Source organism: Poecile atricapillus, chromosome 7, assembly GCF_030490865.1.
Source record: "Poecile atricapillus isolate bPoeAtr1 chromosome 7, bPoeAtr1.hap1, whole genome shotgun sequence".
NCBI lineage: Eukaryota > Metazoa > Chordata > Aves > Passeriformes > Paridae > Poecile > Poecile atricapillus.
The window spans coordinates 23,042,380-23,153,127 of record NC_081255.1 but is presented as its reverse complement, the minus strand read 5'-3'; the positions used below and the strand labels follow the sequence as shown (position 1 = coordinate 23,153,127).

General features: G+C 49.0%; 10 protein-coding genes across 23 annotated transcripts; 4 read left to right on the top strand and 6 right to left on the bottom strand.

Annotated features, from left to right (window-relative positions):
- The first annotated feature begins 3,829 nt into the window (after positions 1-3,829).
- Positions 3,830-17,955, top strand: ELOVL1 (ELOVL fatty acid elongase 1). Of its 6 annotated transcripts, none has more exons than XM_058843158.1 (8): positions 3,830-3,897; positions 14,126-14,187; positions 14,636-14,826; positions 14,988-15,068; positions 15,276-15,332; positions 15,687-15,792; positions 15,945-16,081; positions 16,487-17,955. In XM_058843158.1, the coding sequence occupies exons 2-8, from the start codon at positions 14,142-14,144 to the stop codon at positions 16,739-16,741; spliced, it is 873 nt and encodes a 290-aa protein (XP_058699141.1). In that variant the 5' UTR covers positions 3,830-3,897; positions 14,126-14,141; the 3' UTR covers positions 16,742-17,955. The 6 variants fall into 6 exon arrangements, with proteins under 6 accessions (XP_058699141.1, XP_058699140.1, XP_058699144.1 ...); XM_058843157.1 differs by lacking the exon at positions 3,830-3,897 and adding an exon at positions 3,941-4,030; XM_058843161.1 differs by lacking the exon at positions 3,830-3,897 and adding an exon at positions 4,923-5,012.
- Positions 17,956-20,957: 3,002 nt separating this feature from the next.
- Positions 20,958-26,431, bottom strand: CDC20 (cell division cycle 20). Its single transcript, XM_058843155.1, has 11 exons — positions 26,274-26,431; positions 25,716-25,912; positions 25,009-25,154; positions 24,282-24,378; positions 23,610-23,738; positions 23,052-23,248; positions 22,615-22,709; positions 22,051-22,282; positions 21,816-21,941; positions 21,539-21,656; positions 20,958-21,230 (listed from the first exon to the last, which is right to left on the bottom strand). The coding sequence occupies exons 1-11, from the start codon at positions 26,318-26,320 to the stop codon at positions 21,052-21,054; spliced, it is 1,563 nt and encodes a 520-aa protein (XP_058699138.1). The 5' UTR covers positions 26,321-26,431; the 3' UTR covers positions 20,958-21,051.
- A 47-nt stretch (positions 26,432-26,478) lies between these two features.
- Positions 26,479-33,920, bottom strand: MPL (MPL proto-oncogene, thrombopoietin receptor). 7 transcript variants are annotated; one of them, XM_058843154.1, is made up of 12 exons: positions 32,070-33,920; positions 29,850-29,976; positions 29,333-29,508; positions 28,850-29,109; positions 28,617-28,773; positions 28,321-28,450; positions 27,878-28,050; positions 27,632-27,774; positions 27,284-27,505; positions 27,085-27,197; positions 26,870-26,957; positions 26,479-26,783 (listed from the first exon to the last, which is right to left on the bottom strand). In XM_058843154.1, exons 1-12 carry the CDS (start codon positions 32,320-32,322, stop codon positions 26,580-26,582), a joined length of 2,046 nt encoding a protein of 681 aa, XP_058699137.1. In that variant the 5' UTR covers positions 32,323-33,920; the 3' UTR covers positions 26,479-26,579. The 7 variants fall into 7 exon arrangements, with proteins under 7 accessions (XP_058699137.1, XP_058699132.1, XP_058699131.1 ...); XM_058843149.1 differs by having other exon boundaries at positions 26,500-26,957; positions 27,085-27,172; positions 27,346-27,505; XM_058843148.1 differs by having other exon boundaries at positions 26,500-26,957; positions 27,085-27,172; positions 27,346-27,774.
- Positions 33,921-34,069: 149 nt separating this feature from the next.
- TIE1 (tyrosine kinase with immunoglobulin like and EGF like domains 1) lies at positions 34,070-48,085 on the bottom strand. Of its 2 annotated transcripts, none has more exons than XM_058843145.1 (23): positions 47,496-48,085; positions 46,743-47,030; positions 42,383-42,493; positions 42,121-42,276; positions 41,897-42,028; positions 41,473-41,613; positions 41,144-41,272; positions 40,613-40,758; positions 40,337-40,481; positions 39,931-40,089; positions 39,625-39,762; positions 39,241-39,531; positions 37,945-38,235; positions 37,107-37,420; positions 36,797-37,007; positions 36,530-36,640; positions 36,235-36,425; positions 35,994-36,107; positions 35,759-35,829; positions 35,466-35,506; positions 35,250-35,346; positions 34,914-35,013; positions 34,070-34,669 (listed from the first exon to the last, which is right to left on the bottom strand). In XM_058843145.1, the coding sequence occupies exons 1-23, from the start codon at positions 47,539-47,541 to the stop codon at positions 34,598-34,600; spliced, it is 3,495 nt and encodes a 1,164-aa protein (XP_058699128.1). In that variant the 5' UTR covers positions 47,542-48,085; the 3' UTR covers positions 34,070-34,597. The 2 variants fall into 2 exon arrangements, with proteins under 2 accessions (XP_058699128.1, XP_058699130.1); XM_058843147.1 differs by having other exon boundaries at positions 37,227-37,420; positions 47,496-48,084.
- Positions 48,086-50,878: 2,793 nt separating this feature from the next.
- On the top strand, positions 50,879-55,890 carry C7H1orf210 (chromosome 7 C1orf210 homolog). Its single transcript, XM_058842767.1, has 4 exons — positions 50,879-51,159; positions 53,057-53,564; positions 54,188-54,334; positions 54,784-55,890. The coding sequence occupies exons 1-4, from the start codon at positions 51,070-51,072 to the stop codon at positions 55,131-55,133; spliced, it is 1,095 nt and encodes a 364-aa protein (XP_058698750.1). The 5' UTR covers positions 50,879-51,069; the 3' UTR covers positions 55,134-55,890.
- A 1,786-nt stretch (positions 55,891-57,676) lies between these two features.
- Positions 57,677-65,150, bottom strand: TMEM125 (transmembrane protein 125). 2 transcript variants are annotated; one of them, XM_058842842.1, is made up of 2 exons: positions 65,024-65,150; positions 57,677-61,191 (listed from the first exon to the last, which is right to left on the bottom strand). In XM_058842842.1, exon 2 carries the CDS (start codon positions 60,883-60,885, stop codon positions 60,220-60,222), a length of 666 nt encoding a protein of 221 aa, XP_058698825.1. In that variant the 5' UTR covers positions 60,886-61,191; positions 65,024-65,150; the 3' UTR covers positions 57,677-60,219. The 2 variants fall into 2 exon arrangements, with proteins under 2 accessions (XP_058698825.1, XP_058698826.1); XM_058842843.1 differs by having other exon boundaries at positions 65,028-65,050.
- Positions 65,151-69,414: 4,264 nt separating this feature from the next.
- On the bottom strand, positions 69,415-92,642 carry CFAP57 (cilia and flagella associated protein 57). Its single transcript, XM_058843194.1, has 22 exons — positions 92,380-92,642; positions 91,989-92,305; positions 90,431-90,714; positions 90,097-90,262; positions 89,010-89,162; positions 87,905-88,044; positions 87,078-87,243; positions 86,565-86,678; positions 85,865-86,077; positions 85,055-85,228; positions 83,660-83,821; positions 83,049-83,204; positions 80,872-80,965; positions 79,998-80,188; positions 78,845-79,018; positions 77,590-77,748; positions 77,038-77,181; positions 75,826-75,942; positions 74,665-74,799; positions 74,439-74,582; positions 70,528-70,654; positions 69,415-70,247 (listed from the first exon to the last, which is right to left on the bottom strand). Exons 1-22 carry the CDS (start codon positions 92,534-92,536, stop codon positions 70,069-70,071), a joined length of 3,666 nt encoding a protein of 1,221 aa, XP_058699177.1. The 5' UTR covers positions 92,537-92,642; the 3' UTR covers positions 69,415-70,068.
- On the top strand, positions 92,577-97,600 carry EBNA1BP2 (EBNA1 binding protein 2). Its single transcript, XM_058843195.1, has 9 exons — positions 92,577-92,711; positions 92,796-92,879; positions 93,165-93,322; positions 94,072-94,195; positions 95,451-95,540; positions 95,766-95,841; positions 96,101-96,191; positions 96,495-96,675; positions 97,022-97,600. The coding sequence occupies exons 1-9, from the start codon at positions 92,637-92,639 to the stop codon at positions 97,070-97,072; spliced, it is 930 nt and encodes a 309-aa protein (XP_058699178.1). The 5' UTR covers positions 92,577-92,636; the 3' UTR covers positions 97,073-97,600.
- On the bottom strand, positions 97,509-100,733 carry CFAP144 (cilia and flagella associated protein 144). The gene is made up of 4 exons (XM_058843366.1): positions 100,604-100,733; positions 99,835-99,894; positions 98,810-98,913; positions 97,509-97,788 (listed from the first exon to the last, which is right to left on the bottom strand). Exons 1-4 carry the CDS (start codon positions 100,731-100,733, stop codon positions 97,666-97,668), a joined length of 417 nt encoding a protein of 138 aa, XP_058699349.1. The 3' UTR covers positions 97,509-97,665.
- Positions 100,734-100,888: 155 nt separating this feature from the next.
- PIF1 (PIF1 5'-to-3' DNA helicase) lies at positions 100,889-107,107 on the top strand. Its single transcript, XM_058842998.1, has 11 exons — positions 100,889-101,371; positions 101,445-101,751; positions 101,847-102,000; positions 102,550-102,664; positions 102,740-102,846; positions 103,178-103,317; positions 103,992-104,098; positions 104,892-104,979; positions 105,506-105,651; positions 106,545-106,736; positions 107,051-107,107. Exons 1-11 carry the CDS (start codon positions 100,889-100,891, stop codon positions 107,105-107,107), a joined length of 1,896 nt encoding a protein of 631 aa, XP_058698981.1.
- Positions 107,108-110,748: the final 3,641 nt, after the last annotated feature.

Sequence of the window (110,748 nt, the reverse complement as noted above, 5' to 3'; positions counted from 1 at the left end):
GCCATGAAAGCTTTTTTGATTCTCTCAGTATAGAGAGGTGTTGTAGGAGCATTTCTTGGATGTTTTGCAATTGTGAGCATAATCAATTTACCATTTTTCTCCCATGGAGTCACAGCGAAGTTGTGCAGCAATAATTTGTGGTTGATAGTGCTTTAGAGTCCAACCTCAGGGAAAGGCAGAAGGGTAAAACAACATTAGAGAGGCAAATTACATTGTGTTTTTATCTGGTCACATGCACAATCTTTGGTTTTTCAGGATTAAATAGAAAAGGATGGGAGGATCTGTAAATCATCTTCTCACCCCGCAAGTGTAGTAAGATGTGTAAATTTACTATGTGTATCAAATACATTACTGAAAAATTACAGGGCCAGTTGTTCGTGTGTTTAATTTCTCTGAATTAATTTGAAGTTTTTGTTTTCTTTTAGGTTTTTCAAATTGAAAGGTGTTAATGTTTTTGCCAAATGAAACTCTCACCATTCAATTGATTGGTATTTAAATAAATAAATTCATAGTTATAAATTAATTGAATAAGAGCATATAAATTTACTGTACCAGGCATGATCAAAAAGATATTTTAGTTCCCCAGAAAGCCAGGATTTTTAGAATTTCTAGATTCTCAGAAAACAGAGAAACTTGACACCTGAAAAGACTGAAACCTCCCTTTTCTCACCCAACTGCACAGTGAGCCTAAGCCAGTCTTCAAGACTGGCACCAGAAAAGGTGCAACACTGCACTAGCATCTCTCATTACATGCATAAAAAATTATCATTACTAATCTCTGAGGTCATAACCTCTCAATGAACTTCATTCCTTTTCCATTGCTTAGTTCTTACAGACCTTCCCATCTGATAGTCTGGTAATTGTCTGCACTGAGGATGGCTTCAGTATTTGTGCCTTCAGCAAGTTGCATTAGCTCATGCCTGCTTTTCGCACCAGGGCAGAGCCATGAGGGGAAAGAGAGGTGTGCTTGGCTCTGCAAGGAGTGAGGAGAAAGCTGAAGACAAGCCCTGGTGGAGGAAACAGTGTAAAGGAGAAATGCAGAGGCTCCCACCCACCTCCATCTGGTTGGACCCCCGTGCTAAGAAGGACCCTCACTAAAGCTCAAGTGAAAATGGTGTGTTGTTCTCCAGGACAAGAAACGGAGGAAGGAGCCTAAGCTTTCCCAAACTAGAACCTGGTGCAGTCCAGGCTGCTGGGACCAAGCACAGTTGTTTCCTGAATTGCAGGTGATGAGTTAATGAATTGTAGGGCTTTGCCAGCTGCAGGAGTGGCTAGTGAAGGCAGGACTCCCTCCTGCAGGCATGTGACAGGGTCACCTCTGGTCTGGTGGTCCAGACTGTAGTCAGGGTGACAGCAAACTACTTCTCTCTCCCAGATTTCAGGTCAGATGGGCAGGATTCAAGACGGAAGCAGAAGATTACCCATCTATAAAAAATTCTGTCCCAAGACACTTTGGGAAAATCAGACTGTACACAACAGGTCACATCACTTGTCTCCCCCACCCCTCTTACTTTTGAGGGATTTTCTTTGCTAAGTGTTCTTGTGCTACCCTGCTTCCAAAGAGGCTGGAAGGCAGAAACCCAGACCCACAACATGTAGTAGATTAGTCAAGTCCTTGCTGGAAGCCCATCCCTGAGGGTTAGGAGGGGACCCTGTATCACCCCCTTGGACAGCACAGCACCAAATCCATGTCCCTGCAGCCAGGGCGCTCCTGCAGAGCAGGGTCCTTGCTCCAGCTGGAGCTCCTGCCCAGGCTGCTGCAGAACTTCGAATGTTGTGGGAAGGGTGAACACCAGGGAGCCCAGACACCTGCTGAGCATGAGAAGTAAACAAGGGCCAACATGCAGACAAAGGGAACTCATCGAAGCTTGTGAGTGTGAAAAGAACAACAAATTGATGGAGCAGAAATAAAATGGTAAAATCTATTCGATATGTTGGAGGATTAAGGAGAGAAGCAGAAGATGCAGTAGAAAGGAAAAACTAATGGGCAAATACCACACAGAAATAATGGTGGAGGTGGCAGACACAACAGGGAAATGAAATCCAGGACCAAGAGACGACAAATAAATTGCATTCAGAGCAGAAGAAAAGAGAGTGACCTGGAAATTAATTCCAATAGCAGGAAGAGGCTGGGCTGTGCAATTTGGGGCTCATTGTTAGAGCCTGACAAGCCTGCCAGCAAGGGTGGATCCAGAGGAGAGAAGGAATGCTTGGAGAAAGCTGTGAGATGCAGGATGCAAGGTGGAAAAAAATCCAGCACTAGGGAGTGTGAAGGAATCCACTGGTCTCTAACTCCATTACAAACTACATAGCAAGGTTTCCACTGATTTGGAGCACAAATCAACTGAAACTAGAGTAATGTTGCAAAATAAAAGGAGAACAAAAAAAAAAAACAAACATAAAAAAAAAAGTGAAGAGTAATAAACAAGGCTGATGCCTATATTTAGCAAGGGAGAAAAAGTGACACAGAATGCTTTGACTCTGCCAGTCTGGTGTTAGCAGTATCCAGTTAAAGAGTAACACAGCACACGGACAGGAAATGGAGGATAAAATAAAGTTTATTATGTCTGCTAACTTGATAGTTAAAAAAAAAAACAACAAAAAACTTCCTATAAAGCTATAAGCCCTGCATGGACTCAAGGAAAGCAGCTCTGAACTTTGGGACCAATTAGGAACTGTGGTAGGTACAAGCACAGGAATTTCATGTGAGGAGTGGTTAAGGTTAAGATGAAAGCAAAGACTGAAGGAAGGGAGCATATCAGGACACACAGGTTACTATTGAGGTACTTTGTGGATATTTTTATAAATTAATTTCCTTGAGGACTGCCACAAATATTAGGTGTAATCTGAGGAAATCAGAACGTTGTAGTGCATTAACAATGTAGGGGAAAGTAAAGGAATGCTGTACCACCACAAAAAGGCTAGAAAGTCACTAGAAGAGACACTGACCTGCCTCTGCAAATGCAGCAATGCCTGTATTCAGATGGGGAATTCTCACTAGGTACAACAGCACAAGTTTGCAGCTGCTCCTGGTCACCCATCTTTAGGAGAGGAAATGTGAACAGTAGTACAGCAAAAAGAACTACCGTGGCATTTGGTACAGGGACAGGCACACTAGTAACAAAATGCTGAAAAAACTTGTTCAGTCTTCCCTGTAATGGCTGAGAGGGAGATGATTGCAGTCTACAAATACACTGTAGCTTGAACACCACGGCAGGACCTGGGTGAGATAAATTACAGTGCAAGCACAGGAAACAAATGTTTACTAACTAGCCGTGCATCAAATTAAACTGGAAATAAGAAGATGGTTCCAAACAATTAAACTAGTAACTAGTTCTGAAAACGCCTTCGGACCAGACAAGCGCGAATCAAGTCTCGGCCACTTTTTAGGATGCAGATTGGCATGGCTGTGAGAAGGCGCCACAGGATGGAAACACTCTGGAAACTGCACGCGGTCAGAGTTGGCGTCTCTGGGTTCTGTCCGGTGTCCCCGAAAGCTCGCGGCGCCTGTCGCGGTGTCATGAGGGGGAATAAAGCCTATGAGCTGCTGGTTTATGAACCTGTACGGGTCTCCCTCATGCCGTCACCACCACCCTCGAGCCAGCTCTCCGCACTGACCCTGCCCCAACCCGCATCCTTTCCCAGCCATTCCCCTCGCACCGCTCAGCCCCGCAGGCAGAGCTCGCCCGGCTCCCGCCGCAGCCCCGGCCCCTCAGGCCCCGGCGCCATGGGCGTGACCAGTGAACGGGCGGGACGCGGCGGGCGCTCCGATTGGCCCCGGCTCTCTCGGGGGCGGAGCTCTGCACTTCCTGCCAATCGGCAGCGACGAAGGGGCGGGGCTTCCCGCTTTAATGGCGGGGGGGGCCGTGGCGGCCGTAGAACGGGGTGCGGCTGGCGGTGAGTGCGGGTGGTCGTGGGGTGGAGACTGGGGCCCGTTCTCGCTTTCCGGGAGTGGGCTGAGGATGTCTGGTCTGTTCCAGCGGTGTTTTGCGGTGTTTGCGAGGGGCGAGTTTGGGTGGATGTGTCCGAGGTTAGCGGTGGGTCGAGGCTGGTCGATGGGGTGTGCTGAGAGGGATTTGGGAGGTAGTTGCAGAGCAGGAGGGTGCTGGGGAGGCCTTAAAAGAGTTCAGCTGCTTTGGGGGCTTAAGCTTTGCTGCCAGGAATGGCGGGTCCTGCCCCGGGGAAGCCATGTGCCGGCTTGGCACCTGTTAACTAGCCTACTGGAGGAGGCTTGTGCATTTATATGTCCATGTTCCCGTCACCTGGGATGTTCATGGTCATGGCAGGAGGTGTGTGGTGTCTCCTCACCGCGGGGCTGGAGGGGCGCGTGGGGGAGGCCGTGGCCTGATGGGTGGGATGGGTGTTGTGATACCGTGACGTGCCCTTGGCGGGTGATCACGCTGGGTGCGGCTGTAGAGGCTGTCACCCCCCGGAAAGGGGAGTACCCGCAGTACCGTGTGGCAAGTCCACCAGTGTGCAAACCTGCCCGTGTCAGACGGAGGGACCCAAGTGGAGTCCGAGTTGAGTTGTTGAAGTTTTTGTTTTGTTTTCTCAAAAGCAGCAGGGTCCTGGCTATGTGCGGAGCTGCAGTGCTCCTTCGCTCACAGGCTGGTGCCGCTGCCCCAGCGCACCCATGGTGCCAGGGAAGGGTGCAATTCTCTTCCCGCAGTCGGCTGCTCTCCTTCGGGTCAGAGCTGGCCCCTCTTTGCGAGGCTGGGATGCTTTCCCGGCCGGCTGGGGCAAAGGACTGTCCCTCCGCGCTGTGTGCCGTGGCACAAACACCGGCCTCCACCTCGGCAGGTCTCTGCCAGAGGCCGCGCTGGGTCCCGGCCGTGACGGGGCTGCCTCCCCACTGCTGGCCGGTGGCCCGAGCCCAGGGTGCGCCTGCTTCCCGGCTCAGGGACCGGTGGCTGCGCAGCCTCGGGAACGAGATCGGCATCGGCCTGTTGGCGTTTTGGCGGGACTGTCCCAGCTCCACAGGCAGCGGAGTAGCCCCACGGGCTCGCTGAAAGGTGGTTGAACCCCCACACAACGCGGCGGCGGCTCGGGGCCTTTCCGGGCCCGCTGCGGCCCTTCCCAGCCGCGCAGGCCCCGCTGGGCCGCGGCCCCGCTTCCGGGCCTGTCCGCGCCACGCCCGAGCCGGGCCGCGAACCGCCTGGGCGGGGGGAACCCGGCGCTCTCTCCGGCGGCAGCGGGGCTGGGGCCTTTGCCAGAGGGACTCGCAGGGGTGGCAGCAAGGCTGAGCTCCCGCCGTGGGCACCGGGCTGAAAGCTGCTGGTACGCTGAGCAGCCGAGGGCTGTGGTCTCCTGGGGCTTCTCTGCCGCAGGGCGCGAGCAGCCCCCGGCGGCCGGGGCGCTTTCTTTTGCACAGCTCTTGGCATCAATGTAACCATTCAGATGGCTCTTCCCTCCTCCTCCGGGCAGGGTGGCAGTACCAGGCCTCCCCCGCTGCTGCGACACAATGTCAGCTTTGAGTGCCGGCTCGTGTAGGTGCTTGGCCTCCCGCTGGCCCTCGCTCTGGAACGCGGTGGCAGGAGGAGGAGGAGGTCACTGTCACCCCCTTGGTGGCAGCAGTTGCCTGGCCTCGGGCTCGCCTGGCACTGGTGTGGTTGTGCACAGGAGTCTGTGCTTCCTGGACCACTGCAGGCTCGATAACCACTGCTAATACAGGGCTTGGTCTGTGGATTTCTTTACATGGACCAGTTCCTCTGTTGTAACGAAGTGGAAGCTGGGATAGCTACTTATTTTTTACGTTGTAACAGACTAAATGAGGCAGTATAAATAAGCATTGTAACAAGAGTGAAGCTTCAGGGGTGGCCATCTATGCCTTAGCGCCCGGGCTGCTGCCTGCGGAGAGACTGTCAGGTGCTTTCCCAATGACTGATCATATTGGTTCTGAAGTCCTAAAGGCAGGGAGGGAGAAGTGGGATGAATAGCCCTTCCTATTCTCAGTTGGAAGCATGGGATAACACTGGGTGCTTTACCTGCTAGTGCATTTCCTCAGAGCATCTCTTCCCTTCATGGAGGCTAGGATTGCAGCAGTGCATCCATCCTGCTGTGCTGTCCCAAACTGGCCACCTTCTCTTCTACCAGAATGCAGCCAGGGCAGATTCCTAGCTGGATGGAGCTGACCTTCCTACCAGACCTGCTGGGCAGCTTCTTGAGGATAGTTTAGAGTCAAACAGTTGACTGAGCCCTTGGGGCTTGACTGATACTGCTGTGCCTTATCTCTTTCCTAGGAAGCCACACTCTAGCTCATGTGTGTGAGCTGCTGCTAACAGCCTGTGCCTATGAGAATCAGCAAGGTGCCAGCTGTTGCAGCATCTACTTGCTGCATCTTGCTGCAGAGATTAAGTTGTGCCACCCACGCAGCCTGGGCCTCTGTGGTCCTGCCTTATGTTGTATTCTGATTTTTCCTTCCTGAAAGTCCATTGGAGGGGGGGATTATTTGGTCCTTCAGGGAAGAGGTATAATATGAGAGAAGGTACTGTTAAAACTGAGACTGGGGAGTAAAAGCTCACTCAGACCTAGAGGTGTCTTGTACCATATGTTAGAGACAGAAAATAAGGGAGCTTATTGAAGTTGCATAGTAGCTTTTCTCTCCCGGTGGAGAAAAGCTTTGCATCCTGAGGAACCTCTGAAGCTGGTGTCAGAAGCAGGTGCTTGGCTGGGCACTGTTCTTGAATGTAACAGGTGAATGTTTTCTCCTTTTCTGCTGGGGGTTACAGCACAGCAAACACTCAGTCTGAGATGCTTACAGGGCACACTGGGAGTGGTGCCTGTGATGGCTCAAGAGATGCTCTGTCTCTCTGTGCTTTTGTGTTGGTGGTGTGTGTCCTACCAGCTGTCAGATGGTGGGAGTACTTGGGCTGGAAAGTCTGGTTCTTGCCAGTCAAACAGGTGAGGCAGCTTGGGTTCTTATAGGGAGGAGACGGTCCCCAGGAGCCAGGACTCTTCCCTGCAGGAGTTGTGGGACTGCTGTTGCTCAGAGATGACAAGTAGCAGCTGCCACAGCCTATTCCCCACCATCAGACTGTTGTCTGCATTCTGAGCCTTTAGTGGCTTGAAGATGGAGGAGGTGGTAACTGGGTCTGATGTTTCTTGATTTCCTTTAGTGTGTCATGGGGTTAATTCTTCTCTCTGGGATGGATCAGGGTGGGGAGCTGTCAGTGGTAGCAAGTTCTCCAGTTTTGTTGCATGGAGTGCTCTTACTCTGTGGGTCAGATCAGCTTGCTTGCTCTCGTTGTTTAAGATTTGCTCTGTACACACACAGATTTTATAGCTTGTGCTGCTTCTATTTAACCCTAAGAGGCTTTCTCTGTCTGTACAGCAGTAGAAGCAAGTGTGCTGACTTCGAGAGGTTAATTTACACTTATGTTGAGATAACCAGGTTTCATACGTCACTTTCTTTGTGGAGACCGTGGACTTGGAAGACTGTGAACCTCCTTGAACGTGGTAGCCATCAAGCCCCAGGCTCGTTGGGTTCTAGGTGCATATACTGTGCTAATGGAATATGGCATCTTCATACTGTCAGAGAACATCCTGCTCTTAAGATTGTGTGACTCCTCTGCTTTCTTGGTGTGGAGGGCATGGGACCCAAAGCTGATGTCATGGTAAGTTCCAGGCAGTGGCCCCTTGTTTCATTGAGAAGTGGCTCTGGGTTCACACCCGGGCTTCTTGAATAGTCCAAATAAAGCTGTTGGAGGGAACTTGTGAGTCTTTCCTTTCTATATCTTGCTTTGTAGATTTTAATGTCCATTTTATCTTGATGTGCCTGCCTAATTAATGCACAGGCCTGAATGGGGCAGAGCACACTACTCATTACTGTGTCATGATTATAGCCAGGGCTGCGAGAACAGAGGTGAAGCCTTGTATTGAGGCATTTGCATAGTGATTAAAACCAGAGATGAATGCTGTGGTACAGCCTGTCCCACCTCCAGATAGGGGTACTCTGTTTCTTTGCTAGGTGACGTTAAAAGGCTTGACCTGATTTTGGATATAGGTGTTAAAAGCTGGCCTTGCTCAATGTAGCCCTGCCTGCCCTCCTGTCACCTGCCTAGTTCTGTCCTTCCTGAGTGTGCTCTGTGCCTCTGGGGGGGTGCTGGGTGCCTCCACTTCAGAGAGAGGAAGCTCAGCCATCTCCACCTTCCCCCTTCACCTGGTGCTGTATGAGGGAGTGACACAGATCATATGGTTAGCTCAGAAAGGAAACACCTTATTTTCCACTTTTGTTCATATCTCACATTGTTTCTTCCTTCACTTCATTACTCCTTTGTTCCTTGCTATGTCAGATTTTCTGTCTAATGTTGCTTCTTCTATTATTTTTCTCTGCTCTCATCTCTACTGATATCAGTTCTGTGAATATGCAGCCACCAGCTTTGAATGGGATAAGGAGTAAACTACACTTAACAGCTTGGGGAGGTGCTGCCCCTGAAAAAAGTATGCTCTGCATATTAAACCTCTTACTGCAAGGTATGTTCTTGTGGGACCATGAAGTCTGATTATCTGCCTGGATTTTTGTACGAGGTTACCAGTACCTTATTGCAATGAGCATCCTCCTTTCCCTGAAATCTTGTGAGGTGCCACACTGACTGTCAGTTGGAGCTTTCCTGCTAATCTGGGAGTCTCCTCTTGCTTTCCCTGCTTCCTGTGAATATGGGAAGGGAAGAGCTTAATCCATTTGTAGGATGTTATCCAAAGGCCTCAGGGTTTTACAGCCACTGCGTGAGAGAGTGGTAGGGTATTAACACACACCTGATGAAGATGAGGAAACCGCTCATCTTCAGGCAGGACACTTCCTGCCACTTGGATCCAGTGTGCCAGGAGCAGCACCCAACCAGCCTGATTCCCACACCAGTTGCAATAGCAGCTCTTGCAAGAGCTGTTACATATCACTACTTTGAGAGTTTGCATCCCTTATGTGAAAACAGACCTCCTGTACTGACTTCAGAATATGCTGATATAGAACATATGGTTCTAGGTTGTTGTCCATGTCCTTTGACACTCAGCATGAAGTTGGTGAGCCAGAGGAAGCAACCAGTGGATAACCTTCAAATAGGAAAATTTATCTGGTGGTGCTAGCATAAAGTTTCCTTGCAGTCTTTGTAGTTATGTTGTGGACTGGGTTCTGGGACTGGTTGTTCTCAAACTGCAGTCAGAGTTTGCCCCAAATCCTCAGATCTGAGGTGCCAGGCTAGCAGAGCTGCTTTACCGCTCTGCCCTAATCTGTTGGTATGGCTTTCCATACTTAAAACATTGAACCTCTGGTTGTCCTGCCAGTCTTGTCTTCCATGGCTGGTGAGCTGGTGTCAGGCATGTCTTTAGACTGATTTCTTTTGAGAAAGATCATGACTTTAGAAGCATGTGAATAATGCTTTCATAATTTGAATCTTCAGTGAATAGCTGAAATTATTTGCAGGATTGCAAATGTACTTGAGTACAGCTCTCCTATTTAGTGGCCTCTTCTGTGTGTTTCAGCTGGTTAACAGGAGGTGCTGTGTGTGAAGTGTGTTATGCCTGGTTACAAGCCCCTCTCCCTTTCACTGGGCACAGAGCAACAGACTAAGAGATCCAAATTTACTTTTCTGTGCTTCACTGTACATTTCAGTCTCAAAATGATCCCACTGTGGAACTGATAAAAAACAGGGGTTTGCAGCTTATGGTGGTTGGGCTCCTTCCCCCTCTTGTCTTACTCTGACTGCCTTGCTGCCTGTGTGTTGTTTGGGGCAGATAAAATTTCATGTTCCTCATCTTGCTGGATTCACTTGTGCATAAGCTCAGGAAAGTTTCTGGAACTGACTGTCAGCTCTTGGTGGTGATGTTTTGCGGTGCCAGCCTTGTGTGTACAGTACACACCCCATCTGTGCCTGGCCTGGGGCTGCCAGAGTCTGGCTTGATCAGTTCCACTCTTGTGCAGGGAAACACAGTCCATGAGCATGTGGGGCTGTGTGCAGGCTTTGCTGGACCCCACAGTGACTTTCTGGAACTCCAGGCAACTGGACAGATGCTATGGTGGGGAGGAAGATACCTCATCCTGAGAGGTGATGTAGCTCAAAGCTGCATTAGGCAGCAAGCCTTGATGTCAGCTTGTAGGTCAGGGATGTGAGTTAGTTTCACATCTGGCCAACTGATTATCTCCTGACCTTTGAGGGCTGCTACTCCCCGGGAAGCCCCACAGAGGCCAGGCCTGCTTTAGCGAGTTTGGCGAGGGCCCTGTGCCAGCTCTCCCTGGGGTGGCAGCTCTGTGGCCACCTACCAGATGGTTTTGGTGCTGCCTTTAATTAAACTAGTGGGGAGATGAGGGTGTCTGTTTATGCACTTATTACAGGACTGATTTCTGACTTGAATGTTGAGGAGTAGGAGTATTTGATGTCTGGGACAGAGTCTGTTGCTTGCAGATTGTTGTTGTATGGAGAGATGTGCACCCTCCATGGCTGTTAACAAAACTAACTGGGTTGAGCTCTGGTCTCTGTCAGTGTCATGGTTCTGACACTGCTGTGGTCTGACTGGGGCTGGCCTTGCTGTTGTTGCTGAAGTTGCACTGATTAGCTGTATAGCTTGCTGGAAATATGCAGTGTACACATTCCTTGGTGTAAGCAAGTATTTAATCCTTGATGTTGGTTGCTGGAGCAAATTGTGGCCTGATACTCTAGTTTAAAAATAATGGGAACTTTTTCTCTGACATGGGGAAGTGACTCCCTGTTGCTGAGAGATAGGAGATATGTTGCAAGGTTTCTCTGTATCATGCAGGGTGTGTCTGGGCCCCTAGGGTTCCTGCTCATTTGAGATGCTTCGACCTATTTGCTTGATTTCTTTTCAGCTGTTCAAGGCTCAGCTTTCGGTTCCTCATCTCCTCCCAACTCCTTGCCTAAGAAGGTCAGGATTTAGGAGGAGTCAGAGGAAAGTAAGTGTCCTCCATGTGCAGAGAGGACAGATCCAACCACTGAGCCATGAACACCCGCAGTGTGTGATGTGCAGTGTAGTGTGGAGTGCAGTAAAGCAGATGCCTGTCTGGATGGTGAACCCCTCTCAAAGTGCAGAGGGGTGTTGTGCACAGAGGAGATGACAGAGGAGAGTTCAGGTTCCTGGACAGTTGATACTCTGTGCTGGAAAATCCCTGTCTGCAGCAGAAAGGCTGGCATGGAAAAGTCATGGTTTTTAGGCAGGCAGTGCACTTCACATCCACCTGCCTAGTGAATGTAACTCTTGGGTCTGCCCTGCAACTCCCACTTTGCTGCTCAGCTGTCAACACCCCAAGGCCAGTGGCTGCCTCTTGGGGGGCAGGGAAGGGCAAGACATACTTTGGCCACTTTGATGCAGGATGATGTAGCATGCCAGCGTGGATGGATGCCAGGTCCTGCAAAGACCTGAAGATCTCAGGAGTTTCCCTGGAGATGTGGTTGCTCTGTTAGCTTAATTTGGCAGGATGTTGTTCTGCCTAGAGAAACTGAGGAAAACTTACAGGTCCTTTCCATAAGGGCCTTTAGCATAATTCTACTATGTCTGTCCTGGTAGAAGTCTTGGTGCTTGCCCAGAGCCTGTGTTCAGGACAAGTCCAATGCCTCCCAACTTCCTGTGGCATGTATGGCTGTAGGAGTGTTGGCGGTGCCTCACAAAACAGCAATAAGAGAGACTTGTTACTGTTCATGCTGGTGGGGACTTCTGTGCTAGTTCTGGTTTGAAATGGGCTTCTCCCATTATTTGGGGGAATAGTTGTCATGGACTATGAATTGTTTTGAGCTGTGGTCCTAGTTGTCCAGTGGTACTGGAGGCTTTGGCCCAGCATCAGCAAAGTGATCTGTAGTCCCTGAGCTGAAGTGTTACACTGCAGTGTGAGATGTAGCTTTGAGCTCAAAGACAGCTGATACTCTTCCTCCTCCTAGCCTGCCCAAAATAGGAAAGTACAGGGCAGGATTTTTGTCTCTGCCTTAGACCTGTAGTGAGGCTGACTCATTCACCTTGATAAGATAAATGCAGACCTTGAATAGTCAGGTGCCTCTGCTGGGAACTGACTCTTGAGGGCTCCTCAATCTAGCAAATAAAGGTGTAGCTGGATGTAGTGGTTGAAAGCTGAAACTAGACAGACAAGTTTGGAGCTTGCTCTTAGCCATTAAAGCAACATAAAGCTCAGCAGCTTTCCAGACTTGTACTTGCTGTATTTCTCACAGCTGAGCCTTGAGTGTCTCTTAAGGATGCAATAGTTCCTGCTACACTTTTAGCTGGCCTTTGCTGCATGTGGAGAGTGGATTGTCTTGGCAGTGTTCTTAAATATAAAGGCAGAACCTTAATTATTACTTTCATCACTGTGATACTACAAGTGAGTATTACTTTCTGTTAAACCCTTTGAAACCTTGGGTTGGGGGGGGTGAACATCTATTTTGCTGCTGAGGTGCCCCTGATGTGTGAGGGGATGAGACCTTAGTGGGCTTTGCCCTATTGCTCCATTTGCCTCTAAGATGGCACTGGGGACCTATCTATGCTTTCTGAAACACAGCAAAACTTCTTGGGCTCTGTCCTTGGGCTGCGTGGCTGTGCAGGCTGCTCTGGAGCCTTGCTTGGTGGAATGGGTGTTTTTGGAGGACTGATATGAAGGAGACCTCTTCCTGCCTATTGCCCTTGCAGAGAGGTAAGGTGGCACTCCCCAGTCTGGAGGAATGCAGAGGGTATGGCTGGGCAGGCACAGAGCCAGCACCACTGCTGCACCAAACTGATTTGCAGGGAATGGTGAGCCAGAATGGTGTGTGCCAGGCCCCCCTGAAGATTACTGACAGCAAAGCCTGCCATGGAGGTGCCTGGTAGCTCTGCAGAGGAAGTGTCTGCTACCATCCTGCCTACAACAAAGATGACATTGAGTTCTTCCTCTTGCTGTGAAGCTGAAGGAGCAGTGCTGGTGTTGGCTGGGGAGCACTTGAGGTGACAGTGGCTGCTGAGTACTTGGGGACCTTACTGGGAAGAAGGGTACTCTGGCTTCAGCCTCCTGGCTGCTGGTCTGGAAGAGGCAGTGTGCTTTCTGGTGGTGGCAGCAATATCTCTCCTGAGGGGACTGGGCTGGGGACTCATTTCCCCAGGACATGTGTGTGGGCAGTGACTCCTGTGCACTTTCTTGGAGGGAAGGGGTAGGTGGAGTGTCTGGTAGCAGCTGTGGGGAATGCCTCCCTTGCAAATGGATGAGTCAGGTGAGGCTGGGCCTATGCTCTGCCTCCCTTCCTGCTGCTCTGGTGTCCTGTGGGCTGGGGAGAGCTTGGAGAGCACAGGGGGATGGGTAAGGGTGTTTCAAACTTGCCTGCAGCACTAAGAGCCTGGGCCCTTCGTGCTTTTCTGGGGAGCATCTTCCCAGATCACTTTCTGATGTGTGTTCATACTGAGGCTGAGCAAGTGTGGGGAGTGCCAGTCCTGCTCCCTGCAGCCTTATGTGGTGTGGCTTTCTCTTGTCTGGAAGGGGAGTGGAAATGCCATTGCCAAGGAAGATGCACCTGGTCTCTGAGGTACTAGGTTATGTGGTAGTAGGTTCTTGTCTGGAGGGTTTTGTGCAAGGATGTGAAACCAGGAACTTTGACACCAGAAACCGATGTTTGTCTCTGAACCTATAGATTTCCTTCCTTGTGTAATGGGCCTGCCAGTGATGGTGTGCTGCTTCTGTGGTGGGAATCAGTTGTCAGGAGCCCAAAGCTGATCATAGAGGCGCTGCACTGTGGAGAGTGTGGCCAGCCCTGCATCTCCACACCAGTGTCAGACAGAGCAGTGTGCTGTGTAGGTATGGCTGCCAATGCTGGTGGCTATGTCATGGTGGTTGTGGATGATAATGCTGGAGCTTGTACAGCAGGAGCAAGATTAAGGGGCTGTAGATACAGTGCTGAGGTTGGAAGCTTTCCTAGCTGGCTTGAAATGTTGAGGTCTTGCCTTGGAAGGACTGCTGGCACTTGATGATGTGGTTCCCAGCAGAGCTGGGGAAACAGGGCCAGGCTTTGTGAGAAGTAAGAAGGCCTGTGGCTCAGCTGGAAAGTGGATGCTGGTGCGTGATCAGCTGAAAACAGCACTAGCCAGCCCTGCTGATCTGCAGGGCTATGCTCTGTAGGCTGCCCTCATGAAAAAATAGCTACTTGATCTCCCCTGCCTCTTTCCACAGAGATACTGCCACCACCATGGAGGGGATTGTGACTATGTATCAGGACTTCATGAAGAGGGCAGGTGAGTGTTTGGCTCTGCCCAACTATCAGAGGTAGCACTACATGCTTTCCTGCCAGAGGCACTGGGGGGTGGTGGAGACCCAGGTGATGCATCCCTGAAGCATCCCTGGGTCTAACTGCATCCTGTCTTTGCCCCTACACAGATGCAGCTCTGGGGTTTTTGTGCTGCCTGTTATGAGGCTGTCCTGCCTCAGTGCCTGTATGAATCATTTTGGGGTACTTGTGTTCTCCTGGACAGAAGATCTCCAGACCGTCCTGCAGCATGGCTTCAGGCTATACTGTGCTGAGTCTGGCTGACTTCACCAGCCTCTGCTCCAGGCCGCTTCCCTACTTGCACTTGTGTCCTAGAACAGGATTGCCATGGCCTTGCCTTCATTGTGGCAGTAGCACTGCTGGCAGCAGGCTGGGGTGAGGATGCTAACTGCTCTGCACTGTGGCTCTTTCTGCAGACCCCCGCATTGCTGATTATCCATTGATGCAGTCCCCATTCCTTGTGATGGGCATCCTTCTGGGATATGTCTACTTTGTCCTATCCTTGGGTCCCCGGCTAATGGCCAACAGGAAGCCTTTAAACCTGAAGAAGTTCATGGTGCTATACAACTTTTTTCTGGTGGGACTCTCCCTTTACATAGTCTATGAGGTAAGTTGTCAGTAGCTTGGTTGGGCATGTATAAAGCACTGTGTGCAGGCTGTGTGGGTGATGTGGAGCCCTTTTTCTGGCTGTTCTCTGCCCTTCTGTGCAGAGCTTGATGTGCAGTGGGTGATGTGTTAGGTCTCACCCTGATGATGCTCTTGTTGCAGTTCCTGATGGCAGGGTGGCTTACTGGATACACCTGGCGATGTGACCCTGTGGACTTCTCACAGGACCCCAAGGCCCTCAGGGTGAGTTCTCATCCCTCTCCTGGTAAGTGTGGATGGCCTTTAGTGCTTCTGCTTGGACAGCAGGGTCACAGCTCCTGCCTTTCCTGAGGCAGAGGATGTGCAGTCTCTGGGCCTTTGTTTCATACCAGGGTAACTGTATGGAGCCCTTCACTCAATGGGCATGTTCAGGCTGAGGTGGGTCTCTAATGTTAACCTGTTCTGTTACAGATGGTCAGTGTTGCTTGGCTCTTTGTTTTCTCCAAGTTCATTGAACTGACAGACACGGTGAGTTACTAAGAAGGCCCTGTCACCACTTGCTGGACAGGGAATTGAAGCCCAGTATATTTGGGGTAGTTGCTTTTGCAGCCCTTCCAGTCTGACCTAGCAGTGCTTCTCTTCTGGCACGACTGCCAGGGAGGCCACTCTGGAATATTAATGCTGAGGCCATTCTTTACCTACTACAGCTCTGGAAGCTGTGGGGTCACCTAATGGGTCACAATGAGTGGGGAGGAAGGGAGGGAAACATCACTGATGATCTCATCACATGATGATGAGATCTGACACTGAATTAATGGCCCAGCCTGCTCTAGCTGCTCCTTAGGGCTGCAGGTCCTTGATGCTGCTGGGTTTTCATTGCAGGTGATCTTTGTCCTGCGGAAGAAGAATGAACAGGTCACATTCCTGCACCTTTTCCACCACTCTGTTCTGCCATGGAGCTGGTGGTGGGGAGCGAAGTTTGGTCCAGGTAAGATGGCAACTGCCTGGGTGCATGGATTGGATAGAGTTACCCCAGCATGCTGAGAAGGGGGTTTTGGCCCTGCTGTGCTCTTAGCAGCTCCGTGTAGTGCTGATTGCTGTGGAGTATTGACTTACACTAAGGAAAATCTATCTTAACAGGGGGAATGGGCTCATTCCATGCCATGATCAATTCCATGGTGCATGTTGTCATGTATTTCTACTATGGGCTCTCAGCAGCCGGACCTGCCTTTCAGAAGTACCTGTGGTGGAAGAAGCACATCACAGCCATCCAGCTGGTGAGTCTGTGTGGTGGAGCAGAGCATGTGTCTGCTGTGAAGGGCAGGCCAGCTCTTGTAGATTTGAAAGGTACAGCCAACAGCAGTAGTTTTCTCCTCTGCAGCATATTGCTCTGAGCTTTTAGCAGCTGTGCCTTGTTGTGGGCCTCTGCTAGCTCTACCAGCCTGCTTGGGGTGTGGGTGCTGTTCAGCTCCTGGGCTGCAGCTATGTTAGGAGGGTGAGAGGCATATGCTGCTCTGAGCCTAGTGCCTGCCTCTTCCAGCTGCTGCTGACTGCCTCACCATAAGGACCTCTTCTTCAGGCTGGGAAAGGAGTCTAGGTGTTGCCTTTAAAAATAGGGTCTCTAGTGGGCTCCCTGACCCTGCTTCCATGAATAACTTGTTTTTATTCTGCCTTGCTCTCAGGCACAATTTGTGATTGTCTCCGTCCACATCTCCCAGTATTACTTCATGCCCAACTGCCAGTACCAGTTCCCCATCTTCATTCACCTTATCTGGATTTATGGGACCATCTTCTTCATCCTCTTCTCCAACTTTTGGTACCAGTCCTACACCAAGGGCAAACGGTTGCCCAGGGTGGCTCAACAAGCAGCTCAGCACAACGGTAGCAGCATCCATGAAAATGGCACTGTCACCAATGGCAAGGTCAAAGCCAACTAGAGGGTAAAGTGCTCCCAGAGCCAATGAGAGCCCCGGGGCAGAGGCAGCTGGGACCTGTCCCTCTGCTCCTGGGTGCCACTAGCCAAGTCAAGTGCCTACAGACTGTTGTACCCCCGTGCCCAGTCCTGCTGTCCCCTGTCTGCATGCTCAGCCCCTCTGCTCTGAGCAGTTATGGGCCACTTCCCCTCCTGGGAGGGCTTGTGCTGTTTCTCAGTGTTGCTGAGCAGAGAGGCAGCTGCCTGCATCACAGCTGTGGGGCTGCAGTCCCATTCCAGTGTTTCCAAAGGAACTTTCCCCAAGTGCCTACATCTGGCTCTTCTGCCTAGGGGCCATTTCCTTCTGAGTAGGACCAAAAGAAGAGACTGCTTCCTGTCCTGGTGCCCTCTCCTCTTCCCTGTCTCACAAGAGCTTGTGTGGATGAGCAGATTTGTCCCTGGCTGCTTGTTACTGCCAGCTCATGTGTGAGTGCTCCTGCTCTACGATGCCTTGTGCCACTTTGTTCCCTGCCACAGTGCTGCATGTCCCTTCTGGACCCTTTGTGCCCAGTTTGGGAGTCCTGCCCTGGCATTTCTGTGCCCAGATGTCTGTGGAGAATGTAGGGGCAGTACTTATGGGACTTAAGGGCCCAGACCTGCCGAGTACAGTACACATGCCCTGTGCCTAGTACATAGCAGGGGCTGTGACAGCCTGAAAGGCTTCCCCCACACGATAAGCCCAGGTTGCCTTGCTGTTCTTGTACCTGGGCTGGGTGCTTAGTGTGTGCTTAAGCCACACTTACCTGATCCTCTGTGGCAGCTGGTGGCTTGCTCCAGGGTGGGGGAGACCAAGCTCAGCCTAGTCTTGGACCACTTCCATTCCTGTAAATTCAAGACTTGAGCAATAAGTGCCCCTAAAATCAGCTCCTGGGCTCTCCTGCTTGGGACCAGCCGTGCTCTGGCCTAGCCTGAGCACAGTAGAGAGAGGGCGGTTTTAGTGTGCTTGGCTGTGGTGCAAGAGTGAGCACCTCTTGCCTCTGTGGATCTGACTGGGCCTGTGTGAAGATGTGTTCTGCCCTTCAGCAGGGCAGTGCAGCAGTTCTCCTGGCCTGGTGCCTGTCACCTGCTCTGGCTGTAACCAAAACATGCTGATAGCCTCTAGGATGAGGTGAAGGAGCCAGGCCCTGTCAGATTGGGCTGCTCTTCTATCACAAATAAACAAACAGAAGGAGAAATGGCTCTGTCCTCTTGTTTTCTTGGTTTAATGTAAGCAAAAGCTGTTCCAGGTGCTGTGTCCTGCCCAGAGTGGCTGGAGGCAGGGCTGGGAGAAGCAGCTGGTGTAGCAGGTTTGTGCTGGGGGAAGAGGGTGATAGTTGTGTGCTGATGAAGCAGATGGCAGATTGTTTCCAAGTGTTTTGGTAGAGCAGTGCTCAGGGCTGGAGCAAGGCTTCTGTTTATGTGTCAAGGCTTCTGTTGTGAAAGTGACTCCACCCTGTCAAAAAATGGCTGGGGTGGAGTGTGGGTGTGGGCTGGGTCCTGGGCCACCTGCCCAGGAAGAACTGCTGCTTTTCAGAAATGATGGGGATTTGAGGTATGGCAGAGCAGGGACTAGAGACTTTGGAAACTTGAGTGCTTACTGCATCTGCCAAAGCAAAAACTGCTGCCATCCTGTGCATGCCCCTGCAGCATGAATCTGTGCAGAATGTAGCTCATTCTGTAGCTGGGTGGAGTGAGGTTGATGTTGCTGCCTTGCTTTTGCTGCAGAAGTGCATCTTGGCCTGGCTCTGTTATCTTTCCAACTGTCTCATTCTGGTGTCCCTTCAGTGCTGTTGGGGTGCAGGGCTGTCTTCCCCATCATCCCATGACTGGGGCCCTCTTGAGCAGAGGCTAGCCTGGGTGCTGACTCAAGCCTGGGAAGAAGAGTGGGGAGCCAGCTGGGCAGCTTGTGGCTGGGAGGAATGTGTTAGAGCAGGAGCATCCAGATGCTGAGTTTCACTGTAGGTTTGGTTGTGGGGTGGGAGGTCTGTGGTGGATGTCCAGCCAAAGCCCTGGAGCAGAGCTTGATGTGAGAGAGCTCTGCTGCTCTGACCTGGGCTGCTGTACACCTCAAGGCCGTGCTCTGAAATGTAGGAAAGCATCTTCAAGTGACCTGAACTGCTGTGACTAATAGACCTAAACTACACCTGAACATCACCCTCTCCTATAGTGCTCAATCTCCTTCTGTGCAAGAAGTCATAAAGTGAGATCTGGCTGCTGCGCTATGCAGTGTTCTCCCAGTTGCTGATGATTCTCTGGGAGTAAAGACTTGGATGAGAATTTGTTCTGGTCCATGCTAAAGTGGTGTGTAATGTTAGCTCAGTGCTCAGAAGTCAGCACTTCAGGAGCTGTAGGTGATAGTCCAGCTGACATGGATCTTTTCCTGTTAAGCCTCCTTCTCCCCTCCAGCAGGCTTTTGGTAAAGACAGGATTGTCTTTGCTTTTTCCCAAAATAGTAACAATGCTTTAAACTACTTAGGCTTGCATTTTAAAATGGGCTGTTCCCTGCATATGCTCTGTTCTCCCTTCCTCCAATTGTTCCTGTTAGCTGTGCTCTTCTAAGGGCTGGCCATGGCACTTGGTAATTAATATGCTGCCATGCTGTGAACTGAATTCACACCTTATAGGGCTGTGTTTACTGGGCCTGTTGGATCAGTGCCCACTTCCTTCCTCTGCTCTTCCTCACTCCAAGACTGTAAGGGACCAGTATGGAGCCAAAGACCCTGCAATATCATTACCCTCTAGTAATGCTCAGAGGACTTTCAAGGGCTGTGTAATGTACATCAGCTGGGGGGTGGGGTATGTGCTAAGGAGAAAGAGCTTGTCAGAGAAAGCTGAGCTGCTCTTACACGGGAGTGAAAAAATTACAGCAGCTTTCAGATATATAAAACCTTCCTTCCAGGTCAGGGAGCAGGGAAGGCCTGATCAGCCTAGAAGGCAAGTCTGTGCTAACTCCCAGCACCAAAGTATAGGGGTGTGGGGTAGGTCTTCGACAACAGCAGCACAGCTCTGGGGAAGAACCCAACCTTGCATCTGGGTTCCTGCCTGCTTCCCCATTGGAGGCAGCTGCAGCCTAGGATTTGTGTCTAAAGAGGGGGTGCTCCTTCCTTGGACCTCCTGTGGTCTTTCCCAGGTGGCCAAATGGGGATGCACCAGCAGCACTGCTGGTAAGGTGCTGGGCTCAGCTGCTGTTTTTTGAGACTCTGCCCCCCATATCAGCTCGGGGGGGGGGGGGGGTGCTCTGCTGGGTGTGGTTACATTCTCACTGGCCTTGGCAGAGCACAGGTTTCCAACTTTTGAAGGTTCCAGCTGGTGTAAAGCTCTGGAGGCACAGCTGGTGCTAGGTACAGTGTGGTACTGTGCTGAGGGGAAGGTGAGAACGGTTAATAATCCACCCTCAGCTAATTCACTGAGGGCTGATGGGAGACAGGCTTTGTGGAGTTGCTTTGCACAGGCCAAGGTGCTTAGCATCTGTGCAGTGTCCCCAGCAGCCCCTGGCAATGCTGGTGCAGCTGAAGGACAGGCTTGATAGGTCTGTGGAGCCCCACTACCTCAGACACTGTGGCTCCACCATGCAGAGCAGCATGGCGGGAGCGCAGGTCAGGTAAGGGCTCAAACAGGTTGCCTGCAACTTGCTCCAGCACAATTCAGCTTGGGAAAAAAGGCATTGCTCCAGGTACAGGGGAGTCATGCTCCAACAAATGGCAGCTGAGTCCTGGTGCCTGCTCCACTGCACGAAGCCACAGCAGGGTAACCAGGGGTTCCTGTCAGCAGGAGGGGACGACAGTTCAGAGTTGTTGGAAGAATATGTGACTGAAGGCTGAGCACAGGGTTGGGGGTGCTTTGCATGGCAGGCAGGCTGGCTGTAGCAGTGTAAACTAACCTTTTGTTTTGCATCAGACTTTAGGCCAGTGCTAGCCCCTTTCTGGCCTTCAGGGTGATTACAGCTGCTGCTGTATGTTAACCCCCCTCCTTTTTCCAATAGCTACTCTAATTCCCAGCAGTATAAACAGGTAGTGATGGCTGCCTGTAGCTAAGAAGACAAACTAAACTGAGTGTTGCCTCCAGAGCCAGAGTAAGGCCGCTGTGGTTGTGAGCCAAGACACAACAGAATTTGTGTTTGTGTGGCCACCATTTGCCGAGAGCCCCAGCCTCAGGGAGGACCTGGGTCTGGGAACCATAGCATTTTCTTCCTTCAGACTCCATTAAGAAAATGTCAAGTTAAGCAATTTATTAACATTTAAAATACTGTACAGTGTGTAAACCACATATCCCCCTCCCCACAACAACCTTGTGCTTTCAGCGGATGCTCTGGTGAATAATACTGCTTTTGGCACTGTTTGCCTTCTCTTTCTCCTTCTTCTTTATGGGGTCCATCTCAAAACAGCGCCAGAGTCGCAGTGTTTCATCAGCAGCTGCTGAGGCCACTGTTGTACCATCAGGGCTCATAGTCAGGTTCAAGATTCTGGCAGTATGACCTGAGGAGGAAGATAAGGGTGCAGTCAAGGCTGAGCTGATCAGCATATATACATTTACTCCTATATGCTCCCATGAGCCCTGCCAGCTTGCATAGCTGTCCCCACCCTGGCTGTGGCAGCATGATTTCAGACCCCAAGCATACACCTGGAACAATGGTATTTCTTCCAAAGCCCATGGGGCATACCTTACTCCTAGCCTCAGGCCCCTGGATACCATCCAGTATCAGTGATGCTGTGAGCTCAAAGCAAGCAGTGCAGCTTCCTTCAACCTCTAACAGCCCCCCCTTGCCCAGGCCACGTCCACCTACCTTGCAGCTCTGCAACCTTGGTCATTGTTGGATACTTCCATAGAACCAGCTGATTCTGTGCAAAGCCATGGCCTGAAATGAACTCCTTGTAGTTTGTTGACCACAGGATAGAACAGACCTGAGAAGAGGCAGGAACACAGGTAAGACAAACAGCTTGTGCTGATGCTTACCCACTCAGAGGTGAGCATTGCCCCCCCTTCCTTTCCCATGCCTCTGGGCCTAAGGAGCCAGCAGCTCTGTGTGGGTGTGCTGCCAGAAGGTGTTGTTCATGTCTCACCTGGGAATGGGCATCAACAGTACTGAGGCAGGCACCAGAGCACACATTCCAGATGCGGATATGTCTGTCACTAGTGCCACCTCCAGTGGCTAGAACATTCATCTGCCATGGGCACCATGCCACAGCCTGAAAGAGAAGAGTTCATTTTAAGACATACAAGAGGCAACCTGCACCCAGCCAGTGCTGCACATCTGCCTTGCACACAGCCATCTGCCCCTGGCAGCCCTGTGCTCACCTTGACAGCACCCTGGTGCTGAGTGAAGGTCTGTACAGGAGCAAAGTCTCCACCCCCACCTTGGGTGCATGGCCAGACGTTCACCAGATTGTCATTGCCACCACTGGCCAGGTAGCGGCCATCTAGAGACCATTTGAGTCCGCACACCTCCTGTGTGTGGCCAGCAAGGGTAGCCACATGATGCTCAGCCACTCGGACATCATGGTGGTGGATGTGGCCAGTCCGTGCCCCGCTGCAGAGAGAAGAGAAGGGTTGCAGGGTCAGGTTGACACATTTTGACCCAAATCCATCTTTGTTGTTGCAAGATTGCTGAACCTGTCACTGGGTTTCAGTGTTCCCAGCAACACTGGTCTGTTGGTGTGAGTGAAACACACACGTTCTTTACAACTTCAGTGCCAAGTGCAATACAGAAGATATTATCCTCACTCTCCCAACAGCTAAGACTGACTAAGAATCCTAAGCCAGGACAGAAACTTCTCTCTGCCATCCCTAACTCACACCATGCTTGGACTGAGGGATAGGAATTTTCAACAGCTGGAAACTGCCCTTGACCCACTGCTTTACCTGGAGAGGATGTAGCTGTTCCAGCTGAGGGTTCCCACACGGGCACAATGGCTGGTCATGTTTCGGAGACGTTTCTGCTGCTGAATGTCCCATAGCTAGAGAGGCAAAGTAAAAAGTTCTTCAGAGGAAACCCAGTCCTGTTGCTATGCCCTAGGAACCTCACTGCACAGGCTCTGGTATTCAGCCTTCTCAGTATGGGAACAAAGAAAATTTCTATCTCATGACTGTAGCACAGAAGGTAATGCCACTTATCAGAAAACCCCCAAACCAAACCCTGCCTTGGCCTGCTGCACTTGGCTAGGGCAGTTCCACCCCACACCACGGAACACAAGTCAGGTGCATGGTGTCCTTTTCTCTGCCAGCCAAGCTTTTTGTCCCCAGGCCCCACAATTCTGTCAACCCCTAGGAAACACCTCTAGTTTTACTCTTGCACTCACCTGGACCTCAGCACTACTTGTACCAACAGCAAGGTAGTTTCCTTCTTTAATCCATGACACAGAGGAAATGTAAACATCTGGATGCTCCATCTGCAGCAGCTGGATAATCTCCCCAGAAGCATGATTCCACAGATAAACAGAGTTGTCCAGAGCCACTGCCAGGAAGTTCTGGGAGCTCCAGTCTATGAGATTCAGATCTACAATTTGAAAGAGCAATGCAGGTTACACCATGCTTACCTAGAGAGCCCTGCCCTTCACCCATGCTGATGCAGCAGGTGTGTGTGTGCACATGTGCACGCACACACGTACTAGTAAGGGGCAGTCTTCTGGGTGTCACTGTAACCAGCTGGTGAGGTCAGGTACCCTGCTCCCAGTCATCTATACAGTGCCCTAGGCCACTGTTCCTGTAAGGCTACACAGGGACACTCCAGAAGTGGTCTGTGCTAGCCTGGGTGCACAAAATAATACAAGCTGCCCAGTTACACTGTCCTAGGGTCAGCACTCCAGTGCAGAGTGTTGTTTGTGGAAGTCCAGCACTCAACCATGCAGCCCACTTACAGTAGTCATTGCGGATCTCTGGTGCATCCAAGATCCGGTCTGGCATTGACGGAATGTATCTGCTATTCTTCCTGCTGGATCCAGGCGTCATTCTCTGACTGTAGAGCACTTTCAGGTTATTCTGATAGCCTGTGTGCGGAGGAACAGGTTTATTAACCTGAGTTAGTTTCCTCCCAGCTGAGTGCTGCTCACCCAACTAGGAATCCCTTGGAATGAAAATAAAGTTCTACAAGATAGATTCACAAGAGTGCAGTGTGCTAACATCACTGGCAGTGTGAATTGCTGAACAGGGGTGAGTTACAATTCCCTCATTCATGGAAACAAATTTAACAAACACTTGGGGTTTTGTATCCTATTTAGTTACAGTTAAGCTAGAAAGTGCACAGCCGAGAGTTTGATGCTCTTGCAGATCTCAAGAAGGTTTGCAACCTGGAGTATGGGTGAGGAACCGGCACTCATAGCAATTTTCCTAAATAAATTCTGTAACTAAATAACTGTAACTGTTATGCCCTCCCTCAACCTCAGGACCCCAAAGAGAGGAAACAACACCAGTGGGTATAGCTCTCAGAAACCAGCTGATTTCTCCTGTGACCACATACAGAGCCTCTGTGTTGCTGTTCCTCTGACCAGATCTCCCCTGCTGATTCAGCTCCCACAGACCCTGTATCGTACCTTCTGGAGCATTCTGTAGCTTTCCACTGAGACGGAGGATCTTTGCCTCTTCTACATCAAAACCATTCAGATTCACTGCCCAGGCTTTCTGTTGCTCCTATGGAGACAAATCACCCTCAGTCAAACACAGTTAAAACAATTCCCACACTGCAGTTAAAACAGACACCTAAGTCCCCTTCTTTTAGAATCAGGAGGTGTTCAACTGTGCTGCAAGGGTCAGCCACAGACAGGTAGATTGAAACAGTTTTCCCTAAGACTTTCACACATTGTCCTGCTCAGATTTTCATACAATGGCAAATTCAGTGTCATTGCCAGTGGGAAAAGCCACAGCCACAAGTGATCAAATGCTTCATAAACAGATTTCAGAACAGTGTAAAACATTCCAGAAGCATTCCCTGTGTAGACATTGTCCTAGAATAGCTACCACCAGCAGTTTCACTTTGCATAGGCTCACAGCTTTGTGTTTTTGTTGCCTGCTATATTTTAAAGCCTCATTAGTCAAAAGCTAAATTTTGCTACCAGAAGCAGGATAGGCTAGAGTGTGTGGCAATCTCCACAGCTCCAGTCTCATCCTAGGCTCTCAAAGCCCAGAATTGCAAGTAGTGATGGCTCGGGCTTGTCAGTCCCACTTGATAGAACTTATAGTTTACTTCTTTGTAAAAGGTCAGGAAGGATTAAGTGTTTGGTAGTCGTTGTTGAAGTAACTGTAACTTAGAAACATGCTCACCTTCTTGGTAGGTGATTCCTCAGCAGGGTCATTCTCTTTGGTGAGGAGGAAATTTGCCATCTCCATCTGCATAGCGCTGCGGCTGGGAATGTAGCGATCCCCCCCAGCCTTTGTGGGGGTGCTTTGAATTTTGGATCCAGATTTGCCTGCATTCACATATGAAAACACTGTCTTACAGCTATTTAACAGCCTGTGTTAGAGCTTTCATGAGAGCAAACCCAGCACTCTTCCACATCACACCCACCAGACAAATTCTAGACAAGCAGGACTCAGATCTCATGCCACCCAGTCACAACTAACTTATACTTTTCCCCCTGCCACCAAACTCTGGTTAGGGACGGTCAGGAAACAACTCCTTGGCCCTGGTGCAACAATTCCAGCGTCCATAGATGAGGGGAGGATATAAAAACACTGTTACAGGATGTAAAGCTGTCAGCTGACAGTCCCACCCACACTTGTCCTAACATGCAGTTACACCAGCAAGGCTCAGCTGGGGGATCAGCAGTTCGGCAGCTCCAGTGCTCAGAGCTCTGCCCGTCATGCTGGGAAGGAGGTGGGTGATTACGAGGAGCACAGCCCACCTCCTCCTGCCTGACCAGCAAGCCGGTAGAGCAGCGTGGCAGGGAGCCCAGAGCCTCGTGGCTACAGACAAGCAGCCTAGGAGAAACTCCAGCACTCAACCTCTGCCGCTGATGGCCGGCACTCACCGGGTGTCTTGGACGGCGTCTTGCTGGAGCTATGGGAGCGATTGGCCGGCTTCATGGGCGACACGCCGACGGGGCTGGGCCCGGGGCCGCTCTCCTTGGCCTTGCGCTGCCATCGCGCCGGCGGAGCGTTCGGGATCGGCGTGTCCAGCTTCAGCAGCCCGTGCAGGTCCGCCTCGAACAGGAACTGCGCCATGGTCCTGCGGGCGGGCGGCGTCAGCCGGGCCCAGCGGCCGGGCTGCAGCCGGCTCCGACGGGCCCCGCCGGCCTCCTCACCACCGGACCTTCCAAGCCCTCCGGCCGCTCCTCGGACTCCTCCCCACCACCGAACACCCCCCCCTCTCCCCAACCGCTCCTAGAGGCACTTTCCACCAGTCGACACGCCCGCCCTCCGCTCGTCGGGGCTCCCTTCTCTCAGCCAACATCCCTCCCAGCCGCTCTACGGGGCTGTCTCCGCTAAGGGACATTCACCCTTCCCCTCGTCCCCTTCACCACAACCTTCCCGCTGGAGACTGCGCCTCAAAGCTGCCTCCCCGACCACCCCGGCGCTGTCTCACTCACCGCCGCCGCGCCGCCGCCGCTCGCCCGCCCCGCCTGCGCCGCAGCATTTTAAACGGCGCGCGGACGGGCCCCGGTTGGCCGCTTCAAACCCAACGGCCGCGAGCTGCCAGGCGACAGCCGCGCGACGCAACGCGATTGGCTGAGCCGTGGGGCGAGTGCGGTTTGGGGGCGGGGCATGCCGGGCTGGGCGGGGCTATCCGGCCTGAGGGGGCGGGGCTATCCGGCCCGAGGGGGCGGGGCTATCCGGCCTGAGGGGGCGGGGCGGCGAAGGAGGGACCAGGCGGGTGCTTGTGTGAGGACGCGCGTTTATGGCGGGGTGGGGGCGGTCGTGGCTCCTCGCGGCTCCCAGCCGCTCATGAGCAGGTAGGACTGGTTGGCGATGTCCGTGCTGGACAGGCGGCCCCCAGCGTGCTCCGGTGGCGGGCCCGCCTCGCGCCGCGGGCCGGGCAGCACCTCCAGTAGGCAGGGCACGACGGCCTCCTCCGGCGGCTGCTTGTCGAAGGCGCTGTCCTGGGGGGACACGCAGTGGACGTGGTAGGGGCCGCCCTTCGAGCTGCCCCCGGAGTGAGCTGAGCCGCCCTGCTCCAGCCCCTCACCTGGCCGTGCTTGCTGCTCTCCTGGAGGAAGTTGCCCAGAGCACGGTGCAGGTCAGGAACAGGTGGCCAGAGTTTCTCTTTCACATTGCTGGGTAGGGGGGAAGGGGCATCGAAGGTACCCTCAGACTTGGGGTGCCCTGATGCCCCGTGCAAGGTGCCCAGGCTTGGACACCCCTTGCTGGACGCCCCCGCCCGCCCCCGGCACAGCCCTTTACCTGTAGAGGGAGGGGAAGGTGCACCGCAGCCCCAGGAGCACTGCTGAGAAGAGCAGCAGCACCACCGCAACGCTGGGGATGAGCCAGCCTGCATCGGAGGAGGAACGCTGGAGCTGTAGCCCTTCCCAGACTCACCACCTCTGAGCCCTTCGCAAACCTGTCCCACTCTGCCCGCTGCTCCCCACTCCGTTTCCAGCACTCTCCGTCTCCTGCGGTCAGCCGCCTGGCTGCTCCAGCCTCCAGCCCTGCCCTGTCTCTTACCCGTATCAGCCATGGCATCAACCACAACAGGTTTGGACCAGGCGCTCCAGCTGCCCTGGTACCACGGCCCGCTGGGCTGCGCCCGCACCTGGGCGTGGTAGCGGGTGCCTGGTCGCAGGTCCAGGACTTCTTTCCTAGCTGCTCGTGGAACCTGCAGGACCTGCGGGGCACAGCCGAGCTGGAGGCATGGCTGCTCTGGGGTGGCCAAGGCACCAAAGGGCGGGTCCCGGTTTGCCTGACCGCGGAGGTGGGCAGGGCTGCTCGGGGTATCCTGACCAGGCCCTACCTTCCAGTCATGGCTGTTCTCCGTGGCATAGCGGACCTGGTAGTCCAGCTGCTCTGCCAGCAGCTCCAGGGGCGGCAGCCACTGCAGGCTCAGCCGGCCCTGCGACACTGTCGCCTGCACAAGCTGTGGGGCTTCTGTGAGCACTGTTGGTGTTGGGGACAGGCATGTGTCGCTCCTGTGAAAGGGATCATGGGACACTGTGTCCCCTGTGAGCCAGGCAGGGGCTGTAGTGGCACTGGGACTCACCAGCCTGGTGCAGCCAAAAGGGTTCTTTGAAGTAGCTGAGTGTGGGCAGCATGTGGGTCCGTGTGACATTCACCAGGACGGAGATGGCACTGCCAGCCTTGGGCTGAAAGGTGCAGGCATGGGTGCTCTGTGCCCCCCTGCTCACCTCCCCGCACTGTTGCCATGCATCTTCCCTGTGGGAGGAGTGGGGAGCCAGTCAGTCCCACCAAAGCATTCCCACAGCCAGCATTCCTCCTGCACTTGCCCAGGAAGGCTACTGCTGCTTGTAGTTGGAGGTGCAATGTGGCCAGGAGAGGTGGTGAGGAGATATGAGATTGGTGGTTGTAGGACAGGACAGAGCAAGGGTAGGGTAAGAGGCCCAGTGTGGGATACTGGGACCCAGCAGGACCAGTGGTCTGTGGGATGTGCCTGCCTGAGTGCCGTATGCCTGCCATGCCCCTTACCTTGTGCCAGCCCCGTTTGGAGGTGGCCGGTAGAAGAGCTGATGGGAGCTGTGGGTCTCTGCAGGGTCCCAGCTCCACTCGCAGTGCACGTGCCGCAGGTCAGGGGTACTGCAGCACAGCCCGATGTCTCCTGGGCAGGCGAGAGCCAGGGCAGGGAAGGGGCTGCTTCCCCTTGGCCCCCCAAAACTTGGGTGTTGTACCTCACCTACAGCAGGACTCCCACCCCCTGCAGCCCCAGGCGTGGGTGCCTCCCTGTCGCTCCTGCCAGCACCCCTGCAGAGGGGACGGCTGCTCACCAGAGGAGTGGGGTGTCTCTGCAGCCACTGCCTGTGACCAGGGCCCCCAGACGCCGTCCATGGAGGTACCGTCGGGCTTGCTGCGCACCTGGATGTGGTACCTCACCCCTGGTTGCAGGTCCCGGAGCACCACCCAGGTGTTGGCCTGGACCAGCCTCTGTAGGAGAGGGGCCAAGCTGAGGAGCAACTGCAGGCTCCAAACCCCCCTGCCCATCCCTGACCCCTCTATGTACCTGCCCCACTCCCGGGGAGGCTTCTCCAGCCCTGGGTGTGTGGGTGCTGACAGTGGACTCGATGGAGGGGTCTCCAGGGTGCTGCCCCCCGGGATTCAGTGTGGTGTTGCAGGGCATCCCTGGGGAGCTGGCAGGGCAGCACTGCACCTCGTAGAGGAAGAAGTTCAGGAAGTCAGCGAGTGGTGGCTGCCACGACACACAGATCTGCCCCGCAGCCCCAGCCCAGCGGGCCGTGATGTTCGCTGGGGGAGCAATGAGACCTGCAGAGAACATGCCAGGGTGTTTGCCCTCCTGCAGCAGCCCCGGTCTGGGCAATGCCTGGTCCTGCTGGGGAACACATGGAAGTCCCCCCCAAAGCTGCCTGTGTGGCCAGCATGCAGGGCTCAGGGTGTTGCCAGCCCCTGTGGCAGGCAGAAGGTCAGGGGCGCCAGATCTGGGGACTGTCCTGTTGTCACAGAGTATCGCCCAGTCAGAGGAACTCACCCACTGCATCCACGCTGAGCTCCCGCCAATACTTTGTGTAGTTTGTGGTGGCATCCAGGACACGGAGGTGGAGTTGGGTGAAGAGCCGCACGTCCTGGCTGGGGAAGACGCAGACATGTCGCTTCCCACCAGTCCCATGGTGCCATGTGGAGACCATGCACGCTGTGGGCGCATCCCTGAGGAATGGACAGTGGGGTCTTGCAGCACCTCACACCTCCTGTCTCAGGCCAAGCTTGAGGAGAGGGAATGTGGGGCACAGCACCAAGACCTCAGTGTCCCCAGCTCCTTTCCTGTGCCACCATCTACTGCAGGGCACCATCCCCTGTGGGACAGCCAAGGCCCCAGCCCTGCTGCAGGCTCAGTGCAGCCACAGTGGCTGCTGTGTAGCTTCTGTGGGCTCTCCATCTCTCCTTGCAGCTTGGAGCCACTGGGATGGCCCAGATTGCTGTGACACCCCAACTCTGCTGCTGTCTGTGCAGTAAGGAAGAGGCTGGGCTGTGTCCCCACCATCTCCTACCTGCTGTACCAGTAGTAGAAGTGGCACATCCCAGTTGTCTCCTCCTCATCCCAGAAGCAGGTGAGGTCCTCAAAGGAGCGGGAGAAACAGAGGATGTCCTCGGACAGGCCTGCTAGCAGTGCAGCGTCTGGGAGGAGTGTGGGCATGAAGGATCCCCTGGGCACAAACCCATCCCCATCTCACCTGCTTCCACCTGCTCCATGCCCGCTGGCATGGGGGTCAGCCTGAGCAGGGCCATGGCACAGGTGCTCTCCACAGCTTGGCACACTGGGGAGGGACATGGCACCCATGCTGGCTGCTGGCTTGCACTGGGGTCCTGGCTGATGAAGGGTTCCCCCCGGCCCCACCATGCCCCCCTCCTCAGAACATGAGCTCCTCGAGGACAAACAAACATCCCAAAATAGCCCTGTGGTTGGAGGGGAGCTCAGGGCACAGCGATCAGGGGGAAGCACCCCTGCCCTGCTCGTGCCGGAAGATGCACGGAAGTGAGATAAGGAGGAGCAGCACCCCAGGGAAAGAAAAAGGGCCTGAGGGCTGGTGTGGGGGCATGAGGTCCTGAGCAGGGGTGATGCCCAAACCACTGCCCAGGGACTGCCCTGGGGGCATGTGGGTTTCTCTGCCCCCCTCAGTAAGCCGTGCTCCCTGTCGTTACATGGACAAACTGGAGCATCACACCCTGCAGGATCTTCATCCGAAGCACTGGTAGCTCTGCTGACATATGGGTGTCTGCCCCTGTTGTCCTGGAAGAGGGGACAGCCCCAAGATGCAGATGTGTAATGCACAGGGGTGATCTTGCTGCCCCCAGCATTGCTTCAGTAGTCCCTTCTCCCCCACTCCCTCTGCCCTGGGATCTCTTCCAGCCCTCCTCCTCCTCTTCCTACTGGCATTTGCTGCCTTCCCCAGGGGTTGTCCCCAACTTTGGGACCGCACAAGTCCTCTGCCAATGTCTGCTGCATTTGCTGAGTGTATCCATTCTCTGCTACACACCCACTGCGCTGACAATTGAGCCCACCCTAGGCAAAGAATAAGTCACAGTTCTCAAATGTTCTTGCCACCTTCTTGCTGTCCTGCTTGCCCTGTCCCATCTCTTGCCTTGAAGCCCCCAGCCCTGTTCCTCATTTCCCAGTCCTGTGTTGCCTTCTTCTCCATGCCCACTGTCCCATCACCACCACAGCCTCCCAGCTGTTCTGCTCTTTTTGCCCCCATTACCCCAGCCCAGGCATGCCCTCACCCAGCTCCGAGCCCCAGGAGATGAAGTGGCCAGGTCCCAGCAGCTTGGTGGCACAGGGACCCATGGCATCAGTGGGAGGCCACCCTGGTCCTGTGGGCTATCAGAGCATCTTTGCTGAGCACATCCCACTTCTCAGGAAGGGCAGCTGCCCAGCTCTGCAGCCCACACCAGCCATGCTCGGGCAGTGCTGCCAAGCCAGTGGAGGGCTCAAGGCACAACGACTTTGCAGAGGCTGTGGGCAGAGAGAGGATGAGTCCTACCCTGACCCTTGTCCCACTGCCCCTATGGGAGTGACTCAAAATGTGCTCCTGAGTCTGTCCTGGCCAGAGATCCGGGGAGGGGGCAGAGCTGGAGAGACAAACAGGAGATCAACAGGGTTTTATTCAGTTAATGCTTTTTATGGTGTTACAGAAAGTTCTAAAGAGGCTAAAGAGGCACTCATAGAATGCATGGAGAAGCCTGAAATGAGACAAAGTTGAGGAGTGGCTCTGGCAGGTGCAATGAGCCAGACTGGGGCCAGCTATCAGCTCAGATGAGGGTGTCCAGCAGAACAGTAAGATCACGGCAAACCTGATGCAGGAACATGGGGTTAGCCTGGAAGTGCCATTGCATTGCCTGTGGTGCAGAGCTGTGCCATCAGATGTTGAGTCTTGCTCAAGCCCTTATCATGTCATAACTCTGAGAACTTCTAATGAGTGAGGAGCCCCTCTGCTACCTGAACAGGACTGGGAGCACCTGGCTGCCATCCCCAGGGGCAGCCAAGCACTGCTTGCAGAGATCATCATGTTCCTTTACTCCAAGCACCTCAGGTTGTCCCACAGGTGAGAAGGGCACTCCATTTCTCACCCTGACCACCCCTGCACACCCTCCTGGAATGCCCCCTTCCCAATTCTGTAGATTTTGGCTGCTGTGAGGTACTCGCTGCCCACTGGCATTCTAGCTCCTCTCTGACCCGTCCTTTAGGGGAGAAAATAGTCCCAAGGACCTACCTTGGGATGTCACTGGCTCAGGGGCTGATGGTGGGCTGCGGAGGCTGAGCAGGATGGCAGGGAGCAGTGAGAGCTGCCAGCTCTGGCACAGGCAGGCTGCCATCCTGCAACCCATGTGCTGGAGCCACACGTGCCGCACTCGGCCCTTCCCAGTGTCCTGGGAGCTGCTGCGGCTCCTCTGGGCGATACCTTTATCTGGGAAGTGGTGGCTGTGCAGCTCAGGAAGCCTGGCTGGGGGCTCCCCCCGCCCCATCACCAGCACTTCCCTGTTCCTGAAACCACAATGCCACAGCCCCTCTGCCGCCGGCCCCAGTGCCAAGAGAGACTGCTCCTATCAGATAGGTGGCATGTCCTGCCCTTGTGGCTACTGGCATGCTGGGAGGATGGGGTAGGAAGAAAAACAACCCCCAAGAAATTAGGGAGGCCCCTGTGAGGGGCAAGGCAGGCTGTTGGGGCTGTGCCACATGCGAGCATGGGATATGGCACAGGGGATTTGCCTCCATTGTGTCCTGTGGCATTCGGCCCTGGTGAACTCCAGGTCTGCTCTGCCAGCAGCACTGTCTCCATGGCTGTGCTGGGGGCAGAGCTGCAGGCACAGGGGGCAGAACCCACAGAGGTGCTAGTGGTGGTGGTGGTGCAGGAGCAGGGCCACCAGAGTTAGGTCCCACACTCAAACTCAACCTCATGCCAGTCCACTGCTTTTGGTGGCTGGAGGGTCTCCTGCCCTGCCAGGGCACAGCACTGTTGCTGAGCCCGGGGGGCACCAGGCAGGACACAAGGAACCTCTTGGACCTCTGTCCCCTGTGCACCAAGGCTAGGTTTGCTTCTTCAAGCCCAGCAGCTGAGGACAGCAACAGAGGCACTGAGTGGAGACAGGAGCAGCCAGCCCCAACCTGCCACTGACAAATTTTGTCAAAAGAAGCAGAAAGAGGTAGGTGTGAGCAGGACTGGTGACACTGCCCCGGACACTGTTCCCAGCTGGGAGCAGAGGGTTTGCAGAAGCAGTGGCACATGTCAGGCTGTTCATGAGGGCCAGTCCCCATCACTGATTCACTGGGGACCTCAGGGATGGGGCAGAGAGGCTGCTCACTAACAGCTGCAGTTGACACCACGGAGCACTGGAGAGCTCAGAAAGGAAAATCAGAATGGTATTGACAGGATTCAGAGACCTTCTGGGGATAAAAGACTTGCCCAGAAGGACAATGCAAATGCCCCTGTCTCCAGCAGGTTTACCAGGCTCTGCAGGAGCCACTCTTGTTTCTCGTGGGACTACAGAAGATGAATAGAAGAATAGAATAATAGAATAATATAGAAGACAATCTGGGTAGCATGTCCAGGGCTGAGCAAGCTGAAGCCAGCATAGGTGAAGCCCAACCATTCTCAGGGTAACAAACAGCAGCAGTGCAGGTGAGGGACCAAAGCCTGGGACAGGAGCTCCTCCAGGAGGGTCAGTGAAGAGCTCAGGTGACCCTCGAGGGATTGGCATGTCTGAGCAGGCTGGTCAAACACAGCCATCACTTTGCCAGATGTGGGAAATTACCTGATGGCTTGGCACAGTGCTGGGAGGTGCCAGCTGGCCAGGCAGGGAAGGGTGTGGAGTTGCACAGCTGCACAGGACCCAGCTGGAGGAGCAGGGCCATCCCTTTAAAGAGCAGCCAGCTGAGGGGAAAGCTGCAGGAACAATTTTCAAGCATACAAGGGGCAGCTGTGCACAGGAAGGACATAGTTTGTTCTCCATATCCCTTTGGGGACAAGACCAAGTCTTAAATTGTGTGTGTGGGAAAAGATCCCAGTTGGATCCCAAGAGAACCCATCTCCATGGCAGGATGAGACCTGGGACTTCTCTGGGAATGCTGGATATTACTGGGGATTATCAGAGGACCCCAATGGAACAGAATTCTGAGGAGTGCCCACCACAGCAGCAGATCACTGGGCCCCCACATCCTGTTCCCCAGTGCTGTCAGTGGGGCAGAGCTGGGTCCCTCCAACACTCCTCTGGACACGGCTGTTGCATGATCTTTATTGTCTGTAAGGCAGAGCTGGAGGCTGTGCACAGTCAACACTGTCCCTTTGCACCTGCCAGGGTGGCCCCATCCCATGCCAGCAGTGCTGCTCACAACCCCTGGCACCACCTCAGGCCCAGAGCATGCTGAGAGTTGCAGGATGGCCAGCTGCTGTGTTGCTGCTTTCTCCTCTTGCCCCAAAGCTTGAGCATTTGTGTCTGTGGGCTTAGGCAGTACCCTGGCTCCTGAGGGAGGCCCTCTCCTGCCTGCTCTGCTGCCAGCACCCTGCTGCTGCTTGTCTTTGGGGGCCATCCCAGCATGCCCCCAGCAGTGTGGGGCTGTTAGTGGCTGGCACCATGACAGGGAAGGGATAGCACAGTCTTGCTGCAGGGAAGGCACTCTTGGGAAGGGGCTCTGCCATTTGGCTGCTTGGCCCTGGAGTGGGACGAGCAGCCCCTTGTCTCCACAGCACTGTTCCAGCAGGCTGGGGCCAGCGTTGCCCCTCTGAGCGGTGCCAGCGCAGTCTCACGCCTCCTCGGCAGTGGCATCGATCCCCGCGTAGGTGAAGTTCTCGAACAGGGCCATGTTCACGTAGGCCTGTGGGGGAATCCCAGTTAGGAGCCAGCTGTGAACATACCCACATCTACCTCCCATCCCCAATAGCCTGCTCGTGGGCACTGTGCTCCGTTGTCTCCTCACACCCTAAAAGTGACAGTGGGGTTAACCCCCCACACATGGTTCTGCTGCTGGCCATCCGGTCCTTGAGCTCAAGGGATGCTCCAGCATGTGGAAAAGCCCCGTGCCCTGTGGGAATCCCTCCCCCTGAGCCGCTACCACTCACCTTCCTGGCCTCCAGCATGCGGATGAGCTGCATGGAGATCTGGGCGAAGGGAGGGCGCTCGTAGGGGCGGTCACGCCAGCACTGCCTCATCAGCTCGTACCTGGGGGCGGAGAGTCATGGACGGCTCAGTGCGCACAGGAGAGGAGACAGAAAAGCTCTTTGTGGGAGATGGGGAAGCAGGCGGGAAACTAAAACCCAGGAAAGGTGTTTGGGTGTGGGACCCCAGCCCATCCGTCAGCCACCATGCGGAGACAACCAGAAGGCAAGGCAGAAGCTGCTGAAAGTTGGTGTGAGCCCTGTGGGTTGCCACCATCAGCCAAGGCTCTGTCCACTTACACCTCGTCGTCGCAGTTGCGCGGCTTCTCCATGCGGTATCCCTGGGGAAGCTTCTCGTAGAGCTCGGCACACGTCATCCCGCAGTACGGTGTCCCCCCTACAGCCAGAGACACACGGGCTGAGGAGGTGACAGTTCCTAGGGTGTTCCCCTGGGTCTGCAGGATAATCAGACCTACAGGGACCTGAGTGAAGGCAGGGGACAGAGCAGAACCTTACCCAAGCTGACAATCTCCCAGAGCAGGACACCGAATGACCACCTGGAAAGGGAGGAGCCGAGGCTGTGACAGAGTGTCCAGCTGTGCCCCACTGATGGGAACAGGGCAAAGCCCAGGGTGGAACACACAACCAGGGCTTGGGCTGAGCCAGCAGCTCCTCAGGGAGATGCACCAGCATCACCTCCCGCCCTTGCAGCAGCCAGAGCAATAGCATCACCTCTCTGACTGCGCCAGACAGGAGTGGAGATGGCCACAGCCATGCCCCGGCCTGGTGCCTCCTCCTGCAGCACTTACACATCGCTCTTGGTGGTGTACACGCTGTAGTTGAGAGACTCGATGGCCATCCAGCGAACTGGCAAACGGCCCTGGGGAAAGAGAGAGCAGCCATCAGGGCTGTGGGACAGCCCCCTGCGTGGAAGACAGCTCTGATCCAGAAAGTCCTGCCATGGTGGGTTGGTCACACTGATGGTGGGCATCCTACCCACCACACTGGTGCAGGCCCCATGGAGATGTTTCGCTCCTGGCTCACCATTGTTTTCTTCACATAGACCTCCTCCCCTCTGGAGAGGCCAAAGTCAGCAATTTTGGAGGCCAGGTTTTCTCCCACCAGAATGTTTCTTGCTGCCAGGTCCCTGTGAATGAACTGAAAAGCAAGAGCAGTTAGCAGGAGCTACATGCTCCCTCCTGCTGGCCCCAGGGACCTCATGCCTTGATGGGGGAGCCCCCAGGCCTCAGGGAAAGGGTGATCTGAGGGGCTTGCTGGGATGTACCTGCTTCTCACTCAGGTACTGCATCCCCTTGGCCACGTCTGAAGCAAACTGGAGGAGCTGCTGGGATGTGAGGGTGGAGGCAGTGCCGTGCTCCTTGGCAAAGGCTGGGTCTGTCTCCAAGACTCGGCTTTTGCGGAGGAAGTCAAGGAGGTTTCCATATGGAGCATACTCAATGGCGATGTACAGGTAGCCTGGGGGGCAGGAGGAGGTTGGGCTGCTGGGGCTCCCCCCGGCAAAAAGGAATAGACAGCTGGGCAGAGGTTGTGGGGCCGGGGTAGAATGGGACAGCCCTCACCCTTGTTCTCACAGGCACCCAGCAAGTTGATGATGTTGGGGTGATGGCCCAGTTTGCACAGCACCTCCAGCTCCCCAGCAAAGTCCCGATGGTCATTCTCTGAAGCAAACTCTGGAAGCAAAGAAGGGATGAACACCTCAGGCCTACAACAGGGGACTGTCCTCTGCTTCTCTGCAAATGACTCCTGATGCTTCCCAGTGCAAGCATGGCCCAGGACACAGCTGCAGCACTCAGCCCACCCTGCCTGTCTCCCCTTTCAGCACTCACCTTTCAGCATCTTGATGGCTGCATTCATTTTCAGGCCGTCTTTTTTGATCATGGCCCTGATTACCTGCCCAAAGTTGCCCTCCCCAATCATGTCCTCAAACTTGATGTCCTCCCACTCCAAGATGGGGTAGCTGAGGGGCTCAGGCTGCTGCTTGGGCCGGCGTGTCAGGGTCAGGGTCCCTGAGTTGAACTGTAGGATGGTCTCTTCCCCCTGGCAGATGGAAGCGGGTGAGGTTAGGGGCACCAGGCACCTCTGCCCACGCGGCAGTCCCAGCAGGACAGGAGTCATGGGCAAGGGCGGGCTCCGCACCCTCTCCGTGTGGAAGTGAGGTCTGGCTGCATCCGGGCTGGAGGCTATGGAACGTGACCTGGATCGGGCTGGGATGTGGGGAGCAGGGGACACGGTCCTGGTGGGGCAGGCGGCACTCACCGAGCCAGACTGGTACGTAAAGGTGCGGCGCCGGTGGAAAAAATTCTTCTTGATGAGGAAAAGTGCCAGGAGAGCAAAGAGGATGGTGAAGCAAGTGACGGACACAGAGCCAACAATGGCCAAGAGCAGCTGCTGGTCTGTTCCTGCCTGCTCAGTGCTCTGGCTGCCCAGGCTGGGCGGCACACTCAGTGCTCCTGCCAAAAGGAGGGATGGAGGGTTGTGGTCCATGGTCAAGCCCTGCTTGGACTGTACTAGTGGCCAACAATGATGACAGCAGCCTTCTCCCAGCACCCAGGCCCCCAGTGAAGATACCATAACCACATCTTGAACTCCTGGTGCCACAATGGCACAGAGGAGAAAGTGTCACAGCCCAGGTCCTGGCACTGAACAACTGGTTTCTGGAACTCCAACCAGCTTTGGGTCAAGCCATGATCTCTTCCCATGCTGGCTCTGCTCCCCTAGCCCCTTGATTCACATCCCCCTCTGCCCAAGGCAGAGTCACTCTGTAGGTGCCATGATGTCATCATGCCACTGCTGCTCCTGTAGGACTAAGAGGAACAGGTTTTCTTAGGACACAGAGTTTTGGTCTTGGGCTACTGCTTCAGAGCCATGCTCAGAGGTTACCACAGGCACCCCAACCACTCTTTGCTGACCCAGAATCTGACCCCAAGCTGCAGCAGAGCTGTGAGCCCACTGCCTGCTGGGACACCCCTCTCACCGTCCCCAAGGGTCTTGGCTTTCACGGGCTGGCTCCATTCCCCTGGAACATGGGAGTTGGCACGGACACGAAACTGGTAGCTGGTGCTGGCGTTGAGGCCCCCAACGATCTTGGTGGTCTCGGCGCCGCTGTCGGTGTCAATCCACTGGGGTTCACTGGTGCCCCCCACCTGCTGCAGCTCCACGATGTACTTGGTGATGCCCCCGTTGGGGTACTCAGGCACCTGCCAGGAGAGCCTGATGGCGGTGTCGGACACGGGCTCTGCCGAGAGCAGCTGTGGGGAGGAGGGCCCTGGGACCAAGAGGGAAGAGTGTCAGTCCCAGAACAGGGCTCCTCGTGCTGCAGGGGCTCAGTGCTGCTGTTAGGATTGGACCCTGTGGATGGCAATGGCAACCAGAGCCAGGTCAACTTTGAGGGATCTTCAGGGACCCCTGGGCCCTGCTTGGAGGAGGTGGAGGTGCTCTCCATGTACCACAGTGAAGCAGGACTGTACCCCCAAATGTTCCAGCCTGAGGTCTAGATGCCTGTGTATTGACTAGATCTTGTGACATTTTATTTCTTCAGGCCTCCCTCACATACTGTGCTCCCACCACCTCCTCTGGGCCCTACCCTGCCTGCCCACATCCCTAACCCCAAATTCTCAAGTCATACAAAGCTCTTGCAAGCAGAGGAGAGTGGAGAAAACCTCTCATCCCTCAAGCCTGATGCCTGCCAGTCCTCTCAATGTGTACTGTATGGTGCGAAGCCTCCCCAAAGGCCTTGCACATGTCTTTCCCCTTGGTTGCCAGAAAGCTTGGTTAGGCCAGTGTTCCACCTCCCCATGGTCTTCCACCCACTTCAGGGGCTGCATGTGTGTGTGTGCCCACAGGTGGGACTGTAGGGCTCCCTAGGCCCTAGTGATCACCTGGCAAAATTACCTGGCAGCAGGGTTAAAGCAAACCAAAGGGAAATATTTTTTTCATGCAGAGTATAATTATATTGAAGAACTTGTTGCTACAGGGTAGTGTAAAGGCTGCAAGTATAGACAGGTCCATCAGGGTTTGGGCAAGGGTACAGAGACCAGATCAATTTGTGACCTGAATGTCACGTTCAGCTTAGGATGTTTCTCAGCTCTTTGGTGCTGGAGGCTGCAGGATCTAGTGAGGAAAGGAGGGTCCATTTTCCCCAAACAGCTGTTCCTGTTCTATCAGAGATGGGATAAGAAGCAGCCAGACCTGGGGATGGTTGCTGTTACAACTATAACTGATTTATCATTGTAATTCCCTGTTATAGTTCCCTGCATTGCTCTGGACCCACCTTTGCTGTTGATCATGACCTTATAGGGGTCAGAGGGCGGCCCCAGGCTGGTGCAGTGGTACACCAGCACCTCCAGCCTGTACTCCTTGTTAAACTCCAAGTCCCCGATGCGGGCAGAAAGCACAGAGATGGACGTGATGTTTTTCTCAGAGACCAGCCGCCTTGCTGAGTCAAAGAGATGGACAATGAACCCATGTGCTGGCTCATGGTTGCTTGGCAACTTCCAGTTGACATGAAGTATGTTTTTCTCTTCTATGGACCAGCCCTCAATCACAGGCTTGGCTGTGGGCTCTGCAAACAAAAAGGCAGCAAAACCTCATGGCGCATCAGCTGTGAGACTTTGCAGGCTCTGTGCTGTTCAGGGTCAGGGAGATGGAGGCTCACCAAGGCAGTCAGTCACCATGATGGCTTCGGGACCCTTGCTGCCCTCCCCTCCAGCCCCTGGCCGGCTCAGCTGCACCTTGACAATGTAGGCGGTCACTGGCCGGAGGTTCATGAGGGTGATGTTCTCGCTGTTGTCGACTGTTGGCCAAGAGGACATGTCAAAACCATGCCCATCATCCACAGTCTGCCCTGCTACCAGCATCCTCCTCAGCATCACCATGGGGAGCCTGGTATGGAGACATCTGCCCACCTCAGACCTCTCCCTCCCACACAGGTTCTGTGTCCCCCAGCCCTGCAGACACATACCCACAATGGATGACCATGCTGAATTGTCATCCTTGGGCTTGTAGAAGAGTTTGATGGAGGTGATGGGTCCGTCACCAGAGAAGCTGTCCACAGGTGACACCACGAGCTGGCGACTCTGCTTGGCCAAAAGCCGGGGGGCGCTCAAGGGCACTGGTGGCACTTAGGGGGAAGAAGGGAATGATACTGATGGAACTGGGAGCAACAGAGTGTGGATACATCTGCCACGTCTTGGCTCCTTCCACCTTTGTCAGGAAAGTTTTCCATAATCACCCAAACCTGTCTGCTGGTACTGCAGCCCACGATGGGAGGCACCCAGTCTGGCACAGGCATGGTATTGCCACACCACGCTGGCAGCTTCCCTCAGCAACCCTGGCTTGTCCTGCTCATGCCACCACACTTCCCTCACCTCGGATATTGACCTTGACTTTCCGGCTGTCCTGACCCCCGGTTGTGGAGACCCGGCACTCCCAGAGTCCTGTGTCCGCCTTGGTCAGGTGCCGCACCTCAAATTCACAGGTAATCTGCTTCGGCTCGATGATGGTTTTGATGACCTGAGGCACAGAAGGTGCTGTGAGCCCCTGGCTCAGCCCCTCATCAGCCTGGAGCTGCCCAGCAGCCCCATGTACTCTTGAGGGAGCTGTCAACATGGAGAGGGTGGTGGGGCAAGGGCACGGGGCAGTACCTTGAGCACAGTGCCGTCAGCCTTGCGCAGCTCCACGCTGTCCCTGGTGGGCAGTGGGTTGCCAATGGCCACGCAGCTGATGATGGGCTCTGAGCCCAGGTTGAACTCCAGCTCTGAGGCCAGTTGGATGATCTGGGGGAACCGGTCTGGTACACAGAAATCAACATTAGGGCTGGCCCTGCTCCCCCCAAGGCACAAGAAAGCTTGGCACCTTTTTTTGGACCCAGATGTGGCCGGACTGTGGTGCCAAGGGAAAGGTGATGGATGCTGTAGTCCAGCCCCGATCCCCACCCCACATGCTGGATTCAGCAACACTCTCAGCACAGATAATGCTGGGATGGCAGACCAGATGTTGCCCTTGCAATGTTCTGGTTTCCACAAACTTGGAGGCTACTTCTGCAGGCCAGGGTCCTGCTGAACCAGCTGGTGAGACCAATAGCCAATGGCCCTCCCAGTCACTAGTGAGGAAGGAATCAGCGCCCACTTGAGGGTGAGGGATGAAAACATGCAACAGACCTGTGCCAGTCTCACCTGACTTCTCACAGTGCTGCCCATGCCAGCCTGCGGGGCAGACACAGCCACTGAAGCGGTTACAGCTGCCTCCGTTTTGGCAAGTGCACTGCAGCGCACAGTCAGGGCCATAGAATCCTGAGGGACAGGCTGTGGGAAGAGAAGAGCTCATTGCTACCCCTGGCCATGGCACAGGATCACAGAGAGAGCAAGCAGCTGATGCAGGCAGCAGTACTTCTCAGCCTGTGCCAACCCTCAGATGCGGAGAGGTTTGCAGAAGTGCTGCTGGAGAGCAGCCAGGCCCTGGAGAAATCCCAGGCTGGGGGGCAGGGACACCCACGTCCCTGTACCTTGATCGCAGCGGGAGCCACTCCAGCCCGAGGCACAAGAGCAGCCGTAGGGGTCAAGCAGGCAGAAGCTCAGTCCCCGGCAGCCCTGGGCTCTCTGGCACATCTCCTGGCAGTTGCGGCCAAACTGGCCTTCCTGGCAGGCTGGAAAAAGAAGCATGGTCTGCCCTCACCCACCATTCATCCATGCACTTACTGCTTGTGCATGGCATAGAGCTCACTCTGGGGCCCAAGCCTCACCACATCGGGGAGACATAGGACCCATGTGGGTGCTCCAGCCCTGGCCCAGAAACAGAGGGCACTGAGGGTGGGGAAGTGCTGGGGATGAACATGGTGTTTCTAGACACAGTGCTCAGGTCTAGGGGTGAAAAAGAGCCCTCACATGTGCCCTGGGCACAGCACCCAGTGCAGGGGAAGTGGAACCCACCTCTTTCACAGCGGGTGCCCATGAACCCTGGAGGGCAGATGCATTCACCAACATGGTCGTGGCAGATGCCGCCGTTCAGACAGTCGGGACAGTCCTTCTCACAGGATGGTCCCCATTTCTTCGCAGGGCAGGCTGCAGAGAGAGCAGAGGGAGCCAGAGTGCCACCTGCTGCAGGGCAAGGGTACGCCTGTCCCCAGTCCCCAGGCAGCCAGGGCCCTGCTCACCTCTCACGATGAGGCGGTAGAAGGCACTCCACAGAGGGCTGTCCCCCATAAACGTGGCACTGTAGACACCGTTTTCGCTGACACTGACATTGGGGAGTGTCAGGACGACGTGGTCATCCTGCACCTCGCCCCGGTCTGTGGTCTGGTAGTAGGTGCCTGCGAGGGGACAGAGGGTTATCTGTGACCTCCCATGCGCCCAGGCCAGTGCCAGGCACCAGCTGGGAGCAGCTCCAGCCTTGTGTCTGCTCTTAGAACCACTTGCCATTTCTTTTCCACATAACATCTGTCTCCTTCCTCTTGAGGATCCTGGCAGAGAAGGTGGCCACCTCGGCAACATTCACAGACTGTGTGGCCTTCACCGGGAAGAGGTGGGCTGCAGAGGAGGAGGAGGAGGCACAAGTTGCACAGCAGTCACCCCCAAGGGCACTCACACCCGAGGGCAGTGCTGACACCCTCAGACCAGTTACACCAGGACACACCCTGGCATAGCCCGGCACCCACCACGTTTCTTCTGGAATGTCATGACACATTTCCCTGTTTGCTCCATGTTGGACCCACGACCCCCAAAGCTTCTGCAGGGACAGGGCTCCCTTTCAGCCCCTTCAGGCAGACACCAAGGAATGAGATTTGGCACCCTGCCCTCCGACCAGCCCACCACTTGCACAGGATGCTGCTGGCAGCAATCTGGGGAGGCGACATCTGGGACAAATGTGTGTGGTGCACCCCTCCTGCTGGTGAGGTGTGGAATGCTGCAGGCAGGGAAAGCAGGGCAGCTGAGGGGAATTAAGTGTGCAGGAGGCTGCACTCCAGGCCCTAGGACCAGCAGCCCCGTCATGGCTGTTTTCCCGATTCCCCAGGTGCTGGGGTGTGCAGCAGCAATGAACTCCCAGAGTATTACTGTGAGTCAGCCAGACCCCAGCCGGAGCACACACAGGGCTATAAATACCTTAAGGCCTGGGAAACCAAGCCCTGGGCGTGCCAGGACAGACACAAAGGAGGACACAGGCGGCTGCTGGCTTTTGGAGCCTGGCAGTACTCCAGCTTGCACACACTAAAAGGAGCCATGCCGGGCTGGAGCTAAAACACATCCAGCCCTGTGTCGTGCTCCTCTGAGGCCAAGGACCAGGAGGAAGCAGCACACGCCGCAGACGCCCAGGGAAGGGCACTGCAGGTCACACTTGGCAGTAATTTCTCAGAATTGCCTCCCCACCTATCCGTCTAGTTGGGAACTTTCTCCCATGGACTTTGAAGCCTCCAGTGGAGTGGTGGGCTCACAGATATGGCCCTCACTCTTTTTTCTCTCCACCTCACTCCCTGGAATAAATGGCGACAGTTCCCTGGGGATCCCCAAACACAACACTGTGCATTTGCGCACACCGATTTACCACGGGCACGACTCTTGCGCACACTGAGTCATTCCATCACTGCAGCCCTCCCTGGCTGCATCTCTCCCCTGTCTCTCTGTCACTCCATAGTTCAATCATTATCTCCCCAGGCAGCTCGGGGACAGCAGCCAGCACAGCTGCTTGTTCAGCTCTTTGCACCCACAGTTGGTGACCCAACTCCATGCAAAGATCTCATGCCATGCCAGTGGGAACTCCCTCATGTGACAAGGACCACTGTCGCCCTGAGAATCAGGCCTTTGATATTGTTTTTCACAAGTTCTAGCCAGGAAAGTTTTTCCCAGGAAAGTAACTATAAACACAGGTGTTTATACATTCCATTAAAGATATGCCTTTTGATGGACGTCTCTCATGGCCAGTGTGGTTGGGAAGGTGTTAACCTGACTATCTAATCCCTGGTCATGGTCAGAAACCTATAAATACTGAAAGAACAAATAAACAAGAATTATTCTTTCACTATACCTCGAGCTGCGTCTGTGTGAGCCATTTCTTGTCCGACAGTGACAGACCGCTCCTATTCTTACTCTCCCTTCTTTTAGCCAGTTATTTACCCATGCAATGATCTCTCCTGCTACCCCCTGGGTGCAAAGTTTATCTCAAAGAAACTTTGAAAGGGAGTTTTCCCAGTTTTCTCCAGGAATCTGAGTAGACAGTATCAAATTTGGTCTTCCACATCCTCACTGCTGCCACCCCAGAGATCCTACCACTGCAAACTCAGCTGCCTCTTTCTCAGGAACCATACAACCACATGTTCTGCTCTTTATTACAATTTCTGATAATTTGCCAGGTCCTGACTTAAGTTTTCAGGCCTGTAACTCCCTACCCAGAAGTTTTTGGAAAGTCTGGTTTCCCAAGGGCAGCAACACAGCCTTGCTCACTGCACACCCAGCCTGGCAATGTCTTGCTGCTCTGTTCTGCTATTTATTGCCTGTCTCCTGCTATCAACAGTGGCATTTTAGACAGGTCCCCCAGAAAATTTTCCCTACTTTTCTGTTGTGAACACAGACACAAAAAAATCTTAAAAATGTTGGTTTTCTGTAGTTGTTTTTCTGGGTGTCTTTCTGCTCTGGAAAGTGTAAAAGATAGTTTATTGACAGATTTAAACACTTTTGAAATTGCTTCTCAGGATCTCTTTGATTTGCTTTACTTTGTTTTTTTAGCAATGCTTCCAAAATTTATCAAACCTCCTAAGTTCTTCTCCATGCGTGACCTTTTGGGAGATGCCAGCTTTCCTCTAACAGCATTCCTCACCCACTGTTTCATTGCCCTGGCCTGCTTTAGTGTGTTCTCAGGCTAAACAGGAGAGATGAGATGACACACCAAGTCCCTTCAGTGGGTTCTGTATCCAGCCCTCCTGCAAACATGCAAATTTTTTGCTTACTAATTCCTTTATCTGTCTTAACTTCTCCCCCAAACAGAGCAATAGCAGCTTCTTTAGAACTTGTGAAAGAGACACCTTTTTGGCACTTATAACTCCCACAGGGGCTTGAACCCATGCACTGACTAGCTCCTCCAAGGCACTATTTTGGCCTGGCAAAGTGGACCCAGGAGTGGGACTGACTGAGTACACCGCACTAAGGGAAACACTGTCCCAAGGCTGGAGCCCCAGAGCCGTGACCTCCATCCATGATTTATAAACAAGTGTAGCATTCAGAGGCTGCAGGAACACGTCCAGAGAGGCTACAATCACCAGTGACTGACATGGTCAGGAAACCATTTATTCAGCATAGGAACAAACTCAGCTTAGATTCAGAGACAGAGAGCCCAGAACAGAGGCAGGGTGATGGGTTTTGTGGGACAGAACCAGGGTGAAGTTTAAGGTCAGGAACTAATAGGGACACAGCAAGGGAGAAACCGCATGGGCTCAAACCCAATCAAACCCCTAGGCTGCCACCCCACGAGGGGTCCGGGGTGGAGCAGCTCTTCCCGGGCTCACAGGGCCCATCCCCTGAGGCAGAGCAATGGAATTCACACTTCCCGGGCTTTAAAGGCATACCTCTCACTTTAACAATGCTTATCTGAAACTAAATCTTTGCCTCCCTGGGCGGGGGGCACCTCACAACTGCCCCTTTTCTTCTATTAAAATTTGGTTAGGAGCTTAGAATGTTTCTAAAATTTACGCCATAGAAAACCCAAACCCCCCACAAAGCACCTGTCTTGCTTTGTGGGTCACTAAAAACAAACAAGGACATCTGCGAGTGCAGGAATCCCTCTGTGCTCCTCACCCCATGCTGCTGATCATATCTCCCACACTGTCTCCATTCGCCCCTGCTCCATTCCTCAGTGCCACCCTGCTTGCTCAGAACATCCAGCTCTGTTTCCGATAGGACCACTGCCATTTTTCAGCTTGAATCTCTTTACATGGACAAAAGCTGAGCGCTGCTCCCTGGGGGATGCTTGGGCCCTACCAGCAGCCTCTGTGCACCACCTTGGAGACACTCGATCTCCTTGCTGAAGCTGTATCTCAACACAGGCAGGGAAACTTGTATTCCCTCCTCTTATCTCAGCAAAAGGTTAAATGTTTTAGCTAAACTTTCTAAAAAACAGCTAGAAAGCACCCTGAGGCAAACATCATAGAAAATTTCAAGTTTTGCAAAGTCTCAAGCACAGAGAGGGGAGGTCAGAGGGGCACTGTGGGAGAGTGCTGCCCCAAGTGGTATCCCTGCTGCTGGTCAGCCCAGAGATGCCGTTTCAATTCTTATGGCCCAAAACAGGAGTAGGAGAGGAGCCCAGCACTGCTCTTAGCTACAGTGCAGTCTGGCAGCGCCTCTCAGCAAGCCCCACTGCTGGAGCGGCAACGTGCTGCCCTGGGATGGTGTTTGCCCAGCACCTGGGGAGGTTGCCAAAGATCTGCCCCAGCACTACCTCCTCCCCTTGAGCCTGTACTGGGGGCATGGGCTGGCACAGCTCCAAAGGGCTGCCCCCTGCTCTGGTTAATGATTTCTAGATCCTACAACCTCCTCCAAGGGCACTCAACTTCCTCTTGGACCTTGCCCTTCTCCCAGACACCATTACAAATCCAGACGGCTCCTCCATGTGGCTTGGCCATGCTCCTCCAGCTGTACATCCCTTCCATCTGCACCCCACCGGTGCTGGTGGACCCCAAATCTAGCTTATGGGTCACCACTGTCCCCCTACCACTCTGGCTGGTACTGGGATTGTGAAGCACAGGGCAGGCAGGTTCCCTGACTGCTCCTGCTGCCCCCAAAAGCCACTCACCATTGTGGCTGTTGTGCACGTAGACCACCTGGGCCTGCTCAGTTGGGGTGCGCCCCAGGCAGTAGAGGATCCCCACCAGGTCGCCCTTGGAGAAGCCCCTGGCCTGGACTTGGTTGCTGCGGTTGCGGTAGTTTTGGAAGCCCATTTTGGGATGGGTCATCACAATCTTGTTCTCCCGCTCAATCTGCAGGTAGCTCACGTCGCGCTCCCCCATGACACAGGAGAGGAAGAAGTCGGAGTGGGACAGGCTCTGCACATTGGCGATCAGGGTGATGTCCAGGATGGCCCCTGGGGTGAGGGAGCACAAGGGTGTGTCACCGCTGGGCAAGAGCATGGCCACACCAGCCCTGTCTCAGGGCCAGATCCTGTCACCCAGATGTCTCCCCCTTTCCAGGACATTTTTGCCACCCCCATCCCAGAAGTCACAGCTAGGGCAAAGCAAGGTGTGTTGCAGATGCACTGGGATGACACAGTAAGCAGTTCTGTTCTCCTTTTGGAGACACCAGCTGGATCAACTCCCCAACATGAGCCAAGTATGCATCAGAATGGGGGTCTTGGAATGCCTCTCCTCCCATGTCAGAGACAGGCAGCCAGGGGCCTCTAAAGGCTCCAAATGGCTGATCACAAAGGGATGTTTCCTCCCTCCCAACCCTGTTCCGATGGCGCCACTGAGCTTCCACAGCTGCCTCGTCCCACCAAGCCACCCTGAGGCAAGGGCTGCTCACTTGGGGCAGACGAAAAGGGGCAATTTACCTGCCAGATGTGGGAAGAGAAGTAGAAGATAAACCTGGAGTCCCATGTCCTTGGAGCTTGTTCCGAATCTGGCAGAGGTCAGAAGATCCCCAGCATTTCCTGGCTACGGGGGTCAGAGCTGGAGGCTGTGGCTGCCTAGGAGCTCCACGTGAGCGGCAGCTCAGGACCGCTGCTCCCTGCCTGTGCCCCCCATCTCTTCTCCATGCTGCTGCTTGACTTCCAGGGCAGCTGGGATCACGTCCTGTGGTGCATAGCCTGAGCACAGACAGAGAGATGCCCCGTTTTCTGCTGGCTCTGTGGCAAGCCGGCTGCTGGCGAGCAAGGCTTGGTGGCCAAGGGGCCACCGGGGTCCCCTGCCTGGTGGCAGCTCTTCCAGGGAAAGGCACCTGCCCACCCCTCCAGGGGCTAGGGCTGCACGCTCAGGGTTCCCTGAGCCATGCTGAGCCCCTAGCCCAGGCAGGAGGTGTCCCGACCCTGCTTTTTGTCCGAGGTTCAGAGTGCCTCATGCCCCAGCCCTCCCGGGCGGTGGCATCCCCATCCCCTCGGTGCAGCCCGGCGGCTGCTGGCTGTGGGAAGGGCTCTCTGGAGCAGGGAAAGGAAAGGGGCCAAGGGGCCGTGGCTGGCGGCGGCGGCGGAGCCAAATCCTGTTTCCCATGCGGCGTTTCCTGCTCTCCACCCATTGTTTGGAGACGGCCCTGACTCCAGGAGCCGTCGGGAGCAGCCCTGCACAGGCTGTCCCCCGGGGAGCGGCGTGCGGCGGGGCTGAGGCCGAGCACACCTCACGGCACCTCGGCCTCCCGCCGCCACGGGCCGGGGTGCGAGGCATGGCCCACCCAGGCCCCGCGCTCGTCGGCACTGGCCCGTCGTGGGGACACTGCCCAGGATGAGAGGGACTGAGTGGGAGCAGAGGCAGGGTGTCAACAAGCTGCCCAGCTCACATGGGAGGGTGGCCACTGCCCCAGGAGAAAACCCTTCATGTTATGGTAAGCATATTGTGGGGGAAGTGGAAGCAGGAGAAAGCCTGGCTTTCCCTGAGCACTTTCCCATGCACAGTGCTGGCATGGGCACAGCACGGCATGGCCTTGCTACAGCCCAGCCCCAGTGTGAGGGTCTCACACCCGGCATTCCTGGGAGCCTGTGCCAGCCACCAGCAGGCTGCAGGCTCTTTGCCTGGCAAACAAAAAGCATTCCCCAGGAAACCACCATAAGCTTCACACACCAAACCTCACAGTGCTTCACAAATCAAACTGTTCCCATGTGAAAGCCAGGGCTGCCAGGGAGTGAGTCTCATGTTTTGATGTGTCCTGAGCCCATTCTGTATCCGGCCAAAAATCTAAAGCACACATGGAGAGGAAAGGGAAACCCATTCATCACTTCCGACTATTTACAGAGTGCTCTGGGGCTGTGTGGTGCCCGTGGCACGCTGAGGGAGGGATGGCAGTGAGCAGGGGCTCCCACAGTGCAGCTGCCTGACCACCCCACGGCAGGAGGGCTGGAGAGGATCTGAAAAACATGGACACCAGGTGCAGCTGCCCTCATTTGCCTGGAAAATGAAGCTGGCTGTAGAGGCCAGTCAGGCTCAGAACTGTGCGCTTACACGTGCAACTCATTCTGTGCTTCCCTGGCAGCTGCGAGGGAGCACATCACCAGAGCCTGGGTTACAGTGCACTCTGCGAAATGCCCTCTTTCAGCAGGATCTGTTTGAGGATGGGATTATTTGCACAAAATTTTTGCAGAATGGGAGCCATATGGGGTCATCCTCTGCACCAGGCCATACCCAGGAGATGTCAGGTATGCATTGAGCAATCTGACCCAACATGATTTTTTTGCATGTATTTTTTTCTAGGAGCACCTGGATAAGAGCTGTGCTGTCTATCTGTGCAGATTCCTTTGGCGGAGGTAGGGTAGGAGACCTTTCAGGGGAGTTTTGTGGGGATGCCCAGCCAGGACCTTACAGCTCCAGCTTATCTGTCTCCAGAGGAGGCACCAGAGAGAGGCACAGCTGAGCACAGCTGAAGCAGCTCTCCACACTTGGTCTCCTGCAACATGGAAAGCTTCAGTTGCCCAATCCACAGGACACTCCCAGCACCTGAATATCTGCTGATTTATGGACCTCAGCTTTTTTGCTGAATCACAGCAGATTTAAAAAAACAAACCAAGGACTGACAAAAATACCACTTTTTATTATTATTTGCACATTGCAATGCACAACACCCCATGCCAGAAACCATAATGCACAGACACATTTCCTGATAGGAAATGCAACCACCCTGCAGATCCACCAATGGACTGGGCTGCCTCAGCAACACTTTCTAACCCTGTTCCTCTGGATGCTTGTTTTGTTTTATGACAAGACTGTGCTAAGGACTGCTCCCACCAGGCATAGGAACATCCTGGAAGGGGAGTAGTTGAGCATCCCCAGTTCACCTGGGTAGCTGGGAAGCAGGAGCTGCCTGCTGCGTTGGCATCCAGCACATGCCCACAGGATGAAGGACAGGCTGCTGGGAAGTCCTTTCCCTGAGGAAAGGGTGGGATGTGTGGCTGTGGAGGGGCCCTTTGGCCACTGGGGGAAGAGGGGCCATCCTGTCCCTGTTGCCAACAGCTCCAAAGTGCTCTTGCTGGCAATGGGCTTTCTGTTGTTTGAGCAGGCGTGGGACCAGGGAATGGGGAGCAGGGAAGGGAGCTTCGGGCTCCCTCTTACTGCAGAGGCAAAGCCAGAAGCAGCCAGCATTTTCCCTGCCTGGCCTGTGGCTCTGCCAGCTTCGCCCACTCAGCTGCCCCATCACCTCTGGACGCAGGAGCAGGTCTGTGTGCCAGCAAACACCCATGAGATGCTGCTTTGACAGGCAGATTTCTCAGAGTTTCACTGACCCCAAGGCAGGACTGGCAGGGAGAACTATATTGATAATTGGCAGGTGTGCATGGGGGGTGCCGAAGGTGGTGGGGCACTCCCATCCTCTGGGACCCTCACGGACAGGTGCTGTTCACTGAGCTGTTGCTGCTGCTGCCTGGCCCAGAGACCTGCCAGTTTGCTGCATGCTTTAAACACCTTTCTGCTGGAATCCCAGCAAGACTTTTATTTTCCTGTACGACGCTTTCCTGCTGCCTCAGCCCCAGATTCCCTGGGCGGGGCTGGCTGTGTGCCCCGTCCCAGGTGCGTGGACCAGAACCTGGATCAGGCTCAGGCTGCTTTCCTCCAGCGCAGCATCTTAGATGCCACAGGGTGCCCCCTCTCCCTCTGGAGGCCCCCATCCCCTCCCAGTGTCCCGCTGCCCCCCGGCACCCCGCAGTGCAGCAGGCTGTCCTGCCGGCGATCCCGGGCGGCCACACGGCTGGGGAGGTGCTGGGGCGCGGCTGTTAATGTGTAACTGGCACCGCCACCTTTCACCGCCCCGGGAGCACCGGGGCCGGGCGGGAGCCAGGCTGGGTCCCGGGCGCTGCCGTCTGCGGGGCCCGCGTGTGGGGACCCTGAGCCGTGCGGCCGCGGCCACACCTCGCCCGGCACGGCCGGCTCTGCCGGCTTCCCGGCTTTCCCCGAGACTTGTTTTTCTGGCCGGAAGTTTCCTGGAGCCAAATGGCTCCTACCTGCCTGCTCTGCTGGTTTTGTAGCCTCCTCTGCGCCTGGTCAGTGGGGATGGGACAGCCCTGCAGCCTTGATCACCAGGTAGGGGGGCCGCGGGGGCTGCGGCGCGGGCAGCAGCTGGGGATGGGCAGGGCCCCCGCTCCTGGTCCTGCTAGCACAGCTGGGGTGCCCACGGGGCAGCAGGGCCTGGCAAGCAGCTCCTGCTCTGCACAGCTCAAGAGAAGAGGAGCGATGAAAACCCTTGGGAGCCAGCGGAGTTAATTGGGAGATGTGCTCTGCCGGTGGCCGCCAGCCACAGGGGTGGCTCGCCCATGCCCAAAGCCTGGCTGTCCTGCTCCCAGCCTTGGGCTGAACATGTCATGTTTTCCAGCCTGTTCGCCAGAGCGTGGCCTGGCAAAGCATTGTCTGACCCATGGCATTTCTGACTGTGGGGGTCTCTTGGCTGCAGGTGTAACACAGCTGCCCATAAAGGGTGCATGGCAAGCAGCTATGAGACACATCCCTGAGGAGGTCCCAACCCCTCACTCCCTTTCCCAGTGCATGGGATCAGGCACTGCATGGGTGATGCAGTGACTGGAGCCAGGGTGATGGCAAGCATGGGGCCAGGATCCCTGAGCACCTGGCAAGGAGCAGAAAACACAACTAACCCACTGGGACAAGCACTGCAGCCAGCAGCTTGGCTGCATCAGGCAGGAGCTGAGAGAATGAAGGAAAGTGGCTGTCATAGGCCACTGACCTTTCCACTGAGCTCTCAGTTATTCCACCCAAAGGTTTGCACTGTTTTCCAAAGCCTCCCTGAGCCCAGCTGTGCTTGAGCTTGAAACAGGACCCATGTGGTGCCCCTGTGGCTTGGCCCAATTATAACCCAATCCTCAGCACTCCAGGTTTTTAAAGGGCATATCTGTTCCTCTACCAAGCAGGAACAGCAGGGTCTGATAGGAGATTTAGGTGGACAGGAGGATGAAAGGAGAGGTGAAAGAAATGGAAAGCTGAGCCAGCTGGAACATAGCCAGACACAGAAACCCAGGACTATGGACCACAGTAAACTTAAAACACAGCATCTCTGTTTGCAAGGTCTAAACACAGCACTTAGCAGCTTGTGCCTGCCCAACCAAACTTAAATTACTGACCTGCTCACTGGCAGCTTCAGATTGGACATTTGACCCCCCCACACTAAAAGCCCATGCAAGAGTAACCATGCTGGGGACTGCTCCACAAAACTGTCTGGGTTGGGGCACCCTGGTTTATTGGTAAAAAAAAAAAAATCCATCTGGGTTAACTGATATTTCCATCCTGCTCTGCTGGTCTTCTGGGACAGTGAATAGTCCTTGGTCTGTTTTGTTTCCTAATCCTGACACAGCCAGCCAGCAGTAAGCCACAGCTACTCACCGTGTATCCTCAGGAAGGTGGGATAGATGAAGCATTGGTGAATTGTCCTGCCCAGGTCGCAGGGAGCTGCTCCTGGCGTGGGTGACTGGTACAGGTGCCTATCTCTGCAGACTGGTCAGCTTCCTGCCTGTCCTTACAACAGACAAGACTCACCTGCTTCCCTGCTCCAGCTGGGAGGATGCCCAGTGTCACACAAGAGCTCCCAGGGGGTGGAGGTTGGGATCCAGGGGAGGAAAAGGAAGGCCCTCTGCAAACTGACCCTGTATGACAGCCGCCCTGTATGGAAGGACAGGGGGGTGATGACCTGCTGCCTTCCCACTCATCCATTTGGGTTTTTCCTGCAGCCCTGCATGCTCCTCTTTTACTGTTTCAGTCAGCTGCTCTCAGTCCTGGGCTGTCCTGCTCATCTTTCTCCATTTATCTAGGCCCACTCCAATCTGGCAACTCATGTGTTTTTTAAATGTGTGTGTGTCTTTGCTTATTTTAAACTCCGCAAGGGTAATTAAGACATTTGAACCCTTGGGGAATCTTTCTCTAGAGACACTCCCCATCATGGATAGCCCATCTCAGACAGTAGCTCTTTTCCCAGGGATGGGCCGACTGCAGTGGAAAGAGCCTTCAGCATGCTCCAAGTTCCCTTCCAAGAAACATTACCAGTTTGGACCTCTCCTTCAACTCCTTGGTCATGCCCCATCACAGGACTCTCTTGAAGCATTTCCCTTCCCTGCACTCTCTCAACCTCTCCAGCAATGCCAAGCTCACGCTGAGCCCAGGAGTCTTCTCCAACCTTGGGGCACTGCTTCTGCTGGACCTGAGCAGCTGCGGCATCACCTACATCCACATGGACACTTTCAAGGGCCTGGGAAATTTACACACACTGCTTCTAAGAAACAACAGCTTGCAAGAGCTTGATGTCCCTTTCCTTTTGCCGCTGAAGTCTCTTTTCCACCTGGACCTGCAGCACAACGCGCTGGTCTCTGTGGACACTTGGAGCCTGCAGCTGATGGAGACAGTCCCGCAGGTCCGTCTGGAAGGGAACCCCTGGGTGTGCGACTGCAGCGCGCACCCTCTGCAGCAGTGGCTGCAGCGCAGGCGAGGTGAGTGATGGGGATGGTTGGCAGGGGATGTATCGAACCTTGAGCATAGGAGTCTTGCTTGATCCATTTGCTCTGACCCCTGGGCAAGATCTGAGATGGCTCTCTGTCCTACCCTGTTGAGGGACAGCAAACCAAAAGGTGATGTGTCTGGTCCTTGCTTGCAGTTATGCAGGATACCATGGATTTCTAAAAATGTCAGCAGGATAATTTGGCCGCTCTTCTGGGAAATGTGTTGCACATACATCCATTATTACGTGTCTTTGTGGAGTGACCACATTTTCATTGTTGAGGGCTTGGCAGCTCCCTCTCTGGAGCCAGGTCAGACTCCAACCAACTGAGCTCAGCTCCAAGTAAGAGCATTGGGGTTTCTGTGGGTATCCATGAATTTGTCTGTATTCAGTTTAAAGGAGCTGCTGTCACAGTCACACACAGCTCCTTGGTCAGGGGATTTACTCTTTGGTTGTTCCCTACAATACGCTGAGGGTCAGCAAGTCTGTAAGGCAGAGCCAGGAGCACCTTGCAACATATCCCATCAACCCAGGAGAAAGCGGGGATCATCTTCTCTAAATTAGAGAGGAGATGGGTGCAGACCCCCATCCCACCTTAGCCTATTTGTCTCACAGCTGTGCAGGTGACCTGCTTGTCTCCTCCTTGGCTGAGGGGCCAGGACATCACAGCTCTGGATTCTCAGGACCTGGGCTGCCAGATTAAGCAGCGGTTTGTTCGTGGGCTCAGCACAGCACGGCAGATCACAGTGACTGAGAACAACAGTAAGTTGTGCAGATTCAGAGGGGTCCATAAGGTCTAGCATCTTCCTGTCCTCCATTATACTGGATGGGGCTGTGGGTGGAGACTCCCTGCTCTGCCCCACAGTCCCTGAGGCTCAGGCTGCTGGGCCACGCTGGTGCAGTGGCTTGGTGGGAGGGTGGCCAACACTTGGAGGTGTTTGCTGGCGTTGTGACAGGAAAGTTAACACGTGCCACAAAGCCACATGGAGCACAGACTCCGCAGTGATGGGCAGCAGTACCAGCCAGCTGTCAGGCAGTTTTTCCCCCAGTGTTCACACCCCCTTGGCAGCTGGGTCTTGGTGAAGAGCATCTGTATTGCTCCTAATGAAAGTGATCTAGTGCTGGCTGCACACTGCAGGCAGGCATGGGGCTGGAGAATGAGGAGCACTGGGTGTGCCACAGGCTGACCATGTGCCTTTCCTGTGTCACAGCCACTGCACTGCCGGCCAGCAAGGGGGGAAGGAGCTGGCCATACCTGGTGGGATTCCTAGCGACAGCCATTGGCCTCTCCATCCTGATCGCACTGGCTGCCAAGTGCAAGCTTGTCCACAAGAACTTCGCCAGCTACCGCCACCGGCCACTGCCCGAAATCAGCTCCATTGGTGGCAGCCCCATGGAGGATAGCAGCAGCTGGGACAGGGGCTCCTGTGGGAGCCATTCCATACCTGATGCTGCCGACCTGCAAGCTGAGGATGATGATGGCTTCATCGAGGATAACTACATCCAGCCCAGTGAGCAGCTGCCAACAAAAGAGGAGCGGGAGTTGCATCGCTCCATGTGAGCTTATGAGCTTTCAACTCAGCCACCACTGCTGTGGCCTCTTGCTGTCTCCCTAGCTCCACCCCTTTCCCACCTGCCCTTGGCTTTGGGCCCCACATGTTTGGGGCAGGAGGAAAGGAGCAGAGAGGAGGGGAGAGAGGGATGAGCTAAGAATGGTGATGAAGGCTGAAGGCAGCCAGTCCCAGAGTGTCACAGCATGACACCAGTAGGCTGCACTGTCACAAGGACACCACACCAGCTGCTGCTTTCCCAGCCTTGCTCAGATGCTGAGGCTGAAGGTGGTGCCTATTGGGAAGCTGGTTGCAGTGGGAAGACAAGCCTGCCCTGCTGCTGCCACGGGGTCTTGGGTGCTGGCCCCACTGCCCCGTGGTGCCAGACCCAGCCCTGCTCTGTCCCTCAATGCGTTGTCACTCTGAGTTGTGATTAAAGCATGATTTAGCCCTGCCTCTGCCTGCAGTGGTTTGTTGGGACTCTCCCAGTGGCAGTGCTGGGAGGCGACCCTCAGCCCCACGGCTTTTTTTGCATGTGCTTTCAAGGACTATAAATACATTCCTCTAACTGTGGTGAAGAGAGGCCACATCTGTGGCACAATGAGTGCTCTTGTCCAAACAAATATTTCACCTGCTGTGGTGAAATCATTGCAGGGCTTCTGTGCATGTCTCTCCAGCCATGGCCCTTCTTTCTTTTCTCTTTCCTCTCCAGGAAGGCAAGCTAAAAGACACCTTTTCTCTGTCAGCTCTGCAGAGCTGAGCAAACTCATCAGTGCTGCCAGTTGCAGTGCCAGGCACATGTGCTGGGACGAGATGACCCTCCCCCCCAGCACCCATTACAGAGTTCCATGTGTCTCTTTAACTGTGCAGTTGTATAAATGCGATAATTTTTACATTCTTGTTATCTTTGTGATACGATGAACAGCACATGAGGCATAGGCAACTGCAAGTTATTTCTGCTGGAGTCGGTTGTGCCTTCATCGGTTATGCTGGAGTTAAAAGAAGGGAGCAGCAGTGGCATTCACCTTTAGTAAGTGATTCATAAGGCTGTTACCAACCAGTTGGGAAGATTTCCCAGGGCACAGCCCAGTCATTACTATCCCTGATAGCTAAGGAGTCTCTCCATCATGCTCCAGAGCATGAGGTATCAACACAGGACAGCATTTCTCAAAGTTCTGCCACACAGCTAATTCCTTCACCTCCTTCAAATCTCTATTTCACTGCTAACTGCCTTTCTATCTCTCCACTCATTAAAACATTTACAGTGTCTAAAAAAAGTAAATAATACACCTCCAAGAATGTAAACCAAAGTGGAAAAATGGGTCAGGCATTGAATGGATGATACAGGCTAGAGAGCCACTTGAAGCCATGAGCAGTGGCTCAAGTCAGGCTTCTTTCAGTGGTCAGCCAGATTTTGCTCTTAAATGCCATATTTCTAAAGTGAGCTTTACTTTTGCAGTTACCGTTTCATTGTTTGTCTCCTGGGCTCATCAGCTACCCATGAAAATACACTATATACTGTATATTTGGAAATTTCTAATGTCATTTGGGTAAGAGATTTAAATCTGAGGGCTGGAAAAAAGCATGTCAGTTATCTTTTGGAAGGTATTTTCTGGGCTTTTCAATATGCTTTTCAATCACATGAATTCATGCTAGATGAAGTATTTTCTTTTTAGTCTCAGTGATGTCTTAAAAGAAGTTAAAAATACAAGTGCCCAGGCTTATTTTTCCAGGATCTTACTCACCAGTCCCTCAGCACTTAGTGGCTGGATGACTTGTCTACTTTTACCCCGCTGATAGGCCCACCCATTTATTTTTTAGCCAAGCAGACAAGGCAGGTTTTCTTGTGTGTGTGTGTGTGTGTGTGTGTGTGTGTGTGTGTGTGTGTGTGTGTGCATTTTCTGCCCCTTCTCAGGCAGCTGCAGTACAAGCAGGCAGGAACCTGGCAACTCATGTCTGAGGGGAAATACATCTGGCATGCAGAGCAGGGGTCAGAGCATGAAAAGGAGGATCCTTCTCTAGGGGTGCACCCAGGAAGCTGCGGTGAGGGCCTGGCTGAGGCTGGCTGGGAGCAGGAGCAGGTATGCAGGCAGACTGGTTCCAGGCTGTGTCAGGCAGCAGCTGCTGCTGAGAGGCTCAGCCCTGCCACAGGGTGAAACAGCTTCTCTGTAAACAAACTAGCCAGCACTGACATTTTCAGGAGGCTTTCTGTGCTCCACGTGAGAATCTTTCAGGGGCATGGCCAAATCTCAGATTCACAGAGCAGTGGTAAGGGGATCTGGATATGTCTGGGTTCTGAAGCAGAGAGAGATTAACATGCATCTGGAGGTGGGAATTGTGTATCAGGAAAGAAGTACATGCATTTTTGGGGCTGTGGTGGCATTGGCACACTATCTGCCTAAAAACCTAAAACGTAAAACCTCAGCCACATGAGGGACCCTGGGTTGTTGTGATTACTGCCCTGGGCTGAGGCCAGCCCTGAAAAGCCCTGACACCTCCTGCTCTGCAGAGAGGTCTGCGCTCAAGTATCAGCCTTCAACACAATCAACTTCTCTAACACTTTATTGTGTATGCTCACACACAACACAGGAGCCAAGAAACAATCCAGCACCTGTGCTGCAGAGGGGAGTCAGTGACTGGGCAGCACAGGCTGTACCTCTGGGCAGCTGGACACCCAACCACCATCTTCAGCCACAGTCTGTTCTCAGCCATTGTCTCCTTGGGTTGCTGTTGTGGCCCACAGTCAATCACCCTTTTCTGGCACAATTCACAGGCACTTGGGGCACATTTTGAAGGGGCTATGGAGGGGACAGGATTCACATTGACATGCAGGCAGCATGGAGCTGTGAGCTGGGCACAGTCATGCTTCTTCACAGAAACGCCCAGATGTGCAAAACAGCTGGGGTGCAGGCAGCTGTGGCCTGTCAGCACGTGAGGGCTGGTGGAGCTGGCAGTCCTTGCTGGATCACTGGTGCTGGCAGAGGGGGTGCAGCCTGGCATAACTGCACATGCACTGACACAGACGTGCAGAGCAGCAGCAATGGTGATGGTGCAAAACCATTCAGCTCTGGCCTGTCCCCTCCTGTGTAGGCACAGGGGTCCCTGCTGGACCTGGGGCCAAAGGGACAGAGGGGAAGAACAGCTCAGCTTTGAAGAGATTTAGCACAGGAGGATCTGAGCTCATCACCACCTTCTGAGCTCTTGGGCAGATTAAGGGAGGAGATGCAGAGAGAAGAGGAAACAGCAGTTTAATAAAATCTACAGATGATGTGAAAGTGGCAGAGGAAAATGTAACAGAGATACAGAGAGAAAAGCCCAAATGATGTACCTGTACATTGGGGAAAACAATCCAAGGCTTCAGGCAAAGGAAAGTCAGCAGGAGCAGGGCAAGAGCAAGTGAATACAGATGTGGTCTCATGAGATCTCACTCATGCATTGGGGATGGTTGGTCTGGAGCGTGAAGGGGTGAAGCCCTCACTGACCAGCTGATGGTGAACTCTGACAGTGCCTCCAAGTGTAACATGAACAGTGATTTGTGCTGTTAGCAAGGGAATCAGTTATCATCCTCTTCCAAATGAATTTGCCACCAGGCACCAAAAAACAATAGCTCAGTCTTGTTCCATTGCTGAGGAAACTTGGCAAATAATGAGCAAAACCAACACCCAGGGCAGAGCAACACAGGTGAAGGAAAGATGGGAGCAGACAAGAAGATGAAGAATCACAGAACAGTCTGAACTGGAAGGGGCCCAGAAGGATCATAGAGTCCAACTCTTAGGGGAATAGCCCACATGGGGTTCAAACCCATGACCTTGGTGTTGTAGCACCATGCTCTGACCAACTGGCTAAGAGGAAGAAAGGATCATGCAGGAGCATCTTTAACAGGAGGTGGGGATCTATGTCTATGGAAAGGGTAGTGAAAAGGTTAGTGGGTCTATGAGGGAAATGAAAATTTTGATGGGTAAGTTAGGCTTAAGTCACAGGACACATTCCTGGGGTGAATTGTTAGTCTGCCTCTGGGAGAGACACCTTGGTGATAAAACAAGATACCTTGTAGAGATAAAACACCAAATTAGCTCCAGGCAAGGCCCAAGTGACAATAGAAGAACTTTTCTGCCCTGCAGCAGCTGCAGCACTTGGGAGACAGAAACAGCATGGAAACAAGCAGGGACTGGGATGAGCTGCAGGGCTCCTGGCAGCAGAGGTGCCTCTGCCTGGGAAACTCCTGTGGGAGGGCACAGCACTCTCCCCTTGCACAGCTTTTGCTAAGGGCAGCCCCAGTCCCAGGATTTGGGCATCCCATCACCATCCCCCAGCAACTGCACCTTGCTGTTTGTGGCTCATGTAGCTGGAGCACCTTGGCATGATAACAGAGCCCAAACACCCAGTCCAGCACAGATAACCCATCAGGGCCTTGACACCAACAGCCCCTGATCACCCCTTTGATAAACCACAGGTGATGGTGGGCTGCAGAAATGTAACACTGGAACAGATCCTGGCATTGCAAACACAAACAGCATTTCATGTGAGGTCCAGCCATGCTATGGCTCTGGCACACACAGTCCTATGCAAATTCCACACTCCCACAGACACCAGTGATTTCTTGGGAGCAGCCCCTGCAGCCATACCTCCCACCAGGCTCCCTTGTGCCTGCTGACATGCAAAAATATCTCCTGCCATTCACCAGCTGCTAGAGGCTCTACTTCACTCAGGAGCTGGAGGCTCTGCACAGAACACAGGTTGGTTTTATACAATCTGCAATTACAGCCTCTCCTGCCAGGAGAGCATATGACACAGTTCCAGGAACTGCAGCAACTAAGCAGGTACTGGGGTCCCCGGGGTTACAGGACAGGCTCACCTTCACTCTGTAACACGGGTCACAGCCAGGCAGGCAGGCAGCTGCCACAGGAGATAAAATGCTAGCCAGGTCAGAGCCCGTCCAGGCACCCCATGCCTGTGCTGTGCCACCAGCCTGGGGCAAAGCAAACGCCAGTCATTTCCAACAGAAACACTAGGCACACTGCAGCTCTCGCCCTTCCTTGGGGAAAGGCCATCACTGGCAGGTTGTATCCGCTAAGGCTCACGCACAAGTGTCCCGGGTCAGATCAGGTTGGCCATGCTGGAGGTGGGAGGAAGCCGCCTGTTTCCAGCCAGGCGGCCGGAGATGGTGAAGACGCGGATCTCGCCGGTCTCCAGGCTCCGAGGAGCCGCCCGGCGGCAGGAGGTGCACAGCAGGTATAGCAGCAGGCAGAGGAGGATGGCACTGCCAGCAGTCAGGAGGATGACCCCGCTGGTGAACATGCTGGCCAGCGGCCGTGCAGGGCTGAGCTGCGTGGTGGTGGTGGTGGAGAGGATGGTGAGCACCACCCCGCAGACCAGCAGCACCAGGGCGCTCAGCAGCAGCACCAGGCAGTCTGAGAAGCCTCCGCTCTTCAGAAGCTCAATCTGATCCCGGCTGCGGATGCAATTCATGTCCTGGATTGCAGAGCTCAGCAGCTGCTTCAGCAGCACGAGCAGGGCCAGGAGGCAGAGTGTGGTGCCCACGGCGAGCCGCCACTCTCCAGACCGGCTGCTAGTGCTGTACAGCAGGATGATGCCCCCAATCCCGCAGGCCATGATCAGCACCACGGCCATCCCATAGCACAAGATGGACTTTTTTGGGTCCTGGAACCACCAAAGCTCCACATGCTCTTCCAAGATATTCCTCTGGATGTGGTCCACATCCGCAGGGGTGCGGGGGCTGCTCAGCTCTGCCAGTTCTGGCATGATGGGCAGCTGGGTGAAGAGGGCACAGAGGTGGCACAGATGGCTTTGTACCCTTACAGCAAATGGAGGGTCAAGGCAGCAGCAGTGGTGAAGGCAGCTGCATTTCTCCAGCAGTGATGTCTTTGTCTCATTCTTTGGATCCTTATGGAGTTTCCTTTTGCAGTGGTGCCACCTGGAGAGCTATGGTCCATGTGCTGGGGTTGAGCCCACCATCGAGGCAGGGCTGTGAAACATGATGGAGCGTTCCCAGAGCAGCACCATAGGGGAACAGCCAGGGCTGTCTCCTTCCTTTCCTGTGTCTTTCATCTGAAAAAGTCAAGAAGAGAAGATATAAATAAACAGAGACCCTGCTCCCCTGTATCAAATAATCCTGTGCCAAACCCTGGGCCTTGGTTGCTCCAGGCTGGCCTGCAGACCTTACTGTGCTTCCCTCACAGAAGCCCTGTGTGCTGGAGAACAGCTCAGCTGCACTTCTTCCTGGGAGACCTCCATGTGCTGTGGGGGAACCCCAGCCTGCCTCAAGGGTGAATCTCCTGCCTCCCCAGTGCTGTGTGCCCTGCTCAGAGGCTGCTGGCACATTGCTGCCCAAAGGACTCTGCCTGCAGCTGGTGCTGGCAGCAGGGCAGGGACTGAGCAGAGGCAGGACCCTCCTGGGATAAAGCCCCATTCACAGCTCGGCTTCACATGCTCCCTCATCAGCATCAGCCTCTTGTCACCAACTGGCTCTGCTGCCCAGAATGGGAGGTGGGGGTCAGGACCAGTGTTTAACCCTTCCACTCCAGTGGCTGGAAGAGTGAGAGCTGCCATAGTTGTATGTTCTCAGCCCTGTCCCCATCCCTGCACTGCCAGCAGTTTCCCCTCTGAAATTCCCTACAGAAATATGGTAGCTACATCTCTGGTGATCTCAGCACTCCCCTGGAAAGAGCCCTTGGCTGTGGCCTGGCACCCTGAGATTTTGCTCTCCTTGCTACTGGTCTTTGAAGTGTTTTGCCACTGGAGGGGAGCAGAGGAAGGGCAGTATTGGCTCCGAGGCGCTGTGCTTAGCTGGGCTCCCCTGGACACAGCACCTTGTCTCAGCTCTCCACTCATGGTTCCCAGGCTTGTGTCCCCGCTATCCTGGCCCTCCTCAATACTTCTTTGGGTACAGTTTTAGACCAAGAGTGGAAACCAGTTGCATTTCTCTCACATAATGTTTCTCCCTGGCATGTGAGTGCTCCAGCTGGTCCCACAGCACCACAAGGACCCTCTAGATCAGCTAGTACCCAAACCATGGAGAGGCGCTGGAGAGGATAGCATGAGAGCCTGTCAGCTATAGCTGAGCCTGGGAGACACAGGGCAAACCCTGGAGACCCCAGAACAGCCTCTGTCACCTCCTAGACAGGATAATGCACCCTTGACCACTACAGGCACACACATGAACTACTCTGAGTTCTGCAGCAGCCCATGGCAGTGTAATACAGCAGGGACAGGAACTGACTCAGGTCCCTTGTGTCAGAGCTGTGTCACTGCTCCTCAGTGGGGGGACAGCCACCCTGCCTTCTAGAGATGGTCTCAGGAGCCCATCAGCCCATGTTTAATGCGCTTTGTACCCTGCTCTGTTCGGCACTGGGGCTCAGGGCTCATTACACACAGGCAGGGACAATTTGTGACCTCCACACATGGCAGCTCTGCACACACCAAGGTTCTTTCCTCCCGTCGCTCTCCCTGTCTCTGTTTCTACAGGCTGCTTCCCCGTATGGCAATGCCTTTGCTGCCAGCAAACAGCTCAAAAGCTCCTCCATCGAGGCCCAGCCAACAGGAGAGGGGGGAGAGGGAGGACAATTGTGTGGGGAGTGCCCGAACCAGACACCGCCTGACAGTGTCAGGCCAAGCTCCTCCTGAGTCACTCCCCGGCTGTGATGGAGCATGAGGTCACTTTGGACGTGGCTCAGGGCCTGCAGGCAGCAGCAGCACGTGTCCAGGAAGTCTGTGAGCGGGTTTGCAGGCCTGGGAGCCACCCGCCCTGGGAGCCCACAGGGCTGTTCTGCTCAGCTGCTGCAGCTTGGGGAGCCCGCGCAGCCAGGGGCTGCGGCACAGAAACTGGGGTCCAGAGGGGGCACCCTGGCTGGGAGGCCTGTGGGAGACCTACAGCTTCTGGCTGGAGCCAGAACAATCAGAAAACACCAATTAGAGAGAGACAAGAGCTGTGATTGAGCATGTTGGCTTGTGCCTGCTGGGATGCACCTTGATTTTGCGTGAGACAGCAGATAGCTTGTGCTGTTGGTGTGTGCCCAGGACAAAAGTCCCCAGGAAGGTGAGGATATCATGGGGCACTATTAAAAGTAGAGAGAGGCAAAGAGACATTGAGTCTGGAGTTATCTTCTCCAGAAACCCATGCAAATCAGCTTGGTGCTAAACATTGCTCCCTTCTGCCTTTCCTTCTCCAAGCACACTGGTGCCTTATCTCCTACTTACCAGTGAATGGGCGAGTCTAGTAGATAGCAAGTTTGTAGATTAGATTGAGGTTTCAGACTAAGAGAATATAAAGCTTGGAGAAGTGCAAAGTCTGTGTTCTTCTGCTGCTTGACCTGAGTTATACGAGTCAAACAGTAAACAAAAAACCACAACAGCAAAAACCACAATGAGGGAAAATGTGATCAAAATCAAGGTACAGCACTGCATTCTCATGTTACTTCTTAAAATTTAACCATTTTAGTTTTTTATTGGCTCAGAAGAAGGACAAGGGAGCAAAATAAAACCATAGGAGCATCTGGCTGAGGAACAAAATTAGTTATCACCTTTACAAGCATGTATTTCCCAGTTTTATACTAGCCTCTATTTAGCAAATGATTTGGAGAGTTTCCCAGTGTTACATTAACCTCTATTAAACAAATTATTTGGAGAGGGAAAGGCTTCCACTGAAGTGTGCTTTCATGTTTCCTTATGTCTGTTTGAAAATGTTCTGGGAATATAATCTTTTGCTCTAAAGCCATCCACACTTGCTTCTCTAGACCCTGAGGGTTTGTGCTGCTAATAACAGTATTTTTACTCCTAGATCACTGAATAATTAAGGTGGGGTGGAACCTTGTGAAGTCACCTGCTTAAAGCAGAGTTCACCTAAAAGTCAGACCGAGCAGGTCAGGGCCCCATTCATTTAGGTGCCAAGGATGCAGGATCTATAGCCCCTCAGGGATCATTCCAGAGTTAAATCACCATCACCATGAAAACATTCCTCCTTAAATCTAGCTACAGTTTCTCATTCCTCAGGCTGGGTGCATTGCTTCCCACCCTCTTCAGAAAACTCTTTTTGTATGTTAAACCAAGGCAGCGCTACCCTGGGCTGTCACCTACCATTCCTTGAAGAAGGGATGAACCTATAAAGCAACTTTGCTGGTCTGCTTTCTTGGCATTGTGCAGCACACCACTTTGCCGAGATCAGACCGAGAGAAGGGAAGAAATATAGATGCCTGCTCTGCCATGAGGGAGGACAGCCATCCAAAGCTGCTGCCCCTTCTTTTGGTGCTCTCTGGACTAGCTGCTCTCACTGGTCTGGGACAGACCATAAGAAGCCAGTTGGCCCATCAGATTGGTGTATTTGATAGTGTGGATAGTGGGTAGTTAATCTCTACATTTACTCACTACTGAAGCCAGCACCTTCTGTGCTCCCATCTCTGTATGTAAGAGAAACAAGAGGAGAGGACCAGCCCAGCCACACAATGCTTTAAGTCCCAAGAGCACATTTTAGGAAAAAAGTGACATGCTGTCCTTCACCACTGCTGGCTGGCAGCTGTGGAGGAAGAACAGGAAAGCACTGGGAATGCAGGAAAACAAAAATATTCATGTTTTTCCTTTTTCATTGTGTTGGGTTTTTTTCTTTCCCTACTCTGACATTTAACTGGAAATTGAGGGTCATCATCAATGTGCTCCTGGCTGCAGGTGTGGGAGATGTACACTGGCTGAACGCCTTAGAATGATACATGCCTATATTTATTTACTTAAAAACTTTTTGTGCCTGACAGACTAATGTCTGACAGATAAGGCCATGGACTGTATATTAATTAACTCTTCAATTTCAGAGCCACATACAATTCAGCTCTTGAAATATTCCTCACTTCCCTCTTCTCCTCAAACCCAAGGTACCCCTTGAAACAGTGCTTACCCACAGGGTTCAGGAGGGGAAGTCTGGGGATGAGACAGGCTCCTGCAGTACTTCCTTGTACTTCCAGCCTTGGAAGGGTTTTATGCAGCTTTTATGTGGACCTTGTGAGTATCATGGAGACTGGGAGAGTCCAACAAGATTTGCTATAAAATAACAGTACACAGAATCATTTACGTGAGCAGTGTAGGTGACAGTAAACAGAGCTTTGCAATTTCAAATCTGAGCCATCTCAGCCCTCTGCTTTCCCAGTCTATCACAGCTTATTTGCTTCTTCACCTGGTCTGTCCATAGCCTGTTTGGCGTGGGCTTGCCACCACTCTGTGCCTCACAAAAGTCTTTAGTCCAGAGTAGGCATAAACAATTTCCCATAATTTCATGTAATTTTTTTCAATTTCCAGTGCTTTAGGAAGCATTTCTTTACCAAAAGAGTCAGCCCTGAATTGTTGTATGTCCCTTCCAACTGAAACAATACATCCTATTCTGTCTATTGTATTCTGGTTTGTCTATCCTAGCTTGTCTATTCTATCCTACTGTATTGTCTATTCTATTGTATTTCAATGGAAAAGGACCTAAAATGATTATCTAGTCCAACTGCCTGACCAATTCAGGGCTGACCAAATTGAAGGATGTTTTTTAGGGCATTGCCCAGAAGCCTTTTCTATACTGACAGGCTTGGGGTATCAACCAATTGTCTAGGAAGTGTGTTCCAGTGTTTGACCACCTTTTCAGTAAAGAAATGCTTCCTAAGCATATTTGATTCTGTTCTAACTCCCTATAGGCTCAAAGAGAATGAGGCTCATGTATCTTGTTTTATGGCTGAATTACTGCCAATGCACAAAGCAGAAGCTCTGAGTGTCATGGTGTCAAGGCCTTCCTGTGTACATGGGAGCATGAGGGAACATTCCTTCTCTGAGAACTCAGAACTGGGGATAGAGAAACCTGCAAGGAATGGGAGTAATGGGGCTTTTATGTGGCATCTATCTGTCTTGCCCAAAATCCTAGCAAGAGATCCACACTCCTTTGCCTGCCACACCAATTCCCAATACTTCACTTTTCCCGGGCTCCTCAAATTCCATGCAAACTTGTGCCGTTTGATTTGCACCTCTCTCCCCTGACAGATGGATAATTCTTCCCCAAAAGCAAGCATCCGTCCCACCAGTGCTCCTGCCATAAGGTGGTGGTGGACTGTCCCTGCCTTTCCCCAAGCCTTGGAGCTCTGCGCTTAAGGATGGTGGAGGGCTTGGTCAGTGCACAGCTGCCTTTCACACAGACCTAGACAGTTTTGGCACGCTCCATTGTAAAGTGTCATGTTCCCCTTCCTCCCTGTACGCTCAACAGGCATCCATTATCCTGACCCCGCAGAGCCTGTCCTGATGCGCCTCTGCCAAGTGTGGCCTGGCAGCTCCAAGGGAACAAGAAACTCCCAAGCCTTATGCGCTGAGAGGAAACAATGGCACCAGGAAGAAATGAATTGGAGGCAAGAAGCAGGGTCTCTTAAGAAGCAAGTCTGAAGCAGCCTCAAACCTGTGGCAGCAGCTACTGCTGGAGTTCCTTCCCGCGCAGCTCCCAGGGAGGAAGGGATCGCTCACCTGCGGCAGACGCTACCCACACGCGATAACCCAGCACACTTCCCTGCTCCAGGCTGGCAGCAATGGTTTTTCCTGCTTTTACTTCCACTGGATCCAGCTAATGAGAGATCCCACGGAGAAAATCTCTTCCCTTCCTCTTGCAAGTACCTGCCAAGACCCAGCTGAGGCTCCCCTTCCTGGTGCCGCGGCAGCACCGAGGTCCGGCTGCAGCCCTCACCTCCTGCCCGGGCAGGTGCATTCCCCGGCTGGGTGGCGTCTCAGCAAACCTGCTGCTGCTCTTGGAGACGCTCCAGAGCCGCGCCGGTGTGCAGGCGCTACCCCTCCCTCCCTCCTCGGGCAGGATCTGGCCTCTGGCCGCACACCGATCCTGGAAGGTGGCTCATTTCCTCCCAGCTGGAGGTGAAGGGGTGCCAGAGCCAGGGAGCAGCTCCCAGGCAGCAAGGTGAGAAGAAGCCTGAAGCTAAGCTGGCAGTGCTAGGGGATATTTGACACATTCAGCAGGTATTTGGTATTAAATAAAGTAGCTCCTGCTCTACTGTATAGGTTAGGGGCATCCAGTCATATCAGGGCTGCCTCTTTCTGTGGAAGAAGCTCAAGCAGGCACTCAAATCAGGAAAGATGTCACTGTCACCTCTTCCCACCAAAAGGCAGCTGCAGAACCCCCCTTCCTGGGAGACAGCAGCATCAGCAGAGTTTACCATGCTGCAGAAGAGCTGATTTCCCTGTAATCCGGTGGTAAAAAAATGGGTAACTATTTTGAGAGTAATCAGGGAAACAGAAAAGGATTCATTTAAGAGTTGAAGAATAAAAAAAGGGAGTAGCAGAAATGTTGAAGTCAGTAGGGGAATGGGATTCTCAGACTGATCTGGCTAGGTTTCATGATAGCAGAAGGGATCATTACCGTTAGTCTGAGCAGCTGGAAAATCTCCAGGAAAATGCAGGAAGAAGAGAACGGGACTGAACAACAGCTCTTGCCTGGCTAATGGAAAGGGAGGCTCAGTTATTAAGTCACATGCTACTTTTTTATCAAGCTGTGAGAAGGGAAGCTTAGGATATGCTAATCAAATAGAAACCAAGCAGTGTGACAGGCTCAGGAATTTGTCTGAGAAAAATCTGATAGGTGTTTCGAGACTTGTGAAATATCATCAGTCCAGAGGATGTTGTCCTACACATAGGAAAAACAAATGGTATGCGATAGTTTTTCCTATACAAACACCACTGGACAATGAGCTTGACCCTATCCAGAAAATCCTGTTTTTTCAAGTTGGCCCAGTTAGCAAAGAAGTCATCTATGGGGAAACCTTATTCAGATAGCCATACAGTCATTTTTGAAAGTGGGCTGTAGCTTTACAAGAGTATGAAATGCTTACCAGCTCCTTTAGGGAGGTACCAAAAGGAGAAACAGAACAATGCAGGTCAAGAGAGGATGAAAGCAGAAAATGTTTTTGCACCCTGAGAGAATTCAGAAGACCATTAGCACACAAAACCATAATCCTGTTACAACTTAATTCTAAAACATTTATAGAGTGTATGTGTGGGAGTTTGACCTGGCTCTGCTTTTCCCAGTACAGAAGGGGCTTGCACATCTATTTTGCTTCCAGCAGGTCTGCTGAAGTTTGGTTGCAATACTCTGCTGTGCCTGATGTTTAATGTTCCCCTATACAAGCAATGTTTTAGCTGCCACTAAGCCACTAAAGTTAAGCCTCTAAGTCCAAAATTCTCTTCAGCCTAGTCTGGCAGCTGAAGCTACCTAGGCTTCATCTGACAGGCTGTGTATTGCCTTTAAAATTTGCTAATGAGGCTGACATAGAGGTATATCTTTAAGCATATCAGTCACCATTTAGAAATAATTCACTATCTGCATAGGCATATTAGGAAAAGATTCTTCTTTTTCAGAAAAGTTGGCTGCATTTCTCTAAACCACAACTATTAAAGCAGTATGTTGTATGATTCTAGCACTCAATTTGTCCTGACAGAGAGGGGAAAATTATACCACACTAGAGCCTAGCTAATTAAAATGGGTGTGTCCTGAAAATTTTAGAGGGAACTAGATTCTAAAATATTTACTAATTACATTAATTACATCCTCTTTCTGTACAGGAAGTATCAAGATGATTATATGGGAGGAGAGGAGGAAGAAAGGGTGTTAAACAACCCCATTAACAGACCATTAACTTCTTCCTTTTGCTCCTGTGAAACCTATGCTCCACAGAGGTTAAAGATGAAAAATGAAAAAAAAAAAAAAAGGACTAAAGAAGCTAAATTCCACATTCATGGACAAAGCACTCAGCTGAAGTCTCCAAAATCATTGGAGCTCATGGAACCATCTATTTTGCCGTGGTATTGCCCTGGAAGTGAGTCTAGTATTCCTGATGGTAATGCAGCTTACATGTTACCCAGCCCTGGCACCACCTTCTTCTGTGTAATATTATTAGGAGTACATTAAACACTTAACACTTTTCCACAACTCAGGATAGGAAATGAAACAGTAACATCCTGGCTGTTGTAATACCATATAGTTCCTCACTCAACCAGTAGCTCAGTCTTCTGATAGATGTGAAATACTCCTCAGTGTCCTCAGTGGGACAGCGTGTCATGCACTGACAACAAAAGATGAAAAATTTAGGGTTCTCCCCCCGCCCATTACTGAAGAAATTACTCTCTGCCTTTTTCTGTATATGAATACTTTGCAGAGTGACTTATTAGGAGAATTTCACTGAAAAACTGAACTAAAGGGATTGTGGATGTTGAAAAAAAAGACAAACAAAAATCAATTTCTCAAAGTTATAGGAGTTATGACATAAGGTTTGGACTTTATTCCAGATTTTGGGAGTTTGAAACTGCCTTTTTTGTCCTGCTGAAATTATTGTAGCATATAAGGCAACACATCTCTAGACAGGAGGCAGAGGCTTTACCAAGGGCTCTAGCTCTTGTGTGCTTGAGTCAAAGGTTGCCCTCACAAGGTAATTGATTGTTAATCTGTGACTGGATACCTGCTTGGAATAACAATTACATTGGTCTTAAGAGCAGCCGTCCTTTGTATGAACATAGGCCATTTAATACTGGAAAATTAAAAGCTGATGTTGAATTTTGCAGCACAATGACACCAAATTAGAATTCTAACAGCAAAGGCTTACAGTTTGACCATCTCTGCTGAATTAGGACACATTAGTTTTCAAGAGAAAGATGAGTACCTAGCATGAAGGCCCAAAGATTAGTCTTACACTAACACAATTTTTTTGGCTCCTAAATCTCATGAAAAGGGCAGATTTCAGGAAAGTAGAAGTGTTCAGAGCACCAATTGTTTCATAAATGCTTCTAGTGGTAGAGTATAGGATCATGTAAGCATACTCTATGCTGTTGCATTTCTGATTTTGCTAAGAGGATATAATAACTTAAGGCATCCTTGATCCACATCAGTGTTGCTGTGTCTTGTGGCTTCTTTCCAGATTCCGTTCAGGAAGATTTCTGACCAAAAGAGGCCGAACCTGGACAGTTCAGGGTTTGCCCCTTCTCCTGGATTTGGTCTCGCAGATATTGAATTTCTAGCTGCTGCATTTCTATGATTTTTTCACTTTCCATCTCTGGATTCAACCTCAGGACAGCTGGGCTGGACAGAATGTCACTGGAGGGAGCTAGAAGATGAAATAGAGAGGACATAGTACAGTAACAAAGGTCCAGTTCATACAGTTCTTTGGCATGAACAAGGGAAAGCATCTTTCAGGGCTGAAGGAGTACATCTAAATAGTAAGAATCTGCAGGATTTAGCAGCTTCAACAATTAACATTAAAATATAACAGGTCCCACCAGGCAGACGAGCTAGAATGAAACACAGTAATAGAAGTGTTCACCAAGGACAAAAAGGGCTTCTGCCATGAGTACTAAAAATATGGAAAATATACAGGAACTATTCACCTGTGTCTTGAATTGCCTTTTTGTTCTTGTTTAATCTCAGTTCTGACTGGAGGTCGTGTACCTGCGTGTTGGCCACCCTCAGTTCTTGCCGCAAGTCATTAATTTCCTTAATCAGACTCACATTTTCCTGCAAAAACAACATGCTCTATAAAGAAAAGCACAGGTACTTACTGGCTGTATGTATCTTCATATCTTTGAGAAAGACACTGGACAATATAGAATCAGTATCACAAGCAGAAGGTGCTGGAGAATCAGGAGAGTAGACAACATTTCAGGTAAGACCACAGTAGATGTGACAGAAAATGACAGTATTCAAACCACATTAGCTCAAAAAACTAATATTTGTTTTGCTTTTCTGACTGCAGCTGCACCCCAAGGTATCATTTTGCTTGCCAATCCAAAGGGAAGCTCAGGGCCTTCCTAAATTGATCCAGTTAATTCAGAATTAATGCAAAGAATTCCCATCTCTCTCTCCAGTGGGTATTATTTTGCTTTTCATGTGTCATTATGTATTTGTTCACTTAAATGATCTTTATCTCCTTGAAATTATTCAAAGCTCTCTTCAACAGTTCTGACAGACATCACTTTTCCACTCCTTCCAAATTATTAGGAAATATATAAAGCATGTGGAGACTTGGGATACCTGCTGATAACATGATATTATAAGGAAAAGTTAGCAATGTATTCATCTTTTGTTCTTTTTTTTTTAAGTCAGTTTTCAGTCCATAAAAGTTCAATTCTCTAAGTTTTTAGTAGCCTACCATGAAGCATCTTGCTGAAGGAGCTGTGGAAGTGCCAGTAAATGTAATTTACCCATTGTTGCAACAGGTTCAAAGACTTCAGCAAAACCAGTATGGGTTAATACTAGTGAAAGATGATAACACTGCTGCTCATGATTTAGAAACAGGGGAACCAGTAACTAAATATTTCTTTTCTGTACTCAAGAGAGTGAAGTGGAATTCTGTCTTTGCCTCTTACAAGAGCAGTGAAATACCACATCAATAACTAGGCCAAATGTTAAATAGCTGTCATCGTACCTGAACCAAGAATAGCAACTATTTCAGCTACCTATGGTGGTTTTTTTAGAACTTTTGCAACACAGTGGCAATATTTAAAAAAAAGATAGATGGCAAAAAGGCATGTTTAGGGTACCTCACAATACCAATCTCACGCAGTAGTGAACCCACTAAAACAACGAGAGGCAAGAACAAAGATGAATGAATTTTTTCCATGAAAATGGTGCCCTCAAATCTTGTTTTTTTACTTTCGTTTTAATGATAATTTCGGTTGGTAGAGATAATTACGTTGCCACAAAAGATTGTGTAAATCATACAACTCAGTTCCTTTGTGTATACTTATAGAAGTGCTGGCACCACACAACTGCAGGCTGGTCAGTAGCGAAGTACAAAGCTCACTGCACCTCTCAGAATGTGGCTGCACTCAAGGAGTTCAACTTGGCAGGAATAGCTCAGGGCACGTGTAGCAAGATTATCAAGACTTCACACGGAAGCAACTACAGCAGCTGTGCTTTAGCTTCTCCTCAGCTGAAAATCACTGAGGAGCAAGAGTGTAGGATTCATTAAGATCTGAACTTGTTGGGCAAGAAGAGTCGCTCTTGCAGTGGTTATGCTGGACTATAAATGCAGCAGGAGTTGGTGTGCTCAGGCAGCTCTAGAACTGTAAAATTTTGTTGTGTCTGACTTGTCTAGTTCAAGCCTTTAAATACAGATGAAATTTGACTTTATGCATTTATTCCAGAGCTTGATCCTGCAAGAGCACATGAAGATAGTAACTACCAATAATCAGTCAAGGTAATTTTATTTTGACCAGCTTTCAGGGTTGGGTCACAGTATTTCCCTTTAGGTGTACTTTAGTCATGAGCACCTTCATACATTCAGCCCAAGAGATTACCTGCTGCTGTCAAATGAAGATCTTGCTTTTGATCTATCAGAAAACAGAATACAGAGTATCTTGCATGAAGCAATCTGGGCTATGTAGAAATGTCTTGTTTGGTTTGCTTGGTGCTAAAAGGCTGTTGGTTGACACTGATAATATTTTCCTGAAGAGGCTTTCTCTCCAGAGAGATTAGCCTTTAATTCAATATTTGCATTCTGACAGAATGCTTGCACTGCAATGCAGTGTCACAGAATGAATTAAAATAAATGTTCATGGGAAAACTAATTGTCGTGGGATGTTGTGGCAAAGAACCAATTGTTTCAGAAAAGGGACTGATCAAATGCATGGATGATGAGGCCATCAGGTACAGTGACACATCATATGGATGCAATCTACAGGGTAGAAAGTCTCTACTGTGCTGACTGTCAGAAACAGGTAGGACATACAGAAAATTTCATCCTATATGGGCTTCAGTTTAAGCAGCACTACTTCAAGGTTATTCAGTGTCTCTGTTCTTATGTATCCAAAGAAATCATTACAAATACAGAAGGCTGGAGGAAAAACTAATAGTTGAATAACAGGCAACTTGTCAACTGGTAAGAATAATTAAAATTATCTTGACAGTTCTAATATCTGTTGCAGCAGTCACTAGTGGAGTGTACCTATGAATAATCTCTCAAAGAGGAGGGCATAGCTCTGAAAACGTAAGCCCAACTGAGGAATAATAGAAATACAGAGCTAGAAGACTGTCAAGATGTCATTTGCTTTTTCAAAGCAAATCCTCACAGAAGTTTGTCTAAACTAGTCTTAAAAGCTGCTGTGAAAGACTGGAAGGCCATGATAATTCCTGCTGGCTGTAAAATCTCATTAATCTACTGGACTTCAGAGAATTGCTTTTTCTTTGAAGAAACCAGGCTGGTTAGAATCTTTGATATCTTCATCTTCCAGATGTTTTATTAATTTGGTTTTAATCATCATTTCATGTTAGGCTTACTGATCCAAGACATCAAGTATTATCATTATGAACACCATCTGTCACCCTATTCCAGTAAGGAAATTCTTCAGGTTATTTTCTGAACCCATCTCCTTTTGTGCCAAAGGAAACATCTAACTCACAGAAAGAGTAAAAAGAAAAAATTAAAATAGTGGCAGGGAAGAAGATTGCTGCTGTCTAGCCCTGAAGAAGCAAATTATGAATAAATAGCAAACAACAGATGACTTAGGAGGGGACTAAGATTTAATGATCCTGAGGAAGCATAATAAGTAACAATGCAGAAAGGGCTACTGAGGGGAAAAGGAAATGCTGACTGAGCAGAAGGAGATCTTGTTAAAAAGAGACAAGAAAAGCTGTCCTCCTAGGATATCTGGTGTGGGGCTCTAGGTCCTCCCACTCCAGATGAAAACAAATTGGATCTTTGACCCCAGCAGTCATGAGTTGAGTTTGCTTTGTAAGAAACAAGGATTCTGAGCAAGAGATTTTAGTACAAATAGACATATTCCCCACATATTTCTAAACTTCCTTGAAAAGTTTAGATGTGAAAAGCAGAATGTTCTTCTGAATTCACACCAATAGGCATGGGACTATGTGGACAAAGGTTTTTTTTAATTTTCTTTTCTTCCTCCAAAATTACTTCCTAAACATTACTACATACCAGATACAGCTTGACACTCAAACAAGGGAAAATTGACTATGATGGCAATTATGAATACTGTTTGAAATAAAAAGTAAGTACATTAATTTCCTTAAAAACATCCATGCAACGGAAGTTCCCTATCTCCTTTTAGGGAGTGGGAGTTAAACAAAAGTATCCACAAAACAGAAGCCATTCAGAGATCTTGCTCTTTTTGTTCAGAAAAGTTAATGGAAGCACTTGAAAAATGTAGGAATTTCTGGCAAGAAATCCAACCAAAACTATTTCAAAGTCCTAAGAAACCATAACAGTAAGGTTACTGAAGTCTCTTGTGCAGCCACTTCGTTTGTTCCCCCTCCATACCACAAGGAAAAGGCTTATTACCTGCATGATGCGCATGTAAGCAGTGTGGTGCATTTCCTTATCCTTCGTCATTCTCTTCCTTAAAACTGCCAAATTCCTCTCATTATACTCTTGCTGTTCCTTGTACTTCTGCTGCAAATCTGCATCTTCTGCTTGAGCCTCTGCCTGAGAAGGGACAGCATGCTGCCTCAGTAATTACACTACCAGACAAAGAATGGGCAAGGAGAAGGCAAAGGTTCTGACTCACCAAGTCTGATTGATGCACATACTTGGTGTAGAGTTCACGGATACCATCCTTCATTTTTCTAGAATCGTTAATTAAGCTCACACAATTATGAAGATCTGCTTTAAATCGTTTGATGAGGGTTTCCATATCTTGCTTCTGCAAGAATGATATAGACACATTCTTAGTTGGTTCACCAGAACATGCCACTGTGCAATTTTCTAGAAAGTCTAGTGGAACTGGTGAAAACTCTCACATACTTTCTTCTACTTAATTTTAAAAAGAGTTAATTAAAAACTCACTGGGAATGTGAGCACTATGTGTTGAACAGCAGTGATAAATTTAAAGAATAATAATAAACCTTTTATTACTTTTATTAGGTATCAGTGACAGCCTCCAAAGATGAAATCTGAAAAACAGTGGTTCATTATGCTGTCCTTTCCCAAACACAGAATCACAGAATATGCTGAGTTGGAAGAGACCCACCAGGATCATTGAGTCCAACTCAGCCCTGCACAGGACATCCCCAGGAGCCACATCATGTGCCTGAGAGCATTGTCTAAATGCTATCCTACCTTCTTATTTAGAAACAACACACCAACAGTTGAAAAGGCAAGAACAAAACATATTGGAGACGTGCACAGACTGCTAATTTCACATCAAGATCTCATTCTCTCTTGGTCTCTGCCAGGCCTCTCTACCTGCTTCTTCACTCATGCACTGCCTGCTAAGCTCCTCCACCTTCACCTGCAGTCCCTTTTCCTCCCTCATAACTGACATGTTGTCAAACAAGGGGTCCTTGACTCCTCCATTAATGAGACCTTCCTTTATGTCATCCTACTAATGCCTAAGTGGTATCCTACATGCTGCTCCTGTTTAGGCCAAGTGTCCCCAGATTGCAGGCTTGGACAGGAACAAGTTCAGCATTCACCTCACTGTTCCCTTAAACTCAGGAGAATATGTGTTGATGCATAAATAACTGGATTTTTTTTTTTTTAAATACGAATGCTGTAAGCTGGTTGCAGGCGTGGAAGTTTTGTGTCTTTGTCCCCACTGACTAGAGACTCTCTTGGTCTTTGGACACAGCACCCTTGAAGTAACTGTTTGCTCAGACTAATGCTTCACCAGTGTTCTGTCCCCACCAGTGTCATTCTGTGGGACCTGCATGGAGGGGGTACCCCATACCTTTTCCATCTCTCTGTGCACCTCGTGAGCAGTTGCCTTCTGTTTCTGTTGCAGTCGTGTGATGTTCAACTTCAGCTCTATGCTCTCCTTGCGGAATTGTTCCAGCTCCTCCTCCATCTGAAAGGAAGCAGGAGGAGGAAATCAGGGCTAAAAGGAGATGTGAAAAAATAACATAACAGGAAAACCAGAGACTGGAAATACAGACTTGAGGGAATAGTTCCCCCTTCAGGTTGAACGACAACATGAGAAACAGCAATTTTGTAACAACACTGCCCTCTGTCAGAATATGCAGAAACCACATAAGTGAATGTGCAACTCTGTTACAGAGTCACATTAATTTAAATTATGTGATACCCCTTAAATTCCTTGAGCTGAATGGGAGCTCTTCTGTTACATCCGAATAAAAATGGATGAGGTGGAAATGGACAGTCAATACTGGAAAGTGTAAGAGTAACAATAACTAGAACCTGATACTGAAAAGAAACAAATGGTTTGAAAACTGTGGGTACGTATGCAGAACACACAGGAAAAAACAATAAGAGTACTACTGCAATTATTTATGGCACAAGATGGTGACCAGAAAAGACAACAGGGATTTCATCTTGCTAGTCTGAAGTGCATACAAATCGTTCATTAGTTTGCATTTTATTTAAAAGACTGTCACCATAGTCCTAGTTTGGCTGAGCTAAGGATACATCTATGCAGAGATCATAGCAAGTTTCTATAATAAATAAGTCCCCTCAATGAATTTGCTGCATGCTAAGTATGAATATGTCCAAATTTCCCATGTATCAACTGATGAATATAATTTGTCCATGTCCCTAAGTCCTAGTAGAGCTATGTTTGCATAAATCAGTAACATTTGTGAGAAAAGAAATTTACTTTTTTCCATCAGATCAGTAAAAGCAGTGTCTTGCAAATACTATAGGGCACATAGAGGGCAACCACATAAGGAAAAGACCTATTTTTAAAGCAAAATCTAGAATTACATACAGGAACTTAAATAACTATGTTCATCACTGGTAGCGTGTGATAGAAAATGAAATAGCTATTGTCTACAGATATTTTTATTAGCTGCATGGCTATTGAATTAGTGTATCCTTGAAAGAAGTCAAGGAAGAATCAGGGTGGAATCTTTAATGGACTTGTTGGGTCATCTTTGTATTTAGACAATGGGCTTAGTAGCAGAGGCCAAATGAGAGTGTTACTCACCTCACTGATCTGTTTCTTCATTGTCTCAATATCATTTTCACGTGACTCTATTAGCTTCTTAAACTCCTCTATTCTGTAACTCAGTACAAACTTGAAATTTTGCAGTTCCTGATTTTTAATTTTTAGATCATATATATGCTTCTCCTGGAAGAAATGGGTACAGAGATCTGAATCAGATCCAGCACTCTCAAACAGATCCCCTAGGACAAGGCACAAATACGGAAGAGGCAAAACCAGCAGTCACAGATCTTGTGGAAGATTGAACTCCAGTTGCAAATCTACAGGTCAGATGGGAGGGGGCAAATAATGGTGAGCCATCTACAGATCCCAGAACAGGGGATGAGAAAGTCAACATCCTGAACTTGAGTTCCCCAAGGAAAGCTTAGAACGCAAATTAAAAACCAAAATCCCAAACTGGAGATCACAAGTTCCTTAAGTTGAAATCGGGTTTCCAGTCATGTGATAATATCACAACAAATACTATTAAATATATATATCTCTATTTAATTAAGGGAGGTGATTTTAACCTCATCCAACTGTTCACTTTCTCACCTTCTCTAGGATAGTTTCAGTTCTGTCTTTAATATCTGTCTTTAGTGCCAAGATGTCCTTTTCCAGTGATTTAATGATGTCTTGCAGCTTCTGCTGTTCCAGTCTCATTTCCTCAATATCCCTGTTTCGGTCCTTGAGCTCTTTCTGTAGGCTGCTCAACTAGAGAGGCAAACTAGTAAGAACTAAAAAGTCTCCAAATGCTGTGCACAACTTGGTCCTCCTATTCTGTAGGATACCTTGTAGGCAGTGTGGGATAAAGGGTATCAAATTAAGATATGATGAAGGAGCAGCACATCTGTTAAACGCCTCTAACTCAAACGGGGGTTTAGTATCCATTTTTGCTTTTTCTGTGTATTCTACTGCACTACAAGGAAGTAAGCAAATTGCATCCAGCAGCAAGAAGGGTATGGATATTATACCTAAGTATCAGCTGCAGATAGTACTCAATCCATGGAATATTCTTTTAAGGTGAAGGCAATACCGCTCTAAAGATGGAAAACTGGAAGGGTGCACAGTTCATGGCCCTTGGGCACCCCAAAATCCCTGCCTCAATACTAAGACCTGCAAAGCCAAGAAAATTGGAACCAATGAATGGCACTGGACAAATTGTAAGGACACATGAAGAAATCCCTGAAGTCTAAAACACAAAGAAATTAAAGACAGTACCATGATAGTAGAGGGTATGAAAAGAACCTCTATGTCTCCAGATAGATACTGAAGAAAACAAAAAAGAAAAAATGTCCCTCTAACATCCTTAAGCAAATGGAATACCTAGACAATTAAAGAGGTAAAATATTTTAGCCTACTTAAAAATCCCAGTAAAGCAAATAAAAAAAGATTAGGTGAACAAAACACAGATTATTGCATTGAATGAAGCAATAGAAGTATTTTACTAATAAAGCAAAGTATTCAATGTTAGAAAAATTAAAACTTAATTTCTTTCCTATCATAGGATGAACAATATTACTAATAGTTTGAAACTATGTAGATCAGAGAAACTGTACTAATAAAAACATATCTCCTTTATCATCTATCTCTAATCATATCAGCAATACAGTCAGCAGAGAGCTTCTTCTTCTGCCCAAATACTCTAAACATTCAAACTAACCTAAGAACGGGCTACTGTTCTTATATGAAATGCCACATATTTACAGACTAGATTAATGCACTAAATTGACATGCCGTTAATCACATTCAATCCTCATGTTATAGGTCTTCTTGCGCAGGTCTGATACTAGCATAAAATAAAAGATACCCTTTTATTCATGACTCCAATTTCTCCTCTCAGTTGCATGTTGGACTCCTTTTCTTCCAAGAGCTGTCTCTCATAGTTGTCTTTGAGTTCCAAGATTTCCTTGTCTCCCTCTTCATAAATTTGTTTCTCCATTTCTTCTTGTACTTCAATCTGCTTCCTCATCTTCTCCTTTGCCTGCAGTTAAGGAAAATAAGTATTAGAGAAGGCAAGAGTAAGAAACCAATAAAGGAGAGAAACAAAAAGTTATTTGTAACTGTGCTTCTCCTGGGAGAATCTATGTTTAATGGAATATTCAATTGCAGCAGTATCAGCTAAGATAATTTTTTAGTGGATTAAAGTAACTTTAGAAACTGATAGCATACACATTGAGGGTTTTTTGGGTTTTTTTGGGGGTGGTGGGTTTTTGCTTTTTTTGGGGGGGCAAGGGTTGATAATTCTTAAGACTTGAAAGCTTCATGTTAGGAATATGGCCTAAATACTAACATCAACTAACTTGTTCTGGCTGAAGAAATCACAAACCAGTATCACTTAGGATCTTATAAAATTGCTGTTTCTGATGCATTAGGACCAATAAGCACCCGGGTTTGCCTCAGTCTCTGTATGCCTCTCTTCCTACATTCTTTTCAAATTGGTATTGCAAACAGTAATGGTGATTTCTGACTCTAAATATGTAAGCATCAGTTATCTGGCTGCCTTTTGTCAAACCAAGTCTTTGACCTCGATGTGCAGGAGTTTTTTAAGTATTTAGGATATTTATCTTTGTTCCCCAAATTATGCAGGCAAGAACCTCAAGGATTCAGGAATGTAATTCACCATTTTCAAAATGTTATCTCTTCACTAGAACATAATTGAATTTTTCTTTCTTCAATTACTGTAAATATATCATCTAAATCACAGGAATTCTAGGATGTAGGAGAAATGGAGATGAAGCTGAGAAAGCCCAAGAATATTAATCCTAGCAACTTACTCAAGGTATGAAACCCCAAAAAGTTGATAACTCAGCTGGGTCTTCCTTATTACTATTCTACCTGTTTGGTTACAGGCAGATTAGGATTTGCATGGAAGATGCCAGCCTCTCCTGTCCTAGAGAACATTTTATCACTGTTGAAGATAAATTTGGTCAACAAATCAAACTGCAAATCAAGCTTCCTACCTCTTCTAGCAGAACAGACTTATCTTTAAGTTTTTTCTCGTAATATTCTTTTAGCTCTGCCAAAGCCCTGGTTTTGCTCTCCTCCAAATTGTGCAATTGTTTCTCGTATTCCTCCTCCATCTTCTGGGATTTCACCTGAAGCTCCTGGTATTTCTCATTTTCCATTGAGAGTTTCTGACTACTGTCAGATTCTGTTAACAGGAAACATACAGAATGGATAAAACTAATAGAAAAGATGAGTGAATCCAATCCTTCTGCAGCTATCACAACCTTATTATTTACTGTCTTTTTGGTTGCAATAAATTACAAGTAGAAGTATTTTGTCACTTTCTTCATCAGATATAAAGGGGCTTTAGACTCTGTAGCCATGCAAAATTGACAACTAATTGACAACCCTAATTTAGGCATTTCCTTGGATTGACAACCATGGCAGAGGTGGATAAAAGCTCAACTGCTACAAAGTATGAGTAATGGAGAATGGACTCATTCATGGGAGGAGTCTTTGGTAAATACTAATTTGCAGTATTTTTATCTTGATTACAAATCTGGAGTCCAGGTATTTCCAGGCTATGTGCACCTCCTTGCTGAATTGAATGACTGCACTGTTCTTGCACAGTGAGCTGTGCATAAAATAAAAGAAGAAATTACTAATTTTAAGAACCAAACCTCTAAGATACAGGGCCCATGTGCATGTTCTCATCATGGGCACATGTATGGTGCAGTTTACAACCATTTGGTCTGCACCAAATACCTACGTGACATACATCCATTTTTCTTTATACCTCTACTCTAGTAATACCCCCTTGTCACATCATTTGCTATCAGTAAAGCATTTCCCCCAGTTTCTAGTTACAAACACTTGTTATAGTCTAACCTAGCCGTTGCACCTCCCTGGCCTGTTTATCCATCAGCTCAGACAGTTGAACCTGGTGTTGTAGCTCCTGTTTTTCTTTCTCTTCCTGCAAAATCTGGGATAAAAAAAAATAAGAACAATACATTTTAATTTGAAACTAGACAAAGAAATGTCTAAATTGTTTGTGCTCTTGCCTCTGGTGAGGAATACATACACAAGCGATGTATGTTTGAAATCTCTCACCAAAATTGAGATGCCATATGTCAGTAAAACACGGTTTCCCACATTAGTTTTCCACATTAGTTTGTTTGACAAGTTAAACTAAGGAAACCTAAGGAAAAGCAGCAAACAGAGTTGATATAATACAAGGTACTGATACTAATCTAAAAACAAAAGTTTGTGAGCTACAAAAGCCTCCACTCCTTTATGTATGTCTGCTTGAGGAGAATTTGCAGTTCCATAAATTGTTGTCCAGATATTAAAGTTCAAGCTGCTTCCTGTCTCACTTAAAGCAGCTTTGAGGTCATAAAATGCTGACATTTGCATAGTATGACATAAACCTAAGCACCAGTGAATTTCAAATGCCATTCGCTTGGAATGTCAGCCTGCCACTACAAATTACTTAATCTTCTAAAAAAACACTCAGAACTGGAAAAATAAAACAGCTAAAAAATTTCCCAGAGATGCTAGGAACTCTAACATAGTTACAATATTTTCACTTTCTTCTTACAACAACTGCATGGGTCTTGCATAAGCAGAAATATTCCATTTGTCTGATGAATTCAACTAGAAAGGTTAGCCCCAAGTCTAAAGTTGTCATTCTGTTTAATCTTAACGTGTACTGATACTTGGACAAGAAGCACAACTTGCCTGCCTAGAGAACTTTTATTCACCTTCAAAGGCATTTGTTTGCAAGGCTATAATCAACAAGTCTATAGAATTTTCAGTGTAGCTGAGATTATTATAACTTTATAGCCAAGCACTACTTATCAAATGACTCGAAGAACTGCAGAAAAAAACCCAGCAGAGACAAAACAGAGGTAGAGGAATCCACAAGAATTTAAATGGATTTCTTGTGCAAAGTTAGGTTCTACAAAAGCCTGGAAAAATAGAAAGGTTAAAATTCAAGTAATTTAAACAAAAAAAACCCACAATGAGACAAGCCAAAGAGTCTGAAAAAATACTTAATGAAAACATTAAAATGAATTATTAAACCTCCTCAAAAATGAATATAAAAAAGCTACTACACAACTATTGTAGGGCAAACAGACAAAAGAGATAAAAAGAGCACTTAAAAATTTCAAACCTGTAAAAATACTGCAACTAATAAGTAACTTGGCAAGCTTTCATACTCAACTCCTTTATGTGGAGTCAAATTAAATACTGCTTGAAGGGACTATGCACAACTTGACAAAATAAATGGTAACAAATCACCAGAGCAGGACAATATTCACCCAAAAGCTCAAAAAGAACATGAGGTTGACAGGATTGATTCATTTGATATATAATCCCAGTTGTTTTACTGCCAGAGAAATTACTACTGGATCCCTTGCCTTCTACATCTAAAAGAAGTCCAGAAATATAATGAATTACAGGTCAGAAATCCAGTGTGTGTGCACCAGACAGATGGACAGAATAGCATTATCAGACACAGATAAATAAGACACTGGGAAGAATTATCATAGCCTTTGCTTTTCATCGTAGTCCTGCTTCATGACCACAAAGAAATCAATAAGCACACAAACAGAAGACATCCAAGGAATATATTCTACTTTTTTTTTCAAAAAATATACAAGAAATCTCAGCAGATGTTCTTAAAAATCCAAGTAGTCAGGACATAAAGAAGGCAGCATAGGAGAATAACTGTTAGATCCTGCAGCAGCTGAAACCTTATATGGAAAGGAGCTTTTAAGGCATAGTGTCATTTCTACTACTGATCCTTGGTCTCAGGCACTATTTTTTGTGCTGGTTTTATGTGAAGATGCTTACAGGCTACCTAGGAGAGCTCTTGCATCCCCTTGTACCTATAAGATTCTTGGCTCAAAGGTAGTTTCATGTTTATAAATATTAAGAACATGTTAAACTGGAAAGGAATGATTTCAGATGCTGTATGGCATTTCTACATATGTAATGCAAGCTTGAATTCAACTCTTCAGTGAAAGATTTTTTAGTATTTGGTTCTGCAGCATGAATCATACCTGGTGTTTAGTTATAAGGGAGTCTATTTCCCGAGTGAAATTCTCTTCCAATGCTTTTATTTTCCCTTCACAGTACATGTCCTTGAGACGTAGCTCGTAATCACTTTCTGTCTGTAGATCTCTCACACAAATCTGCAGGTCTAGTATTGCCTGACTCTGTTAGGACATGGATGAGAAAACAGTCTTAAGAGAGAGAATATTTGCCATTAGCAACAGATTGTTAAGGATGTTTTATTTACATGAACATATTTATGAACAGCCTTTACAAAGAATCTTCAGACAGACAACCAAGAAGTTCTAGAAGTGAAGTTCCTTTGCTGTCTTAAAAGATGGTTTATAGAAATGCATCTTCTGACTTCTCTACTCTATTAAAAGTGTTTTATTTCTCCCCAAGAGATTGGGGAAAGTATTAGAGAAAAATCTAAACGTTTCTCCATACCTTGATGTTTGCACAATGCTGTTTGCACATTAAAAAGCCACTGCAGCAACTTGCTGTAACCTCTTTGACCAAAGCCATGCAAGCCATATAGGAGTGGCTGGTAACAAGCATTATGCAAATGCAAATCACAGAAATCCCATGGTTTATGTTCACAAGTTTCTTCTCCTCCTACCTTCTCGTCTATATCTGATTTCATGATCAACACTTCCTCAGCATACTCAAGTTCCTGTTCTCCTTTCACTCCCCCACCTTCTTTATCATGCACTTTCCAGATAAATACACAGCCATCCTCTGAGGCAGTCAGCAGAAACTGGTCATCACTTGTTACTGACATCTTAGAAGGAAGAGACAATAAAATAATAGATGAGACATGGAAGAATGGAGAAGCAGTTTTTTATTTTACACCCCATTTTTCTCCCCGCCCACATACTCTCTTCACTTCTACCCCAGAAAGTCAACAGTTAATAATGAAATTAATAACACAGTTCTACTACCAACATTTTGACTCTGTCTCCTGCTCCTGTTCCACCCCAACTGAAGCAACAAAGGGAAGGGAAACAATATGTGTAGACACTGGATCTGCTTCTGGCCTCAAAGCCATAGGAAGATTTTTAAATTTTTAAAACAGAAAAGACCTTCTAGAAAATTATAGCACAGACAGGCAGTTTATATGACAATTCTGAAGGTCTCTAGTGTTTTTCTTTTGCGAAGTTGCGTGAGTGACAGATGGCTAAATGTTTCCTTTTGAAACTACAACTAAGCTCACCAAGAACTATGTCGTAGTAAATGCTGTCACCTCCTCCAGACCTCCTGTGGCTGCCTGATATGGCATAGAGTACCTGGGAGCTGATACATCTTGCAACTGAGGTGAAAGTAGAGTAACTGAAGTTCATATTCTAATGTTGGACTGTGCGGGAATAAGTCAAGGTGCTGCATTTGACAGTGATAATTAAAACACAAAAATTATGTCCAGTTTTAACAACACAGAACATGTGGCTTCCTGAAGAATGGGGACCTACCAAAGCACACTGAGGGATCTGTCAGAAGTGCTCTCTGAGCTCTTTCAGTATTTGGCAGCAATACTGGCTCAGCAGAGAAGTCTCAGCTGTCTGGAAATGGGCAAATGTGATGCCCCTCTACAATTGAAAGTGGTGCAGTCACCATCCCTGGAGATATTTAAGAGATGTGTAGATGTGGTGCTTGAGGACATGATTTACTGTGGACTTGGCAGTGCTGGGTTACCAGTTACATTTGATCACCTAAAAGCTCTTTTCCAACCTAAATAATTCTATGACAAAATTACCTTCCTCTTTCCAGAAGGAGCTGTATCAAAATTCTCCATCTAATGTGCCATATTTTGTAATCTGGTGCAAGCCACTTTTTAGCCAACAGCTTATTCCCTGACATATCTAGAGATAGGACTCCTATGAATGCTGCAATATTCATTCTCCATGTGCAGACTCAGCCTTAATTTTAACATATTTTGCTATGAATTGAGAAGGAGAAACAGCCCTAAAGGAGCATTGTGCAGCTGGCACCACAGGGAAAAGAAAAAACTCTGTGCTACCTTTGTAACAGCACCTGCATGGGCCTGGTACTCAGTGAAATCCTTCTTCAGAGTTAATGGGTACTTCATAGCTCGAATTGTCCCCAGGGATGTACCAACAAATATCAAGCGCCCAGAACGAGAGACAGCGACGGTCGTATAAACAACATCATAAGCAGGTACTTCATGCTGGATCTAAAACATAAACCAACAGCACAAACCACCACACATTAAGTATTTGATTGTGTATTGCATGAGCAATTGTTAGATCTCTGCCTGCAGCATGTAAAGTTATAGTTAAAAGAACCTATATGCCTATAGAATTATAGCCTGAACAGTAATTAGCATTAAGTTTTATACCTTAAAAAGAAATTATTTTAGAAGTGAAGTTCTAAATATTAATAAATGTTAATAAATATTTAGATATAAAATTCCTGAATTTCTTATAGTTACCATTATTAAAATTTTAAGCCAAGCTGACGTGATCTAGAAGATGTAATGGTTATCACATACAATTTACTACTTTTCTGGAAAAAATTGCATGTAGATACAAGTGGTAGATGTTTTTATTTCACAGAACAATATTGTCTAGTTAGTTTGTTAGCTGGATGAGAAGATTTCTAGGTAAATCCGAGCAAAATTATAAAAATATAAAACTACAACAAAATCTCAGGTTTCATTGTAAAGGACATAAGAACACAAAAGTATCAGTAATATCACAGCTTTCAAAACAAGACTGATTCCTGTTTACCAAATGGATGCTAAGGAAAGCAAAGCACCAGTACTGTCCCCAGAGAATGTAGCAAAATCCTAGAGTGTTTGTTAGCTCACCGAAGACTCTGAAATTTCTTTGAGAGTTTGGTCAGATCCAACAGCAAAGATAATTTTGGCATCATAAGTCAAGGAAATGCTGCTGTAGATGCAGGTCTTGAGCACACACTCTGACACCTTTTTACCTGTCAACAAATTCCACTCATACACAGCACCATGTGTGTCACAGGAGACAAATTTAGTGTCATCTGCACTCCATTTAATTGCATGTACCTGGCAAAAGCAAAACACACCAAGGAGCTTGATGTGTAGGTTACAGACATACAGCATGGAGTCATTGCACTGGTAAAGGCATGACAACTTCAGAATGATACTTCAAAGTCTTACTGAAAAACCTCTAGATGTTCCTCAACCAATTCTATTCTAGCATTAGAAAAAAACAAAACCAGTAAGAATTACTTTATGAACACACTTATCATCTCAATATGGAGTAATTTTAATTTTATAATCTATTACTGGGATACTTTATTTTGTTCAGCCAGCTGCCAGTTGTTCACCTCCAGTTTAAGGGCAGACTTTCCAGATGTATCTAGTGCATGAGAATTTTGCCTTCTCACCAATGAAAATGGAGTTTTCTCTTTCTGTTTTTACTTTTTGGAGCCATCTAAAGATCCAAAATTGTATTTTACCTCTTCCAAATGCATCTTATCAACTAGTTATTACATTAATAAGTTGTACTGTATAAGATTTGTTTACTAACCTTCCCAGTATGTCCTTTCAGATTAGTAATATTCTCAAAGGTGATGCTGGAATAAATTTGAATCACATTTCCATTAACTGCAGCAAAAAGATGGCCTCCATTACTGAATGAGCACTACAAAAAGAACATAACCACCCATTACTGTAGATGGAATGGATAAAAACATCCATGTATTGAATTTCAATTACATCTTTTAATATCAAATTGTTGCAAGAAAAGAAAACTCCATGACATAATTAGCCACTTACAGTTTTCTTAATCAATGCTTTCCCCTGTAAAATTCAGTTCTGGAGTATTTCTGAGCAAATTATCCATTCTGCTGCTTCCCAGGTCCACACTTACACATCAGCCTCTGGGCCTGTTCTCCAATAGTTAGAATCAATTTCTCTAAGCTTTGATATATGATATCCTATATCCTACTAGGATGTATTGGAGAAGCTTTTATTTTCTGTCATGTTCTTCACCACCCTGCTCCCCATAACTCCCCAATTTCATTTTTGCACCACTCCTTACCTCTCTACACTTTTTCACAGGAAACTCCTTGAAAACATTCATGTCCTCATACAGCAGACTTACAAATCGTAGTTTGTCAGAAAACCCAACCAAACAGAAAAGGCCAGTGGGATGAAGTGATACTGTGTATGCTTCCTCCTGATACTCCTTACATAGCTCCAAATTGCTGAAAGAGAAAACTGTTGAGCAGTATGGAATAGGACAAACTCCCCATTGCACACTTGACAGGATATTATCTGGCCCAGCAAGGACACCTGCAGCTAAAAAACCTAACTCTGCCTTGTCCTTGAGGAAGTGTTTTGTTATTCAGTTAAGTAATGATCACAGAGATGTTACAGGAAACAAAAGCAAATTTGACTTTCTGGTTCACAGAGAAGGTGTGGAAGGTGCAAGAGCAAATCCTTGTGTACTGTAATATAATGAAGAAGGTAAATGAATTGCTGATCGCAATCCTACACAAACACCTCTTGAGATTTGTTTTTCCCTCCAGGGAACCTCAAGAGCTGGAGTAATTTTGCTTAAGAACTATGCCTAAGAAGCAGGATGTGGGATAACAGTATCTTAAGACAAAGCTGAATGAAAGAGTTTTTTCCAAAACACAAGAAGTTTGACACCAAAATAGCTTAGTAGAAAAGGCTTTGTATTCTTTTGGCACCATATTTAAAGGCAATGTATATACAAACCCCCCAAACATGTAAGTAATACCATTTACATCACACACCACACAAGAATTTTACCACAACAGCACTCTGATTCATGAGATTGCTTCTGCTGTCTCCTAAACACAATATACAAAAAAGCAATAACAAATACAAACAACTAATTACTTCGTCTTGTAATTCCAGATGCGGACAGATCTATCCAGGGAACACGTAGCAAGAATGGGTTTCCAAATACACATGTCCAGACCAGTGATTGAATTAGAATGCAATGGGAAATTCATATATGCAAAATGAGATGTCTTCTCCTGAGAAGGAATGAGAACATTAAGAAATCACAAATATTTCATTGCAGGCAGTAAGTCAGATAAAAATAATCTATCATGGGTCTTTGGATACAGTTGCAAAATAGATTTGAGGGAACCACTTAATTCTTTTGCTGCACTGGTCTTAACATAACAATGTTAAAAACCTGACAATGATGGTTTTAAGTTTATAATTAATAATCAAGAAAGTGGTGCAGGGCAGAGCAGTGAGAACAGAATGTAATTGTAGGTATATAAAAAAGGCAAGTTAGATAAATAAATAAAACTGGACCTGCAGGAATTCTGTTAATACCTTCTGGTCATGTAGCTATTTTAAAAAAAAGTCAAGTTTTTTTAAATAAAATAAAAGTCAAGCTTCTCTGAGGGCAGTATTTCCATAGCCCCTAACTACAACCCCTCTTCCTGTAAAGATCTTTCTGGATGTCTGTAGACAGGTTAGGTACTATATTCCATGTAAGTCTATTTCATGATAATTCAGAGTAGAGAAGGTTTTTCATTACGTTTGTATTTCACAAAAAGTTTTCACTTCTAGCTAAGGCTTCAACAACTGTCTCAGAGTCAAATGAGTTTCCCATGGCTGTTCCAGCTTTATCATTGCAATAAAGTTTTTGCATATTACAGTGGAGCATGGACCACACAGTTACATTGAGGATATCCCAGTTAAAGCCTCAGTGAAGTGGTTCAGCAGTAACAGGCACCCCTAAATGGTCTTAAGAGTCCTCAATGATTCTTCTGATTAGCATCAGGTATTCACAGGGAGGGATGCTTGGAGCAAGGGGCTACAGAAATACTGCCCTCAGAGAAGCAAATGAGCACTTTGTATCTTGAGCTTTAAGGGTTCATTTGAAGGATTTAATGAGAATGCATCATAGAAAACAACACTGATTAGCCTGTATCATTACAATACTGGACATGAAAGCTGTGGAATAGGACTGAACTGCACTTACCCTTATAAGTTTGGTGGAGAACATAGAAAACATGTAGAGCTGATTTTTATTTGTGCTAACGACCATCATTTCCTCAGAGGGGCTGAAGCATATACATGTGATGTCCTGTCTGCATGACTTTTTTGGCTCGGTGCTGAACAGGTCCTGAGGAAGCTGCACAAGAAAGGCATCCCATGGGTTGTGCCAGGTTTCTATGTTTTGGTAGTAGGCATGCACACACAAACTTTTGTTGTAATGCTCCTCTAACAAGCACCTACATAATATCAGCAGGACAATTTGGATATTTAACAGCACATAACTACTACAAGGCAGGAGAATAGAGTACAAGAGGACAACCCAATGGTATCTGTAACATTACAGCTGAAATAAAGTATCAGGGGAGATTTCAGCAGTAATCTGAAGTACTGCACTAAACAAGAATTAAAATGGTAGTAGAAAAATATCCAGAAAAAAACTAGCAAGTGTCAGAATGCAAACTGCTTAAAAATTTCGATTTCAGAAAAACAGTCTTTATAATGTATTACTAAGGTAGATAAGTCTTATTATAGGGTCTCATGCATAGGGAAGATCTGACCTTAGAATAAGAGTATGAAGTCTTGACGAGCTCATTAGAGTTAAATGTTCTTATCCAGAGATTTCAGTAGGTCAATGCATACAGTTTGCTATAGAACAGTTAGAAGGATTATTTAAGAATGCACAGGTCTCATGACAGCTCTAATAAATACCTGAGGGGAAAAAAGCTTCTACTTGGAAAAAAACAATCAGCCAAGTTTTCAACGATGTAAACTGCCTCTTAGTCCCAAAAGTCTCCACAAAGAAAAGTTTCTTAAAGGCTTTTTTGAAGTTTAGCAGCCTCAAAGCACATTTTATATTTGGGGAGCATACAAAACTATCTTGCAAAAGGTCATCAGGCACTGACTTTCAGTGTAATCTTCGGCAACTCTTTTTGACATCACCAATTAGCTAATCCTTACAATGCAATTTAGCAGTATGCTAAAAATTATTATTAATAACTGAATCAGGAACACTCACAGTTCTCTAAACAGGGCTCTGCTGCATAATTGCTTATAAAAGCTTTTTTTCTCACCCAGACTTCTTGACTCTCCTCATAGACTTCCTTTTCCTTAGTCTTCTCAAACAGAAGAACAACTCCTGGGCTGGGTGAACATGCAAAGCCTTTGGAATATGCTGCAACTGCAGATATTTGAGGCAAAGAATGCTGTTGTAAACCATTCTCTTCAAAGGCCAGTCCACTAGAAACACCAGAAATGCAATTAGGAAATGCATAAAGACTTAAAAATAAAGAAGCACAAATCAAAAAATGCTAAGCAGCAATCGATATGATAAACCAGACAAGAAGGAAATAAGTCATCTGCAGGCAAAAGCATGGAACTATTACTAATAATATTAAACAGATTTACCTCTCATATTCTTTTGTTGTTGTATCTCCTAGTTCCCTGGGTGGTTTTCTGTACTCCAAACTTGTCTCCCAGTGCAGCTCTCCAGTTTCAAACAAGCTAAGTTTGCCTGTGTCAGTGCCACATATAACTTCCTCCTCAGACAGCCAGGCATGGCACAAGTAGTTTTCTGGCTCTCCCCTTTGTAAATTCATCTGCTTTAAATATCCTTCACTGTATTTGAAAAGTTTAAAAAAGCCATTTCCAGTGATACAAACCTGCGTATTGTCTTGAGGATTAAAGCTCACCTATGGAACAAAAAAGAGAGGAGGTATTTTTTTCAACTGTGTTCACAAATAAGTAAATATTATACCTGTTCTGAAGAGTTTCTATACCAGATACAGGAAAACAAATAAAGATGGTTCATAGAAACATACAGGAATACCAAAGAGAGTAAGAATTAGCCACCATAACTACATACTGCAGTTTTCCCCCTTTCAAAAGTGTGTCTATCAAAATTAAATCACAAAAGTAAGGCCAGAATACCTCTTTGCTACTGATTAACAATTTTTTCCAGCAGCAAGCCTCCTGAAAAGTGGGACCATTTGTTCTCAAAAGTCCAGGAATAAGTTCTGTATTCCTGTATTTCAGGCAAACAGTATGCACATGAATTCACATAATTAGGTGTTTATTTGTGAAAATTATGGAATAGCCATCTCAATAGTCAACATGAAGGATAGGAGGGGTAGTTTGAAGTAATTTTTTATGCTTAATGGGACTTCAGACAGCCAGAGTCTTTACACTCCCCCCTCTCTTTAGGAACTGAGCTCATAGATTCAGTAGTTCAGCCAACCTCTGCTTGTAGCTGTACCTCACAAAAAATGGCAGCTGGAGTTCAACCAACACGTGTACTGAAAGTATCCCAGCATGAAAGAATCTAAAAGGGGCACCCAAAGCTGGATGCAAAAATCATTTGTGTGCCATCAACCCGCTCCTAGCCACTCTTCTCCAATCTGAACTCAGAAGACTTCAGAAAGGAAAAGGTGCACTGAGAGCTTCCAAGTGTGTTACAACTACTTAGCACAGCCCACATGTTTAGTGTGTGCTTTTGCAGGGAGACAAGGAACACATTGCACACTCACTGGCCTGTTGTATTGGCCCCACAACATAGATCTCACGTGATACAACAGATACAGGCATGAAAATGTCCATTATGGGTCAGTGCAAAACCTTATTTAGCCTAGCATCCTGCTGCTGAGTGAGGCCAACAGCAGATGTCAAGAAAGGTCAGAGAAACTGTATGAAATATACAGTGTGGAGCCCTCTCCTCCTCTTGCCGTGGATAAAAGCCATGTGGCCATGGGAAAATGCACTGTGCACATGTGCTGAAGGATGAACGTACGTCCAACCTTGCACCTGCTACTTGTTGAACTAAAGTTTGATCGTTTCATCCACTTTTTGAAAAGTGAAGCACGCTCTCGAAGAGCCAGTCAGCTGCGAACGAGAGTGTTCCTAAGGAGCCGCAGAGACTGCCGCAGCTCGGGTTTGCAAGTTCTGAAGCAGGCGGAGCCGGAGCTGTTACCTGGCAGGGACCGTCGCCCGCGGCCTGGACGCGGACGGTCGCCGCCAGCTGCTGCTTCTCCCAGAGCCAGCAGGTGAGGTGCCCCTCGGGAGGGGCCGTGGCGGCCGCCAGGAACCGGCTGTCGGGAGAGAAGGCGAGGGACACCGCCTGCCGAGCCGGCAGCTCCTCGGCGGCCAGCACCCTCCGCCGCTGCGCCCGCTCCGCCGTCAGCTCATAGACCGCCAGCACCGGCTGCTCCCCCGCCGCCTCCGACAGCGCCAGGAACCGCCGGTTGGGGCTGACGGCCAGCGCCTGCACGCCCCGGCTCTTCTCCGTGCCTGCGGGGAGCAGAGCGGTCAGGGCGGGCCAGAGCGGGGACCGGGGTTAGGGTCGGGACCGGGGTCGGTGCCACCTGGGATGAAGTTGTGCCACTTGTGCTCGAGGTGCAGCCGCAGGCAGCCCGCCCCCGCGGCGTGCAGCACCACCTGCTCCTCCAGGAAGCAGACACCGCCGGCCACCCGCGGCCGGCAGCCGAACACGGCCACGGGCAGCACGGCCGCCCCCGCCATGCTGCCGCTGCCGCTGCCGCTGCCGCTGTCGCCGTGGTGACCGCGGCCCCGGCGGCCCCGGAAGCGGCGGCGCACGCGGCCGGAAGAGGCGGTGGCAGCGATGGCGGTGGCGCGGCGTGGCTCCTTCTCGGACTCCGGCTCGGACTCGGAGGATTCCTCGCTCTCGGACTCGGAGGTGAGCCCGTGGCCGCGGTGGCGAGGCCGGTGAGGAAAGGCCGCCCGGTGCCGGCGGCGCGGGCTGACCGAACTCTCCTCACAGCTCCAGGAGGCCTTCGCGAGGGGCGCGCTGAAGCCGGGGCTCAACGTGGTGCTGGAGGAGCGGCCGAAGCGGCGCAATGACACGGTGAGTGGCGAATGCGGGGGCCGGGAAAACCCCGGGCCAGACTCGCGGCCCCAGCGCTGGGTGCAGGGCCAGGAGGCACTGCGGGGCCGCGGGGGTCGGGGCCGGGAGGGCTCCGGTGCTCCGCGCTGCCGGCCGGGTTCGGCTGGGTCCCCCAGGGGCAGCCCGCGGTGTGACTCGGACCCTGGCCCGGCCAGCCGTGCGGATCAGTCCGTGCTGAGCTGTGCTGAGCTGTGCTGAGCTGTGCTGAGCTGTGCTGAGCTGTGCTGAGCTGTGTTTCTTTCACAGGACGGTCTGAAGCAGTGCCTGGCCGAATTCAGGAAGCAGCTCGCATGGGTGGAAAGGCTGGATGTGACTCTGGGCCCGGTCGCGGACCCCGTTTCTCAGAGCGCTTCTACGTCTGATGCCGTTGACCCTGAGAATGATTTCCAGAGAGAGATGAGTTTGTAAGTGTCAAGAAGAGATTTCATGTAGTGACCCAGTGTGTTGCTGCGTTTTTGGAGTTATGTTTCACCATCGTGCTACAGACTGCTACACTGACAGTCACTGTGGTACTCTTGGGCCATTTTATTTTACATTTGATGGCTCTGAATGTTTTCCAAAATAACTACAAATTAGTGATAGTATATTTAACTGCTGTGTCACTGAAAATAAATAATTTTCCTCTTCACAGCAGACTTCATTCTTTGCTGAGAAGTTTATTTTAAAAGCTCCCTAACAGCAGGACTAATGCTTTAACACAAGATACAGATTTAAGTTTGTGGTTTTCTTGTACTGCTCTTACATTTCTCTTGTTTTTCTTTGCCTTTTATATTCTTATATTTAAAAAAACTATGACTGGAAATAAATGTATATGTGCAAGATATAAATGTTAATACTGTACTGGCACCTAAGCTGCTTTCAGTAGCACTGGATGTGCACGGAATGTTGATATAATTGATATGATTCCAGACCAATGCTGGCTAGATCCCTGTATCAGCCTCACTGGGTGAGCAGTTTGTGTCAGCACTGTGAGGTGCCCGATGTGCAGTGGCAGGGCCGGTGCAGTGGCAGGGCTGGTGCAGTGGCAGAGCCAGTGCAGTGCCAGCTGGTGTGGTGGCAGGGCTGGTGACAGCTGGTGCTGTGCCAGGGCTGGTGCAGTGCCAGCTGGTGTGGTGGCAGGGCTGGTGACAGCTGGTGCTGTGCTCTCTCCCAGCTACCGGCAGGCACAGGCAGCCGTCCTGGAAGCCCTCCCTAGGCTGCGTAAGCTCCAGGTTCCTACGAGGAGGCCAGATGATTACTTTGCAGAGATGGCCAAATCAGACCAACAGATGCAGAAGGTATGTGCAATGAATGTCTTTCTTTCCTGTGTAATGAGTGTGTTTTAGCCTGTGGTAGGGATTAAATTTAAGGTGTGATATGTGAGTACTGACCTTCATCTCTTTTCCGATTCCTGTGACAATGATTCAGTTAGAAACTTTATGACAGGAGATTTCTTTTTGTTTAGTTATTTCAGTGTAAAATGGGGATTTTTATACCGGGTTGGATGATAAAGTAGAAAAGCATGACTTACACTTTGTCCTGAATGTGTTTAATATTAAAAAAGGAGAATTTTTCTTAATATGTGTAACAGTGGATGTAAAGTTGCCTGTGTTTTTGCGCTTTGTCATAAAACTGTGGTTTTAATGCAATCCTTCTTTTCCTATTTAGGTATCATCTTTTGTTTATTGTCAGTGTATTCTGATTTTCTGTGATTTAAAACCATATGTTATTGAATGACTCTGTTTTGGATAGAAAATTAGATTGGTGTAGGAAGACTTTCACACATTCCCTTCTTGACGGTAGTATTTGTTCAAAATGGAACTCTATTTTTTTATTTAGATTTGGAAAAAAGACTACCTTGTATAAATTAAACAAACATGAGGTGGAGTCTAGTTTGAAGGTTCGTTTATCATTGAGTCACTTTTTTGCTTTCTGATGGAACCTTTCTAGATAAGATGAAGAATGATAATTAGCTCATACTAAACCTTGAGTCAATCCTGCACATTACTATTCTGTTCTTTTGCTACTTCCATTTGAAACAGTTTTTATCTCCTATTGCAGTCACTAGACTGAATCATGAAGATCCGTGTTGAAATCTTTGTGATTTTTCATAAGGCAGCATCCTTATAAAAATGTTTGTGAGCAAGGAGGAAACAGAAAACATGTTTTTTATGGGATTGTTTATTTTTCTTCAGTGATTTACTTTTAATAAAGACAAGAAAGAAACTATTAAGTCTTCTTTATATACCCAAATAGACAGACAAGGTTCTCTCAGTTCTATTAGAGCCCATTATAAGGCTTTGTCTTCTCTCTTGTGTGAGTTTTGTCTTTTTAGTCAGATTTTGGCTATAAATAGGTTCAGGAATTTCTGTAATAATTGTTCCTTGAGCTGAAAGGATTGTATGCCTTATAGGCATTATCTGATTGAGAGATGTTTTCTTTTTTACATTCATAGATAGCTCACAAATATTGACTTCAGGACTGTACAGAAATTATAAAATTATCTTTTTTTCTTTTGTGGTACTGATTTTGTTTTTTCTATTCCCTAATTAGATTCGACAGAAACTTAAGACTAAACAGGAAGCAATGGAAAGGTCTGAGAAAGCAAAACAACTCCGTGCAATGAGAAAATACGGCAAGAAGGTGAGGAGCTACAAAAGGGACATGTGCAAAAGGGTTTGGGACAAGAATTTAGAGCCTGAGAGGGGAGCTGGAAAAGTGAGGCCATGAGAATCTGACTAGAACACACAGAATCTGTCTAGTCTTCTGGCTAGCTGCTCTGAAGGAAAACCAAACAGATAGGATACCTTAAAAAAAAAGTATGGGACACTGCAAGGAACAACACTAACATTCTGCTTCTAAACTCAGGTGCAAGTTGAGATTCTGCAGAGGAGACAAAAGGAGAAGAAAAATATGTTGAATGCAGTCAAGAAATACCAGAAGGGTAAGTCAGCTTGTCTAAGAGCAAATGTGTAAGGGCAGTAGTGGTGTGTGAGTAGTGTAGGGCAGTGTGATGTGGTCACTGTGTCTGTAGTTCTGGGCCTTGAGGTTGGAAAGCTGCTGCTGTGCAGAACTGTGTGCCAGTGGCAGTGAAAAGCCTCCCAGAGAGCTGTTCTTCAGTAAGGGTGACCTGTTGCTATTATGTGCTTAGACTGAAAATTTATATTTTCTGAGATTTAGCTCTGATGTCTTCACTCTTGCAGGTCTCTCTGACAAGCTGGACTTTCTAGATGAAGAGCAGACATCGTCACAAGGGAGTAAAAAAGGCAGTGCAAGTCAACGGACAAAGAAGGGGTGAGACCAGAAATGAAAGTTAGTTAAACACAGGATGTCTGATTTTTTTAGTGTTTTTAGAGGATAGTTTTGAGAAACAACAAAACTGTTCTGTTTAAAATAAGTCCAAGGTGGCTTTCTCTCCCCAAAGAGAAGAAAACTATGGCCAAAATGAAATAGAGACTGAAATGTGCTAATTTCTGCATCTTTGTTAAGAGGGGAAAGGTTTATGATGGTTGATGGGAGACCATGAAGATACATATGTATGTCTTGAGAGCTTTCTGAAACAAGGAGTGGCAGTGATGTTGGTTGGTTGTTTTCCAGGCCAAATGCCAAAAGACGATACAAAAATCAGAAGTTTGGTTTTGGTGGGAAGAAGAAGGGCTCAAAGTGGAACACAAAGGAGAGTTTTAATGACGTATCCAGCTTCCAGTCAAAAGTGGCTCACAACAAAGGTCCAGGAAGAGGAGGAAAAGGAGGGAAAGGAGGCAAAAAAGCCCTTAATGTAAGTAAAATGTTGCATGAAAGTGATCCTGGTTGGCTAGGAAGCCAGGCCATGTCTGGCAGGAAGAGACAAGTGCATGATAGGTGCCTCCAGCATCTGGAAGTGATGCCTGTCTTTGGGAACTAAGCATAATTGAGTTACTAACAGAGCTGGGAACAGTGGTTTGGTATCAGCAGGAAAATAAGAAGGGGAGTTAAAAAGTACTGTTTGCTACCCGTGTGCAAAAACCTCCTCCTCCAGATGTTCCGACAAACACACTCTCCTTGGTATCCTCCCCAAACTATAGAGCTGGAACAAAGATGGAGAACATGAAAATAAAGATCTGAATCTGTCCTTTTTTTTGCAGAAGAGACCTGGAAAGAGAGCAAGGCAGAAGATGAAGAACCGAGCCCGCTGAGAGAACTGTGCTGCACAGTGAGGTTCCTGTGTTTCTTTGTGTTGCAAGATGTGTTTCTGCTGTCATCAAGCAGCTGACTGTGGAGCAAGCTGGATGCTTTGCAGCAGCAAGGAAAAAAAGTCAGTGGAAACCAGTGCCTTATCAATAATTTCTTCTTACTGAGTGTTTTGTTGAAGGATTGTTTTCTACTGAAACCTTTGGTGTGTGTGCACGCATTAAATGGTTTGCACAGAACTATGTGTAACTCATGTTTAGGTGTTCAATGGGGTGGCTGAAGCCAGCTTTTTCTACTACTGCTGTTAAGATGAAGTTGGTGACCTTGAGTTCTGGGTCATATGGCTGATATAAAAAAAAGAAGTCTGAAGCTTTTTGAGGTGTTAGAGTGTTTGTTTGGACTATTTGTGTAGACGGATCAGAAACAGCAGTCAGACAAATACAGAGCCTTACAGATAGGTTTATTTGTGTCACTGTTGTCAGGCTGCAAATCTGGACAGATTAAAGTTTTCTTTTTTCTGTTGTCTCTCACTAGAAATTTGCCAGACTTGCTAGATAACAAGCAGGGCCTAACACATTAGATGTCATTAACATTCTATCTATAGATTTCCCACTGTAGTAGTTTTAGGCTTCTCTCCCCGTGGTGCAGGGTAGCCATGGATGGTAATCTCAGTTGTCTTGCGTGGGAAGTAGAATCTGATATCACTGCGGTCCAAAGGAACCTGGGAAACAAAAACGACAAACAGTCATGGGCTTTTACTAAAATTAGTGGTAGCAGTCCCTCCTGGGGAGAGTGATGCACAGTGTTCTGCTGCTGAGAAATGTCCAAATGACAGAAGAGCAAGGTATCACTGTACTGTTCACTGCTTTGTCATGGTCAAACCTACTGAATAAGGAAAACTTAACAAATTAAAAAACGTCATGAGTTCTGACTCTAAAAATTGAATTTGCTTCCCTACAAACAAGTTCAGTTGCCTCTACCCTGCCAGACTAATCCTACCAGTTCCTTGATACCACAGACCCCAGCTGGGATGTCTGTCTCTACCCTTGTCATGAATAAGTAGTTTACTTGATGTATAATATGAAAAGTCAGTGAAGACTGTCTTATTTTCTTATTTATTTTAGTTTTCTTTATAACAGGCCAAAATTTGCCTTTCCCAAAACACTAATCTGCAAAGTCAGTCATCATCACAGCTGGTTGTCAGATATGATTGATGTCTCAGCTTGTTAATCATATTTATTTTCCTCCTGTTTATTCACACTTCCCCAGAAGAATCCTCACTGGTATATCTGCTTTGGGTATACTTACATGATTATTAATTTTATGGTTCTGCTTCCAATTTGTTTGAAAGATGCTGTGCAGCAGCATGTTTTTTTTCCACAGTACTTCTGAATGTCACTTCACAGTGCTCACTACACCATTTCTCATGGCTGAATGCTTTAATAAACAGCTCTGAGTACACCTGTGGCATTTGGCAGTGTGCTGTCACTGTCACTGTAGATGCTTTGCAGTCAGGTTTCTCAGGGGAAATGTACTGCTTCTCTGTTCACAAGTCTATGCCAGTGTGAAGAGTCCTCCCTCTTACGTGTAAATTTTAAAAACTTGTTTACTGTGAACAGCTCTGCTCGTTCCCTGTAATTCTTGTTTTCCTTGTCACAAATCCTGAATGAATATTTTTCAGTGTGGCAGGCTTAACGTCTCTGAATCCTGTAAAGAGCTGAGTCTTTAAGCATCTTACTCACCAAGGGTGTTGAATGCCAGCCAATTTCTTGGCTTTCTGTTTGTGGCTCTGAGTATTTGTTTCTTGGCACCTCTGCTGCACGGTGAAGAAGTTTCAAGAATTCATCTGTTGTTTTAAGAGACAGAAATACAAATGAAATTGTGTTTAAAAATCAGTCACCTGTGGCCATGTGTTAGAATGGGACATCTTAACGCTGTCCAAGCTACAAAGAAGGACACCAAGGATGGAGGCAGCCTCTGTTTCTGTGAATGATATTGTTAGGATGCATGGTGATGTTTCTACTCAAATATTTCCTGAGGAAGTTTCAAGATTTGCCTGATAATACTGTCCTGTTAATTCTGGTATCCCTGTCTACTGTACTGCAGCATCTTACTTTTCCTCCACCAAATCTAGTACAAACCAGTGCTCCATGACAGCTCTTGACTTCCTCATTTGCTTGAGACCTGCAGCCTTTCCCTGGTTTGGTTTTCTACCCTCCCCAGTCCTTGAATAGAGCAGGCCAACCTTACCTGACCCATTAAGGTTTTTAGACAAAATTAGAATGTTAGAAATAAGGGAGCAGCTGTGATAAGGACTTTTGTTACCCGTGCTCTAAAGTAAGACTGGGCAGTCATTTCAGCAGTTTAAGCTGCATGGTGGTTAGGTACAATCTGCAGGCAACATGTACATATAGAACGTGCTTCCAGGTATTTTTGTTTTCCCCTGAGCTTTAGATTCTCAACAAAATTTTACAGTATGAATATAAGGAATTTTATATATTTTATAGTTTATAGATTTTTAAATTAGAAACAAAAATAAGAGCATAATTGCATGGATGTAAACTGATGCTGAAAATGAAAAGTAACGGGAAAGGGCCTTAAAGGGGGAAAAAACCTGCTTTACAAACAAAAGCCATAAATGAGTTGAACTTATATGGTCACAGAGATGTTTCCACATACATCATATTTTAGACTGATTACAGTTATTAAATCTTACATGTTAATATTTTTTTATATAGTTATCACAAGTTTTTCAGAGACTTCTTACCATCTATTGGCAGATGTACATTCTCATGCCAAGACATTGGCTTCCTAGCGACCATGTGAACTGCCAAGAAATGAGACAGGTGAATGACTTTAATGTGAATTTGGCATCACAGCCAGGTATAGAATGTGTAATTGAACTGCATGTGCATAGATGAAAATTAGTTAGAAATACTGTTTAATGGCAACTTCTAGGAAGGGAAGGTCATTCATTAAGTATGCTGAAGGCCCTTCAACAGGATGCTGCCTATGCTCACCATATCAGAGTCCCACCCCGCCCAAGGGGCGGCCTGCAGAGTGCCACATCTCAGGAAATTATTTTCTTTTATTGTTTTATTGCAAAACCTAGACCTGAAAGAATCTACTCACATCACCTACCCGTGCTAGCACAGACTGTGAATTGGCAGATAGAAAGCAGATCAGGACCTGAAGGAACATGGTGTAGGGTTGGGGCCCTCTACCCCATCTTGGCTCTGTATTTACACAGAATTTTTGAGTTCCTGAATAGTTGCCTCACTTCTACGTGGTTACTAAAGGCAGCATCTGGGCAAGTGGGTCATGTCTCCATTCTCTGTGTGCAGAGGTTCCTCAGGCAAAAGGAAAGCCCACCAGTTGCCCGTTCCAGCTTTACCCCTCTCAGTGGCCTCTGCTGCCTCGCTTGGGTGCAGCTGCTCGTCCCTGCCGTGCAGCCGAGCGCTGCGGGCCCCCCACTCCTCACGGCTTGTCTTGCCCCCGGGGCTTTACGCCAGTCCCCTGTGGCCGCGAGGCTTCACCGGGCTGGAGGGTGTTGACGGTGTACTGCGTGAAGAGCAGCTGCCAGCGGCGCTCCTTGTCGGCCCGCTCGCTGTGGAAGCGATTCTGCAGCGCGTCCGGCGGGCTCCTGTCACCGCTGCGAGCGGCCATGGCCGGCCCGGCTCCCCGCCCCCCGCGGCCGCGGCAGCGCCCGCCCGGCGCTCCGCCTCGCCCCTCCCTTCCCGCCTCCGATTGGCCGCCCAGTTAAAGCCCCCGGCGCTGATTGGCGGCGGCGCACGCGGCGCGTTTGAACGGCCGGCGGGGCGATGGAGGCGGCGGAGCTGCGCTGCACGGCGGCCGTGGAGCAGCCGCTGCCGGGGGGACTCGCCCCGCGCCGCCGCGTGATGCGGGACGCGACCGTGCTGCTGGGCCGCAACGAGCTGCGGCAGCCCGTGCTGCGGGTGGCTGGCGGCAGCGGCGCGGCGGCGGCGGTGCTGAGCTTCGTGCTGGCCGGTGACGCCGTGAGGCTCTTCACGCGGTTCGCGGGCGAGGGGCGGGCGGCGGTGCGGGTGGGGCCGGACGGCGCCCAGGTGCTGCTCTCCGACTGCCCCCCGGACGCGCTGCGTCGCTTCCTCCGTCTCCTGCGGCTCAAGGTGGCCGCGGGGTCGCGGGACGCGCCGCGCCGCCCCCGCCTGCTGGACCGGCCGCCGCCGTCTTTCTCTGTCATCAGCCCGGTGCAGGAGAGGGACCTGCTGTGCGGCCCCGGCCGCCGCCGTGTGGGCGAAGAGCGAGGGGAGAGCCCGGCGGAGGTGAGTCCCGGGCCGAGGGGGCGGCCCCGGGTAGCGGCCCTGCCCTGACGGGGCGCCCCCGCCTGTCCCGCAGGTGCCCCGCGCCGAGAGGCGGCCCCCGGCGAGGCTCTCGGCGGAGCAGGAGGCGGTGCTGCGCGCCGTGCGGAGCGGAAAGAGCGTCTTCTTCACCGGCTCTGCAGGTGAGGGGCCCCGGCCACCCTCATCGGCTCCCCGGGGGAAGTCCCGTCCATTTACCTGTTGCTTCTACCTCGAAGGGACTGGGAAGTCATTCCTCCTGAAGAGGATCGTGGGCTCCCTCCCTCCGAACATCACCTACGCTACAGCCAGCACGGGAGTGGCGGCTTGTCACATCGGTGGTACTACTCTCCACGCCTTTGCAGGTGATGGCCTGCCCGACAGCGAGGGGCTGGGAGCTCTTACTCCCTTCCCAAAGAATCAGGAGTATCCTAAAGCATTGCTTTTTGTCCTGTGACAGGGATCGGTTCTGGGAAGGCACCGCTGGAACAGTGCATTCAGTTGGCAGAGAGGCCAGGGGTGCGCCAGCATTGGCTGGCCTGCCAGCACTTAATTATTGATGAGATCTCAATGGTGGATGGCAAGTTCTTTGACAAGCTGGAGGCAGTGGCAAGGTGAGCAATTGTCAGGTCAAACTAGCAGAAATTAATTTCTCTAAACTTCCATTCTGCTTCCTTTCTTTAGTTTTATGATTGGATACAAGGCAGCTGCTGGTATAGGCCTGTAAGGAAGCGTGAAATCATAGCATCTGGGTCGATCTTTACCATGAGATAGGTTTTGGTCATGTCCACCCCTCACTCACAGCTATGGCTGTTTGGGTTGCTCTCTCCATCTCCTGAGCTAAGTGCTGTCTATAGAGCTGTGTCCAGGATGTACAGCTGTGCCCAAAAGGTCTCTCGTGGCAGAGAGAAGTAGCTGTAGTATAGCAGCCACTAAAGAACCAAGAGTGGTAATGACCTCTGGGGTAGGTAAGCAAAGCAAATATAATGTCTTGTACTAGCATTGCTTAATTATTTGAGCTCTTCTGAGGCAGCTGGGGATAAACATCTTTCACTGTAAGTTATCTAGGTTTGAATATACTGACAGATTCAGAAGTAACTTCTGGGACCTGACTATGTCCAGATTCTGGAGGACATTCAAACCTTCTCTTCCATTCCTTTCAGGGCAGTCAGAAAACGGGATGAGCCTTTTGGAGGAATTCAGCTAATTATCTGTGGAGATTTCTTACAGTTACCCCCAGTCTCCAAGGCTAATGAAGAAACCAAGTTCTGCTTCCAGGTACAAAACTGCTCCTAAACTCATTCTCATACTTCAAGTCTGCCTCTTTCTTAACAAGAGAATGATTTTTTCCAGGCAAAAAGCTGGAGGAAATGCATCCACATAAACATGGAGCTGACTGAAGTGCGGAGACAGACTGACAAGACCTTTGTCTCCCTCCTCAGTGCAATCCGTTTAGGCAGGTGAGGAGAAACTCATCTCTCTTTGTAATCCCTACTCCCCACTGATGGAGCAGAGGAAAGAGCAGTTTGTTACTTTTCTGTGTTACTTTACTGTTCAGGAATGTGTAGCTGTAGGCAAAAGCTATAAATGCCTTAGTTAACATAGACAGTTTTCATATATGCTGCTCTGGTAAGGAGGGACAATTCCTCTGCTCTCTGACTTTACGCAGGTATCCTTCTCTGCCTCTCTGGAGGCCTGTAGCTTGCACAGACTCTTCTAGCTGTGTGAAGGTCATTGCTGCTCAAACCTGTTCATGATCACTTTAAGGAATTCCCTTTTCCTGGCTACCAGGTGCACAGAGGAGGTTACCAGACAGCTTATGCAGACAGCTGCTCACAGGTCTGAGCGTGATGGGATCCTGGCTACGAGGCTCTGCACCCATAAAGATGATGTAGAAATAACCAATGAGAGACGCTTGCAAGAGCTACCAGGTGAACTCGGTGGAGGAAACGGCTGGCTTTGGGGCTGAGCTCTGCGTGGATGCAGTGGGGGTACTGGGGTGTCAGGTGGAACTTGTATTCTGTCATGCACAGCAACAACACCTGTCCAAGCACTGTGCTGGAGTTGAGGTGCCTGGGGAAAAAATTCACAGATTTTTGTTTAAAAATCCTCAATGTCACTTTTTGGTTTGTAAGAGACAGCAAGCTCATTGCTTGCTCTGAGATAGGGTGGGTAATATATTGCCTCCACTCCCCTGCTTGTTCTTTCTGTAGTATCTTAGGCCATGCTCTATCCAGCCATTACTTGAATTAATGGTATTTATTTTTTTGCCTCCCTTACTGACCCTTGGATTCTTCCTTAGTCTGCTTTGGAGATGTGGTGTTGGTAGTGAGTGAAACTGCTCAAAATGCTGTTTGCTCAGTTCTTATTTAGTGCTGACCTTTCCTTCCTGTGTCTTTTCATGCTCTGGAAGTTATATAGGGAAGAGAGGCAATAGTGAGCTCTCTGTTGTTAGATGTGACAAGGTTTGTGTGAGGATGTCCTAGCAGCAGAGCAGAATGGATATTAAAAGTGGAATTACTCTTAGAAATAAATGCTGAACCTCTTGAAATGTTGTGTACAATTTGTTCAACAGTTTTAAGTTCTGTCTTTCTTTCCTTAACAGGAGAAGTGCATGTGTTTGAGGCTTTGGACAGTGACCCAATGCTAGTGAAGTTAATTGATGCTCAGTGTCCTGTGGGTGGTAGAGTTGAGCTAAAGCTCGGTGCTCAGGTAACTGTGTGTACATACATGTGTGATAGACCAGATCAAATGGTGTAAGAAAAATGGAGGAATATCAGAGAAATGTACAGAGTAGATTAATATATAGAATGTAAATTCAGTCTAGAATGTCTATGCCAGGCAAACAGAAGACTCTATCCCAGTCTTTGTATTTTTTCTGCTTAGAATCTTATCCAGACAGAGGATGAGTTCAGGTCCATGTCCTGGGGACAGTGGTGATTGCTATGACTTTGACAGACATGTCAAATCAAATTTAGAAGGCTTCTAGTAGAAGAGAGCACAAGCAGTCCTTGCCTGCAGTCTCAGCTTCAGGTACAGCAGCCCTCCCCACCTGTAAAGGTATGGTACATCTTGCCATATTTGCTGAACTGAGCACCTAGCTCTCAGCTAGGGCTGTCAGAGTGGAAAGGATGCAAGATTGTACTTAGTAGTAGCGCTGTTTGCTTTGGAAACTTGTTCCTTAGCTGTTCCCAGAATGTGTATATGCATAGGCTGGTGATGCCTGGTGAAGGGGAAACTGCTCTTTGGATCTGAGCTCACAGCTGTGGACAGAAATAGCTCAAGTAAAGTGTTCAGTGCTGTAAAATTATGTAGTTACAAATTCTAGGAAGGAAAGGCTGTGAAATAATTCCAATCAAATTGGAGATGGTACTGCAATAGGCAGGATAGGATGATTTGGCTAAATCAGCCTGATGTACTTATGCTTCCTGGCAAGAAGTTTAGCTGCAGGTAGCTGAACAGGCTGCAGAAACAATGCATTAAAGATTTTTCTTTTTCTCTGTAGGTGATGTTAGCAAAGAATCTGGATGTGTCTCAAGGGTTGGTGAATGGGGCACGAGGTGTTGTTGTAGGATTTGAAAGTGAACAGAAGAGTAAGTAAGCCTTTTCATCTTTTCTTAAAGGAAGTGGGAAAATAACAAATCAGTATTGGTGGCTGATGACTTCTTAGTTTTGTTTACAGGTTGTTAATAATTTGAGGGAAAACAGAGAGATCTCAGCAAGCTTGGGGCTCTCATGGGCTGTAATGTCATGCACTGCATCAGCTATAGCTATCTGTAGGCCTCTTGTGTCCTGTATTCTGTATGTAAATGTGTATGCTCATTTGAATTTCCTATTTGTTCTGTTGAAGCAAGTTTTGATGGATTTTCGTTTGTTTTTCCCAAAGAATAATGTTCTGCTACCAGCAAAATGTAGTTTTCTCTGCTTCTCAACTGGTAAAATACCTGCCTTAGTTCTCCTGCTTAAGTAGGTGTCAAACATCATTTCAGGGCATGCTATTAACTGTGTGTGCATTTAGGTTTGGTTTAGGCAGAAAAAAGGTGCTCTTAAGCTGCTGACATCCTGGCTGTTGAGTGTCAGGAATACATCCCTGTATCTTTCCTGCTCCCATCCCTACAGGGCTGCCTAAGGTGAGGTTTCTCTGTGGGGTCACACAGCTCATAAAAATGGAGAAATGGATCATTAAAGGACCATCAGGAGTTCATTTGAGTCGTCAGCAATTACCTTTAAAATTGGCATGGGCCATTTCCATTCACAAGAGTCAGGTGGGTGTTCTTGTACAGCTGTCTGTAGACTTTTACACCATTATAAACCTTATTTCCTGGTTGAGCTTGCATTGCTGGTGAAATAGGAGGGAAAGCTGAAAGGCCCTGGTTGGGGGGGAACCCCAGAATGTGTCTAGCAGCAGAGAGATAGTATCTCCTTTGCTTTTGGTACTGTCAGTACTGCTGGGGGTTCCTTAAGGACACTGCCATCTGCAGAGTCGGTGTTGGACTGTAAAGCAGCATTATTTACCACTGTGGGCTGATGAGGGAAGTGTTCCTCTGAGAGCATTAGGGACCCTGAGCTTTGCAGTGTAACTGAGGAAGCTGCTGGAGCCACAGCTGTGCTCTTTGGGCTGGACTCAGCTTTTGGTGTGTTGGGGATTTTTTCAAGATAAGGGTCAATGAAACAGTGTAATATTTTCCAAGTTCCTTCCTTTCCAGAAGACTTCATACTTGATAAGTACTGGTCTTGGAGACCTGTGACCTGTGGGTTTGTTCCCATGCCACAGTTTAAACTAGACCACTAGGCTGTAAATTCTGCTGCACCTGGGACAACCCATGAGACAGGGTTGGCCAGGCCTTACCCAAACTCTTTCTCAGGTCTGCCTGAGCACTGCTTGAGAATGGTGCCTGTTCCAGTTAACTACTAAGAGTGAAACCAGCAGGATTTCTTTGCCTGCTGTTGATGGAGTTTCATGCAACAAGAGCCTCACTGGAGTTAGTGGGTCCTAGTGGAAAAATGCCTTTTCTTTCTACCAGGTCCTTTTTTTTTAAAATCAAAACCTTTTACCAAAGATGGTACCTTGAACAGACTCACAGGACAGGTTAGTGTTGATACATCACAATGTTCTTGTTTGTTTGCTCTGTAACAAAGTTCTCTGTGCCTTTGACAGGGCATGTCTTTAGACTGTGTGGAAATCTCCCTGTCTCGTGTCTTTGAAAGTGGGCAGGCTTACGTAGCCCTCTCCCGAGCCCGAAGCCTTGCGGGTCTCCGTGTTCTGGATTTTGACCCAAAAGTAGTGAGAGCTGATCCTGCTGTGCTGCAGTTCTACAGACAGCTGAGACGGCATCAGCTTCTAACCCAGGTAAAGAAAAACCTCACGCTAGCAAAGCCTGCCTTGTGTAAGAGGAGAGATGTGGGCAGCAAGATGTTTCTTTTTCTTCCTAAGCACGATCAACACTTGTAGTGACAGGAGAGATGAAACTGCAGAGAGGGCATGTAGCAGGGCAGCTCTTGGTGACAAAATAGCCTCTGTACTGTTGGGGTTGTGTAACACTACCTGGTCCTTTGGGTGAAAGGATGGGTTGGGATTCTTTGAGTCTCCTTTTGCAGTAAGTAAGGAAGGAGAAGTGGGCACAACAGAAATTTCTGGTATTTTCTTTTTCTTTCTCCTCAAAGGATTCACTACACACCCATTCAGATGCTGATGAGAAGGAGAACTGGAAATGCAACTGAGAATGCTCTTCTGGTTTCTGTGAGGTATCGGCACAGACTGCTGAGGTGCAGCAATCTCGTTGTGTATATTTGATAATATAGACAAAATGAAAGGAGATTTTTTTAGATGTTTGCTTCATTCAGCTGACTCTGGATATGTAGAGCTGTCCCCATCTTACATCTGTGGAATTTGGAAATCTTCTGCAACCCCTTCTGAGCCCTCAGCCTTGATTACTCCTGTGTCACAAATGCAACTCCAGCAACAGAATGACTGAACAAGGATGTGCCTGAAGGACGTTTCTACAGTTTTATCCTGAGGGACCTTCCTACCATTCTCTCCTGCCTGCTAATTGTATTTTATTCTCTGCACATATAGACTGAAGACCTGTGTGCCTTTCTTCAAGTATACACTGTTGAGAGGGAAAGTGTGCATCCTCTTCGCTTAGATGGATTGTTCACAGGAGCTGCTGACAAAAGGGAAAGCAGTGCTAAATATCTGGAATTCTTGATTTGCCTGCAAGAGAAGAGCTGTTCTTGCTGCCTGACACCAGGTGGCTTTGCATTAACTTCTTCCACAAGCAGAACTGTCAGAGTTGCACTTGCCTGTTGTGCTGATACATAGCATTTTTATTAGTCTGTTGCATACAATGACGTGATTATTTTTAACCTTTTGAGATGAGCTGGCACTATTTAAAAATAGGAGAAAGTCTTACATCTTATACCCATAATTATGGAACTATAAGAACTGTAAAGATTCATTATCCCATGAGCAAGAAGGTGAGAGGAGATGGGTGCTGGTGGGACCCTCTCATGTTTAAACACACGAGGATCCCCCATTCAGGTGGGAGCTTCTCCTGGAAAAAATATCTGACTAATAAGGTGGAACTTAAGTGTGCAATAGAGTAATGGCTGAGGACATGTGAAGCAAGCTGTGTCTTCACTTGTTTCATCAAAAGCAGGGCCGAGCAGAACTAATGTACTGGCTTCCTAATAAAGGAGAAGCTTTGTTCTTTTGTATTTTAGCACTTTGCTTAAAGCTAAAGTAACTTGTATATTTTAAAATGTTTAACAAATGGGAATAACATGAAATAACATCCAACTGCAACTTGTCTCTTGCAGGGGAATTCTCTAAAAAAGCCTTTGCAGTGTAAACAAGTTGAAGGCCATTTCTTGGCAGCTGCTCTCCGTAAAGCCAGGAAAGGATGTTGACTAGCTAGGTTAGCATAACAGAAAACAGACTTTGATAGGATTAAAAAAATGTATTTTTAAGTGTTTTTTTTTTGTTTTATTTTGTTTTGGGTTTCTTTGTTATATTTTTCTGGCCTTGAGAAGGTATTGCTTCTTGGAGGAAGCAATAGTATAAGACAGAAATGTGACTGTTATTCAGAGAGGTTCTTAATATATCAGCACATTGTTTCTTCAAAGAAGTTTGGTGGGGAGTGGATGGGAAGTACCTGGAGGTGGAGCAGGAGCCTACAGAAGGCAAGTTCCAAATTCTGTGCTCGGCCAGGGGTCTGGTTTCAGTTTGCACTCTTGAGGGTTTTTAAAGATGGGATTCTGCAGTATAATGAGAGCTTTGTGTTGCATTGGACTGTAAAGGGTGGGATCTGAAATACCCAGAAAGTTAGAGTGAGTTTTACTGTTGGGCTAGACAGCTATGAAGAATGTGCCAGGCAAGCCCAGTCATTGATAAATTGATATTGATAAATTGATTTATTGACTCATTATGTAAGAGTGATGAGATAAAGCAGGTTCAAATCCTTTAATGCCTCTTAAAAAGTTCCTGAACCCCTGTTATTGCACGATAATTTAGAGTGTAAGAGTGGTGATTATGTACAATGCAAATAAAGTTTTAACTGTGATCTTGTAAAGTAACTCAAGCTTTCATGGACTTAGGGACTCAAATCTTTCCAGTTGTACTGAGGGTGGTGGGTTGGTGCCAATTTGAGGTAAAATGCTAACCAGAACTTAAAGATGAAAAGGTTAATCAATATTTCATTTAGTATTAAATCTATGTGAAATATTGTGGATGCATTCTCAGTGATGGAACTGTGGAAGCAGAATTGTTGTGGCTTTTGAAGGGCTGGCAGCTCTTCTGAGGCCAAAAGGGGTCCATCTGTGTAAATTCTGGATGTTCTCACTTCCAGCCAAAGCAGATATAGGTGCTGAGTTTGAAGGCTGCTGTTAAAATCCTGAAAGAAGCAGTCAGGATAAATCTGAGCTGTTAGGCTCTGTCATGGCTCCCCTTTGGTTGGGATTATGATGAGGCCTTTTTAAAATGGAATAATACTTCCCTAGACATGAGCTAAAAAATCTTGTAATACAATAAATATTCCTTTTTCCACATTCTCCATAACATGTTAATTTTTCTTACAGAGCTGCTATCTAGAATTAGAACTCAGTAAAGCACCATGCAATTAAAAAAAAAAAAATCACAAAGTTTTATTGTGGTGATTGTACTGGAAGAAGAGAGATGCTTCCCCTCCTCTCTTCATTAGTCAGTCAAATGGAGAAGACTCTGAAGACCAGGGGCCAGGACAGGCTCCATGAGAGCACTCAGCTGTGCTGCGATGGCTGGGACCCACCCCCAGTAGAAAAAGAGGCTTCCATGACTGGACTCCCATAAATATGGATATTGCCTCACTTCACAAACTGAAGAGAAAACATTTAAGCATTTAAACATCTGCCTTAACTGCAGCCATTATTAAGTGAATTAAACTAAGAGTTTGGTTCATAACGAGTATTTCTGTTACCACAAAGCACAGCCATTCTCATTTCAAATACATTAAACTATAAGAAACTGCTTTATACCAGCTAAAGCTCCATAATGCATTTATGTGTTATTGGAAGCATAATTCAGAAACAGAGTGTTATTAAAACCTTACCAGCTTCCAGTTTAAATCTTTGTATAGTGATTTAACACCCTTTTTGTTCTTTATGTGACATTTTCATTATAATTAAACACAGATGTGTCCCCACAGTCTGTGCCCACAAGTCCTGTGAGCACAGGAAAGGCAGCAATAGTCCTGTTGATCACAATGCTGTAATAAGATTTTGCCCAGGAATTAGACCTTCATATCCAGAATTGCTCTGAATAGATAAAAACATGCTACTCTTAAGTAATGGAAACACAGTACATTGTTGGTTGTGCTATGAATGCTAATCATGTAATTTTTCTTGTAGATATTACAAGTTTCTCATTTTATATTAAGCCACTCCGTGACATGTAATTGTCTTCTGCTGTTAAATCTAAGCAGTCCTATTATTAGCATGAGAAAAAACCTGAACTACTAGAGATTGCATTTAGATGTGTAAAATTTCTATTTTGCTGTTTCCTATAGGACTATTTTATGCTTGTTTCTATTACAAATCATAAGATGTTGTATGGAATATTTTAGCTGAGCAAGTGACTAGTATATAATTTATGAAATCTGGTTATAGAGGCAAAATAAGCTGATAGTAAATCTAAGGGTAGTTTTTTCACTTATAATTATTGAATGCTGCACTATTTGATTTTTTTTTTTAAATTTGTTATGGTGTTGATAGAGGGGGCTGTCAGACACAACAAAGAGTTTATGAGAGCCCTCCTGGGGTGGCAGCTGGGTAGGCACTATCAGTTTCCTAACTGGTACCACATGAGGGCAACTGGGTTCCAAGCTAAC

Coding starts and splice junctions, on each gene's coding strand:
- CFAP144 (XM_058843366.1), bottom strand. CDS start 100,733: ATGGCCGCTCGCAGCGGTGACAGGAGCCCGCCGGACGCGCTGCAGAAT. Junction 98,914..99,834: donor TGTACATCTGCCAATAGATG/GTAAGAAGTCTC, acceptor TTAAAACAACAG/ATGAATTCTTGAAACTTCTT. Junction 97,789..98,809: donor GCTGGCATTCAACACCCTTG/GTGAGTAAGATG, acceptor TTTGTTTCCCAG/GTTCCTTTGGACCGCAGTGA.
- TMEM125 (XM_058842842.1), bottom strand. CDS start 60,885: ATGCCAGAACTGGCAGAGCTGAGCAGCCCCCGCACCCCTGCGGATGTG.
- CFAP57 (XM_058843194.1), bottom strand. CDS start 92,536: ATGGCGGGGGCGGCCGTGCTGCCCGTGGCCGTGTTCGGCTGCCGGCCG. Junction 86,679..87,077: donor CTGTGAAAAAGTGTAGAGAG/GTAAGGAGTGGT, acceptor TTCTTTTTGTAG/TGCTCATTCAGTAATGGAGG. Junction 83,205..83,659: donor AATCAGATATAGACGAGAAG/GTAGGAGGAGAA, acceptor ATGTCCTAACAG/AGTCAGGCAATACTAGACCT.
- MPL (XM_058843148.1), bottom strand. CDS start 32,322: ATGGGGCGGGGGGAGCCCCCAGCCAGGCTTCCTGAGCTGCACAGCCAC. Junction 28,051..28,320: donor CCAAACGGGGCTGGCACAAG/GTAAGGGGCATG, acceptor CTCCTCCCACAG/GGAAGATGCATGGCAACAGT. Junction 27,775..27,877: donor CTTTTGGCTGCACCAGGCTG/GTGAGTCCCAGT, acceptor CAACACCAACAG/TGCTCACAGAAGCCCCACAG.
- EBNA1BP2 (XM_058843195.1), top strand. CDS start 92,637: ATGGCGGTGGCGCGGCGTGGCTCCTTCTCGGACTCCGGCTCGGACTCG. Junction 92,712..92,795: donor CCTCGCTCTCGGACTCGGAG/GTGAGCCCGTGG, acceptor CTCTCCTCACAG/CTCCAGGAGGCCTTCGCGAG. Junction 93,323..94,071: donor TTCCAGAGAGAGATGAGTTT/GTAAGTGTCAAG, acceptor GCTCTCTCCCAG/CTACCGGCAGGCACAGGCAG.
- CDC20 (XM_058843155.1), bottom strand. CDS start 26,320: ATGCTGCGGCGCAGGCGGGGCGGGCGAGCGGCGGCGGCGCGGCGGCG. Junction 25,155..25,715: donor GACGCCGTCCAAGACACCCG/GTGAGTGCCGGC, acceptor ATGTGAATGCAG/GCAAATCTGGATCCAAAATT. Junction 21,942..22,050: donor AGCACCAGGGTGCTGTCAAG/GTGAGCACAGGG, acceptor CTTCTCTTTCAG/GCTGTGGCATGGTGCCCATG.
- ELOVL1 (XM_058843157.1), top strand. CDS start 3,963: ATGTCTGGTCTGTTCCAGCGGTGTTTTGCGGTGTTTGCGAGGGGCGAG. Junction 15,069..15,275: donor AGGACCCCAAGGCCCTCAGG/GTGAGTTCTCAT, acceptor GTTCTGTTACAG/ATGGTCAGTGTTGCTTGGCT. Junction 16,082..16,486: donor ACATCACAGCCATCCAGCTG/GTGAGTCTGTGT, acceptor CCTTGCTCTCAG/GCACAATTTGTGATTGTCTC.
- C7H1orf210 (XM_058842767.1), top strand. CDS start 51,070: ATGGCTCCTACCTGCCTGCTCTGCTGGTTTTGTAGCCTCCTCTGCGCC. Junction 53,565..54,187: donor GTGGCTGCAGCGCAGGCGAG/GTGAGTGATGGG, acceptor TTTGTCTCACAG/CTGTGCAGGTGACCTGCTTG. Junction 54,335..54,783: donor CACAGTGACTGAGAACAACA/GTAAGTTGTGCA, acceptor CCTGTGTCACAG/CCACTGCACTGCCGGCCAGC.
- TIE1 (XM_058843145.1), bottom strand. CDS start 47,541: ATGGGACTCCAGGTTTATCTTCTACTTCTCTTCCCACATCTGGCAG. Junction 42,494..46,742: donor CGTGCACAACAGCCACAATG/GTGAGTGGCTTT, acceptor CCTCCTCTGCAG/CCCACCTCTTCCCGGTGAAG. Junction 34,670..34,913: donor GCATGCTGGAGGCCAGGAAG/GTGAGTGGTAGC, acceptor ATTCCCCCACAG/GCCTACGTGAACATGGCCCT.
- PIF1 (XM_058842998.1), top strand. CDS start 100,889: ATGGAGGCGGCGGAGCTGCGCTGCACGGCGGCCGTGGAGCAGCCGCTG. Junction 101,372..101,444: donor GAGGGGAGAGCCCGGCGGAG/GTGAGTCCCGGG, acceptor CCTGTCCCGCAG/GTGCCCCGCGCCGAGAGGCG. Junction 102,847..103,177: donor AGTGCAATCCGTTTAGGCAG/GTGAGGAGAAAC, acceptor CCTGGCTACCAG/GTGCACAGAGGAGGTTACCA.